This window comes from Patiria miniata, unplaced genomic scaffold, assembly GCF_015706575.1.
Source record: "Patiria miniata isolate m_02_andy unplaced genomic scaffold, ASM1570657v1 HiC_scaffold_4, whole genome shotgun sequence".
NCBI classification, from domain to species: Eukaryota; Metazoa; Echinodermata; class Asteroidea; order Valvatida; family Asterinidae; genus Patiria; species Patiria miniata.
In genome coordinates this window covers 3641211-3772127 of record NW_024037071.1, presented here as the reverse complement: position 1 = coordinate 3772127, position 130917 = coordinate 3641211, and the positions used below count along the sequence as shown (strand labels likewise).

Below are 130917 nucleotides of genomic sequence, written 5' to 3'. Positions count from 1 at the left end.
GTGTGAGTAAAATGAGTTGATTCACAGGTTTTTCTTAACTACACGAAAACAAAGGAATGTGTAACGTAAACATGAGTATAAAGACGTGGGCTTAGAGACCCTCGGTCCCTGATAAGACTAGTGCGTTCGAGGACTGTTCATTTACTATGGAGCCGGCCCTAAAGCGAATTTGGTGGCTGTCGCCACGGCGTTATTCACATCAAGGACAGACACGCTTAATTAAACACAAAGAACAAAAACACAAATGAAACTTACGTCTTGTGTTTCAGTAACATCAACTCAACATAAATTTCCACAATGTCATCAACAGTATTAACGATAATTGTGTAACGATGGCAGTGGTCATAATATTTTTCCAGTGAGCATGAAATTATAATGAAATAACAAATTATGAATAAGAAATGAACAAATTAAAGAAACCTAACAAATGAAGCAGGCCTACCTATCTACATACTTCATCAAAAGAATGTTTTTCTTGTTCATGTTTTAAATTGAAGTCACGTCATTATGTGCGCTAATATAGGTTCACATTAATTACTGTAATAGACCTGAGACGTGATGACGTCACCCTATGTTTACATAAGTGCTTATTTTTATTTTTTAAATTAAAGCTTCTCCTAAGATATCGCTTATGTAAACAGCGGCGTGCTTGGGGGGGGGGGGGGGGCATGGGGCACGCCAAGAAATAAACGAAGCGTGACGTCATTAGGACTTTTAGCAATTGGAATGATGACCTCAATATTACGTCCTATTAGTGAGAAGTTTTTCTGAGAACCATTGACAAATTTCAAATTGGCACTTAAGCCAAAAACATCAGTTTTTGTTGAGAGGATTATAGGTAGCAGACCAGTAAATAAACTTCCATAGACCCCAATGGTAAATGCTCCCACTTCAAAAATTCGGAAAAAATACTCACAACTCTCCAAGGTGTTCGAAACACACATCAAATTAAAGCTTATTTCATCATCTTTCATTTTCTGTTCGATTTACGGGGGTCAACTGATGACTTTTAGGAGAAATTTCAATCTGAAGACGATCACCCCTGAAAATAGTCCTGAAGCCCATCGCCATTTTGAAAAACGATGCCTACACTCCATTGCAAAATAGAGCGCTTTTAGGGTCCAAATTACATCCAATTTACACAGAACTGCAAGCTTCCAGTCCTGTGCACGGCTTCCACCCATATTTTTTACAAACCCTCAAGTTCATGGCCCACAGCATGCTCAAATACCGAAGATTTTGAGGGCATGCAAATCGCGATTTGGCCGGCGCAGGCAATTTCGGACCGATTTACTGGTCTGCACCCTTAAGAAAAGGTCACCATCATACAATGGCTTAGCAATGACAGCATAGGTTTCAATTCCAATTCAAATTCGTCTATAGGAGTATCATTGGAGGTTTGGGAGTTCGTACAACTTTTTTTTTCATTTCGTTAGCATTTTTCTTACCGAACTGAAAATGTTCAGTACGGTAGCAGTTCGAAGACTGAAACACGACGCTCTTTTATAATAATGTGTTAATCATATTTCCATTATGGGAAGAGCGGTTCCGTTTATAATCATTATTACAAACGGCAGTGGTACGGCGTCTGCATGAAGCCGATCCGGCAGCGTCTTTTCCCAGGAGGGTTAGGCTCAATGTCATGAATTATTCAAATTAGAATTATCAGCCATTTTCAACGATGAATTTGGAGAAGAAAAACAGTCGATGAAAATGAGCAGCGACGACATGGATTCGAACCAGAGATGTTTGTATCCATAGCTCATCTCGCTATCCACTTACTACTGTGTCGTGTAGCTCGACGACAACCGTTCTTTAAAATGCTTTAATGTTACTGGATGACTAAATAACAACATGCTGTTGATGTTATTGTTTCTGTTCTCGTGAATAAACATAATGTTCCCATCGAAATGACTGAATTATTCATGAATTGGCCTTAACCATCCTAGGAATACATTAATACGCGATCCGGCAGGTGTGCCACGTACGCGGTGTTCCATTGCCCGGGGTGAGCCCCTCAGTGACTTCATCATCATTACCGGTATTATATATCATTATTAAGCAAAATGGAAAGCGGTCGGTGTCTTTCCACATCGCATATTCCTCTACAGCGTCTCTGTTTGTCAACTACTTAACTGAGCTGCATCACAGAGACAAAAAGCCCTCTCGAAAGGCTTCCGGCTAATGAGAAAGGAAGACGGGTGTATGTAGTCAACAAGGCGATCTAGATGATACACGTTGCTAACGGAGCGTCTCAGTGTATCGGACAGTGTATTCATGGCAACTGGTTCCCCTGGGTGATGACACATCATCACATCTTGATGCGGTTGAGGCAAAATCGGCAGATCATCACAAACTTCATCATGGATGATGAAAAATAGCCTAGGCGCCACAGGTACACAATGGCTGAAAATGATTTTAAAAAAAAATGTACACGGCAACATCATATCAACTAGTGTTTTTTCATCGCAGGTCTCAAGGCGTGTCTTCTAACGAGTGTCTTCGTGAGCATTACAAATCAAGCGCCTCAAGACTCCGGGTGCCGGAGGAATTTTTGTAACCCGCACGTACGAGATCGGGTTGTTTTCGCTCGTGCTACATGGTGCTGCACCTTTTGCGGGACACGATTATTGTGAAACTGTATTATATAATGCGCATCACTACATTAGATTGCTATGGCCGCTGGATGTAGCTACAAAAGTCTGAGTTAAGAGACTATGGACAAATATAAGATCAGGGGAGCTGAGATCAGAACCTTCGTCGTTTGAACAATATTATAACGAATGGAACCAAAGTGATTTCAACATGGATAACGTCAGAGACCGGGACACAAATGCTGCTGATGTGAATTTGACTGCGGATATGGAATATGATGCCGATTCAGAAACGGTATTTTTACTTGTTGTGTATGGCGTCATAGGAACGTTGGGTATCATCGGTAATGGTCTTGTTATACTTGTTTACATGCGTTCACCCTCGTTCCTGCGCAATGTTACCAGTTCCATTGTGTGTAATCAGTCCGCCATAGACCTGGCCATGAGTGTGCTATTCGTCCTCATCAACCTCGGACCCAAAGTGAACCTGCCCTCTGACCCAGCTTTTGCTAATTTTCTATGCAAGGTGTGGCTATCGGAATACGTGATCTGGGCCCTGGGGACGAGCTCAACGTGTAATTTGGTGTACCTAACGATAGAGCGATACGTTGCTGTGTTTCATCCGTTCTACTACCGGTCAAAGTTCACGCTGCGTAAAGCTCGGCTTATCTGCGTCATACCATGGTTTGTTGGTCCCATCCACGAGTTAGGCTGGGGACTGACCAACCACGTGACCAATGGTACATGCACGTCGCAATGGCCGTCGGTGCAAATGGGCCTCGCCATCGGCTTCCTCTCATTGATCGATCATTACGTCATCCCTCTGTGCATCATGGCCTTCGTGTATTCTCGAATAATTTGCAAACTCCGGCATGCCAGGCGTAAAGCTGACGCGGACATGCCTAGCAGTGGGGCCAGGCGACGCCTTGTACGGCAGGCCTCACGCAATGTCATCATCACAACTTTCCTGGTGTCTTTAACGTACCTCGTTTGCTGGGGACCGAATGAGATCATGTACTTTTACGTCAATATGGGCGGGGTCGTGGACAGGAGCGGCGTGTTCTACCGATTCACAGTAGTCATGGCCCTGGTGAACATGTGTGTAAACCCCTTCATTTACGCCATGTGTTACAAAGACTTCAGACGGGGTCTGTGGCTATGCCTGCGCCGGGGCCACGCCCACAATGCCCACTCACCAAGCCACTCCCATGATCATGACGTCATATCTACTACAATCCATGGGTTTCATGAAGGTAGACGCATGATTCGATACAAGCAAACTGCCTGCTGACCAAAACAATGACTGCCATTGTTTCAAGTGAATTTCTGCTATAGGTTTATAGCTTAATGAAATGAAAGACAATGTGGGACAAAATGTCAAAAACAGGCATCCGTAGAAATAAATAAAGCCAATTTGTAACAACTGTTATAGCTGTATAGAAAGTAGATGATGTGTCAGCTGTACATGGAATGATATGACGTATCAGTTGTTACGGGAAATAGGTCATGTGGGAAACATTCCCCTGGACTTGTGCCCAAAATTGTTCCAACTTTAATGTAACCTAACCTCGATTTTACCTTATCCTACCCCCACAAATGTCGGTACATTTATTTTTTGGACCACGAGCAATCGATCTAGCCTATTTGCGACGCTACAAATTGGCCTTTTAATATGACCTGTGACATTATGGAGACGTTCTCAATAATCATGTCCGGTGCCTCCATTTTAGGTATGATTAATGGCGACACCGTGTCTCCCAAAAATACCATTAACGTTATGAACTGCTAGTGGTCCGTAACGCCAATAACTGTAATTCATCTGAACAACTCTCAATGTATTTTTTCCCCTCGCTATTTTTCTCGCATAAAATGTTGCCGGTATTACTGCTCGTATAGATGAAACATCTTACGAAAAAAAATCGCCCACTTTGCTTGTTGAAGCATTACTTTATAAATTTCGAAGCATTTGCGGCCCAACAATAATGCAGGCTTCATGATTATCTTTTGTGAAAATGAAACGTCAAAGCAACCAAAAAACAAAACCTTGTTCCAGAGTGTTGCAAACTCCCAACATAGGAAAAGGTTTTTGTTTTTCGTTTAAATAAATTAACAGAAACATTTATAATTCAAAGGAAAAAGTCGAACCCTTTAGGCACAGGTAATATATCTATAATTAACCAGCGGTTCAAAACTGAACACATACATCCTTGTGGAGCCATCGCTTTTTTTCTCGTGTACAAAATTGTGAGTGGGTCGAAATCTATTTTCAAAATGCAAAACTACTTAACCAGAATTACTTTCCTGGGTTGAAATTCCGACCACATATCCCTTACATGAAATACTTTAATTTGCGAAGGATAAGTATATTTGGAAATCCTTGTTGAGACATATTCACCTTTAGAAATTGCCTTGTGGCGACCTTTACATTATCTTTTTCTGTATATTAGGGCCTATACCCGCGTCTCCACAAGGCATCATCAAACACACCATCCACACACACAGTGTTTATTTGCCTGCAATCGGGGACCCCTACTGTCCCTCTTTTGTTTGTACTAACTTTTTCCATATGTTTTGTACACGATCGCCAAATTGGGGACCTTCGGGAATTGGGGACCCTATTGTCCTCTATTGTTTAACGTCCCCTATTGAATGCAGAAACGAACACACCCACCCATACACACAAAAACCTTAATTTTAATCGTCTCTGTTTAACGTTTTGGAAAAATTGTAAGTCTTACATCAGTTTTTCCCCTCAAAATTAAAATATTGTAATTAACTGTTTTCCTAGGGAAAATACCTTTGCTATTATGCTCCTGAATTTATACACCCTTCGATTTTCTTTAGTAAACAAAAAGAGAAGTTTTACATAATATATGCAAACATCTGTTTAGTACACACGGTTTGTAGTGAAATATTATCCCCAAGCACTTCAAGGTGTGAATTTTGAAGTAGGGTAGAAATTCGTGCAAGCGTGGTTACGAATGACCGACAAGAACGTACGTGACTGTACTTCAGGCATACAAGGTAATTTATATTTTACAATCATGAGGAAAATAATGATCATCGAATTTATTTTCAAAAAGAGTCGCATTGTACACTTAAATCGTAATTTCAGTTACCATTTTGCCATTTTCAAAACTTGCTTGCAACTTTGTTGTCTTTGGCTGTTTCAAGTGTAATGTTTTGTGTGAACCAGAAATTGTGAACGTCTTGGGGAAAAACATTGTTTATTCGTATATATCTATTAAAATTCAATCGAATCAAGTGGTAATTGCTTTTCGATATTAAAGAGGGCGTGCGTGACATGGATTTTAACATGTAACACATTCATGATATGGAATTTGAATATTGAATATGGAACATATTTGTGAAATTATCCAGTCCTCTGAAATGTATAAACTGCGAGACAACCATTAATGGTAAAGCTGTTGCCGTGATGTGATTTAATGCGTCCACTCCTTAGTTTACTTTTTTTCAAATGAATGTGTGAACCCTAAAATTTGCTCACTGAAAAAAACATTAATGACTTAGGCCTACTACGGTACTGAAACAACAATGGGCCACCCAAACCGGAACATTTTATCACGGCCAAAAAAAACCCCAACGAAAATAGTGCTGAACAGCTTCAACGAAACGGCTTAAGCCTTGAATTACGCAATTTTGAAATCCGCATTATCAAAACACCAAACGATAACAAAACATCCTTGAAAACGACAACGTGAAAATTGAAAATGTGGATAGATTGGTTACAAAGGTGCATTTTTACGGAGGCTGCACTTAAAAAATATATATTGCATCCCCTTTAATTCACATGCATCGACGCAGCTCTGCTCTTATAAGCAGTATCCGGAGAGTTTTTAGGAGGGGGAAATGAGGAGTTATGGGCCATTTACATCCAAAGCACTCAACGTGTGTTCGCATTATGATTCGATGTGATATAATAACCGTCAAGAACATTTTCCTCAGACATACACTACACGCTCTCTGCTCTCACAAGGCGTTATAATAGTACTTGAACGCGCTGTATGTAAGGGCACCACCACTAATTGAAAAGCAGCTTTACTCAGCGAGCTAGTTGGCAATATCAAGTAACGCCGTGATGGTCCTTTGTGACGGTTCGTGACCGTGTTGAGTAGAGTTCTTGAAAACCACTGGCTAGACAGATCTTCAGCCTCGGGACCACGGTAATATGATGCCTGTCATCAGTCAGACGTTCACTAACGGCATAGAATTATCTAACCCTTGATTTAATTTGGAATCTAATCCATTCTGGTCGCCAAAGGATAAAAATGTCCGAAATTAACAATGTCCAAAACAAAACCGGGAAATTATTTGAAAATATTGTTTCATAAATTTCGGAACTACTCCGAGACAGATTTTGGTCTTTGAACTCAAATCATTCATCATTTGATATTCCGAGACTGAAGAATAGTAAAAACATCTTGTTGAATAACAGCAAAAAATATATATCCTTTAAATTTTCAGAGATGCTTTCAAACGTCATCAAAGGTGCATTAGTGCAGTAACGTCATTTGAATAAAGTGAAACTAGCTTAATGCTGAGACAGATTCTACACTGATGAAAACAATGATTTTGTAATTTTTTCAATCTTATACTGCAAAAGCCCATGCCATCCCTCAATCTGTCTGCATGCGTAATTATCCGGAAAGGTTGTCCTCATTGAAACTGTCAGCGCAAGCTTATTGGGCTTATGATCGAAAAGGGTCTTGAAGACATGGATGTTTTGAATGGATTAATTGTAGATGTCCATTAATCATAGTACAACGGCAGAGACTCGAAGCTGTCGCGTCAGCTAGTCTTTTGTGCGCAACACGGTGCACAATCGACTCTTAAATGAAAAGGCTCATTTTGTTGCTGTGCATCTGTTTTCGTTTGAAACAATATACTTGCTTGCTCAAAATTTAAGTGGGGTTACGCTCACAACAGACCTAAATCGCAATGACATCACATTTTTACACGTGCGCTTTTCTATGGCAGTCAGTTGGGACGAGAGCCACGAGTTCCCATGAAAGTGCAAATGTAAACGAAGCGCGCATGACGTATTTGGATTAAGGTTTATTATAGGAAAGGTAACACAACAACTTCTCTTTTATTTCAAACCCATGCACTTCGTTCCCCAAACTACCCTTGCAGATTAGACACGAGTTACCCAATTCGTGTTCGGATGAAGAATAAATGCCACAATTTTAATAATATACCTTGGCCGCTGTAGGGTAATGGATGGGGGAGAGTGCTGACCATTCGATACCACGATTAACATAGCAACGTAGTTAGCGTGATGGTTCAAGTACGTTTCAAGCATCGTGACATCGCCCGGTTTCTGTGTTCTATAGTCGAGATGGGGAAAAGCCGAGATGTATTTGTTTCGGCTAGGAATAGAGTTATGTTGACAAATTCGAATAACTGACTTACAAGGGTGTAGCATTGCCTTGGTTACCTAGACTTGGAAGTACGTACTCAATAGAGTAACCATAGATTTGGGGTACAAAGGGAAATGCATTAGAGGTTTCGAATTTGCCAATCAATCCCGTACTGGCACCAGCCGAGGTGTGGTGGAGCTCGTGTGAGTGCAGGACATCTTGAATTGCAATGATTGATACGTGACTTCATTTTAATGCAATAGTTTAATGAACCTGGATTTGAGAGGAGGCAGGTCATGCACAGATATTGTTCATCCGCGGATTAGCAGGAGGGAGGCTACTCAAGGCGATATCACGCGCGATCGCCTGAAGCAAGATATATTATATTCCGCTTGTATAGGAGGGCAGCGGCAGTGGTGGTAAACACTCGCCCGCAAATCATCGAAATTTAATGCTTTCGAGCGTTTACTTACCACGTTTCAAATGTGTGGATCACAAGAAATCCACACAATACCCTACACCTTTACAGAGAAAATGCTGTAAAACCATGTTTGTTCTTTGTCTGACACAGCAGCTTTTTACATTTGACACACATCTTACTTTATCTTTACGCATTGCTCTTGGGAGCAACGTTTGATATTGTCTCTGTTCACATCACTGCATGGCCTAAGTGTTAGATTAACACTGTATAAGGTGTCTGAATGGCATTAACCGTTGGTGATTTGCCCAGTGTGTGTACATGTACATGCATATAACACCTCAAAACATTGTAGCTCACTCTGGAGTTGTTAGGTTGATAAGCGCTTTATCCTTTCCGTTTGGCTGGTTTTTCCTATGCGGCTTGCTTTAACAACAAGTACCATTTTTAAATGGTTGGTATTATAGTATAAGGTATGAGTTTGCGAGAAGGATTCCAGATAGTCTTAAACAGTGGCAATCATTTTCTTTTCAACATTGTTGGGGGTGGGGTTGGGCTGAGCTGGGGGGGGGGGAGAACCATGACTAGTTGTGACGATTCAAAAACTGGGGGAGGGGGCGTTGGACGCACCCTCTTCGGAATCCATGTGATATTTAATAATTTTATACGCAAAATTGTGTTGGAATATCAATCCCTGAGCGATATCACGTGACGGGAATGTTTTTTTAAAATAGGATTTAGGTAACTAAAAAACAATTCTATATTATGTATTGGGATAAATTCCTGAATGGAAACATCGTCATTTAGCGCCCCCCCCCAAAAAAAGAAACCAATGATTACTTGTATTTTCATGATTAAATATTACAAAAGTACAAGTCGGACACAAGAGAAAGAAGAAACACAAAATGTTATGGATTCGAATGGTGTTCACCACGTCGACAGCATTATCAGTACTACAGACAGACCACAAACTATGGGGAAAGCCCGCTTGGGAATAAAAACCAAATTGTTTTGCGTCGGACGTGGAAGATTTGTGTGCACAGCGGAGCTTGTTGCTGCAGTTTTGCATGCTGAGTTGAGTGGGTTGTTTAAATTTCCCGTGGGGTATCTTGAAGACGTATACTCTTTATACACTTGAAAGTGGGATGTCACTTCGTGCATGATTATTCATGCATGGGAGAGAGCATACCCTGCAAGTGACACGTATCGTAGTCCGAGGATCAGAAATGTACGTGTGCAGAGCCACTTTCACGACCATCTGAGCATGCAAATGTTATGCGACCCCGTGCGCCCGCTAATCGGAGTCGACTGTAGAATCTGCGACGACATTTCGATCAGAAATGTGAACTAAGCTGTTGATTGATCAAACTGGCTGTCATGTTTGTGTAATGAATCGGGTTACGGAAGACCGGATAGAAGACGCCCCTGAATGGTCAGAACATCTCGAGACCAAGACGCAGTTGTGTTTTGCATAAATAATCGCCGAATCTGCGCGAATATCACAGACGCCAAGCCTCGTCAGCAAGCGGCTACAAGTAGACTACCGTCGCGTATCTTTTATGCTGTGTTTGTGTGCCCCACAATATCACAGCGCATGTACTAGTTTGAAACAATCAATGATATAACAGCAGCTGGCTATCGTTTCGGTTTTGCGGTAACACCATGTGGTAATAACTACTGCTTAGAAGATATTAGTTCTGAGAAGAACTTGTCCTGCTTATTATCAACTTGCTAAGTAGTTTTTGTTCTGTTTAGAACAGTCCTGCTGTAAGTTCTAAAAGAACTTGTCTTTGGTCTCAACGTTTCGACTAGCCTGCTCTGTTCTAAACAGAGCAAAAACTACTTAGCAAGTTGATAATAAGCAGGACAAGTTCTTCTCAGAACTAATATCTTCTAAGCAGTAGTTATTACCACATGGTGTTACCGCAAAACCGAAACGATACCGATACCCCACCATGCAAAGCCTCAAATCTTATAGCAGCTGGCTAGTTGTAAGGCAGGTGGGGTTAAGATCGCACCATTTCAGTCGTAAGGTGAGTAAGTAGGCCTCCGTCGGGAGTACAAAACAAACTTCGTCAAGATCACTTAAATTGATTCAAGTGCCGGAGGACTTTGAGGGCAGAAATATGTATAGGCACGGCTGTGGTCTCTGGCATTGTGTTCACAGCTTCCTCGGAGAGCATGTTGAGCTCCTTCAGGGAAAAATAACACAATTTATCGAGACAACTGTAAAAAGTGCCTATAACCCTTGCCTTCTGTTGGTGGACCCGGACAAAATTATCATTTAATTTGTCGGCAAAAGAAACCTCCCTGAACAGCGCCACCCAGTGTCTGAGCGTGTCCAGCTGCCTTCAATAGCACACCACTCATAATTATTCACGTCTGTAAAACTCCTTGACGGTTCCAATTGGTCATTAGTTTGAAATATAGTAAATGCCATCAAATACCGTTATAAATACCGGCATCTAACGTTGATAGACCCTTCCAAATAAAACAATTATGACACTTCTATGGTATTCTATACAAACTCAATGTGAGTGACGAGTTACAACCGACCAAGGATACGACCATAGTCCTATGTTAATTTAATATAGCTCTTATGGTTGCGACACAATATTCTGCTGACGGAATAATGTTGACGGATGTCAACCGCTTGGTGGCAGCAGACACATTATGCAGCTGATTCTATTGGTTAACTCGTCTCAAACTATCTTCGCCGCTCACAAATATTAAGCAAAAATCTGCCTAATAGCATGTCAGGGAAATCAGATCACCAATACCATTGGTGCGCACACGGCGGCTGGACGCGAACGTTGCACCTGCGCACTGTGCACCTATCACAATCTCATCCGCTTCTTTCGAAAAAAAATGCAATCAAAAATAAAAAGAACAAAAAAGGTAAAATCATGCATAAAATGTTATACGTTGTGAAACCATGTTGGGTTATTGAAGGTGTGCGATCTTACAGACTTCGTTTATAGGTTTATAAATTTCTTGTCCACCTGATTTACAAGTCTGCTCCAAAGTCAAGTTTGATATTAAAACTTTGATATAGACGACTTCATAAACGACAAAATCACTTCAGTTGTGTTAGGTATTGAAAGTAGGGCGACAACGCCTTCTCCAGAACTCGTTCAAACTACCAACAAAACAAAAAGCTCTCATTAAAATCAATGGTCTGTCAATAAACTGTTTATACTCTCATAAAATCACGAGTGTGCCAACAACAAATATTATGTTGACATTTCCTGTACTAAATCATGTCGAAGAGTGGGTTTATCAGCTTGTCTGCATTAAAGTAGTGCCATATAATGTCTCGTGATGATCTGCTGATAATGATTTTGTACATTGCGTCATTTGGTTTCTATCCAGCGTCACTTTGTCTTGAGAATTTAACCAGAACGGACGTTTTGAATGCCGTCATTGGTAAGTCATTGAAATTCAATTCGAATTACAGCCTCAGGAGTAAAGGCTTTCAATCCATCTTTAGTTTAAAGTCATATTGTAATTAATTCTAGTATTATTCCCTGATATTAAAACAAAATACTACAGGTGCTACACTGCATGATATAGCAACAAGTAACAGTATTTTGTAGCTTTATAGTGATGCTATAGTTTTGCTGTTTGCTTGTTTGTTGCATCTCAGTATTGATAAAAGCGTAAAGTACCGTCACCGCATTTCCCTGTAGTTTTTAATAAATTAGTTGTAATATACAGGGATTTTTTTTACAACCGAAGTTAGCAGAAGAAAACTGCGCTGCGATTTAGAATTCTATGCCGTACAAGAAACTGATTTGTCTGTGACTTGATGCTTGATTTAGTTTTTACATTTTATGTTGTGCCTTCAGCTTCAAATACGTCCATAGCCATCGACAGTTTGGACAATCTTCAGCAAAACTACTTTGGGCTCCTGGCCTCATGGCGCAGTACCTGCTTACGTCATAAAGTCCCTCATAATTATAGCAGCAGAACATCAAGAAATGACATAGACATATTTCGAAGCCAACTTTTCAGGTACATGGGTTTTTGTCATTCTATAAGCGTTTACACAAAGCAAACACAGCCATACTGAAATTTGTCATCCTTGTGGATACATTTCTTTGTTCTCGTGTAGTAAAGTTTTCGAGTTTGAAAGTGTGGTTTCAAAATGCTCTTATTTAACCAGAATTAATTTCCTTGGCTGCAATTCGGACTTGATAACCCATTTCTTGATAACATCTTTAGTGTCTGTTTCTATCCACAAAGGATTGCTCTCCTTTGTGCATTTCAATTTGATCCAATTTACAAAATGTAGCTTTGTTGGGACTGTGATGGGAAACTATTTAGTGCCACTTCTAACTGAAATCCATGGTTACGCTACTTTTTTTGCAAATTTATTGAATAAATAAACACGAAATATCTTTCAACTGGACAATTTTTAAAATAGACTTCAAATCCATGTACATTTACTCATAACAAAAATGATTCCCGTATTAACAACTGTTCATTTTTCTTCTTGTAGGGTTTAAACGACCATGGGAAGTTGGCGGCGAAAAGGCCCTGGAGCAATAGAGGTTCGTAACACTATCACTCCATGTAAATCCAATTACTCAATAGAAATGCTTTCAATCTTAGAACACAAGGTGTTCCCGGTTAAACAATTACATGTATATCATTCATATTCATTTAATTTCGTTCATGGGTTGACGTCGTTGGGCTCCATTGTTCACTTCATTGTCAATTGTGCACCATATAAGACCTACATTTAGTTTTTGGAGAAATGTTATTCGTCTTAAATATAAAGGCAATAATTTAAAACGCCCCAGCCCATAATTGCGGTTAGTTCATTGTGACATTGTCCCCGATTATTACTTCACTGATGAAGTAATATTGATGACGCTCGAAAACGGCGACTGTTTTATGTTTTATGAATGGAAACCTTTCATTTGTGACTATAATTAATGTTTCGTTTCACTTTCAGAGCAATCGGCAAAGACCAAGCCACAATGGGACAAGTGCATGGAAGAGGTAAATATACATGCTTCAACGTTATTTTGCGTGTCAACGTTAAGTAAAATATTCAAATAAAGTAATACTTTTGCCTTTATGGATATCTTGCTTTGGAATGATGATCTTTTTTTTGTGTGAACTGAATGCATTACATGTACAATTATGTTAGAAAAAAAGCATACTGTATGTATACAGTTTGAACAGCTCCCCTAAGCCTAAAATTTTACGTACACCCGCACCCCTCCGTCTTTTCGATTTTTTTTTCATGGACGGCGAAACAGGGGATCAATCAATGTGGAGTGAGTGAGGAAAATATCAGAATGATGTGATTTCCTGGAAGGAATTGTGCTGAAATGTTTAAACTTGATTTTCAAAAAAGGGATTTATCATCCTTTTCCGGTTTAGACCTCAGATATTGCCAACGGCAGCTTAATCAGCACTACAAGGCTACAACAAGCACCATCCCTGCACACCCCTTGGATCCTTCCAGGACTGTGGATATCAACGAGTTCTTTTTTCAGTTACAACTCGCTAAACGAGAGAAACAAACAACCCAAGAACACGTGTCCTTAGCCTGGGAGGAACGGATATTAGATAGACCTGAAAACATTTCATTAAGTTCATGGGAAGATTTCTTCAGAATCAAAAAAGTGGGGAGTATTAATCTCATTCTGTCAGGTGGGGCAGGATTTGGCAAGTCGACTCTTTTGTTGAGAGTTGCAAACGCCAGCACCGTTCCTTCTCCAAATCCACCCCTTAAAAAGTTCAAGCTTGTGTTTTTGGTGAAACTGAAGCAAATGCGGAACTCAAGTTGTGTCATAGATGCAATATTTGATCAAATTTTCCAACTAAACACCCGACTGACTAAGTCCAAGCTGAAAGAGCTCATTGCAGATAACGAAGCAAACACATTGTTCTTATTGGACGGATTAGATGAGATTCCACTTGATGTTCTCAATTCCCAAGAAGGTTTGTACAGAGTCCAGGATATCTTGCATGGCAGGGTATTGGCAGAAAGTTTTGTCTTAGTCACAACACGGCCACACATGGTCGATTATGTGCTCAAGGGACGCCTACACTACGCACACGTTCAAACATCGGGGTTCACAACCGAAACCACAAACAAATACATCACAACGTATTTTGCTAAAAACATCAACTCGTCAAACAAACTGATATCAAACTTGAAATCCAACACATCTCTACAGACATTGGCACAGGTTCCAATCATTACTCTCTTGCTGTGCATAGTTTGGGAAAATCTATCGAAATTGCCAGAGAGATTAACGGCTCTTTACACAGAGTTTTCTGAGGTTCTAGTCAGTCGCCGGTGCAATGAAGGCGAGGACAGGGTGAGGCTGACGGTTTCAGTCCTACGAGGACTGGGGCGAGTCGCTCTAGAAGGGTTACTGGACCCTAAGGGGGAAAGGCTGGTGTTTTCCTCGGACGAATTTGATAAGAAAGACTTGGAGGACGGATGTCGATTGGGTTTCCTCCAAAATGAGGGTTTCACGAGTGGTCCGCGGTTGATGCAAATTGTTACCTTCATACATAAGTCCATCCAAGAATACTGTGCAGCATACTACTTTGCCAATTTGCATCACGCAGACGAAGAGATGTTTCATGAGAAGTTGCAGCAGATTCATCCAGGTAATGTCCATGCAATGGAATATCTGCTTCGGTTCACGTGCGGTATATCGTCGAGGTCTCCGGCTACTGGGCTCATCCTGGAACACGTGCAAAAGCAACGTGTTCAGGACAGACCCGATGAGGAGGAAGTCCTCAGTTTGCAAAGTTTGACGCGTTTGCTGGTTTTTGAGTCCAATTCTCACGAATCGGCTAGGCTAGACCGACCAACCCATGTGAAGTGCGAGAGTCGGGAGGATCTGATAGCATTGCGATACTTCTTACAGAATGTCCCATTGCCACTAGACGACACGGAGTTTGAATTCGTCTGTCGATCATATGAAGCAATGACGTCGTTGAGGGATATTCTGCTGGATGGCAACATAAAGCCAGCCACCAATCAGGATTCAACTGGATTCATAAAGGTCAAGTACAACATGTATGAAGGAGGGAATGAGGAGCTGCTTCAGTTGGAGGAAACACTTGAGAGGATGAAAGAGGCACTCCGTGATCGACTCAGGCTATCACTGCGCATTGGTTCGGATTCGAGGCTTGATGATAGATGTGGGCGCCTGCCTTGCATATCGAATCAGGTTGAGCGTGTCATCAGTGACGGGTCAAATGGCATCGTAACACTAACGAATGCACTTGAGGGGTGTAATAGATTGCGGACGATCGTCTTAGTTGGTGTCAACCTGAGAGGTCGAATGCGCAGGCTTGCTCCTCTTGTTCCTCCATCCCTTCAGCATTTGATGATCTTGATGGATGATCTAAATGATGATGATGTGAAAGACCTGATCAGCATCCTCCCTGCCGGGCATGGTTTGATAACGCTTCGTGTTGATTTGCCATCTTGCACATTGAATGGAGTGCGGAATCTCACTGCTCATCTCCGGGGTCTTCCTAACCTTCATTTCTTGGATATTGTTACTGGCTCTCGGCTCGATAGGCATCTTGTCACGCAGGTGGTTCAGCAAGACCTCCCAGATGTCCTTTTCTTTTAATATAACAGAAGGACGAGACGTGCGCTAATAAAGTGAAAAGAAACAGCAGTATCAGATGATTTCACACATACAATGATGCACAGTATTGAATGCAACAATGTATCTTCCTTTACAATCGAGGGAACGGAATCCGCCACTATATCAGACCCAGGACAGATTTTGTTGAAATACGTTATGAATATCAAATCATTCATACTCTGCACTATAAAGTTTTAGTCCAATCAAGTCGGGTATTTTCTTTAATCGGTTTTATGAGTAAGCACTTTTCTCATGTGCATGCTCAATCCTTCATGCGCCGAACTTGTACAAGATATCGCGAGAACAGTACTTGTCTGAAATATATATCATCCAAAAGACAAGCGCCGAAAAACCCCGTGTATTGCTCGGCTGAATAATGAAAGAAAACAAAAAAAAGTTGGCGGTGGATTTACAATTAGACGTATAGGGCTTGCGTATGTTTCAGCCCCAGCCGGTTTAGCCACATTGTTAAAGTTAAAGAACAGCTGAAACACATCCACGCGCATACAGCCTATACATTGTAGAGTTCATAGTCTCCAGTTAGTTTGCCCCATAATCTTCACAGATCTGGAGATTGACATGGAAGCAATAGTAATGTTCAAAAATACTCGAAACACATCCTATGAAATTCTTTGTTCTCAAAATACAACAGGTCTTTATAACTGAACACATTTCCTTGTAATTTCTTACACACGTTGAGTACATTTGCTATATCTGCCATGTGTGGTTCGTATAGACGCCAAGTGAGAAAGGTGTCGAAAGCCGTCCGTTGAATAGATATCCTTGACTCTATGATGGTGAAACAGACAGTCAAGTTTGGATTTGGTCATGTATATTAGAAATTGAGTTCACTTTGCCAATTCCTGAGAAGAACAGTGAGTGACATGCGCGTTTACGTCTGACTCACGTCATTTCGGTGAACAATGTACAGTTAACATTAGCAGTGTGTCAGAATTAGACCAGTTTATTACTGGTAAGTTGAGGTTTTAATTGTAATGGTTATTTTGTATATTCGAGCCAGCCTGGTAAAGATACTTTTCTAAATGATGTCAGTTTTATACACTTTTGTTTTCTCAATCAAGAGGAAATATTTCATTAGGTAATGTTCCAGCGTAACCTGAAATTCTATCAAACCAGGCAGATATTCCGGTGTCATATGAAATTGGGACTCTTATGAAATCTGATCTCTTTTACCTTATATGGATTGTAACCCCACACGTGACCTGTCACTGTCCTAATAATGTTCACCGAGGCATGCGCAGTACAACCAAAGAGTCTTATTTCATGAGAGTCCAAATTTCACAGAACCACTCAGCTATTCCCTTAAGTCCATTATGCACCGCAGAAAGGGAATTTTTTTCCGGGTGGTGTGGAATCTTTGAGCTCACAATCGTTCAGTCTTTGTACTTCAAATGAATGAATATGTTGTTAGAGTTGAAAACCAAAGAGTTTTTGGTTTTCAATTGGTGTTCAATTTTTTTTCATGATTATTTTTTGAAGTGTATGTTATAATCGTAAATTCTATGAGAAATTGGCTAAAGAGTGTTAAAGCTCCTCTTGTCCTCTTTTATGAAGCTGCATTAATTGTTATCAAGTATGCACTCTCTTGTTGTAATGTTTAAGATCATGTTGTAATCTGACAAACTCTCTCTACTTAAAGGGAATATTTCAACTAACTTTTTGGCATTTTTTATGAAAGATTTGTGAAGAACTGTTTTTCAGCACTGTCCCGAATCAGTTGTTAACGATTATGTGAAATCCTGCAAATTGCAAATCAATACACTCTAAAAAAGCACTTCTCAGATTTGACTAGAAACCAGTTAAATTTGACTAGCCATTCATGGTCAGCTGGGTGCAACTGAAAATCAGTCAATCTGACTAGGTTTTTCCAGTCATATTATCGACTTCGGAAAAATAGTTGTGCAAATAACTGAAATTGGAGTCGAACCCAATTACTTTTTCTAGTCATAGTATGAAACTTTGCATGTTTAACTAAATTCCTAGTCAATTTTCAATAACTAGGGAAACCAGTCAGTATTTTGAGTCAGTAAGTTGTTTTTAGAGTGTAGTTAATGCAAAGAGAACATATATCTTTAGGTACACTTGACTCAGATGCCCAAGTAAGATATAAAGATTTGAATGATCGTTGAAATGTAAGTTTGTGAATTGGTTTTCTTCAAAAAGGTGTTTCGATGCATGGACTGCGAACATTTAAGACAATATGTAAACAAAGGAGAGCAGATTATTTCATCCTGAAAATAACAATCGATGAAGAACAGGAGTTTGCAATTTTTTGTTTGCTTTAAAATCGTGGATACTTTTTTCTTCATAATTCAAATCGATTACGAGGTTTGTGTTGTTTTAGTTAACCTCATATCATGTCTTTGCTTTACCCAGATTCTGTTTTTCGTCTGTTTTTTTTGGTACATTTTTCCATGGATCATCTGTGCCGGCGATTTGATGTTTATGTATGGGTACAGACGCTTTGTTATAAGTTTTCATAATTTCATTTCATCAATAGTATTGTAACATTTGTGTCAACATGTATTTTATGCAAATTCCAACCTGTCTGACACGAGACAAAATGGTGAGGGGGAGGTGGGACATTTTACCTGAACATGTAGCGATGGGGATTTAGTTATTTAACATTGATATGTTTGTATTGAATTGATGTGTACTGCTCTTTGATGTGTCTTTGGCCCTTTTATCTGCCATTGTGGATTACAATGGGATTTTATTTGATTTTACAGAGGCGTTATTTAAAATTGATTTTGCTTAAAGTTGTTATGGCTTGTTCACATCAATTCAAATTCAGAAAAACCGAATGAATCCTAGTAAGGCGATATTTTGATAAATTTCAGAGATATGACAGCTTCATACAAATTGAGTCTGGAAGAAACAACGATTGCAGTTGACAATCATTCGGTGGAAACTGAATAAGGAAATAGAATGAAAGGCTTTAAGAAACTTCCATTACGACCGTATTCCAACCTGTAACCTGTCATTCAAAACACTGATTTGTTTCAACACAATTGCCAGAACTGACTCACATTTGCTTCATTTTAAAATTCAATGTCAGTACTCCGATAAATGTGTATTGTTTTTGCAATATGATCAGAAACAGCTTCAGTGAATATGTTCCAAAAATATTGTTTAGAAGTATCACATTTTTTAATGCATTTTGGAACCTCAAAGGTTATTGCATTTGAAACATTGTTTTTGTAGTTTAAAAGCCTACGAAAACAATGTAAGAAATCGAAGGATTGTTAATTATGAACAATATTTAGTGATTAAGAAAGCATAGAAATGTACGATATTGCTTTCATGGTTTAAATTTTTCCAAAGAATGTTGCTTTCTACTTTAGTTTTTCATTTACTATGTAAACGATAAAATATCCTTTAAATACTCTTTCTCGTGTCAGGATAAAATTGACACCTTGTACATCATTCTAATATGACCACCTTTATCCTGTCGTACTAAGTAACAACAATTACGTGGACTTTAGACTTGAATAAAATAAAAATCCAATCGAAGAAAAATTTGAGAATCTGCTGTCTTAATTTTATATTTTTAACTTTTATAATTTCCCTTCAACTAGAGAATCCGACCCCAGCCCGCTTTGGAATCTAGGAGTCGATCCCTTGCACCCTTAACCTTTGTATACTTAAAGTAAATACTTAATAAATAATCAGTGTCATCCAACTTTGAAATCCAACAAGTTCATGACTTCGTCCAGATTATGTGTGGCACCGGAAACGAAATCCGTAGTCAAAGCTGTAAAATGATTTATGTAGACTGGGAGGGATGGGATAATCGTACGAGTGTCAGGGAAGAGATGTTTCAGCTCAGTGCCCGAGTGAGGGCGCTTTGACACACAGCATAGAGTATAAATAACTCCACGAGAAAAGTTCACTGTCAAGTACCTGTCGCTTCGTTAATTCAGCCAGAAAAATAAACCCTGGGATTTTAGTGCGCTGCATGTGACCTTCATTCATTCGGCTGAATGGAAATTGTGGTTGAGAGTATTGTTCAGCAAGCCGCCACCGGCCTCGTGAACGTGTACCTCTTGCTTGGTACCCGGTAAGCAGTGACCAGTAATTGAGAACCATAGGGCACAAACAGTTTTTACAAAGGAGATAAATAAGCATAACAATGGGCATACTTAATCTAGAAATTTCCCGTTCTGTCCCGTGATTGAGCAATTTTTACTGAACAGGAACGGCACAGTTTGACTAGAGGGTTTCATGCAGGAAGAGGGATATGCATGATAAATTGGTCTAAACTTCAGTCCGATTTACATGGGGCTAAAGAAACTAACAGGGACGATGCAACAGTTTTTAGGTTTCGTTCAAGTTCTGCAGGAGGGAAGGACATAAGTACAAGAAGTGTTCCAAGAAGTACTCTGTCTTCCACCATGCTGGACCGTACGGAGAGTGAAACAGTTTGACTCTACCAAGTATGAAAATTACCGAACCAACCTTTAAACTGGACAGTAATGACCAGAGGCTAGTTGCTCTCGTTGACCAGCTGTGAGTTTGTGCCCAGCACAGGCCAACTACAAGAAAACCACACCCAGAGCTTCATGACTGCTCACAGATAACTGGACAACTTGGTTTGCTACGCGGTGCATGTTGCCTTTGAGACAGGCGTGGTTGGATTGTGTTTGATGATTCCATAATTGGTCTGGTGTGGAGAGACGGAAGAAGTCGGGCATAGCCAGGTAGGTAGGATTATTTTTTCACAGTGATTAGACACAGGCAAATTCAGTATACGGTGAGAAATGGAACAAAGTATAAACTAAAGGGGTATTTAAAACTGTTAATTCACGCTACGTAAAGGAGAAAACGTTCTCAGCAATTAACCGAGTTTCCAGGGGTGATAGAAAAACATACGAGTTGGAAAATGGATATCTTTGTCTCACAGTCCATTTGAATATAAAATGTCAAACAATATTGTTAAAGATGAACTAAAGGAAAGGGAACAGCTTAGTATGAGGTCATAAAATTAAGATGAAATCTCATTTTGTTGTCGTTTTCTCCAACAAGTTTGTAGAAAAAGCCGTTATCTACCTGACACTTTCGAATGGAAATCCAATACTTGGACAGCATTAGTCAGGCCAGTGGAAGGACTTTCCAATGAATTGGTTCATGTGGGTTTTTTTCTTGTTGGGCTGTTTACGACGCGTATTGCAATTATGAATATCAATGTTCACACTCCAAATACGGTTTTAAATCCGTCAGTTTCAATTTGAATATGAATGCAGTGGGCGGGGCTTAACTGGGTAGGGCTATGGATATGCGATGACGTACGACAAAACAGGCTAGACACCAATAGGTGAATTCACGGTGCTTTATTCTCGTTGCGATAAATGACGTATTGCGAAAGTCGGCTGCGTTTGGAAATATGGGGGATTTTTCTGTGATCATGATGGGGTATTAAAAAATCAGTGTTCTGCCCCATTACAAAAAATAAACCTCCTTATTTCCGATGCTGTATCACATTCGTTGAATACTGAATAAAAACAACATGACGCTGCAATGTTTTTTCCTTCGTTTCAAAATAAAATTAACTCAGAAAAGGCATTTTATATCCGACAACATTGACTTTCTCAGTAGGCCATATTTGTAGCACAATGTGTTAAAAAAGACTGGTCCCTTACCATTTGCTATCCGGCTCAGCTAGGCTGCCAATAACACTTCTCCTGAGAAGGAAAAAAATGAAGTAATTATTTCAAAACGCCGTTTCAAAAAAAATCAATTGAAAAGGAACAAATTCTTCGATTTAGCTCCTCGCTTTAATAACACAAAGATCGGATATTAGCACAATAAAAAAAAAATTGTACGCGTTTTATCCCAATAAATTAATTTTTCTTTCTTTTAGAGAATCTTGATTTTTTTAGGCGTTTTCAACCCTACAAAAAGGGATCTTAATCTTTGGTCGGCTTTTGCGCCTCTGTGGTTGAACATATAAACCGCTGGAGTTGATGTCGGGCAAAAAAAAAATTTAAAAATATGCATAATAACCTTATTGGTAATTAGTTCCGTCAAAAATAACGCGATGATCGGCTGACAAATTGTCACTTGATCATTCCAAAGTCTGACGTCACTCTATCAAGACCCTAAAGATTAATTTTTATCAGAAAAGTTGCATTTCCATTTGATCTGATTTCATGTACTTACAAGACAAATTATGAGCGAGTATGGAGACAATTAAAAGGTTTGTTTGAAGTATGACGGAACCCATTAAGGGCCTGTTCAAAAATGAGCTTCATCGTGTGCGCCACTGACAAAACCATCTATTTTTATGGAAGACATTGTGATTGTCATTCCATTCCCGCGTGGCCTTGTCCGAGTGAAATGTATTATTTTCTGAACAGGTTCGCTGCTAAAAGAGAAAGTTTGTTTTAGATTTTCCCTCCACTTCACTATCATTGATGCATGTTGACAAGTCCGCGGTGCACCAAATACATGTAGCCACAAAAAGCATCGCCTTGAATATGACAGAGTGCTGTAGAAACTCCGCGGCTGTATAGTTCCACAATGACCTTGGTAACCTTTCATATCAACGTCATAACATGTCTTAAATCAATCCCCTGTCAATTTCTGAATCGAAGCATCAAATTTCAAATTCATTTTTTAAATAATTCCCCTGCCAATTTCTGAATCGAACCATCAACTTTCATATGTTTTGGTGCAATTTTTATTTCAAATGCTTAGGTGAACAATAGCGCAAGGAGTATGACCATGGTCTTGTGCAGACAGATATAGGCAGCATGCAAAACACTATAAACGAAGTGTCCGTGGGCCAATCAGTGGTTCACAACAGCTTAATGACGTTTATTAGATGTGTTATTTCTGATTTTAGTCATCTTTTTCAAATCTATTGAAAACAATTGAATGCGAAATATCTTTCAAATAAGCTTAAGTGCAAGGTTTATAATAGACTTCAAACTAATTTACATGTGTCAATTTACTCACGAGTAAAATGATTCCAGAATAACTGCTTTGTTCTTGCAGGGCTAAAACGACCATGGGAAGTTGGCGGCAAAAAGGCTCTAGACCGATAGAGGTTCGTAACACTAATCACTCCATGGGAATCCAATTACTCGGTCGTTCTCGGTTAATCAATTATATCACTTAAATTCTTTGAAAGGAATACTTTAATTAAGTTACAGAATTTACGTTGTTGGACTCCATTGTTAACGTCGGTGTCAAATTTGCGGAATAATAGATTTTTTTGGGGGTGCAGTGTATTCGTCTGAACCAATAAACGCCCTTGTTTCGTCACTTTGCGTGATGATACTCCCATACGGCGACTGTGTTTATGAAACCAAAAAACCCCCTATATTTATGTATGACTATAATTACGTGTTTCTTTTCACTTTCAGAACAATCGGCAAAGACCAAGCTAGAATGGGACAAGTGCTTGGAAGTGGTAAATATACAATGCTCCAAGACATTATTTTGCGTGTTAACATTTGAGTAAAATGTTAAAAAAAGGCATTCCTTTTCAAACTCTAGATTGTGGATCTTTCTTTGGAATGATGATCGTTTTGAACTGAACGTATTACAATGTATATGGGGAAATACAGAAGCATATACATACAGTTTTGTACAGGGTGGCCCCAGAGCCAAGTCTTCGCCCAAATCAAAGATGTTTTCACCACACCCCCACTTTTTTTCCTGAGTATCAACACATCTAGAGTTGCACAAAAGTAATCAGCACATCAAACTGGCGTGATTTTCTCAAGAGATTCGTGTGTGAAAATGTTTACAATGATGTTAAAAAGGCATGGGCCTATAATATACGAGTACTTAATTTCCTCCTTTACCGGTTTAGATCTCAGATATTGCCAGCAGCAGCTTAATCAGCACTACAAGGCTACAACAAGCACCATCCCTGCACACCCCTTGGATCCTTCCAGAAGAGTCGATATCAACGAGTTCTTTTTTGAGTTACAACTCGCTCAACGAGGGAAACAAACTACCCAAGAACACGTGTCCTTACCCAGGGAGGAACGGATAGTAGATAAACCTGAAAACATTTCCTTAAGTTCATGGGAAGATTTCTTCAGAATCCGAAAAGTGGGTGGCATTAAAGCTATTCTTTCAGGCGGGGCAGGATTTGGCAAGTCGACTCTTTTGTTGAGAGTTGCAAATGCTAGCACTAAATTTTCTCTAACTTCATGCCTTAGAAAGTTCAAGCTAGTGTTTTTGGTGAAGCTGAAGCAAATGCGGAACTCAAGTTGTGTCATAGATGCCATATTTGAACAAATCTTCCCAATAAACATCCGACTAACTAAGCCCCAGCTGAAAGAGCTCATTGCAGATAACGAAGCAAACACATTGTTCTTATTGGACGGTTTAGATGAGATTCCACTTGATGTTCTCAATTCCCAAGAAGGTGTGTACAGAGTCCAGGATATCTTGCATGGCAGGGTATTGCCAAAAAGTTTTGTCTTAGTCACAACACGGCCACATATGGTGGAGTATATCACCAAGGGCTACCCACACTACGCCCACGTTCAAACATTGGGGTTCACAACCGAAACCACAAACAAATACATCCTGACGCATTTTGCTGAAAACATCAACTCGGCAGAAAAACTGATATCAAACCTGAAATCCAACACATCTCTACAGACAATGGCACAGGTTCCAATCATTACTCTCTTGCTGTGCATAGTTTGGGAAAATCTATCGAAATTGCCAGAGAGATTAACAGCGCTTTATACAGAGTTTGCTGAGGTTCTTGTCGGTCGTCGGTGTAATGAAGGCGAGGACAAGGTGAGGCTGATGAATTCAGTCCTACGTGGACTGGGGCGAGTCGCTCTGGACGGGTTACTAGACCCCAAGGGGGAAAGGCTGGTGTTCTCCTCTGACGAATTTGACAAGAAGGACTTGGAGGACGGGTGTCGGTTAGGTTTCCTGCAACAAGAAAGTTGCACCAGTGGTCTGGCGTTGATGCAAATTGTTACCTTCATACACAAGTCCGTCCAAGAATACTGTGCAGCATACTTCTTTGCCAATTTGCATCACGCAGACGAAGAGATGTTTCATGAGAAGTTGCAGCAGATTCATCCAGGTAATGTCCATGCAATGGAATATCTGCTTCGGTTCACGTGCGGTATATCGTCGAGGTCTCCAGCAACCGGACTCATCCTGGAACACGTGCAAAAGCAACATCCTGTCCTCTATTTGAAGCGTTTTGTCCGTTTGTTGTTTTTTGAGTCAAATTCTCATGAAATAGCTGCTAGGATAGACAGGTCAACCCATGTGAAATGCGACAGTCAGGAGGATCTGATAGCACTGCGATATTTCTTACATAATGTCCCACTTCCACTAGACGACACGGAGTTTGAATTCGGCTGTCGATCATATGAAGTGTTGACGTTGTTGAGGGATGTTCTGCTGGATGGCAACATAAAGCCAGCCACCAATCAGGATTCAGCTGGGTTCATAAAGGTCAGGTACAACATGTCTGCACGAGGGAATGAGGAGCTGCTTGAGTTGGAGGAAACACTTGAGAGGATGGATGAGGCACTCCGTGATCGACTCAGGCTATCACTGCACATTGGTCCGAATTCGAGGCTTGATGATCGATGTGGGCGCCTGCCTTGTATATCCAATCAGGTTGAGTACGTCCATCTGATTGGCTGGCCACATGGCATCGTAACACTAACGAATGCACTTGAGGGGTGCAATATATTGCAGACGGTCATCTTACTTGGTGTCAACCTGAGAGGTCGAGTGTGCAGGATTGCTCCTCTTGTTCCTCCATCCCTTCAAGATTTGATGATCCTGTGCTGTTATATGAATGATGATGACGTCAAAGTTCTGATCAGCATCCTTCCCGCTGGGCATGGTTTGATAAAGCTTTGTGTTTCTTTGTCATCGTGCACTCTGAAAGGAGTGCGGAATCTCACTGCTCATCTCCGGGGTCTTCCTAACCTTCAGGTCTTGGATATTGATACTTGCTCTCAGATCGATAGACATCTTGTCAAGGAGGTGGTTAAGCAAGACCTCCCCAACGTCATTTTCGTGTAATATACATGTAACAGAAGGACGAAGACGTGTGCTGATAAAGTTAAAAGAAACAGCACGCATCAGATGATTTCGCACATATTCAATACTGTTCATCATTAACTTCCTACAGTCGAGGGGACGGATTTTGCCACTATATCAGATCTCAGAAACAGATTTTGTTCATTTTGTCATGCATACCAAACCATCCATACTCTGCATAAAGTTTTAGTCCAATCAAGTTGAGCATTTTCTTTCATCGGTGTCACGCGTGAGCACTTTTCTCATGTGCACGCTCAATCCACCCTGCGGGCGACTTGTACAAGATATCGCGAGAACGTCCGAAAGACATTCTCCGAAAAAAATGTATTCATAAATAATGAAAAAGAGAGAAAAATTCGTGGCTGTGATATCGATCGGGGGAGGGGAGTTACGTATGTTTGAGCTCCAGTCCGTTTAGCCATATTGTTAAGATAAAGAGAAGCTAAATCACATATCCACGCGCATTATACATTGTTGTGTTCATAGTCTCCGGTCAGTTTGCCTTCCAGTCTTCACAGATCTTGAGATTGAGATTGTTCGCTTCGCATTTGCATTCGCAGGAAGTTTGAACCGGGCTTTATTAGTCGTAACACATCCTATCATGAATGGGTTCTCAAAACTACAACATGTCTATTTGATAGATACACATAATTTCTTACACATATTTTGAGTAGGCTATATCTGCCATACGGTGTGGTTCGTATCCATCAAATGATTCGAGGGGTATAGCCGGCCTTGAATAGATGTCCTTGACTCTCATGTTAGTCATGTTTGGTTTTGGTTATGGCCATTTCAACTTGAGTTCACTTTGCCGCAATTCCTGAGAAGAACAGCACATTCCGTTTACTGTGACGACACACGTACAACAGTGCACAGACAATAGCAGTATGTACAACATGTAGTAGAAATTTGACTATGTATATATGTATATATAAGACCGATTTATTACTTTGAGGTTATACATGTAAAATCATTGTCAGAAATGTTAGTCATGCCAGCCTGGTGAAGATCCTTTTCAAAACGCTGTCAACTTTTAGGCAACTTTTTTAAATTGCATCATGGAGAAATATTTTGTTTGGTAATGCTCCATTGTAACCTGAAATTCTATCAAATAAGGCAAATATTTCGGTGTCTTATACTTTGGACTCTTATGAAATCCGGTTTCTTTTAACCTTATGGATTCTATAGCCCCCACACGTGACCTGTCACTGTTCTAATTATGTCCACTGAGGCATGCGCAATACAACCAAAGAATCCGTATTTCATAGAGTCAAAGTTTCACAGACTCGGCCAGCTTTTTCCTTAAATCCATTACGAACCACAAAAAGGGATTTTCCTCTTTTTTCGGCGGGGAGGTGTTGGATTACTTGTCCTCACAATCGGTCAGAGTTTATACATCTAAGAATTAGTGTTTTTTTCACCAAAATGGCGTTTAAGAGGCAACTACGAACACTTAAGACTTTATGTAAACATAAGAGAACAATTTATTTCACCCTGAAAATGACAGTCGATGAACATCAGGATTTTTTTTGTAATTGTGGATCCTTTTTTCTTCATAATTTCAGCCTATTTACGGGATTGCGTTGTTTTAGAAAAATCATATCATGCCTGTGTTACTTTACCCAGAGTCTGTTTTTGTGTGTTGTTTTTGTATATTTTTCTATAGAACATTAATGTGCTGATGGTTTGATTGTTCGTCCATGTGTGGATGTAGAGGTCTTGTATTAAGTATTCAATGCATCAATATAATTGTTAATTTTGTGTTGACATGTATTTTATGCAAATTCAAAGCTTTCCGACACGAGACAAAACTGGAGAGGGGAGGTCGAATACAGCATAACAAACTGGAAAAAAATGTTGCAACCTGACGCCACTTGTTTCTTTATATAAATCTCAATGAAGGTCATTCATTGCAAAAATGATGACATAAATCTGGGGAAGAGAAACATTTCCAATTTTGTTAGGAAATACTTTCCACGTTAGGAAATACTTTCAAATATCTCCATAGACTCTGTACACAATCGCGGAAGTGGCGTCAGGTTGCAACGGTTTTTTTCCCGACTGAATATTATTGTTAAACGAGTTGATCGCAAGAAACTTACCGATCAATACTTCTCAGATGATATTCCGATGTTATGTATTTTCCAAACGAAGCAATTCCCTGCGAATAGGTGAGAGATTTCGATGTGTACTCCAAAACACAAGGTCATCAGCTTCAATTAATGGTCTTCTTTTGAGTGGGCGATTGCAATGAGGTTCCACAAAATGAGCTGCTCGCCAAACTTCCTTGTGGTCGGTGTTTAACAATCCTCAATCCCGTCCGATCACATCAATGGCATTGTTTTTAATCCAGCATATTCCTTAGCTGTAACACTAAAATACATGTTTGTATATTTACTCCATTTTGATTTGAGCGGTACATGTATTAAGAAGAGAGTCTGTATGCACTGCAACCCACCTATGTGATTGTGGGTGTGGGCCTCTCCACGTATTTCTAGTAGTGATGAGTGGAATTAAAGTTGTGCAGCCATGCGAAGGGTTAAAAAATAAGATCCGGTAACGGTACAGTTATGCGCACAATTAATAAGGGCCAGGAGTAATGCCTTTAGCCATTACTGAACAATGGATCGAATTCACATCATTCCTCGAAGCATTAATAAGAATCAACACTTTTTGTTCCTTGTACATATGCACACTGAAGTCGGAGAAACGACTCAAAAGGTGGAGATTCTCTGAGTCAATTCCAATCAAAGAATCTCCACGTTTTGGGCGTTTCTCCGACTTATTGCAAAAAGACATGCGTAGTTGGAAAAAGGGGGCGGGGCTAGTTGCTAGGCTCCATTGTCTTTATTGTTTCAATTAATTAACCTTCAGAAAATTATTATTAGGTCAATCATGGGCACAGCTTATCCTCTGTGATGTGTTTTTCATGAAACAAATTTGTGATACTGATGGAGGTACATTAATATTCTGTACACGTCTGAAATATGAGGGAATATCGTTTAAAACAAACAATACACTGTGATTAATCCACATGTTCAGCATTAATATCATGTTCAAATTTCAAACCTACTAGCCTCTCTCCATAACTAACACAGGATTAGAAAAAACAGTCACAGAAAACAGTTGTTACATTCAATATATATCTTTATTTTATAATGAAATACTGGGGCCAAAAAAACCCCCAAAAACAACACGACTACACCCTGGCCTTTGCCTACCTTTACAATAAACTGTTTTATACGATAAACTAAACGAAAACCTAAATGAAAAAGGAACAAAACACTTGCGACGTTTAGTAAAATGGTAGGCATCACTGATTGTTGTTATATTTTTACTAAGTTTATCGCTAGGTTCTTGATACAGCATAATTTGAAGCCTCATTTTGATACAAAAAAAGTCTTCAACAATTGTCGAGGCCTTTTTTTTTCTTGGGATTCAGTTTACTTTCTCTATGTTTCTGTCAGTTTGAAAACTGCAATCCATAAAAACTCAAGATTTGCTACATTCTGTGTGATACTGTTTCACTTTTAACCACAAGAAAAAGATGTTTAACTTAAAAACCAAAAAAGTCAAAAAAATGTTTAAACCTGATTGGAGATATTGATACTATGCTAAACACTCACCACACACAGACAATTGTCACGTCATAATTTTCAAAATAAGTAATACAAATTGTGTTAAATTTAACTTCTGTTTTTCGCAGAGTAAATTTGACGTCTTTCTCTTTAATGCACACTAATTTCAGTTTTATAGCCAGCACTGAAAGGGAACATTTTCCCCAGAGTGAAAAGCTTATCCATTAATAAAAGTTCAAATGTAGTACTTGTTGCAACATAATATATTTTTTTTGTAAGTTTTGTTCCATTTCGTCAACTGTACAGTTATAAATATATTGTAGTATTATTGATATTGCATTATATGTAATCGTCTTTTCATGGGATTAAAATCTGGCTTGATGAGATAAAGGGTTTCTACATTTCATTATATTCCCCAAAATTTTGCATTTGTCTGCGCGTAAAATAAGTTATGATTTCAAGACAAAGGATGCATCCAAAAAGTTAATTAGTCGATGCCATGTTCAGTAGATTTTTTTAAAAACTTATCTTTAAAAGGACCCTTCCCCTAAAAAAAAAGAACCTTTCTGGTGTGATATTGACAAGAATTTGAAAAAGAGACAATAATTTAAGATACACAAGATTCATGTCTCGGAGGCTCCCTACAATGGCGAATGCATTGTGCTAGCTATTGTTCAGATAATCCATCATGGGGCAGTTGCTTTCTACAATAGAGTACACAATGGTTACTCCATTGAAGGGGGGCATCTTGAGTAGACTGTGATCAGGTGCCCAGATTCAGCCACATAGACAATAGACATTTATCATGCTGCCACCATTTCAGGCATGTTCCCTGTGTCCAATAACAGTACTGAATGATATTTTTTGTGCAAAAAGGAACCAGACTACTTTTCCTTCCGGCCTCCCTTTGGTTACGTTGATTTGAATGGAAAAAATCAAGATGGCTGCAACATGATAATGGTCTATTGTAAAAAAATGGGTTGCAACACTCAAACCAATACATCAGTTAATGTTGCCAGCGGGTGTCCTTTTGTAGGCAACACATTGCGTCCCGGTATGCAAATAGATACAACGTCCCCTCTGAGTTCGTCCCTGCATTTTGAGTATTAACATTTGATTTTTTTTTTTACAATTTGACTCCGTTGCATTCTTCAGTTTTACAGCAAAGGTTCATCAGCTGACGGAGGCTTTACGGTGACCCAGCCGACTGCGCTCCCCGGCCCAGGACTTGGACTTGGCCTTGAAGTGCAGGCATTCCTTCCTGTAGCCCTCGTGGTCCATGGGCGTGTAGGACTCAGGCTCACACAGTGTCTGAGAAAGAAAGAAAGAAAGAAAGAAAAATATTGATGGGAGTACAATTCTGATATTAAGCGACAGGTAGACAGAATGACCAAGCATGGACTGTGTATTGTGACGGTATCTTAGTCAAAAACAAAATAATTCAAATTTAGATGATGCCTTCACTTCGTACATCGGAGAATTTTTCCTTCAACATAAACGATGAGGAAAGACATGTACAATATATACTTCAATATAAGTCCAAACAAAAAAAATAAGTCGGTCTCTGGTCAGCGTGTGCGTTGATTTTAATCATGCGCGTCAATCTTTTTTTCCCCCAAAATGTCCCGCGGTAGCTCCAACAGTGCCCTCTATTCCCGCACCTCCGAAATTTTTTTTACCAAAGAGCACCAAGGAATGGGAAATTGCACCAAGGCAAATGATCGAGAGCACCAAGGCAAATTATGGAGGACACCAATGCACATGAGAACACCAAAAAAGCAAAATAGTACCCCACCTTGTCTGTACAATCCAAGCTTGAAGAAAAAAAAAAAAAAACACAACCAAAGCCGCGTCCCCGCGTCAATTCCGGAACTTTGGTCTGACCAGAGACCGAATTTTTTTTTGGGGGGGGGGGGGGGAATAATTGCTGCAATCGATGGATCAACACACAAAAAGCTGTTTAAATGGATAGACACCCACACCCACCAATCTGTGTAAACACCGGCCATCCTGGACCCCCTATTGTCCCTAATCCTCATTCCTTTGTACTCTAACTTTTTAACATCAGCTCTCATTGGTATAGTACACGAATTTCAATCATGGACTATCAGTCAATCGTGGACCCTTTGTGCCCAAACCCTTTTGTCCCTAGTCCAAGATTGCCGGTGTTTACATGCTCACCCATACTTTTTACGTAATTCTGGAGATCACACACACCTGGAAGAGTGATCAGGCCTCAGAACTCGGGCCTCAGAACCCAGGCCTCAGAACTCAATAAATATAAGAAACAAGAAGAATTTGAACAGCGCTCAAATATCAAAGGATTATTTTTGTTACAGACCTTGTCGTTTTCATAAAACGCTTTGTACCCTCCAAGCAGGATATACAGCTCCGGGTAGTAGAGGTCAGGGTACCGGTCACAGTTGGCTTCCCGATCCTTGTTACGTAGGAAGCGCAGCAGGTCCGGCCCCCGCTTGGAGGAGAACTCGCAGTGGAAGATGATAACCCGACCGTCCCGCGGTTCCATGGGATTCTCCAGGAAAAACTGACTCACGAGCTCTTTGGTATACAGGTTTTGGGCACCCTAAAATAGAAATACATTAAAACTGTTAAAAAAAATATGAAATTCTCAGTTTAACATGAAGAGGAAATCAAAAGGGTATATATCATTTGTCATTCGAGCATTTGTTTCGTTTGAAGCAACACAAGTGCTCAAATTCTATTGACGGGTGCTTCACAACTAACATGATGAAGTTTTAGCTCTGTGAATGCACAACTAACCTGATGGAGTTTTAGCTGTGTGAATGCTGTATGTTTCGAGAAACCAATATTCTAGGATGTTGTTTTCGATTCAAAATTTATCAGTGTCTGGGACAGGTTCTCATTCAGCCGATTGCAGCTACGCAATGTCATGTGCTGAGCTGATGAATAATAGCAACCGCACGCATCGTTGGAAATGGCCTTCTTTCATTGTTTACTTTTAAATGACAGCATGCCAGAAAGAACAATTCCACAAGGGAGTTTAGTGCCATTACTATCTTTAAACCAAGTAAGCCTTTCAACAATAATTTTGTCAGTTACTTTTTGGATGGCCGAAAATGATCTACTCTACCTTTAAATTCAGATTTCAAATTTCAAATATAAATCAGATTGTTTTTATTAAAACAGTTTTGTTTTAATATTTATAATTTTTATCATTATAGGATACAAAATCTTTTGTCCATCAAATTCAACACATACTAAATTATTTAACACACATGGGTATTACTCAGTATGTTGTGCATTGCATTTGACCTTTTAAAACTCCCAAAGAAATTTCTTTTCAATTTTTCTAAATACAAATTATGGAAACTCACCCTAATGTGACCGCCATTGTATTCATAAGGGTAGCGGCAATCCAAGATGTAGTGCTCCTTGACCTCGCTGACCTCTGACCTCAAGATTTGGCACAGCGTCTCTGGCGTGATGCTCTGCAAATCCTGGTGTTTGCCTTTGCACAGAGGCAGGGTGTACGGCTAACAAGAGAAAAATACAGGGCGATTAAAAAAAACCCCGAAACCCAAATGTCGGGATCATTTAGTGAACCTTTAAAGTAGCTTAGACTTTTGCCTCCGTGCACAAATTCTCCTTCAACAGCCAGAAACTGAGAGTTGGGGGAGGCCCGATCCATCCACTGTGTATTTCGAATAATCCAAAGTTATTGGGGGCGGGGATTAGTCTGGGAGACCATCGCAAATTAAGTTTGAACGTTTACACGAGCCGACAACGCCTGATGCTCACGCAAAGACGCTGTTGCTAATAGCTTTGGCGCATTCAGAAAGTCGTGCGTACTTAGTGCGCAAACCAGTACAGTACAGCATGCACACGCTGTGTGTGCCGTCCACGGAGCTCTCAAAAGTGGTAAGAATGCGCCCTCTTTTGTTGGCGCACGGAGCCCATTAACCCTGAAAATCCTGGCCACACGCCAGCCCTCTGACAAGAACCAGATGTTTTAGCAAAGCCATTGGAATAACACCAACCTTTTTGAGATCGCCGGTAAGCTTTGTGTAGTCCACATTGGGCATCAGCGCCATGGCGATTCTTGCATGGTACTCTGTACTGTCATCCATGGAGTGGGACCGGCTAAGCGGCCGCGCCCTTGGAGACTGATGGGTGAGAATGGAGACAAGGAGAAAGGAAATAGGAAAGGATTTGTGACAAATTAAAAGGATCAAATATATTCGCATGCAATTTTGAAGGATAATACCATGATTAAACAAATTTTTAAATACCTGCAACCAATATTTATGAAATATTCCAAAAATTTGAAAAAAAAAACCCACAGAAATTGCAATCAATGAAAACAGACAAGGGGTAACACAAAAATATTGGACCAGTCACTGACATTATCTGGAGAAAGGAACCTCATTAAAGGGAAAATACAACATTTGCAAACATCAAAAAATAAAACTACCAAATCATTTTGAAATACCTTGCTGGACTGTTAGTGAATGACAGTGTAAAGCATCCTGTAAAATCATGGCACCTGGTATACTGTCATTTTCAAGAAAAGTGGTATTTTTGTATCAATTTCCAACGCTGGTCGGCCGACCAGTGTTGGAAAAAACTGACTTTTTTTTCAAATACTGGCCCCAATTGACCATCGCACTTGTTTGCAATCGATTACACACCTATGAACGGGTACAAGCCAGCTAGACTGGTTCCCTGACCTTATAATTCCCCAATGTATGTAAACTGCTCTGTTTCTTCTTATATGGAGTCAGGGAACCAGACTACAGGAAAAATGATGGTTTTTCTTGGTTTTTATAGCATTTTCGAACCCAAAACCTCAAAAAAGTCAGTGTAACTATATTTGCTATATACTTCCAACCCCCCAATTCCATCCATTTCTGAAAATTACAGCAAAAGCAACTGATGTATATTCCCTTTAAGGAAATGCCAGGATATAGCATGTTGTGTCCAAACAGGAAAAGAATTTGAAGAGAAAACCTTAAAGTAGGCAGTAAGATATCTGGAGCTCAAGATTTTTAATCGATCTACACCTGAAGAGCACTTGAGCTTGACAAATGGACTAACTTTATTTGTCTGCATGTGCATCGTTTCCTTGTCGACATCCGAGGTGTTGGCAATGGAGCAGCTTCGGTATCGCTTGCTCTGCACGGGGCTGGGCGTGTCCCGCGGTCTGTCGGGTCTCTTCAGGAAAGCCCCACGCCGCAGCACCGGCTGGCTGGGAACCTTGAAGATACCCCGGCGACACTTGGGGCCCGGGGTGTCCGCCAGGGTGTTGCAGTCTAGGTCCCGGAGGGCGCTGGGTGGCTCTGAGCAGGTAGTCGTGGTGGTTGGGGTCGGGGGCGAGGTGACAAGGAGGGGGGCGTTCATCAGGGAGCACAGACCGTCCGAAATACCAGATTCGGTGGGCTGTGGGGAATCAATTTAAAACTTAAATTGAGAGAATGAATTTGGGGAATCAACATTCTTGAACAAAAATATTTACTGTTTAGGAATCGGTCAAAATTTAATTGGAACTGATATTGTGAAAATGACCTCATAACACACATGTACCTGAGGACAGGCAACAGCCTTGCATTTCTATTATCTTATTGGTTGCTATGTATGTGCCTTGGCTGTGGCGCCTCCCCCATGGTTTGATTGCCTTAGACTCAAGCGTCACGCTTAAAGCTATAGTCCATCATTTGCAGCCATCCGAAAAGTAACTGGCGTAATTACAGTTGAAAAACAAACTTGGTTGAAAGATAGTAAGAGAACTAAACTCCCTGTGAAATTATTCTTTCTGGGAAGCTGTCATTTTGAAGTAATCAACAAAAGAAGGCATTTCCAACGGTGATTCTTAAGAAGCACCGTAGGAAAATTTAAATTAGTAGTTCATTTTGTTATTCAGCGCAGCGCGCACAAGTATTGGAACGACGCACACGCGCGCACGGTTGTTATAATTCGTCGGATCAGTGCGCGACGCCGCGCATAGCTGCAATTCAAAACAATTCAAAACATGATTCAGTAACTTTTGATTTGAAATTGAGATCTTAGAATGCTGTTTTTCTCGGAATGTACAGCTGAAGCTTAGCTGAAACTTCATCAGGTTAGTTGCTCAGTATCCTTCATTAGATTTTGAACTCTTTTGTTGCTTCAAACGAACAAAATGCACAAATTACAAACGATGGACTGTAGCTTTAACGCAGCACCCTATTGGTACGCGCCTAGATATTTAAATCAGGTCAACCTGACAATCAATGAACTAGCCGGTATCAGACCTTAAATTATCATTATCAACGATCTGTCGTTATGAGTCTGTGCTCGGACTAATCTCCCTCCCCCCACTGCTTTGGAAGAGGAACCTTCAATTACTACAAGCAACATCAATATTTTGAGAGGCTAACTTGATTGGAGTCGCCACTGAAGATGTCTGTGAAGCCATCTTCTCCGTCTTCATCGTTGCTGCTGGTCAGACGGCTGTGCTGGAGCTTGACGGGAGAATTCACCACAATGGTCTGTGGTCTCGAGGACTGGTCAAGCTACGAAAGAGAAAACGAGCAATGGTTTTTAAGAGACGATAAGACGATTCGAGGCATTCTTGCAAAATGAGATGCAACTGGGCACAGAGTGTAGTGGAGCAAAATGCAAAAAAATGTGATGTTTTTGATTTTCAGTTTTATTGATATTTGTAATCTTAGATATGTCTACTAATACACATATCTAGAAAAAAATATAGTATAAAAATCATTGACCAAAGTGTTTTTATTAGAAAGAAAAATCATCTTTCAATTCGAAATTTTAAAGCTCCTTTTCTCAGTATTTAATTGTTTTGACAAGTTGATGAATGCGAACTTAAAACAGCAAAGTTGTCAACGGAAGGTCCATTTGAAAAGCAACAAACAGAATTATATTCTATTTTTTTTCTATTTCCAAATTCTAGCAAACCATCCGCCCAGTTCTGTCTCATTTTACCAGAAAGTTTCAAAAATAAGAGTAATTCACAATACACTACCAAGTATCTGTCACAGTGTGCCCACTTTTCAGGTCACCAGTGGATAAACAATGAGTAATTTCCATGAAGGATAATTTGTCAAAACAGCCTTACCAGGGTTGCAGGGGCAGATATTGGTCTCGCTTTCCCTGCCTTGTCTGTCGTGCCTGACTCGATGAAGGAAATCTGACGTGGCCTGCCAGCTTGAAAGGTAGAGATTTTATTCTGTTTCATAAAAAGAAATGGAACATGAAAACTCTTTACAAAAGATAACCACTACCCTAAAAAGGTAGTCTAATACATTTTTGTTATTATAAGATGGAATTTTGCGTCAGGGTGATATAAATCAAATTAGGTTTTGCCCCTCTACCGACGTATCACCCCGACGCAAAAATTCCATCTTATAATAGTTTATGCGGTACCCGCTGCTATGTACATCAGATTCGAACCGGCCAACCGATCCCGTTAGCTCGGTGGTCGAGTGGTAAGACATCTGCACTAGAAAGCAGGAGGTCGTGGGTTCGAGTCCCACCCGAGTGATTTTTTCCAACTTTCACTCGGGAGGTAACACACTGAGTATACAGTGTTTAAAAAACATCGGTGAAGGGCAAAACCTAATTTGATTTACATTTTTGTTACACTGAGAATAGAAGTATTTGTGACTGATGTTATACTGCAAAAATCCTTTAAACAGGAAGTACTTTTTCACATTTAAAAATGATTTCTTTTTGACTGTGTAGTTCATGTAAGTGAGATTCAACCATGCCAAACAGAAGCCACAAATAGACACGGATGAGAAAGTACGATCGAAGACTTGTGGTTAATTAATTGATATTTAAAATACACATGTACCTTGAACATGTGTCCTAGTACAAAAGTATGCTTGTCCCCTGAATATTGATTTCCCCTAACGTGGCACGGCCCCTAACGTGGCGCACTTTGATTTTTTGCCTTGCTGGAGCAGACATTTACCTGAAATTTCACAGGCTCCATACATTCCCGTTCATAAATCTTGAGTCTACCTACCCATTACAAAGATAGCAGAGAAATTTATTTTTGGCGTAATTTTCCAATTTTAATTCGAAGTTCACTGTGAACCCTCTAAAAATGCACCTAAAATTACGAAATAATTTTCTGACAAACATCTAGTTGGGTATGTGAGTAGAGATAATAATGGTTTTTCAGAATTTATCAACTTTAAAGAAATTCTTAAATATTAACTTGGGACTTTCGGAGCGAGATTTGTTCAACTGCACCACGTTAAAGAATGCTCGGCCAATTTTGTGCCTAATTTCTGGACACTCCGTTTTTGAATTTCGGACTAAATTTCACGACACTGAAATCGCTCACAAAGGTTCAAACGCAAGTATTATTAACGTAAAAGTACCAGTATTTAACTGGACGATTTTGAAGTTTGTTAACAAAGTTTGGCAACACTGCATGAGGAAAGTCAGGGAAAACGTCAAAGTGGGCCACATTAGGGAACCACTATACATGCACAGCTATTGATAACCAGTGACATGGCATACTTCACCTGGCTGGTGCAAAAGGTCAACTAGATTAGCCATCTTTCGTCGACTGGCGTGTATTCAAGGAGGGTTTATAGCCAAACCATGGGTAACAAGAGTTCTTGATCAAAGTTGCTCTTAATGGATCAGAATATATCAGAACTCGATGAGATTTCGACCGAGTGCTCATTCACCTGGATGTCCACATTTTCCTTGTCATTGCACGCCTCCCACATTATCGTCTCCGATCGGTTCCGCCGCGAATCGGCACCCTCTGGCTCAGTTGTCTGGCAACAAGGTCCTCCCTGGTCATCTTTGAGCTCTTTGGATAACGAGAATACCGGTGGTTTCGTGGTGACCCGAGGACTGGGTTGGGAGTTGACACGCCGGAATGCGCTGGGGCCTCTGTAAAGTAGAAGGGAAAAAAGGATTTCGCAAAAAAGAAATTTACAAGGGCTGTAAGTGACGTCCTCATTCATTAGCTACATGTATCAAGTTTTTATTCAATTGACAAGCCATTGAAATGAACCATGAATTTTTTATTGCTATTTTCTAAGGCAATTAATAGAATCAGACAAGAAAAAATCCACCTACATTATTGAATACTTTTGTGTAATTACTTTTTCAAATTACGAATTATGTGAAGTTAAACAATTCAGTCAGATTTTTGTTGTGCATCTGAGGCAAAAGAGCAACCCCAAAATTATATTTCCAATTGAATTTCCATATTTTATCAGAAGCCATGAATACAGAATATGAAGAGCTTTTAGTTAAAACAAAACATACCAATTGAAAAAAAAAGCCATATGAAGAAATTGACTTTGTTGTACAGAGCAACTCTAAACGAGCGAACACATAATAAGATACCCAACTACTCCATGATTCTCCCTTTCTTTGTTTCCTTAGTTTGGAGCAATTTTCTTTGTCTACTGTAGGTCTGAATTCCTTCGTCCTTTTCAGTTCAGGAGTCATTTCATCAAATATCCTGGACTAAGCTAGGGACAACTTTACCCAAATTGGCCCATTGTATTGGGTAGTAGGTGCAGGATTATTAGCTTCTTAACCCAGGAATCTTAGTTATCAGTTTGTATACAATTCTGATTACTCATATCAGGAAGATTCCAGGAATTTGTTCAGAATCTGGAAACTACCCAAGACAAAGAACATGTTACGGATCCATTTTGTTTCCCCCCCCGCAACTTATCCTGGTGAAACTTGAAAATAGCAGGGGCACCCATCTTTAAATTGTTAGGGCAGTATGCAAATGAGGTGGTTTTTCTGAACAGCTGGTCAACTTGCTACTACAAAAGGCCAGCTGCTGCTGGCACAACAAAAGGCTGATCAGATAAAGATTTTAAATGACAGGCGCTGTGTGGGAGTGGCTTGTGTTTCCAGGCGAATGGAGTCAGTTGGCTAAGCCTCAGACTTTGTTATGTGTTTCGACAACAAAGATGTCATCATTGGGACAATGTCACTTACTGATCAAGGAATGGGGAATCCTCTTCATCAGCAGGCGAGTCCAAATAGAATACTGGAAACAAAGAACAATATTCTCATTAAAGAAAACACTTCTCACGGAGCTTGTGCTAAATTTTGTGACATCTTTCCCAGATTTAATAGATAATTATTTTTGCATGATGAAAAGATTCATGCGTACCTATGGCCGCTTACATGTTATGTTCTAAAGACAAAATCAGGAACATTTCTTAAACGTACAGTAATTACACCACCAGTGAGGGGGGGGGGGGGGCCTTAGGGTTCATAATATGGATGTTTAGCTGCACATTCTACGCGAATGTCATCGCGAATGCGAAGGCCATTTATGCGGTGACGTGTACACAGACTTTTCAAGTTCACGCTCATGTTTTTCTTGCGCAACATGGTGCTAAACCTCTCTACTTCAAAAATGAAAAAAAAAAAAAATACATATTTGGAAACAGAAAATTCTGGATTGTGGGAATTTCAGTTCCAGTAAAATCAATACGCATTTTTTTCCATACTAACCGACAGCATCAGAGCTCTGTGAGGAGGCCCGTGAACTGACCGGTGTATCTCCTGTGCTGGACAAAGACAGTCGCCTTTTGGGAGTGTTACCCACACTGTGAAAAGAAGATTAAAATCAATAATTTTCTTCATGATTTTAAGATTTGATTTTAGATTCATCCCCATTCAAAAATTTAAAAGAGACCTATTCAAAAATTATCTTTACAACAGACCTTCATTGGATGTACAAATACTAAAATAAAAAATGGAAATAATTAAATTTTGTATTGAAAAGGCAACCTGTCAGTCACCTGGGAAAGAATATACCCCGACACCACTTCTTTGGTTGTGTACAAAGTCTATGAAGAGTTGAGTGCATTTTCAAAGTATCTTCCACCAAAATTGGAAATGTTTCTCTGTCCCAGATTTCTTGACTAGTTTATGCATGTCTTTTCAACATTTTTGCAATGACTGACATTCATTGAGACAATATATGATGGAAAAAAGTGGGGTCAGGATGCAACATTCTTTTTGTCACTTGAAAAAAAAGTAATATATTCCACATGAGTCAATGGATACAATTTGATTGGTTAAAAATATTGACAGCGACTTTTCAAAGTATTACATATATCTCACTGGCAATGTTTTAACAAGAGTAACGAGGCAACACGGCTATATCTTACCAGGTTAATTCACCCATGTTCATTGCTAACGATGTCATGGGCGAAGCTCCACCCATCTTGGCGAAAATCGGCGAGAAAGGCATTTCGTCCTTCTGTGTCAACAGCAGGGAGAGACTCCTCCGCTTTCGGTTGAGCACTTCTTTGGTTTTGTCAGCTGCCATTGTCGGGCTGATAATTTTTTTGGGAAGATTCTATGCAAATTTTTTGATTGTAACGATCTGCTGTTGTTAACGATTTCTCTGTTGCTTTGCAAGACTTGATACATGTATAATGTAACTGCCACTTCAGTGCCGCTGACGTTTTGACCGGTTTGATTACTTTTCCATTACAAGCTGCATGTGATCGATAAGCTCGACGCACTCTCTCTGTCACATTGCTGTAAAAAAAGAAACAAATTAAAAAGTTGACAACATGTGATGTTGGGTAAAATTTGTATTTTGAAACCCAAAATAAATTGCATTCAAGAAGAACGAGAGTTCACATATAATATTCTGAACTAAAATTACAGATTTTGCCTGATCTGGAATTTAAGTCAAATCGTGGTGGCTATTATTACGCCATTCATAATAAACGCGTGGCTTTATACATAGCCAAGCTCCAGAATTGCGTAGAAACACTCCACGGACAAGATTGCACAGGTACCCGGACCATTCCTGCCGTGTCGCGCATGCTTGACTCGGAGTACCAGCGTACCGTGTGTGACCTCAGAAAATCAAAAGTTTTGCTCATATGTTTATTGTTTCGAGGTCGTTTTTTCCTCTTAAATTTCTTGGCAATGCCAGATCCTATAAAAGATGCTCGCTCGAATTTACAGACAGCTTTGTATGTAGTACATGTACTATAATTAATACTGGCGAAAGGACGTGCTGCGTGACAATTTTGAGTGTTTTTACACGAAGCTGGAGCGCGGCGTTGTTATTGACGCCACGCTTACGGGTCTAGTGCCTGTCTTGGTCATGCCTGTGGAGGAACAAGAAAATTAGGAAAGATTTCCATATACGAAGTTCACTAATTTTCTTCTGTATTGACTAACAAGCCCCTAGACCCGTGAACGTGGCGTTGTATACAACGCCACGTTCTTGTTTCATTTCGAACCTGGCGAAATTGATCCGACATACATAATTCCGTATGGGTGTTGAGTACTCACCTAGAAATCTAAATTTGCCCGTCCGATTGTTTCGGCTGTGTAATTTCGACGAAATTTGCCCATCAGTAAAGACCCATACGAACGTGTAGAAATTAGATTTTAACCTGACCAGCCTGACAAATACCCTCGGACGCGTCTGAGTCGCTTGGACAGATTGACGGCTGTTTCATGTCGCAACCCCGAAAAAAAAACCCGCAGACGATTGGCTGCTCAGCTCATTTCGTGTACAGTACGCGTGTGCACACACACGCGGGCGCACGTGCGATCCGACCGCGTGCGGTGCGGTGAGAGAGGAAAGGACTTGAAACTTGTCTAAAACGATGTCTGTTTTAGCTGTGACAGTAAACAGCCATCGAATCATACGAAAATAAAACGCAATGCGCATGCGTCAGTTGGGAGAAAATGGCAGCTAGCACTAGCAGGCTAGTAGTAGCAGACGGACTTCATGAACCGGGGCCAGAATTTTCCTCAATTTTCGTCAAATGCAAGTTTTTACGTACAAATAGAATTCAAGACAGCTTCATATGTGAGTACTTATTACATGGGCAAAATAACGTCCAGTGTGTGTAACGGAGGGAGTCAGAGGGACACGTTCGCCAGGTTCGAAATGACATAAGAACGTGGCGTAGTTTACAAGCCACGTTCACGGGTCTAACAAGCCCCCAGATAGCAATTTCATGTCATCAAAGTCAATTTGAGCAGTGAGAAAATATAAGCATTTTCTTAGAAAACACTTAGAATTTTTCAGTCCAATCTCAAAGGGTTTGTACACAGGGAGTTGAGTGAACTTCGTATATGAAAATTATTACAAAATAAAATTAAACTAAGTCTATAAGACCTTATTCCTTGACAAGAAAATTATTACAAAATAAAAGTAAAACTAAAAGACCTTTGTTATACCAGTTGAACAAATGTGTAGCACAGTACTGCATTATTTATCATGTTTATTAATATATTAGGCCTAGTTTTTTATCTGCATATTGCAAGAACGACCCATCACTCAGGCATCACAAAGCATTTCCATAGTTCTGCAATGTGCACTGGAAGTGTGGGTGCAAATTGAAAGAGAAACGAATGGCGTTTGACTTGTCACTGTCAGTCGTGATCATCAATGATCAAACTTTTTTTCCAACCATGCCATTTCATGATCATGTTAACCACGGTTAACCTATAAAAATTCACAGAAAATTTTAAAATTACAAACAATTTTTTTAGATGAAACAACCACTTACATAATAAACTCAATATCTGAGCTCCAAAAACAACCAGATGAAACCTGGAGGAACACTCAATCGTCGAACATAATTCAGGGGAATCCGCAGCAGGAAATTTGGAATTGCCGCTTTGGCCTCTTGCATTAAGTTTGAACCAAAACAAAATGTATTGTGTCCGCACTATCGAATTAAGGGGATAACATTTTGAATGGTTCGAAATTGTCAAGAATTTTTCGAGAATTTTGCTTCTAAACTTCCATTTATTTTAATAATAAATCATACGAAAATGCTCAAAAATATTACGTAGGTAAATTAAAGGGAAAAAGTTGATCGTACTTTGAAACAATTATGAGTATTTAAAACTGTTTTACCCATTAGCTAAGTGGTATAAACCAACTCCAGCTGATTAGTAGTATGGCACCATGAGTGGTGCTTGTGAGTTGTTAATATTTACCACTTGTGGATAGCAGGTACCAGACAAAATTCTTTTATTTATTCTTTCGATTTGTATGCATCTTTCATGATTATATATGATGAATTTGTGCAAAACCTTTAACTATTCGATCACAGAATAGAGTTTTGAGTCCACCAACTTCACTTTTACCCAGGAGGAATGGTAAAAAATCAGGTACAAGGGAAAGAGAAGGCATTTTCAAACCAACCTTTGTTCAACAAAATTGAATATTCATTAATCACCGCCGAAGCGACTGTAAAGTGCTCATGCGCAGAGCTCGGTGTGCGGCTTCGTAAAATTTCGCGCGAAATCTGAAACAACATTCGCCCAATTTTTTTGTAGTCCGCGTCGGAAGAAGTGACCACTTCGCTTCCAAATATTCCCCCCTTTGGTCAACACTTTGTTCTCATTCATCTAAGTTTCATCCCGTAAACGTAGTATAACATGGCGTCCGTGAAAAGTAGGAATCAGACGGGAAGAAAAGACGAAGATCATGATTTTCGGAATTGGCGATCGCCTCATCAAAAGTCGAGCGCTGCCATGGCTGCTGACCATTTCCGCCATGGCGCCGGTAGCAGAAGAGACCACTCCACGCGGGAGAACGACAGAACTGGCAGTCACAGAACAAGATATCGACATGACAGAGAAAGGTAAGAAATACTAGACAGTAGAACTACTAGAAATTAACTTTAAAAAAGGGAGTCAATAATAAGGATCTGTGGGAAAAGTCTTTAGTCGTGTTTATGATCAGGTGATACAAACGGAAAATTTGTGAGTCCCGCTCTTCTCAAATGACAATCAAACAGACTTTTGAAAGACACATGAAAGAGCATGTTGCTCTTTAAACTTGGTAAAGTGTTCTTAAACTACAAAAGCGACTAAGTAGTATTCTCTAGTCTTACTCTTCAAGTTAAACTTCATATTTCAGCAAACCTCATCGTTGGTCAAGCGACAGAAGAGCCGAACCTAGAAGCAGAAAGCCGGATGTTTACAGCAGCACAGAGTTTCCACCTTTGGGATCCAAGGAGGTGAACACCAGGTAAAAATTTGTCATGATATACTTGGACTCCTCTGACATGTCTGACCTCATTCTTTTGAAAAGAACTTCATCATGATCCAGAGACATTGGCCCTAGTTGCTCTTTATTTTTAGGAATGAAAGAAATGAAAAAAAAACCAATCTGCAAACCAAGCATGCCAAGTGCAAGTCACTGCTGGTTGCATTGACAGAAATACAGCAAGCCATGAAATACCTAGAATAATTATATTTCAATTATTTCTTTCTCCAAATCCAATGACTTCTTTAGATGATCACTTCAAATCAACTCTTGAAGTTGTCTCTCTTTTTGAAGCCAAAGAAAAAATGGAAAGTTTGATTTTCTCGTTGCCATGTTTGCTTACCGTCTTTTTTCTCTGTCTTACTCTTATGAAAATGCAAATCATAAATGTTTAAAATGTTAAATTTAAACATCTTGTTCAAAATTCTTGTTTAAAAATGTTTTACCTCAGGAATCAAAACAATCATGACAATGATTACATTTATGAATATTCCAAAGGAATTGAAACCTGTTCACAATCTCTTGCCTGTCACTAGTGTCAGTGTTACATTGATATTTTAAATTCTTGTCATAGCCATGTCATAATTTTGGACCACTTTCTAAACCCTTTCAATTTCTTGCCAAATTCCTTCTCTTCCCAATAGTTATACACCAGATCCTGTCAGAGGCAGCAGCCAGCTGTACAGCAGCAGCACGTCCTCAAGCCGGGACTGGGCCAGCCAGATTGATCAGTTTGAGAAGGACAAAGAGCGCGCCATGAGAGACATGATGCGCTACAAGCGTCGACTGCTCATGTCTGAGTCCAGCGACGGCAGCAACGAGGATCAGGAGAATGTGTAAGTGCAAAGGTCAAATAAGAGAGTCCGGAAAGAATGTTGCTTCCCGACGCCACTTTTTTTCATCTTAAATTATCTCATTGAAGGTCAGTCATTGCAAAAATGTTAAAAAGACATGAATCCTGGACTGAGAAATATTTCCAATTTTATTAGAAAATACTTTGAATATGCACTCAACTCTCCATAGACTTTGTACACAGCTAAAGAAGTGGCGTCTGGATACAACATTCTCTCTGAGAGTTCTTCTTTCTTGGTCCACATCCAAAAGTAAAAAAATTGCAATCTTTTTGGAATTAGAACAAAAAAATATTTGACCTACAAAATTAAGGATAAAAGTAATGGCTATTTTAATGGCTAAAGTATTAAGTTGAACACTTATACTGGTTTGGCTTGCAAAAGTTAAAAGTAAAAAAAAAACTTCTTAGTTGTAAATAATTACAAGGTTTCATAAATATCTATTAAAGATGTTTTGTCTTGACTTTCTCCCGATCAGAAAGGTCAATATGAATGCCCAACCCAAGAAGGAGTACGAAACAGATGAGACTGTCATCGTACGTCGCCAGAAACAGATAGAACTGGGCAAGAACACCCTGGGATACGACCACTACCTACGACAAATCCCAAAGTGAGTTAGTTTTTAAATTAATTTTAATTTATTCAATTTATTCAAATATTGGAGCAGGTCGAACAAGCACAGCCCTAGTAACAACAGCTACATGGACACTACATTTGAAACATTTCTGACTTGTGTTCAAGAAAATATGGCCACTAATCCCATCTGCTAATTCTATTAAAAAAAGTTCTTAATCTGTATAGACACACAAACTGTTTTATTACAGTATAATTGTGTATTTGTTACTCTTTTTGCATCCCTGCCACTGTACACCCAAGGTACAAGAGGGTGAAGAACGAGCACATTGTGACCCCCAACAAGTTCCTGAAGTGTAGCCGGCGCGCCTGGGACGGCCTGATCCGCCAGTGGCGTGTGAAACTCCACGAGTACGACCCCGAGGGAACCTACAAACCGGCGAGAGTAGCAAGGTGGGCACCGGAGTGATTGTTGTATTCTTAATTTGACACTGAAATTTGATACGTATTTATGATGGCACACTGTTACAGCAATACTGTTATAGATGTGACAGAATTCCCTGCAATCAACATGTTTGGTTAACATGTAAACGTTTCATGGGTCATTTATACAGGAAAGAACTGCATTTCTCCGACACCACCTCAGAAGCAACCTCAGAGGGTTCTTCAGAGCAAGACGCCAGGATGGACCTTGAGCTTAACAGCTCCATGTCGTCTGCCGTCAGCGACTACCTTGCCAGCAACGAGGGCAGCCGGCCCCAAACCCCCGACAACAGCGTCCGGCCGGAAACGCCCACAACAGAGCTGAAAGATTTGACCGTAAGCGACGACATGAACGGCAACTACCAAACGGGAGACTCCGACTTAGTAACTGAAGACATCTCACAGGGAAAGGCTGTGGGGAGCACCCCAGATGCCACACTGACCCCTAGCGTGACCCCGGCTGACTACGAGGTCGAAGGTCCCAGGCCGCAGGTCAACCCGAGTGACCTCATCGCTGCCCTGCGTCACGCGGCCCAGGTTGTGCAACCTCCAAACCAGGTGACCTTTCACCCCGGCATGTATTACGTCCCACCTCAGCTGACCTCTAACCTCGACCCACGCTATGCCGCAGACGTGTCCGTCCACTCTTTCCACCGTTCCTGTGACGACAACGTGAACCCAAAGGTGACGAAAGACACCAAGATGGGAGGAGATATATTCGATAATTTCAATCTGGATGATTGCTTTTTGAATGAGGACGAGGTTATTGGGTAAAAAAAGTGGTAAATTGAAGAAAGTAAAAGCTGATGAAAAAATAATATTGTGACGAGAGATCAGCGCAGTGAATATGTGGCCTAAAAACATGCATGGTTCTGAAGACAAGGCAGAGAACTGAATATTCAACAGGCTGCGTATTATATTGTGCAAGTTCCACGGTATTAATAGAACGGCACTGTAGATGATTAATATTGTGCCATGATGCGCAACATAAGAGCCTTTCAAAAAAATTTGGAATTAAAAAAAAGAGAGTTCAAGCTATCAATGAATATAAGCATTGTGTAAAGAACTGTTACAGTGCACAAGGTGTGTTCCCTTTGTTTTTACATCAAAATGTATATTTAAAAAGTAATAAGTAAACACAGAGTACATGTATTTCAGATTTATCTCATAATTTGTTTTAAAACTCCAAACGAATAATTTTGATGAAAAGAAATTATGTTGAATGAAAACAAGGCTTACAAAGTAACTTAAATTGGTTCAAGTTTGCAGAAAAATTATTTTATGAAGTCAGTGCAGCTGTTTTTCTACTCCAGCACTAACTCTTCGTTTTTGTTTTTTATTTGGAAATAGTGTACAGTTTGTAAAACTTCTCTGTCTACCGATTTTTTAGCGTTTTGATGTTAAGTGTTCTTTATAATTCGTATTAGTACAGAGACTGTAATTTTTGTAATTGTAGCTGACTCAACACCAGGTCTACCTTTTAAATAAAAATAATTTTAGCCCGACAAGTGAAAAAGAGACAAATAGTCTATTTTGTTTTGATGCTGTGAAAAGTTGCATCGTATTGTTTTTTTTTTTAAAATTTTCCCATAAGTGACCGATTTTATTGAGGTGTTTATACAATGTAGAACCAGTATGCATGTACTGTACAAGCATACAATTGCACACATCCATACAAGACTTCCTGGGTCACGTTTCTGCCTGCAAATGAGGCTTTTTGAAACATCCTGAGTTCTGTGGATAGCGAGATATGAAGTCCAATTGTTATCTAGTGTTACTGAATACTATGAAAAAAACTTAGCATAGGGCCACAACTACAAAAATCAGACATTTTGGCCTGAAAGGCAGGTGTATTTTTAACCAAAAAAGTGTAAATAAAACAAAACCTGCAAAAAACGTTGATAAAGTGATTATAAACAAATTGTTATTTGCATACAAGTAAAAATATTTATCTTCTGTGTACAAAGCTAAAAGTTTTCTTAACCCCTTAATTTGTTCCTGTTTTGAAGATGTAGTCTTCAATTTTTAAACCTGTTTAATCATTTTTTATTAGACATTTATGTTACTTGATTTTAAAACGTCACAAATTTGACGGTATTTAAAGATACATTAGACATTTTGGGCTAATAAGTCCTAATATTGATTTACATCACCCGACGCAAATTCCATCTTATGAAGGCCAAATTTCAAATTACTTCTGTATCAAATACAAAAAACTTTGTCCTCAGGTAGCTGATATAAAATCTGATATTGTGTCTTTAGGAACATCAGTATGTTGCATGTCAAAACAAAGATAGATTTTTAGAAATGGGTAAATAAAACTGCAATTGAAAGATGATCAAACTGTATAATATTCACTGTTAGTGTTTGTAAAAAAAATAAGTTTCAAATGAGTCAATAAACAAAACACATAGTTTACATTGAAACCCATCACATTTCAGCTTGTCGTTTGTCGCTGCTTGTTATTAGCAGCCATAAATTAAGTAGAGTATGTGATTGTACGTGCAGAGTCTTTCCGTTTTGTATTCTCTTCCACTTTTGTTTCTCTGATTGATGGTTTCTCTGTCGTGAAGCGAAGATGAGAATTGAAGACCCCCCCCCAAAAAAAAATATTTAAGCCCAACATCCCCTAACCTGATATTATTAATACAACAATAATTACAACAATGATTTTTCTCTTGACATTAAAAAAAAAAACCCAATTCTATCTGAAATAACAGGTGCCTTTTTTCCCTTCTAAAGAGTAGATAAAAAGATGGCTTCAGTCCTAATGAAAGATCTTGCGTTTACCAAAAGAACTGTCGATTTCAAAATACACATATACAACTAAGCTTTTAGAACTGTCTTCGATACTGTAATTTCATTGGTCTGGAAATACCACATGTCCGATCTGTAAAAAAAAGTTTCATATACACTGCGTTGCACATACATCTTGTAACATTACCTATCTATGATGTATACGCTGTTGCATACAAAACAAATCTGCACTGCGTGCGTGTTTAGGGCACAAAGTCAGTTATAAATTGGGGGGGGGGGGGGGTTCGGTTCGGGAACCGCCCTGTTCAGCCGCTGATATGTTACGACAATAGTAAAATGGGGTCAAAAATAAACAGAATGCTATCAAGGTCCTCAATTTATTCTCAAATTACCTTAAAATGCAGGAGAAAGCATCACAGATTTCTAAAAATTGTAAGGGGGCATACCCATAGACCCCTCAATAAGTCTGTACCAAAGGCACGCCTTTACTCAACCCCACCCACATTTCCTGACGCTAGATCCGCCCCTAAAAGTGCATTTGGTGCAACTTCAGCATATTCAAGGTATAAATAAAACTAGCATGGTTGATGTCAAGATTTCATGTACATGCATACTTCATAATATAGTACTGTTTTAGGAATGAGAAATAACTAAGCACCACACGTCTGTCTTCAGACATTTGTATGGATCTTACACATGACAGCCATCTTGGAAGCTTTTTGTATTGTTCCATAATTCAATAAAAAAACCCAACCAATTTCCTACTAAAAAATACTGCGTACAAACGTCATTTTCAATGTCAAAAATATGATACCTTTCCTTTGTAATTCGTTTTCATGATTTCAGCATGACCACTTTTATCCCCAATAATGAAAAATGTTTCGTATCCCTAATAAAAAAAATTGTTTTGGTTGATTTTAGCTTGTCAATTGCAAAAACAATTTAATTTAACGTGGCACTATTATTTTGGACACCTATTTACATGATTTGAAAACAAGATGTACATTTTTCATATTGTGGTTCCAGTTCTTAACCTGAAGGGAAAAAGGCTCAGATACTTAAAACTTTTACGTCTATTCTGGAAGATTGAAAACAGACCCATATGGAGAAAACTCATGGTGATGACGAGAAAAAAAGAATCTCTCACAGCATACTTGTGAAAATCAACTATGTTAAAAAATTTGAGTTTAAAAAATAAACCCGCAGTACGACGATGGCCTGTTGCAAATATCGTAAAACTACTAATAAAAACATTAACTATCACAATAGTTTACTATCAATACGCATAGAAGTGTGACGTCACGCGGGGTCACCCCAATACTGATATATCCAAACATAGTCTCCTCCACCATTTTTACCATATGATTTCCATAGCCGATTTAGATAAACAGTTTCTAGTTAAAATTTCTCAGACATTAGGAATAAATAACACTGGAAAATAGGACAGTGCTTCGTAGCTGACTGTAGTCATCACTCAGAACGTGACAAATTCCGTTATTTTTCTTTTCCAATGGATGACAAATTGATGAAAAAGAGGCACCATGTGTGTCGCTACGTGAGGCCAGCATTGTACAATACTATGTGGTACATGTATTTGAAAAGGCTTCATATAAAAGCATTGAAAAACAAGCTTCAGTGCAGCATTAGTGAGAGATAATGTAAATTTCTCATACAAAATAATGTTGTACTTCAAGAAAGACTACAAAATATACATGGTGTATGCATATCAAGTACAGTTGTCATGGTAATGCTGCAGATACGTAACCAGGCGTTACAAGTGATTCCCAGCGTGTCCCATCATGCTCCGGGGGATGAGAGGAAGGCAGAAGGACGTGTAGCCAAAATGTTCTGTTGAGAAATCAAAATAAAAAATCTAGATTTAAATATTTCATATTGTTCATAGAATTCTGCTCGGAAAATCTAATTTCAATCACCGGAAAAGTAGGAAAGAATGTTAACTTCGGACACCACTTTTTTATATCATATGAAGGTTAGTCATTGCAAAACTGTTGAAAAGCCATGAATCAAGGACAAAAAAAACATTTCCAATTTTGTTAGGAAACACTTTGAAAATGCACTCAACTCTTCATAGACTTTGAAGACAAAGTGGCGTCTGAATACTACATTCTTTCCGAAAAACATTTGTTTGATATCAATGCACTTACATGCACCAATCTGTAATTTAGTGGTCACTTGTGCTACTTATCACTCATTAAATTCGTTTTTTTCTGAATTTATAAAAATGCTTGATACTGTTGCTATTAAAGATCATAAGATCAAGATATTGAGTCTCACCTGCCACCATAAAGTCCAAGCAGCATTCTCCAGTTCTCTTTTACACCAAAATTGTAGGGATTCTTGTAGACCTTCGAAAAGGGGAGCGAAAGAAAAGTTCCCTTCGATCAACATGTTTGTAACCATGGTAAGAAAGGGAGAGTGGGGGGGGGGGGGGGGGGGACTACCTTAACATGCAGAGAATAAGTTTCCTCCACTTCTCAACGAAACAAAAATTGTAATAAAACAAAATAAAAAGGTCATTGGGACTCACCACGTTGACCTTTTTCAATCTGGCTCTCTCCGAGTCGTTGATGTGTTTCTCTATGCTGGTTTCCCCACGGCTGATCAGACGGATGTGCCAAGCCGTCAGGACGCCCAGTGCGATCAGCACGCTGAAACAGATGATGAACTGAAAGACCACGGCCTTGTGGTAGGCAGACTCCGAGTCGGTGAGGGCCGAGATTCGCTCCATCAACGGATCCGTCTTGTTTTGCTGCTACAGAAACACAATTTTTCCCCCAAATGATACAATGGTTTTCCAAGGATACAAAGGGAAATCCCCCCCCCCCAAAAAAAATCTGTGTGCCAAATGCCATGCTTGTATCATCAACGTACAATTCTCCCAAATATTTCCCCTATCCGCCCCACTATAACAGCCAACAGACAGTTAAGACACTGAGAATCGATCAACAGCCAGAGAGAAATCTATGTGTGGTACTTACAGCAACTTTATATGAGTGCAGCATTGTGAAGAGCACAGACCCTGCTAGAAGACTGTCAAATGTTTTCTGTAACAAAACAGTAGATTTGTAAAAATAACCTATACAAATGAGGTGACAATGGTCAGACCACATTGACTGGAACAACAGATGAACGAACAGTTGTGGTCCTTCCCTGAACCACTACTCTTCTATGTAATCACAACAAACTATCAGTGCCAAAATGTCGTAACTCAGTTTTTAGTCAGTTCAAGAAAAACGCATCAATAGGTTTGCGGTGGCTCGCTAAATTTTTGCATTTCATTAAATTTAAAGATATAAATTAACCTCAGGAAGATAATTTATTCAGAAACAATGCTCAATATGTTGAACTCTTTGCTATCCCGCGTGATTTTAGATAACATAACTTTTAAATAAATGAGATCAACATACCTTGAGACAACGGGCTATGTATAAATATGTCAAAACATCGTAACTCGTCGAGATATGACGTTTTTGCATGAACACACAATAATGCCCCCATTACTTTAGCACATAAGGCTTAAATCTGGTGAAGTTGCAAAATATTGTATTCGTATAGAACAACTTATCATGACTATAGGTCAAAGGGTTTTGGAATTATGGCTAATTAATTATTCATATGCATGAATGGTAATTCTGCTCTGTGTACACTACGTATATGGGGAAATTTCTTTTTTTTTCAGCGCGTAAAGCCGGATAATTGTTCGCTGAGCGGCAACCAGTTGTCCGATTTTTATGTTTTTGGTATCAAAAGATGCGCAAGGCTCGAGGCTAAAAAGTTAGAACAGCTCGGTTCACGAAAATATATATTTTTTTAAAGCTATTGCGGAAAAAGTTGGGGGGGGGGGGCAGATTCCGTCCCCCCCCCCCCTCCTGGCCCCTTTAGGGTGAAGTCCCCTTGTCTGAGAACTGGCAAAAGCTGATGACTCATTTCGACAAGGTTGCAAAGATTTGTACACCTTACGAACTGTGTTGTAATTAACAGGGATAGGGTTAATACGAAAAAAAAGGTTTAGTACCCGAGCGTCAAAGAATTCTTCACTGAAGAGCGGCCACGCTGAGATGCAAACATACAGAGTACCCGTCCACATGTAGATACAGAATAATATAAAATAGCGGTAGTTGTAATGTCCGACGCAGTTATTAATCCAAGCTGTGTCGGCCGTCTGTTAAGGAGGAGTTATACAAAGCTTCATCTTCAAAAACAATTTACCAGGGTTGTGCCTATTATGCTGAATATTCGATCATCAACTGAAATCCAAATAGTATTCTTTTTCCATTAAAGTAAGCAACTTGGTGAATTTGAAGCTCATCAATGCTGAGGTTTGGCAAGACTACTTTAGGGTATAATAGTAGCCATTTTGGATTGTTACTATTTCCTCATTTTAGAAAACATTAATGAAGTAAGGATGTGTAAGTAGAATCCCCAAAATAAACTTTTCCAAAAAAAATTAAAAATAACTAAAAATATACCCAAATATGGGAACAAATATATAACAAGACAGGTATTTACAATTGATGGAAATAAGGCGTATTTCCACCACTGGGATTTTGACTTTTAGTATGTCATTCTAGAAAACAATTTTGTTGCAATTTGTGTCAGATCAAACCTTATTTTGCCTAGACAGCCCCACCCCCCTTTCCTAATGGTAAGCTGTGGTAAATTGGAAATGACTATCAACACATATAACACTGTTGCCAAGGATACGACAGTGATGGTCCATTCTTAAGATGCACTTGTTGCATATACTGCAGTGGTGTGTTCTAGGAGGCTTTGGGGCGATACACTTCTTGCAAATCGTCGCCACCCCTGTATCTGGCACGATCTTAAAAAAAAAAAAGGGACAACACAGGGTCAAAGAAAATCAGAAACACAATTTTGAGGAATTTGTTATTTTGTTATTCATCTGAATGCGCAGTTTTTTTTCAAGTACATGTGAGAAAATAAACACGTTTACTTGGGCTGAATTCAAACCTGGAACCTAATCTAAAAAGGATAAACGTTGGCAAAAAGAAAATCAGAAACACAGTTATTCAAGGAGCTTGTTCTCTCCTGTATTACCTGTGGGCTAGTTACTGTCCGAGTGCATTTAAGAAATTATATACACAAATTTACTCGGACAGGATTCAAACCTGGAACCTCCTGTTTTTTTCCCCCCAATTTTAATCATTCAAACATTATGTCCCTGGATTCAACAAATCGGAATCCAGTATCCAAAGAGAAAAATCAATTAAATGCCAAGAAATATTTGAGAAGGGGGTGGGCGGGGCCTGCACACCGACGGAGACTTCGGGAGGGGGAGGGGATGTTGTTGAATGCAGACACATATGGACGTACATGTACTAATACACTATTGGTAGCATCTTCTGTTTCAAACACTGCGCTACTAATAGCAGCCTAAAACTTGGGAGTGGGGGAAAACGTATTACTCGATGATGACATTTCTTTATCTCCTACTCAAAATATCCACTTGAATAAAACAAAGCTAGCTTGACAGAAATTGCTGCATTCTTTGTGATCTAGTAGAAGTGTACAAGCAATGCTCCTTCAAAGACCTGACAAAAAAAAAATGCCCAAGTTTTGTATCCACTGGTTTGACTTTGTTACCTGCGGCGGGTAGCCAGGGGGCGTCCTAACCCCCTTGTAGTAGTGGAAGGCGATGTTCACTAGCAGCCAATGGCCAAAGATCAGATGGAAGGTGAACTGGACGTAGGCTTCTGTCTCCAGGCAGCGAGGCAAGATGCAGATGTAGACGACGCTGACTACAGTGGAGGAAAGTATAGTGACCAGCACGACCATCAGCTGCCAAAGGAAAAGAGTAAAGTTGCTTTAATCCTAACTCTATGGTCAAAGCTTTCCATTTTTGTGCAAATTTTGTGCACTGTGGCAGTGACCTTGTTGTTAGGGGGTAGGGACTCATGATTAGAGGGTCAAGGGTTCGAATGCTGCTGCTGCCAATATGCTGTGTCCTTGGGCAAGACATTTTACACACACATTTGCCGCTTTCCACCCAGGAGTAGACGTGGGAACCGGCATTAGCTGGGAAGCAACCTGCCTTGGCCTGGTATCTCATCCAGGAAGGAATAGAAATATTCTCAGTCGTTTCATACCACGGAAACCTACTTGATAAACACCAAAGATTTGACCATACTACATGCATTTTTTCAACCTTCGCTTTAGTTGCATTAGAGCAATGCTACCATAATTTTAAAAATGGGCCAAAACTTCATATACATTTACAACATTATCTGAAGTCTACGAAGTAGAATGTCATGATACTCACTGGTCCCATGTATCTTGTGATGTGGTTGACAAGCCAAAACAGAGGTTCCATGCATGTATCGAGTACCATATTACGGTTAGTGAAGAAGTTGTACGTCAGACTGCGAAGACAGAACTTGATGTATCGGTAGCGATCACACACACGGGAGCACACGTTGCGCCGCCTCCTGCTCTTATCAGTGTCGTAATCCATGATGTAGTTGGTGCTTCCAGTTGAAGATGCTGGTATGGTGAGTGAGATGTCTGATTGACCTTTCATTAGTAGCTCATCATCTACACTGCAGAAGACAAAAATTTACTGAGAACGGTCATGAAAGTACTGATACTTGTACCTGTGAATTCCAGAATAACTATTTTGAAATACACCTCACTTTTCTCATAAAGTAATTTAGAAACTACTTTGCAAAAAAACAAGAGCTCTTGATGGGCAGTATAGCCTACGAGACATGATATAGATTTGCAATGGTATTTTTGCAATGTTGTAATGATAGCAAATCAGTTGAAAATTGCGTTACACTTGCTGTAACCATAGCAACAAAGTACAATTACATGTATGCCAACAATAAATAATCTTTATTGATTGATAGCCTGGGCATGGCAAAATATAGCGAAGTGGCTATTGTTACGGCAGCCGTTGTTTAACCCTCCTAGGATACTTTTTTGATACGCACGCAGGTATATAATTATTTGTTTCCCGCGTTTTAGCGAGGAATGCGACAGCTCAGTCGATAGAGGGTGGGATTTTGCACTGCGAAGTTGCGGGTTCGCATGTCAGTTTTGCACTCGAATTTTTTTCCTTTTCTAACCTGAGGCTTTGCAGGATTTTTTTTTTAAGGGAAATAAATTCCGAATTTCATAACGTTCAAATTCACTTTTTTCCTTCTAATTTCATATTTTCTTCTCATGTTTTTATAAAAGTTGCAGTACTACCGTAACGATAGAAAATGGGAAATGCGTTACGGCTGCCGTAACGATAGCCACTGCGAAAATATAGACCTGTTATTGTTAAGTGAGCTGGACAAATGCTGGAACAATTGTGGCCAACGTCTATGGAGAGTCAAGAACATTTTCGAAGTATTTCCTAACAAAATTGAAAATGTTTCTCAGTCCCAGATTCATGTCTTAAAATCATCATTTTTGCAATGAACATGATGAATGACATTCATTGAGATGCGAGGATAAATATGAAAAAAAAAGTGGCGTCAGGTTGCAACATTTGTTCCGGTCATTCCTCCCTGGTTGGTCCACAGCATGCTCCAGGCAAGATGAAAAGAAAAGAATGTTGCAACCTGACGCCACTGTTTTTCACACATCATCTCAATAAAGGTCGGCCATTGCAAAAACTTGTTGGAATGGAAAGGGGGACCAAGTTTCTGAGAAACATTTTCAATTTTCTTTCGAAATACTGAGACTCTCTATACTGTGTACACAACCGCTGAGGTGGCGTCTGGATACTACATTATTTCCAGACAACGCTATACATGAATATTTGTAAAAATTAGAATGATTTTTTACAAAAGACAAGGACATGGATATTCACCATGTAGCGCATGCGGCGGATCCCGGGAGTACCAAATTTAAGAAACAGTGCTGTTGAAGTCTAGCGCCCCCAAGCGGTTTATGAAGTCCAATCCTCGGTCAATTTTTTTTTGCAGCCGACACACACAGCTAGCAGCCGCAGGATTTTACTAACTAGCAGCTCGAAAATTGCATTCAAAATGTTCCAAAAATCGAAGCCCATTCACATGAAAGGCACAGCTTCACTGCTGTACAACAATCTGACGGTCCTGAACAGCCCAGAAAAGAACATGACCACGTATGCTGTGGTGCACAAGTCCGTGGTTTGTATGGCGAGCTGCGCGAGCGACACGTCAAACGTCAGCCACAAGCAAGTCGCCTGCAAAGACCCGTCGCCTACTCCGCAGAGCACCATGATTCTACAGGTTAAAATTATTATTCACTAAAATCCTGTGTTTTGGTTTGATGATGATTAATATGCCTTAAAAAGGTTTATTTTGGGGTAATCATTGTGAGCATTTGAGTTAAAAAAAATAAGAGTTAAAAAAAATAAGAGAAACCTTCATTTCCTTTGTCAGTCTGTGTCAGCCATGATGGATGATGGTTACTATGGCAACAGGATTTTACTATAGGTCCAAGCCTTTGTTTGTGCTATCTGTCTTTGGTCAGGTTCTGTTTCATTTTATTTTAGAAAACGTATCAATGTATGACCTTTTTAAGTTTTAATACATCCCCAATTTGAATAGTACATAAAATATTTTAGTGATGGGAAAGTGACTTAATTTAGACAACAGGATTTTTGGTCATGCCAAAAACTAAACCAGTTTCTCGTTCCATTTTCCCACCCGCCTCCTTTTTAAAGATTGTACATTTGCCATTTATTTTGCAAATATTGTCAATATGTTATGCTTTTATTTGTTTCCACTTGAACAAAATTGTAGCTATGTAGAAAAAAGGTGTCCAAATGGTGACAGCTCTTTTGGACACAATTTTGTATCAGCGAAAGAGTAAAGACAATGGAAGAATCTATCTGCCATCTTGGAAACAAAAACGCCATGGGGGGGGGGGGGAGGGATACGATGTATTTTTGTAAACTATGTATTTTTTTAGTTACAAAAAATACAAATAATAATGCTTTGTGTTCAGATTCGCAAATAAAAGTACTTTTTCCCACAAGTTCATCTAATTTATATCATTTCTTTCCTGGATCCAGGCTAAGTTTTGTCAGTTACCGTCTCGGACGTTGCTCGTTCTCTGCTACCAAAGAGGAATTCAGGTACAGGAAATATTAAGACCTTTGTTTCATTTCAGCAATATTCCAGTGTCCCATCCCTTCCCCATGTACCCCTAGTCCCTCCCCCTCCCCATTTCTCCCTGGAAAAATATCTAAACCATTTCGTTCTAATAAAAAAGGCAAAAAATTTTTTTATCAAAATTCAAGGAGCTTTTTAAACAAATGTGAGCAACTGAGAGAAATCTGAGAAATCTGAGAAACATTTTTTATTTTGTCTTTTTGCGATAGGTATATGAGCCCGACGGTTCAGCTTTAGTTTTCTGGCACGCGCTTGTCCACATCGATCCAAGCGTTGGTAAGTTAAGACAAATGACATTTTTTTTCTTTCAAGAAAATAATTTTGCCTTGAGTGTGTATTTCTGTACTACATTTGCCAGCAGAATTGAATACTGATTCATGCAAATTTGGATTTTTGTCTTTAGGAATGTCATTTGCAAGAGGAATAGCTGCGGTTCATGACAGCTACATAGCAATAGGTGAGCGCTGGCAACACAAGTTTAATTTTGGTTGTGCAGAGTTGGGTACTGGGGGATAAAGACGGAGAAGATGATTGTTTGAAGGTGTGGATAGATAAGACATTGTTAAGAAACTAACATAGAACATGGTTTCTTGGCCAGAGCAAGATCTCACAGAAAACGAACAGCCATTTGGTAAAATGCATAATGACCAGTATCTGTTTTGAGTTAAGCTATCTCATTTGCATCCACTAGAGTTCCTAGATGCATTTTTAAAATAGGGTTTGCTGTATTTGTCCTTTGTACTTTTAAGATGTTATTAGGAGAAGAAACTTAAAGACAGAAGAAACGTTCAGTTGGAGGAAACCCGAGAATGATTTTCCAATAAAAACTCTCAGGCAGGGATTGCAAACCCAATCTACGGCCTAGGTCGGACTCGAACCTGGGTCAATTAAGTGGGAGGCAAGGCTATTCCCACTGTGCCAACCCGACTCCTCTGTTATTATCTGTCATTGTTGGTAGGCACCTCCACAGCTCAAGTTCTCATCTTCAACGTCCCGGCCCGAGGGACCAACGTGACTCTCTCGGAGTCCCTGACCGGCCACTCCTATCCCATCAGTGCTCTGGCTGGCGACGGTGCCATCATGGCCTCGGCCGACGACTCTGGGTGCATCATGGTATGGCAGGCCAGGCAGAACTTCACAAGGGTCTGCCGGATTAACGGTGGCGGGTAAGTCCAACCAGGCTTGGTTTTCTATTACAAAATATTTGCACATTTTCCCCCTTTTATAGACTTGATGCTGGAAATATTTTTTGACTCGTTGCTGTTCTGAATTTGTCTTATATTCCCAGAGTGACTTGTTCCTCGGTGTGTTTCTTTGACGGCTTGGTGATCGGCGGGTTTGGGTCAGGTCACATCAGGGTATTCGATGCCATGAGAGGGACACTGGTCTCAGAAATCTGCGCCCACGCCAAGTGGATCCATGCCATTGATATAGCGCCGACCGCTGGCTTGGTAAGACACCACAGTTGATTTATAATAGGTTGAAGTTTCACTGAATATAAAAATAAATCCGAGTGCAAGATGCTGATTTGTGTTGAAGCCTTGCGTACGCCCTTTGTACTTGAAATTAGAAGGGTTATCAAGTATATAATGTAATGATAGCTGACAACTCCACTTAAACCTCTGGGTGGGCTTTAACTCTTGAAGTTTTTTGTTTTTTTGTTTGTCTCCCCAGCTCTTGTCAACCTCTGAAGACACCTTTGTCAGGGTGTGGTCAGTTTCCAAAGACGGGGATGTAACTCAGGTAAGAGAAAACTATTCTTGTATACTGATGACTTGGCAGACGTATTCTTTGGTCCAGTAACTAGACAGTGCCACTTATCAATGGACTTCTTGCACAGCCTTGTAGAGGGTTGTGGGGAAACACCTTAAGATGAGACCTTTTAGGACAGAACTGTTAGCTGTCAATTTTGCTGAAGAATTTTGCTGAAAGTACATGAGCAATTTCTATCAACAGCCATTATCACTTTATTTTAGAGTTCTCATCAAGTCAGTCAGAAGAACGAGGGATAAACAACGACAAAGGACTTCCCTTGTGACACTTCATTTGAATAGCTTTCGATGACTGGATGACTTTTAATGACTTGACAGCAACTTGACTTCATTCCAAATTCCTGAGCAATTTATTTTGGTTCACTACTAATTAGGTCAGAATTCTGAACATAAACCTTCACTGATTTTTTTTGTGTGATTTGATTTTTAGATTCAGTTGATGTTCAGCGAGAGCGTATCGGACACCCAGCTGAGCGGGGCCCAGTTTACGAACAAGAGTGGTCGAAGCTTTGCCCTGTCGGGCTACGACCTGAATGAAGTCGTCTGCTACAACCAGAAGGTGTAACGGGGACCAGTTTAAAAATCTGTGGTCTGCAATTGGCCGAGTCTGACAGGGGACCAGGCAAGGATGAACCAATAGAATCGGTTCTTTTAGATGTTGGTTGTGATGTAACTTCTTGTGCCTTATGTGTCTTGTCAAACGGCTTCGTAGTGGACCAGGGACATGCAATAGTGAAGTTGGTACTAGTTGGCCGTCTTAAACCCTAACCCAGACGAGTACAGATATCCCAAACAAGCACACCCTCGGATGCTGTTCATATCGGCAGCAGCAAAGACGACCTTTTGTTCTACCGTTTGGACTGAACAGGCTTCACATTCCTTGTTGTGTTGGTTACGATAGATTCGGCAGGGTTTAAGATGTGGTCAATATTCACATATTTCAATTTTAATGCACATTAGATAACCAAACAAGGTAGTGAATTACACCCGTTTCAACACGGAATTTCCTTAAATTACAGTTGTGCGCAAACCTCTTGTCATGGTGTTTCACAGTACATTGATTTCAAAAGTGATGTGGGAAAAAAATTGCTAGATGTATACGGTAGTTGTATTCTTTGAGCATACTTTACAGCACACTATAAAGCATGTATTAGGTAGTGAAATTTCCATCACACATTCTCAAACACAGTCACATGTCAAAAGTATAGCTTGTCGTATTGTTGAAAAGAGTATTCTTATATGTATTCTAGTTTTGAACAAAAAATATTTATATTGTATATTTTGAGCTTGTAAAAGTATTGTTGTATTATTATTATTATTATTAATCATTTCTGGTAATGAAACCAAGGATTCCTCAAAAGCGCCCTAGGCACTGTAGCTCGCAAGCCTGAAGAAACCTGTGGAGAGAAGACAGTGAGAAGAAGTTACAGTTTTAGAGGTGGGAGGAAAAGCCCAGAAGAATATTCTGGGGGAAACCCACGGAATCAGGTAGGGACTGAAAACCCAATCCACATATTGGCCCAGGTGGGATTCGAACCCGGGTCACAGCGGTGGAAGGCGAGGAAAGTACCACTACGCCAACCTGACTCCCCTATATTTCTCCGTTTTAACTGTCAAAAAGGACAAAAAACCCTGTAATTTCACCATCTGAAAGCATATGCAGGGCAAGCAACACTTGTTTTCAAATCAGATCAAACTACAACACACCACACACTGATAAATTTCATATCGCTTATCACTGTTTTATTAAATTGGTTTAAAACTTAAATATTTCAAAAGGAACACTCAACGTTTATGTACAGGATCAAATGAATGCATTCTTTATTGGACTAGCAAGAAAATTGGTGTCGAGCATCGAGGCAAAAAAATTTCATGTAGTTAATATTGTTCCTAACTTGGTGTTAAGATGCCCCATGCCTTGAGGTCAAGTAAAACCGTTCCTGAACTTGATTATATTGGGCATTTGCTGACACTGATGTTGAAAAAGTGACCAAAGAAAAAAACAACCCTTGATTCATACTATTATTTTATTTCCTAAAATTCTTCTTTGCTTCAGTTAGAGAAATGTCAAGAGAAATAAAAGAACAAATTAATGAAATATTCTTTTCTGTGGTTTTACTTGGACCCTTTTTGCTACATGTATTAAATTTAGCAAACTTGTCTTTTTGTCCACACCAACCTGTACAAAAACCAAACAACATGCTTAAAAAAAATGTGAATTCAGGCAGTACCTTAAAAAATCTTTCATACAAATGCATACTTAAGCCTCGGGCTTATGTTTCAAAAAACATAATTTTTTTTTATTGGAGGAATGTTGCTTAAAAAAAAAAGTGGAAAAATTCTGAGCACATAAGTAGACAACATTCACCAAAACCTTTTTTACAAAACTGGGCACCGCCCATTTAAAACTATCTTCTCTTATCCATTGTTTCTTCTCAATTTTAATATGTACAGTCAAACGCCTATATAACAAGGTCCTTGGGACTCTACGAATTACCTTGTCAGAACAGGTGCCTTGTATTAACAGTAATGGAAAACAAAGAACAAGAACAAAAGAGATACATATTATTATTAACCCTATCAAGCTGTGGTGCTTTATCAAGCATTTTTACAAGTCTCCCCTCAAATACTTTGCAATGTTCCCAAGAACTGGTCCATTTGCCACCTTCTATCTTCCACGATTACAACAAAGTGCAAAAAGACTTTAAAAACAGTGAAACAAAACATACAAACTGAATTACCTTGAAAATATCAGAAAAAGTAACGATCATTTTCAAGTCTGATTCATCAATATGAAGACAAACTGACAATTTCATATTGTGGCAACCACACAAAGACAGTCCGTCAAAATTCTTGGCCCCGTACATCTGGATATTGACCTCATTTACATTTGTACAATTGCAAAAACCCTAAACAGCGCCCCCTCAAGATGAAGGCACAAATTCAGAAACCACCAACGACTCGGAGCTATTCCCATCAACGTACACTTTGCTGGTATCCTTGGCATTGTTGAACAGCGCCCTCTATCGACAACGCAAATGTTAGCCAAACTTCTGTTAAAAGCTAACTTTTTTTTGTCACTAGCTTTGCAAGCTGGTGCGCTGGCGTCTTTAAACAGCGCCCGCTTCGACTCCGCGCATTGCGCACACCCATCCTACTCGTCGTCGGAGCTCTCCTCGTCGCTGTCCTCGCTGCTGGTGTCCCGCGCCTCGCGGATCTCGATGCTGAACTTGTACTCCTGGTCACAGCCCATGTAGGAGTCGCTCATGTAGTAGATGGTGTAGTTGTGGGTGCCCGGGGACGGGGCCACGAAATCCAGCTTGACCTTGGCCTTGTGCTGCAGGGTCAGCCGCTTGATGGAGATCAGGCTGTTGGTCTTGGTGTCGCCGATCACCACCCACCAGCCCTCCTCGCGTTTCTGTGCAAAAAACAAAAGGGACCAAAGTATGAAATGAGGGGCGATGTTACCTGGAAGTGAGGCGTTTGAAAAGCAGGGCCAATTTCGTGGCGGTAATAAGTATTTTTTTTTTAACTGTTCTTATGCCGGGGAAAATGAAATAAAAGAAAAGAACCACAAACCTGTGGGAAAAATGGAGCTACGACTGGTCCGGTGACTTCATCCTCCCTCTCCAGAATCACGTTGACGACCACAGGGGAACCACTGAAAGGAACCAGCCGAAAGTCATGCGGAATCAATAACACTTGTCAATTCATTAAATTTCAGCAACAACAAGTTCTGGCACAAAACATGTACCTTGAGTAAGTCAAATGGACCAGGCACATAATGACGTCGTGCTTTCAGGCCCATGGAATGAGTGTTGGGACCATTTTGGCCTACCTTTCCAGACTGTCCTTCTCTTGCACCTCGTAGGTGAGCTCGATGTTGGGGTAGCGATTGCAGAATCTGGCCACGTCGGCCATCTGAGCGTCGGCCAGCTGCAGAAGCTCATTACGATCGTCGTCATCCATCTCCATGATGTCAAAGATGCTCTCAACACCCTGCAGCAAAACATTCCATACAGGATCATTTGCAAACACTCAAAAACGAAACTGCCGAAATGTTATGAAATGTTATGAAATTAGAAATCAAGTGAGGAGAAAAATCTCAAATCTTATGGCCAGTTGACACTAGGCCTACAAGCAAATGCAAATTTGTGATGTTTTTTTAACGTTTTTTAAGCTGCAAATTCTCAAGCGTACAGGCAAAATTTGCCGAAACTTTTCACATCAATTTCACAATCCCTGGCCTTGCATTCACATTATCACTGTTCCATGGATCTGAAGAAAAAGACAAGGAGAGAGATCAAGACCAGAACTGGTTACCTTCTCTGTGCACTTCTTGATGAGGTCGGAGGAGAAGTGCGGCAGCTGCTTGAGGTAGGAGTCCTTGTTCCACATGGACTGGGTGACCATCTGGGCCAGCTCCATAGCGGCTAGGGCCGGGGAGAGCCAGCCGTTACTGGATAGGACGTCCACGCAGGCTTGGATCAGCCGCAAGGCCTGAAAGACGGGCAAAATTATAGAGGGTTAGAGATGTCATATCTTGACAGTGATTTACACTACGGATGCCAAACACAAACATTAGTTGGTATTCACAGAGTCTGAGGCAGAGGCAGAGTCCTTGAGGCAGTTTGGCCTTGAGACTGTTGACCTGATGAATCTTACTACACTGGGCTGGCTTGTCATTTGGACTAGTGTTGCATGTTGCTGCGTTCAGAAGGTTTCTAGTCAAAATATGCGAGGGGTTAGCGTTTAAAAGCTAAGCCTTTAGAACATCAGATTAAATAATGAATTGTAAAAGCAAAAAACACAAAGTAAGCAAGTAGTGCATAAATACAAAGTTTGGGGAAACTTTTGCAAGACTTACTTTGCCAAGGATGTCCTCGGTATCCGACTGTAACTCTGCAGACAGCTGCATCCTACCAAGATGAGCCTGGATCAGGAGATTGGTCTTGACGTGAGGGTCGTTGTAACGAGCATTAGCCAACTTGTTGGGCACACGACTTGATAACTGCAACAGAGAGAAACAAGCACGGAATATAACTTCATTTTTATCCTTTGGATGGCTGTGCTGGCATTGCAAAGATGCTTACAGCTTCAAATCACACAATTTATGGTATTTTCGAGCAAACTTGAATTTTCGTTCCTGATTGGTCGATTCTGAAACTTGGCCTAAATACATTATTCTGTGTTCTACTCATGCTCATAGAATATCTCATAACGGATGATTTGCACAACATTTGTAATGTAACAGGAATTTTGTAATGCTGCTAGAGGATGGCAGTGGGGTACTGTCAAACCCCGGCACCGAAGGCTGGTCAGCATCAATTTGATTTCCCTTCATTCATACACCCAATGCGTACAGAGTCAACACAGGGATGCCAAGATAGAAGGGGTGATACACACTGTGAGACACAGTGAGACAGATAGGGTGGGGACTTTGCACTGATACACCAGTGGTGGTTATTGACAGGTAAGAGTTTGGCACACTGGTGGTCTCCAAAATGAACATTTTTGTCTTTGTCTATGTATTGTGACTGTAACATGCAAATGCTGTGAAGTCACAGCTGAAGCTGCTACAAAAGCTTCAGCCACAACAGCAGCTGATTTCACGAAACAGTGTGTAACTTTAGCCATGCATAGGACTTACGCAGCTATTTTATTGCGCAGCTGCACAACGAATTGCATGAAACTGGGCGAGGATAATAACAGCATTTGCGACAGCTGTTTGTGTATGAGTTTTGTCGTTCATGAAATGGTTGTTGAAACAGCTCCGCCCGCCATTTTGAAAATATTTAGTCTTGGTGGTGCCAAATGGGCATCTGCTTGTACTAGGCAGCCGAGGAGATGATCTCAATCTGCCACTTGATCTTATTTCCCATTCTAATCCTTTGATCCCTTAATCTCTCCTGCTAATCCTCTTCCTAATCCCCACCCGCTTTATGACTGAGTCCTTGTGGTGTACGATTGGAACTACTCGTACGCGGTGGCCGAGGAGATAATCTCAATCAGTCACTTGATCTTATTACCCATCCTAATCCTTCGACCCCTTAATCCCTCCTAGCTAATCCCATCAAAGCTAATCCCCACCCACTCACCTGCTTCATGACCGAGTCCTCGTGGTGCCGGATGGGGATCTGCTCGTACTCGGCGGCCGAGGAGATGATCTCGATCAGCCCCTTGATCTTGGTCTTGTTGTTGAGGGACATGCTGAAGAGCTCGATGGTGGTGTAGTTGATGTAGTAGTAGGCGGCGATCATGCCCAGGTTGAGCGGGGAGATGTCCATCTCATCCTCGATGCTGATGCACTTGGATTGCTGCAGGTCCTGCAAGGTGTTCTCTACCAGCTCTGACAGGTGGTCCGACAGGTGTCGATGGGTCACTCCTGGATATAGCATACAATACAATGGTTGAAACATACACAAGGCTTATTGGTAATTATACGTAAGGGACCATTCAAAATTATCAATATTTTTTTTAATTTGTTTTTTTTTAAAATCACCCTCCCCAATTTTCCATCATAAAAGATTGACTAGCTATTCAATACATTCCAAATATAATTGGCAGCGGGACAAACTGTAAAAAGACTCATCGTAGGGCCTATGTGTACAGGCGAACGACAGAATATAGTCATCCAGAGTTTTTTTTAAAATTAATAAGTGAATTTTGATTTTTAAGCACCTTGCAAGTTGTAGTAGTTAGGGTTCTGCGTCATGCGTCGGTATAGAAACGTCCACGTCAGGTAGTCCACTGCGTCTTGTTTGTTCTCAATCGTCTTGGTAACCACCTCCGCGTTGAAGTGGTCATGGAGGCAGTGATCAAGATGAGACTGGTAAAAACAAAATGTAAAAAAAAACAAGAAAATTAAGTAATATGCCAGGAGATCATTCAATCCTAATCAATCAAACAGAAAGTACTAATTTTGTTTTTGGTGATTTGTGTGACTTTTTTTTCAGCAGATAAATTTTAAAATACAGCTGATAAACTCTAAAATTCAGTTCTGTTTGCACTGACTGCAGGATGTTACAATTTGAAAAATTAACTGCTGAATATACAACATTTGCTTTTGCTGCAATTTTCAGAAGGATGGGTGGATTTGGGGTTTACTATTTTATAGCAAATATTGTTACACTGACCTGCTCAAAGTTTTGTGTTCATAGATGCTGCAAAACCCCCCCCCCCCCCAAAAAAAAATGCTGTTCTTGTAGTCTGGTTCCCTGACCTATTTTCCAATGTGCCACACCCAAAAAGCATGTATACACCAACTTTAAAATGATTAAAGTGAATGCATAAAATGTGATGGCAGTCTCAGAAATGAATGTCCAATGACTTTGTCCCCGTGCGCTAGTCAGAAGCCACAAACCGAAATATATGGCATGTAGCAAGGGATCATGCCGAAAGTCATATTTTGGCTTGGAAAAAAAAAGATGGAAAAAAAGACTTAAGTCCCACAGGCAGCCTGACAGCTGACTAACAGACAGCCAGACAGAAAGACGGAGTGACAGAGCATCAGAGGTTCCTCTCATCAGAGTTCAGGATTACATCCCTGAGAAACGTTCACTCATCACGTGCAAAGTCTGAAATCCAAGTACCATACTTTCATGCATCCATTTTTCGGACCAAAACTCGGCAAATAATAAGGATGCCTGAAAACATACCAAACTTTGTCATCAAAGTCATGATGCTAACAACACTAACAATGCTGCAAACCGAAGCAATGATGATTCAAGATCAGTTCGTAATAATGTCGCTTTTTTTTGGTTTTTTTTTTTTTTCAGTTCACTCCAAACTTGCATATTGAACTAATTAGTGAAATTAACGAAAGGAACATTGGAAAAAAAGCTCACCTCCACCGGCAGTGGCTCGTACAAGAACTTCTTGTAGAAATCCTTCTTGGAACCTTGGCAGAGAATCACACACTTGCCAACTACAAAGGAAAACATCAAGGTTAATGTTGGAAATCAGCACAAAAAAACACACAAAAATCAATCAAGAAAACAGGGAGAATATTAACATTTCAAATTAGAAAAGAGAGTCGTCAGACTTAAAGGTTTGTTCATGCTTTACACAATTGCCACAGTGAAGAGATTGTATGTCGACATTCATAGGCTATCCTGCTTGTAAATTTGTGTGAATTATTCATGAGTCGGCCATATTGGATTGACAGTGAGGAAAAATCTTCATTTTTGGAATTTTTGAGTCCCACCCAAGTGATTTTTTCCAACTTCCACTCGGGAGGTAACACACTGAATATACAGTGTTTATACGTCGGTGAAGGGCAAGACCTAATTTGATTTACATCACCCCGACCCAAAAAATCCATCTTATTAAATGAAAGCAATGACGTTACAAATTAATACCAGTCTGCTCTGATGACTAATTAAAAATGTGTGATTAAACATACTCTAATGTTTTAAGCCCCATTTGAAAAAGAAAGAAAGTGATGCTATAGTGAACAAATAGTCTGGCATCATCCCATTCAACAGTTCACAATCTATGAAATACTTTCTGGGAACACGACAAAAATTGCCAACTCGTGCATAAGGCCCACAGGTTTTGAAATCTAGATGACAAAAAATGACAGACAACAGACGTTCATTCGAGCGGCAGAAAAACAGCTGACACAGACAGAAAGACAGACCAACAGACAGACAGTCCAACAGAGGAACAAACAAACAGACAGACAAGAGTGACAGAGCATCAGAGGTATCTCTCATCAGAGTTCAGGATTACATCCCTGAGAAAATTTCACTCATCACATGCAACGTCTGAAAACAAATTCCAAGTGCCAGACTTTCATGCATCTCTTTTGGAACAAAGTCCGCAAATAATCAGGACCTCTTCTTTTTAGGACAAACGGTGGCAGGTGTCACGCAGATAGATGTGAGATATTTTACCTTCGTGTTCGATCTCTGGTCTGTTGGCTCTTCCTACCATTTGCAAGACATCAGTCACTGGATAGTCAACATAGCTGGGCAAAAAAAAAAAAAAAAAAAAAAAAAAAAAGCTCATTTTAAAATGTTTTTCTTAGGCACACTAGCCCATGAAAATGACACTTTTAGCATAGAATCTTGAAGTAGTCTCGTCAAAACAAATTATGTATATTAATCTTGATGTGTTTTTGAGAGTAACAAGAAGTCAAAACTCCATTCCAGTACAACCAGATAATTTGTGTCATTGCATAATGTCCAAGCACTTATAATTTCTCCTTCTCAACTTGTATACGTCACAACTTTGAAACGTCAACGAAAAACCTTAACTCACGCATGGATCTTTCCATTGTAATACTGCGTATCCATGACAACCACCAGATGGGCGGGGAAGGTCATGCCCCAGCACATGTTGCGAGCAGCGACGACGATTTGGATGGCTCCGGAGGTGTAGAGTTGCTCCACGACCTTCTTCTCTAGTTCCGACAAGCCCTCGTGGAGGTAGGCTATGCCGTTCTCTAACATCTCACACAGGGTCTGCAGACGAAATGGTGAGCAAGGGGGTTAACAATTACAATTAAAACTCCATCTACACCTTCAAGTTTACGTTCCTAGGGACTCGGGACACCCTTCAAAAATTGGGTCATTTCATCAATTAATCAAGCTATCAATTAACAATGTAAGGCCCTGTACTTTTTGCATTTTGTCAAATGTTTGGTTACATTTTCGGTTCAATTGATCAAAAACCATTTTGTGGAGAAAAAGTTTCATTTCAGCAACACATAATTTTTAAAATAGAGGTGGGCCAAACACAAAAAATGGACATATCCTTATTTCAAGATAAATTTTCTAAAATGTTCATTGAATATTAAACTGGCATTGAAATTTCTGTTGTCATGATCATTCAGAGCTACCATTTCATGCCGAACAGTTCAACCCTTCAATTTAATTTTAAAAAAACCCAACCAAACGAAGAAAATTAAAAATAATCGTAAAACTTGTTGGACCAGGACTTGTCAAGCATTAAATATGCATTCGTTGCAAATCCAACTTCAGGAATGAGGGCTTGATGAAACTTTTTAAGTTTTCATACAGCATCAGAGGTTTCTCTCATCAGATATCAGGATTACATCCCTGAGAAAAATTCACTCATCACATGCCGGAAATCTAATGCTGGTTACGTTCTCTACCCTTCCTCACACTATCCTGGGAACAAACATTTGTTGAAGCTGGTAAGTATGAACAGTTTTATTTCTTCATCAACTGCTGTTTACAAACTCAAACATAACTGCATGGCTGAATTTTGCTTTGCAAGCAGAAACTGCAAAAAGTAATGTCCAAGGTAAGGGCCAATTGACCTATCGAGGTAGAATCGTGTTAGAATCAAGTCAACGCAGCTTGTGAAATATTGTCCAATTACATGATATACAAATGGACACAGAACGCACAAAATCTGAGACAAACAAAACTTAGTGTACAATACTCCATAGGGTTGTCTAAGGGGCGTGGCTAACTCGCAATGTGCTTACTGCTTATGTTTTGCATAAAATGGCTGGACTGCAAGCAGAAAATGTTGAGCTTAGCCTGACAGTACTGGGCCCTACGAATTGCACCCCCAATAGCAACAGCCGATTCCATAGGCGTAATCCCAACGTGGCCTATCATTGACATTTTGGTTGGTGCCTCGTAGGCACTAAGCAAAAATTTCTTAGGCTAAAAAAAGTTTTGAGTTAATAGTTTTATGACGGTGGCCCATTTTTCCCTTCTTACACTCTCCTCAAGGAGTACCTACCTCATCGTTGACTTTGCTGATGTGGCCGGCCAGGTCCTCCTTGGGCACGTGAAGGAAGCGGCTCTCCTCCGTGTCCTCGGCCGAGGCGTAGGTCAAGAGGTCAATGGCCGTCAGCTTGGTCTGCTTGCGCGACGGCACGAAGACGATGACGGGCTTGTTGGGCGAGTATTTCAAGATGGCGTTGTAGGTGGGCTTGACCATGGCGATCAGGCGGGAGGCGGTGTGGGTGATGTTGAACCCCTGAGATGTTGAAAAATACAATGGTGAGGGAAAAAATGATGGCTAGAGAGCAGTGTTTCCCCTGGCTAATGAACTGAGCGAGGTGGTAACAATTCAAGTTGATGATTGAAACGAAATTTACGCAGTCTGCAAACTGAAAAGAATGCAGCGCTCACAAAAATGCGCGATGATTCCAAAAACACATCGAAATTGTGAGTTCTTGATACATGGAGGTAAAGGAAAATGCTCATATACTACACAAAATGAAAATTTTTCAATTGATATTTCCTTTTTTGCCAATCTTCACAGCGAGGTGGTGATATTGGCAAAAATTGAGCGAGGTGGTCACTGAAAGTAGCGAGGTTGGCCACCTCACGTTTGAATGGGCAGGGGAAACACTGCTAGAGAGAACGTATCTAATGATCACAATGATATAGGGATTGACAATGCTTTTACAAGGATCACAGTATCCCTACGGACAGCCATATAAAACAAGCACTGTTGTTCACAAACACTATTGCCAAACTGAACTTAAATTCACTGTAATGTTCACTAACTTTTTGACTCTTTAAGTTTTCAATTTTAAGTGTAGTATTTAGGTTTAATAATCAGGACAGTAAAGTTATGTCATCGCTGGAAAAGAAAGATAGATAAAAAGAGCTAAGCCCCACAGGCAGCCTGACAGCTGACTAACAGACAGCCAGACAGAAAGACGGAGTGACAGAGCATCAGAGGTTTCTATCATCAGAGTTCAGGATTACATCCCTGAGAAACGTTCACTCATCATACGCAATGTCTGAAATCCAAGTACCATACTTTCATGCATCCACTCTTCAAAATGAATAAGATTGGGTTTGGTGTGACTTTGGAACTTCCCTATGGAATGGGCATACGGGCCTCTACTTCAGTCTTTACCTGTATGTGCAACTCCAACGGTACCGGTCTGACGTTTGGATGGAAGTTGAAGGTGTTGGTGGTGCTGGCCCCCAGCCACTGAGCGATGTCTTTAGCGTTGGCTAGGGAGGAGCTGAGAGCCAAGATGCGGATGTTGCGCTCAATCTGAGACGAGATGTATCGCATCCGGGAGCAGATGACTTCCAGAACGGGCTGCAACCAAGCAAAAAAACTGACATTTTGATTGAAGTTTCGGGGAGGGATAAAGATGGTACAGCTTTGCCTTTTGCAAAAGGGGGCCAGGTCCTGGCCCTTAGCACGAAATTTCACTACTGTTTGCTTTGAGCTAGCTTTAAAATACAGCTGCAAAAGCGCATTTACAATGTGGCTTTCTTAGAGGGGCAGAGCTTTTTGTTCCATAAGATTAGAGGACCTTTGTGCATTTGTTTTTACTTTATTACGTTGAATTTAAAACAACACTTCAACGACTGATCTCATGAACTGCCTTTGCAAGTGCGTCAGGCGTCGCAAGCAACATGTTTGAATATCCTTCCCAGTGGTCTAACCCAACTATTACTTTGTACCCTTAGAAGTGGCGCTTATGAACCTTGAGTCAATAAATTGGGAATTTGAGTCCATACATTAAATGACTAATACCACATGACAGGAACACGAGACTCACCCCGTTGTCCCCGCCAATCAGCTGCAACTCATCCACAACAAACAGGTTGACGTTCTGGACGTTCTTGCGCTGCTTCCACCGGCGCGACAGCACGTCCCACTTCTCCGGGGTGCTGATGACGATGTTCCCCTTGGCCAGCAGCTTCAGGTCCGTGCTGGTCTCCCCGGTCAGCAGGACCACCTTCTTGCCCAGCTGCATCTGGAACTTGGCGTACCACTCCGTGTAGACCTGGGAGATACAAGTTGGATGCAATATTTACAAGGTATTGATTCTTTGTTTAACAGGCTAGGCTTTAGAAGTTGTGAATTGTTCACTAGGATTTAAACCGATTTAAACACCAAATGGAAGGTACAATATGAATCTGCAATAGGCATGAGCTTGCAAGTCTTGGACAGTGGTGTAAAAATGTCGGCCAACAGAGTTCATGAAGTTTATTGTTCCAAACTCCATGCTCTTTGATTGGCCTGATTATGTACCTCCTGCTAATGAACAGTCTGGAAACGGACTCACCACACTGCTGGTAAGTGAAGGAGGATGTCAGTATACTACTACCACATGCCACGGATTATTACTTTAAACAAGTGATACTTGGCTATTTCAAACTGTAGAACAAATCACACAAAAACTACGGTGACTTTTTTATTGGTAGGTTCATCACGAGAACAATATTTCCCAATATTATATTAGAGTCTTCAACTTGAAGATTTGTTTGAAAATTGTGTTGAATCAGCCGGATAACAATACTTTTTTTGGACAATGAAGTGAGAAGGACTTGTTCTATCCTTAATATTCATGGAAATCTCAAAATAACCAGCTCACTTCGCGTCAGGATTTATTTTTGCTGAAAATTTCTATTTTCGCGAAAGGCCAAATTTTGCAGCCAACTTACAGCCAAACGCCACAACTACTGATTCGCAAGAGTCATTTCAACAGTATTTGTTTCAATACTCTGAGGTGTGCACTGGAGCGTAAATTGTCAAACAATAGGCTGTGCACAAAGGCCAATTCAAGATCAACATACGGTCCACCTCCATAGACTTCACAGACTTTGTGTGTGTGTACAAAAGGCACGAGGGATCAGCGTGTTTAGACATCACCCGGAGGCAAGTCGAGGCAATCTTCACGTTTTAAACAGTCAGCCGAGCCCGAGTATAAAAACAGCCAGTGCGTGTTATCATGTCCTCCAACGGGAACCGGTTAAATAAATTTCATGCTTAAATCAAATGCCTTCACAGATACAATTATTTAATTTATGGAACAGACCTGAAACATGCTGATGTGATGTCATGTTTACATGCATGCCATATAATGGGAGATGGTGGCTTTGGTTCTCACCTGGCTTCCAAAAGAAAAGCACACATGTAATTAATGCGCAACTTAAATTACGGCTGAGTTTGGAGGAATTACCTGTTCGGCCAACGCTTCCAGCGGAGTGACAAAGACGCACCTCCCCTCCGGTGCTTGGGTCAGCATTCTCAGGATGCCAAACTCCGCAATGATGGTCTTACCACTGCCTGTGGGCGCTCCTACAAACACATTCTCATCCATGTTGTACACGGCATTGAAAACTGGAAGGGAAACATTCAACTTTGAAGTGAGGGCTTTACGTCACAAACTCACAAAACTGTGCACAACCGTAAGTTTAGGCCAAAAAAAATTCTGCTTCCGATTACATGGCATTTGAAAATAGGGTAGGTAGGACGGCAATGTTTTTTTTGGGGGGGGGGGGGGAAGGGGAATTTTTTTATCAAATGGAGGCGTCTGCATGTAGTCAAGGGTTAAAGGTAAGAATTGATGGTTTTGGGTGTTTTTCCCCCCTCATTTTTCCCATAAAAAAAATAGGGTAGGGGCTGTCAGAATAGGGTAGGTAGGGAAACCGAAAGCAGAACTATTTTTTTTGGCCTTACCATGGAGGGCCAGGTTTTTTTGCAGCACATCACAGGGACAAGTCAACATTTATTTTTAGAAATTTTCCAATGTGTTAATTTTTTTTTTTTAGCACAAGGAAAACTTTGCTATTTTTGGTTTTCATATTAAAATTTTCACACGGCTTTTGATTTGTCTCGGTATTCTCACAAAGAAACAGCTACAAAATAATCTCTTCAGGAAGTGCACTACATGTATGATGTTGGAAAATGGCTTTTTTGAGGCAACACTTAGGTTTTGTGAATTACTCCCCATATATGATTACTGCTTTCTTTCTGTTATTATGCGCTCTTTCAGATTGATGTATTACAATTCTCATCGTTAATATTACTGTTGATGGATTCAACTGACCTCTATTGTCACAAAAACAATTTTAATACTCTCAACATGTAAACAACTGTTTTGAGAAACTTCTCCATAACAAATTTTTCAAGAGACAAACTTAACATTTTTTGTGACTACCAAATTAAATGTTAAAATCTTGAATCTTTGAATATCTGTACCTTGGGTCTGTATGGGGTTGAAGACAGAGAACTTGCTGCTGTACAGAGTCTCAAAGGTAGGGTTTCTCAAGGCAGAGACGGGCAAAGCCTGGAGATCTAGGAGTTCTGTGGGAGGAAGGTTCTTCTCTGGTAGGATGAGGTGACGGAAGGACACTGGCAGCTGCGTCTCAGAGGCTAGGGGAGGGGCAAAGAATATATGGAAAGCCATTCATCTTCCATTGGAAACCAATTGTCCATTTAATTCTTTCCATTCAACTTTTTGAAACTATGGAACTAATTTACTTAATTAGACTGAATAAACCAATGGGAAACTAGATTTGTGTTTGTCAAAACAATAACAATGTACATTTAGGCTAATATTACAAACATATAGTCACCTCATTATGACATCATCGTAAGGGACAAATTTTTATCTGAAGATCTATGTATGTGTTAAGTTTCAAGTCATGCGATTCACATCAATGTTGAATAGATCCTTTCTACACTTTTTTGATGAAGTTTTTGCAAGATGTCCGCCAACAGAGTTCATGGGGATTATTGGCCCAATCCGCATGCTCTTTGATTGGCTGGTTTGTTTTCCCTCCAAAATACAGAGCAGGCTGGTCATGAAGAAACCAGTCAACAAGTAATTTAAAGGAGGTATGACTACAATATTGATACATATATCAAGCTAGAAGACATGACAGTTTTGAGCACAGACATGCAGTCAAGACAAAGTCGTAACAGTTATGGAAAGAATGCTGCATCCTGACGCCACTACAGCAGTTGTGTACAAAAGTCTATAGAGAGTTGAGTGCATTTTCTAACAAAGTGTTTCCAACAAAATTGGAAATGTCTCCAGTCCCAGATTCATGTCTTTTTCAACATTTTTTCAATGACCGACCTTCATTAAGATGATACAGGTTGCAACATTCTTTCCCAAGTTATAAAACATAAACAGTCACAACCAGTCAATTATGCTTTATGAAATCAGGGAGCGCTTTGTTGTTAAAAACAGTCACTTGATTGATTTTGCCTGCTGGGATGGCTCTGTGTAATACAAAACACACCAAAAAACTATCACTCAGAAACACACACATGAATGGTGACAGAGACAAACAAACAGACTTACCGATCCATCTATCTGAGACAACACGGATGAAATACTGAGGAGGTAGCGGCTCGAAGACGGGAACAAAGAACTTGACGATGTGCTCATCCTGGGCAAATTTACTGTCGAGTAACAAATCTTAATGTCAATACACACGCCAGATTTGAAATCATGCAGAATATTTTGCTTTAGTCTTTACCAAAAAAAAAAAACAAAACCGGAAATAGAAAAGAAACAAAATTTAAAAAGCTTTTAAAGCTGCAGGTTGCTGTCACAAATTTACAAGATTTCACAGCACTTTGAAGGCATAAACTACTTTTAAAAAAAATGTGGATGAAGTAACGACAATGACTGTAGGTCCTTCCTGATTTTATTTGTCGGAAAATACTGGGCAGCATCATGCTCACAATGGTCTACACTTCGAATGTCATCACAGCAAGAATTTTCTCTGAACCAAAGCGGTACTAATAAATTCAAGAAGGGAAAAGGATAGCATATACAGACATTGTTCCCAAAGCAAATTCTTGGAAGTATTCATTCGGGTTCTTCCCACGCACTGCTTCACTATGGAACTCCTTACCGGTATCTTCTTGTTGATGATAATCTGTTCCGGTTCAAACGTAACTTTCTGCTTGAAGTATTTTTTTCTTTTCGGAGATTTCTTTTTCTGTCCCTTCTTTGTGTAGCCCTCACTTTGAGTGGCCCTTAAATAGACCTTGTGATGAGCGACTCTCATTACCAAAAAATTTAATAAATAAGTACCTCTTGAGCAAGAAGTATTCATGATGGAGGATGATTTCACTGTCGACGTCTTCAACAAGGATCCAGAATGCCTGAGAACAAACACACCCAAAAAACGTTAATTGAGCAACTATTTCAACTAAATTTTCAACTTACTTAAAGACTATCATGAAGCTCAGAATACACATATCAGTCAACTGAGTACACATACACCACGGAGAGATGCAGGTGGTCTTTTTGCCGATTATTTTGCTGTTCCTCCAACTATTGTACAGACTGGGCACCGATCTGGCCCAGCTGTGGTAAGCATATGGAGGGTAGGTCTACAAAAATTATCGCATACCCTTGAACGCAGGCACACGCCGCTTGCGTGTATATTACCAGTACAATGGGCGTGTCATAACATCACATCAGCGATGTTATCCTGAATGATCTCCGGTCTTTAAAATACCAAACTGGCAGTACTTTGTTACCTCTGAGTTGCCGTGGATCTTCTCGTCCCACTGGAAGTCCGGCGTGACGGTCAGCTCCACACGCAACGTGCTGCGGGTGATGGGCTGGATGTGGGTGGCCAGCTCCAGCTTAGGGAACTGGTGCACGTACTTGTGTAAGGTCTTGCCCATCTTGGGCATGCGGATCAGCTCCCCGATCTCGTTGGGGCCCAGGTCGTAGAAGCGCTCCCAGGGGAAGCTCTTCTTCTCGATCTTGCGCACCACCTCCTCGGGGATCTTGCGGAATTGCCGCAAGGGGTTCATGGACTGCCACCTAGGGGAAAGAAGAAAAAGGGCAAGGGGTCACCTTTGGGAGTGGGATCATGATTGCTTGTGGGGTGGAGCTTTGATAGTATCCCCAACTCGGCAGTTGGAGTCAACTCCCCAAGCACCTTTGCCAGGAACTTTCCTTAATCCTAAATAAATTCTGGAAAGGGCTTACTCTTTGTACTTTAACCAGGCATGCAACATGGAATTTTGAAAAACACGAGGAAAGTCCAAACCACACAAGACTTTGTACAGTATTTTTCAACTTCTAACAGCATTCACGAGAAGAAAAAAAACCGAGGATATCAGCGGATCCGAGGAAAAGTTGCATTGCCTGTTTAACCCTAACCTTTCCAACTCCATCAAAATCCATCCTTCCATTTTGGTTGATTATTGGGGAAATGGTACTGCTGGCCTGGTTTGACTTAATTTTGATAGGAGTATGATGGACTTGGGCCTGGAGGCCTGAAGCAGTGCTAGGGGAATCCAGTTGATTCTGCCTGGCATCCAGTACTGCTTTTGTTATAAAGCCATGTGTACTAAGCCCATCCAAATCCACCAGCACTTCATTGTCGGGCTTCATGATGTCATATAGGTGAAGCTGAGTGAGTGATGGATTTTGGCCGACGAGGTCTTCTACTTAGTGAAAGTAAGTAGGGAGTTAGGGTAAAATTACAAGGGCATGCAGTCCTACGCAAGGTGTTTAGAAGCAAACAATGATGAGTACAGTGTAGAGTTTCACTTACATTCGCTTGTCGATCATCTTGGCTAAGGATAGGGTCTTGTCAGTGAGTTGAGCCCATCCTCTGTGAAGCACAATCTCAAAGATGGCACGAATCAATCGCCCAGCAGACTGAAAGCAAATCAGGAAAAAATAAACATGATTTCAAAAATAGAAACTCTCCCATCTTAACACAGAAGACAGACTCTATAAGGGGCAGGATTTGAAGTAAATCTTACTGTTATTGCATGATTTTATCTCGAGAACAGACAGATAGAAAAGGGGTTTAACCAACAGACAAGACTAAACAGCATCAGAGGTATCTCTCATCAGAATTCAGGATTACATCCCATGAGAAACTCACTCATCATTAGCTGAATTCTGAAACTATTTGTAGAACAACCTCAAATCTCCATTAAGAAATAAGCAAAAGGACTGACTTTCCAAATTCCAAAGTTTTTGTTCACTAACAAAATGAAGTTAATATTGAATAAATTATGATTTTGAACTGGAAATCAACGCTCTCAACCTCCTACTTGTGAATGCTCATTATCTTTAAACATACAATTTCTTCTCATTTTGACGACATATTTCAGTGTGGTTTACGACTCCTGGTTATCTTTACCTGTGTGATGTAGACCATGTCAGAGACCAGAGCAAACCCGTCCAACTTCAGCTGTGAGATGAAGGCCTGCAACAGCACATTGACCTGGAACAGGGAAGCATATAAGTGGATTATTACAGGCACTGTAGGGGGATTGGGGGACTCTGTCCACAAGTTTTGGCAAGTCTACAAAAAAAAAAAAAAAAAAAAACACCCAAAGGGGGGGGGGGGGGGGGGGACCCTTAACCAAATTCACTAATGTACTGATATGGGTGTTTTACCAAAACACGATCGGTAATAAAATTAAAAGCTGGTTTATACTCGACTTGAAAGTAAATGCAAACACGAATTTGTGACGTCACGGCTAGTATTCCCGCTGTGAATTCATGTTTGTTGATCACATTTTAACTCTGGCGAATTCTGTAGGGATCGTTTACCGACGTCGTATTTGTTTCGCATTTGCATGAACTATGAACCGACCATAAATCTAAAAGAGATTTAAATTCATGACACAACGTTCCAACAGATACAATATCAAGATCCGAATGGGGCACCTTGAATCTGATAGTTACCTTAGCACTGGGTTCTTCAATGCTCTCCTTGATGGGGATAGGCACTCGCTCCAGCAGCTTGGTCAATTCTAGCTTCTCCTCCTGCACGCAAAGTGACGACGGAAAAAAAAACAGTTATGACTTTAAAATACACATCTTAAGCCAATTCCAAAATTAAACATTTAAAAATTGAATCAAATATGTGAAAATATTAACCACATTTGACAGAGGGGGCAAGTGTGTGTCCGTTCTTACCTCCCTCACGACCATGTTCCTGAATTCACTGGACAGGGAGAAAACCCTGAAGAGATCTATCTCGCTGAGCGTCGGTTTGAGAAGACTGTTGTACGTGGCGATGGATTCGTTGGTACAGTAGTAGTGGCTGGCGATACGACCCAGTTCCGTGACCTGGGTGGACGAAAATGGCAACACCTTAATAAGAATACAGGGCTCTCGTGACATTCTGGTACCAGAAAGTGAGCATCACCATTGTAGGTAGCAGGGCATCACCACTGTAGGTGAACAATAGGAAACAATAGGGTCCCTAATTCCCGACTGTCCACAATTGACGATCGCGTACAAAACACATGGGAGGTCTTCCTAAAAAGTTCAAACAAAAGACGGACTATAGGGGGTTCACGATTGAAGGTGTTTACACCCTTCAGGCATGCAACTGGGAAATCACAAAAAAAGAGGAAATTCAAATTTTCCCAAGACTTTGTACAGTGTTTTTCTATTTTCAATGGCACACATGGGAAGTAAAAAAAGAGGAAATCAGCTGATCCGAGGAAAAGTTGCATGCCTGACACTTGTGTGTGTCTTGGTCCTGTCAGTCAACTGAGTACACATACACCACAGAGAGATGCATGTGGTCTTTTTGTTGATTATTTTGCTGTTCCTCCAACTATTGTACAGACAGGGCACCGATCAGGCCGAGCTGTGGTAAGCATATGGAGGCTGGGCCCACAAAACTTGTATTCATTCTGTTTCTGATCTCCCAGATGGCAATTAAATGGAATTAAAACTGAGATAGTTCAAATTCAGTGAATAAAGATAAAAACAAACCAAAAAAAAAGTGTGATTTGTTTTCCTATTCCTCCAAATATTTTTTTTAAAGTTGGGCTACCAATCAAGCCCTAAACCACTAAGCAACCCACTCACTTTTGCTGTTAAACATAAAAAAATCAAAAAAAAAATAAAAAAAAAAAAAATCAATTTTTCATGGACAGCTTCATGAGTGAATGAACATAAACGGTAAAACAACATAAATGGTAACTTCATTCCGACGTAATTCTGGGTGTCTTCATTTTACAAGTTTGTTTTTGGAGAATTTCACCACTTATTGTTAACTACCTTCAATTTTATTCTCTGTCATAAAAAATCCAACATACACTGAGGAGTATAATCTATAAACTGAATAAAAACTGAACAGAAATGGTAAATACTAGTGATGACTACTGACCTGGAAGTGGCCAGACTTCCTGTCGTACTTGGCCAGGTTGTTCTTGTCCAGCATACACCCCGCGGTGTGGATCAGATTGATGCGATGAGTCTCCAGGTAGGCGTCGGTATCCTTGGCGTCCACCGGTATCCCGTAGAGCGTCGGGTTACGCATCATGCGGATGTACAGGTAGGTGTAGCCCAGCCAGGTCACTGCGTCCTTCATGGTCTGGATGTTGCCCAGGACCACCTCCGCGTTCAGGTTGTCCGAGAGCTTGTTCACGAACTGGCTCTCGACGGGCAGCTGATTTCAAACAGGGGGAACAATTTTTCCTATTAGTTACTTGCTTTAAAACGACATAATTATAATTTTCAAACGTTTCTGGTAACAAAACTCAAATTCTTAATTCAGATTTGCAGCGTTAACCTAGGGCTTTTTTGATTGGATGCATCCTCAATCCTACAAAATAATCAACTGCCTCTGTTTAAAAATTGCATTCAGCCCCGATCCTCTAAAATCATCCGTTACTTCTTGATTGTTGTCCTTGGAGGGGTGACCACTAACTGAATCCTGCAAAATTCTCCAACAATCATTGTTAATACGTTGGGGCATTGCCAATGATATCCAGAAGCAGTGCAGATGATTTCAAGTATAATCTAGGCCTAAATGTATGCATGGCCAAGCTTAAAACAACGCAAGGTACAGCCTAAAAACCTTGACACAATGCATCTCTCAAAATCAACTACACATTTTTGCCATACGGCCTTAATCCTTTGAAATCCCCCACTTACGCAAAGATGATTTTGGAGGATTTTGGAAGGTTAGGGTTAATAGCAAAATATTCAGCTTATGGTTAATTACTATTTTCTCTAATGAGAAGTTTGTAATAAGGGCATACAATTACATGGATGACCATTGACCTACAATGACCCATGACCAACAATGACCCATGACCTACAATGACCCCTGACCCATGAGTTCTTTCAACCCACCTGTTGGTTCTGCAGTGACAGGTAGTATTGCAGCTCGTTGTGGCCGGTTATGAGAATCCCCTCTCCCTTGGTGTCGTACTGAGGGCGCCCTGCACGCCCCAGCATCTGAAGGACGTCCAGGGGGCCAAGCTCCACCCAGCGACCTTTCTCTGGATTATAAATCTGGAGAAAACAAATTAAAAAAAATTTACTTGTGGTGCATTTTGTTGGTATCCAATAACACCACCACTCAAAATCCAAGGAAGACTGCTGAAAACCTAACCTGTTGAAATTTCAGCTTCAACATTTGTTGAGAAAATAATGAAAATCCATGGAGAACCTTTTGATTACGAAACAAGATTCGGCAATAGAACTCTTTATTAAAAAAATCAGTCAATTGACTGATCGTTGGAAATCCCCTACATTTCTTGATTTCTTCTAAATACTAGCAAGCTGGACAGAATAATTCCACTGAGTGTTTAGTACCAGTAGTATCTTTAATCCAAGTAAGCTTTTTCATAATACATTTAATGATTTGGTAGGTTCCTTGAAAGGCTATTTCTTTCTTACCTGTGTGCCTTTGATGATGACAGTGTGAGCAGGGAGGTTCACTCCCCAGGCCAGGGTGGCTGTGGAGCACAGCACCTGAATGTGACGATCGGCAAAGAGATCTTCCACGAGAGCGCGGTCCACGCGGTTCATGCCGGCGTGGTGGATAGCGAAGCCATAGGGCAGCAGATCCTTCAGCTCTAGGTTCTGAGGGCAGAGTCGAAGTTGAGTTAGTCACAAGTCAATCACATCATCAGAAGTCAATCACAAGACAATCATAAGTCAATCACAAGCAGGGGTGTGAGTGACCACTGATAAAAATAGCTGAAAACAGCTGGAAAAGGTGTTTAAAAAAAAATGAATTTTGGAGATCTCCTATACTTTTGTACACAGCAAGTGGGGGAAAAAGCTGAAAAAAAGCTGAAGATCCAAAACCAAAAAAGCTGAAATCAGCTTTTAAGCTGAGATTTCACACCCCTGCACAAGACAATCATAAGACAATCACAAGTCACCACAAGTCTCAAGTCAAGTCGCAAGCAATTTAAATGAACTGTGGCGTGGGAAATCAATTGTTGATCATCTGTTACTTGTGATGCGATTTGTAATTTTACTTGTGATTTTCTTGCAATCGACTTACTACTGTACTAAATTGGTGTATTCCCCGCACATTTGAAATTGGTAATATTTAGAATTTTAATTAATTGACCACTACCAAAGAGTGTCCTTTTGTTAAAAAGATAAGGACAGAAATATAAACTAGTCAGTTTCCATTTGAGGGTTATATGATGACATTACATAAGGCCAAAAAAAAAAAGCCCACGGTTTCTGGTATGCGCGCGCGTCGCCGTAGCCATGCGCGTCGGCAAAATGAAAAAGTTTTTTTTTCAATGAAAGATGATGCCTCAAAACCGCCAAACCCATATATTTGCACTAAGTTTAGTCGGGCACCATTTGCAGTCACCAGCCGACATTTGAAGCAAAAAAGTCAGGTAAAAAAAAAAAAAGTCAGGTAAAATAAAAAAAAAACCCGCGTCGCCGCACCACTTTTTGGACAAGCTCCATACCAGAAACCGGAGACTTTTTTTTTTGGCCTAAAGAATGTCTTTCTTAGAATAAAAGGTAGGCACCAGGGTTTTCTCCATGGAAATTAGGATGTGTTGACAAATTGCTCTGCCCTTTCAACCGACGACACAAATTTGTTCAAATGACGCATGCATGTAAAATAATATTTCACTCATGATGTGCCAGGATCGACTGGCAGATTTGACGATTAAGTATGCAAAACACTGTGTCTTGACCTGCGGGTTCTGACCTATCAGCGGGTACCTTCTATTAAAACCAGTTGTATTACAAAAACAAGGAAGCCAGTTGACCAATCAACAGCTTAGGCCAATTTCTGCTCGAAACGATGTCACAATTTCTAAATCGACTTCGATTGGCTGGCGCACATACAAATAAATGCATGTACACAAATATATCGGACGTATTAAGGCTCCATTGAAGAAAGGATGAGACTGAGAGTAGTGCCAGGAATCGTTCTTACCTCTGCCTGGTCTGCTTCCGTCCGCAAGACTTCAGTGGATGCCGACCCCTCGCGGAGGAACTGGCCCAGGGTGTCGTGTTCCAGACACATGTCTCGGATGGCCCTGGCAGTCTTACCGGTCTCCTTGCGAGAATGGACAAACACCAACACCTAAACGACCGGGAGGAAACGCAGGTTACCACAAAATCCAATGCTTTTACCTCTGGCAACAACGGAATTTAAGCAAAACATCTCTATGCTAATAGGATTGCAAAACTTTGCATAAAATAGCAAAATTTTGAGAAATGTGTACCAGCGGCCTCAGATTTCAAATACAGTGTAACAATCAACTAGACGACAGGGGTAATACTTCAAAAGTTTTCTGAGACATGAAGGTTTTCGATAGACTAGTGTCAAAATAAAACAATGCTAAAAGTTGAGTTGAAATTGCCCAAGTTACTGTAACTGCCTCGTTTGTTGTAACAACTGGTCAATGGACAAACACCACCAGACAGAAATGAGGAGAGCAGGTTACGATACAAGCCACTGCTGTCATCTTTTTCAACAGTCAACAAGGAAAAGTTTCAACTGGTCGAAGGGTTGATCTCAATAATGATGGCTTAAAAGTTCTACATTAAAAAAATTGTACAGTGAGTTGTCAAATCAGGAGTATACATCTACCAGACAGGAAGCATTTCTAGTCTCAAGAGTTCAAGAACACATCCAAAACCACATATGCTTTGTCACAGCTAATTGGTTTGAACAGGTGGATTCTCTGGCGTTTAAATATGTAGGCATGGGCATGTTAATCGTTTAACAGTAACTTCACTGATTTTGACTGCTGATATTATCATCCTAAAATCAAATTGTCACAAAAGAAAAAGTACATCATTTTAAAAGCATCAACTTTAAAGTTTATTTAAGCAAAGCCAAACTTAACCATCCAAATCATAGTGTTTTTCTTTCAAATTTAAATCAAAATGATTTCAAATGCGCCATCGATCCCACTGACCTGATTCTTGCCGGCATGCTCCATGACCTTCTCGTAGACGATCTCGTTCATCAACTGGAAACGTTTGATGGCCTTCTTCTCCGTGATGCCGATGTACTGCTGCTCCAGGGGCACAGGCCGGAAGCTGTTGTCGAAGAAGAACAGGCCCTTCTCTGGATTGACTCGCAAGAAGGTGGCCACGTCTTGGTAGTTGGGGAGAGTCGCCGACAGCCCGACCAGCCGCACATCCTCTTGGGAGGTCTCAATGTTGCGGATCGTCCTGGAAAATTATCATTGCAACAATGAGTCTCAAGATTTTTCAGTTGGTTCATTGGAAATTTAGCTTGAATTTGGAATAGGGCATTATGCAACTTCGGTCTTATTTTTGGGGGTGCAACTTCAACAGATTGTAAAATACAAAGTTCATCCTCGACTCTTAGTCCATTGGCAGTTTTACAAGTAAACATTCCAGAATCCTCTTTAATCCTCCGTGGTGTTGGAAATCAAAAGCAAAATCTTTGTAATTAACTTCAAATTTAGATTTTAATATTCACCTAGCAATGACAGCTTCTAGGACAGGTCCACGGTCATCATGAAGTAAGTGGATCTCATCCTGTACGCAAGAGAACAATAACAACTGTTCACATCACAAAGCTATTGCAATATAAACAACAGAGCCAATACATTTTTCCATGTTCAGTTTACTCCTTATTTAATTTGATAATTTAGAACTTTATCGATTTCATCGGCATAAATTGGGAGGATTCCACAATTATGTGCAGGAACCCAGTAAACCATTTTTGGTACTGAAAACTTTTGAGGGGCATCAAAAGTAGCCAGGCTGTAACCTTCTCGATTCTGTCAAGTTTTCCAAACCTCTTGACTGATTTCCAACTTTTGCATTTGAACAATTTCTTTCTCCCAACATTCAAACCAACTTGATTCATGATTGAATTTGTTTGTAATGCTGTTAGAGGATGGCAATGGGGTACTGTCCAACCCCGGCACCGAAGGCTGGTCAGCATCAATTTGATTTCCCTTCATTAATACACCCAATGCGTACAGAGTCAACACAGGGATGCCAAGATAGAAGGGGTGATACACACTGTGAGACACAGTGAGATAGATAGGGTGGGGACTACTCATACATTAATTGTGTGCCAGAAAGTTTGACGCACACAGTAATACACAGGTAAATTGCAACTATAACCACTGTTTTACAGAGACAGCACAGTTGTAAGATAGAATGGGTGATAAACACAGTGAGAAACAGGGAGACGGATGGTGTGGGGATTACTTAAATATCCCCTGGGTAGAAGGTGTACAGATACAACATACCTAGTGTCAAATTAAACGGGGAGTTACACATACTGAGATACGCATAGACAAGTGGAGTGGGGATTACTAATCATATGAGCGATGCAAGTAAGGGCTCTAGACAGAGTGACACATAGGTAGACAGACATGGTGGGGGACTGGAGATTCACTCCTGCTTCCACTTACAATGATAATCAGTCTGACCAGCTGTGTGTATGTCTTCTCTCCACCTTTGCGCGTGATAATGTCCCACTTTTCGGGTGTGCATACGATGATCTGGGTGGCGTGGATCTGATCCTTGGAGAGCTGGTGGTCGCCGGTTAACTCAGAGACCGTGATGCCGTAGGAATCCAGACGCTGAGAAAACAAAGATAAGGTTTCAGTTTTATCGCCGTCTTTTGTATGTGACCTGCTCTTGAAAAAGGCGATCAAAGTCACAATAATTCATAAAAAAAACATATAAATTCACATTGTTGGATATCCTATTATAATGCTTTTTTTATGGTGTGTACTGTATGTGAGATATGGACCACTTTGCATATTTTCATATTTTCATATTTGAAGAGAAACCTGAAAATAATGGCCTCCAAAGACACAGACTGTAGTGAGAAACTGTAGTGATTTCCGACCAAAAATGTTCAAAATGATATAACTGCATATTAACACTAAAAATATATATGTCAGAAATGCAAAAACATGAAAAATTATTTTTTTCCCTCATGTTTTTTGGGTTTTTTAAGAAAACAAAAATTCTTTTCCAACATCCAAACCGACTTGATTGATGGTTAGATGTTTATGTAATGCTGTTAGAGGATGGCAGTGGGGTACTGTCAAACCCCGGCACCGAAGGCTGGTCAGCATCAATTTGATTTCCCTTCATTCATACATCCAATGCGTACAGAGTCAACACAGGAATGCCAAGATAGAAGGGGTGATACACACGGTGAGACACAGTGAGACAGATAGGGTGGGGACTTCTCATACAGAAAGTGTGACGCACAAAGTAATACACAGTAAATTGCAACTATAACTGCTGTTTACAGAGACGTGAGAATAACAGTCTCCAAAGACATTGACAAGAGTTTGACAAGATGAACCACATATAACGGTGAAATATGTAGCAACTGCAAAGCCTCACTCCGTGGTGGGATTTCCAATGACTGACCTTTTTGAAATTGCCGACCATTTCTTGTACCAGCGAGCGCATGGGAGCGATGTAGATGATCTTGAAGGCGTCCGTGTTGATGGTTCCATCCAGATTGATGTTCTTACCGATCTCCCTCAGGATGGTGAGGAGTGCAACGTTGGTTTTACCGGCACCCTGTGGATTAAATAACCAACAATTAAGGAATTCAGGCTCCACTCATGAATATGAGTATGAATATGTCCTATTTGTGATCTTAAAAAAAATTGGTGGCACAAACTTTGGTGTCGTTTGGTGAAAGCCTCAAGTATAAATTGTGACATGCTTTTCATGAAGGTAAGCATTTACACATTCCTCTCGTACATGGCTGCTAATACTTAATGCATGGCTTGAGATATCAAGTACCAAATATTCCACAATTAAAAATAAGAAAATGTTGATTGAAAGTCTTTTCTCGTTTTTCTACTTACAGTCGGGGCACACAGTAACAGATTCTCGTCACTCTCCAGGGCTGATTTGTAGAGTCTACTCTGAATGCGATTCAAGCTCTTGAACCCTTCAAAGGCAGGCTGGGCGTATTTTGGGAGTCTGTCGATTGCAACCAGGGCCTGTGAAGAAGAAGAAGAAGCAAAAAAGCCATTTAAGTACGAAGATGTTTTGTCGACTAGAGTAAAAAACTATGGTCCTTGATTGATTTCTGTTTTTAATCTGTGTTCTGGGTCCTACAAAATAAGCCTTTGACAATTAGTTTGTTATACATTCATCAGAACATACTCAGCCGTGTTGTTTTCACAGGTGATGTTTGGTGGAAAAATGAAAACTCCACGACAGAATCCGTAGAAGGTTTTGGGGGCCGAAGAGGGCGCCAGAGTAACAAAGGGTCAATGGTAAATGTTTGTAATTTGCTTAAAAAGGCACCTCTTAAAATAACCATTTCTTTTGTCCTATAGATTTATGGATAAAGACACCTTTGTGGTAAAACCTCAGGATTTTAAGAGGGATTTTTTTACAAATCTTGAAATCCAGAAAATCTCGACAAATCTCACTCCTGCAGTTATAAACTTTGTTTGGTTTTACAATTTGATGAATATGGACTATATGTGGCTCATAAAAAAATTGACATTCCTAATGATTTCATTTACGCAAAATTTTCTTTTAATAAAGGTATGTGACTCGGACAGTAGTCCGTGACTTCAGAATTATTCAGTTGAGTTTGGTTCAAGTTTTGTCACGAAAGTTTGCCAACTCAGACATCCAAGGAAGGTTGAAACCCTCATGGACACCCGTCGGGTATCTAGGGTGGAAACTGCAGATACATGGGATGGGTATCATCATCGTTGACAGCTTTCACGACATACTGAACCAACTATTTGGAATCTTGTCTTTCAAGAGAGATTCATGACTACGTGAGCCTGATGTATACGGAGGGTTACCAAGGGTCAGTTTGCATGAAATAAAGGGTATCGCTTTTTATTTTCACTCTTCATCTATATGCGAGATTGAAGTGAAATCAGAAGCGGAACAGTAATTTCAATTTTACATTGACGGCCAATTTTTGCAACTTGAAAGAGGTCTGTAAATTGTTAGGGTAACTTTACACATGAGCTTTTAAGTTTTATCAGAATCCTATCGTACAGTCTCAATGGAACTCTGGCCATATGTGTTCAGACAAACTCATTTTCCAAACATCAATACAAGCGATTAATTGATTAACAGTTAAAATATGAAACTTTTATAAAAAATATTGCGCCTACCTCTGTGTCGTCAAACGGTTTTGGTTTGAGTGCTGGGACGTGAACCTCTTCATACCCTTTGCGCTGTTTCCTGAAGGACCCGTCGGGCAGCTGACATCTCTTGTTGGCCATCAGGTGGCCTCCTTGAGCAAAGATGAGGTCCTCAATCTCCAACATCTCTGTCGGCTGCATCACCTGCAAGAAAAAACGAAAATCAAAGTCAGAGATGTACTGTCTGTGCTATTTTCAGATTTCACCCCAAAACAGATTTATTTGTTAAATTGTTATTTTTCTACCAATACAAAAGTTGTTCACTTGAGAATGAGACACTGAACAACAACAAATTGGCCCACGTTAGTTTTGGTATAATTTCTGTACAAATTAATAATTTTTTGCAGTCCGACAGTAACTCAGGTTTCGCAGGGTGGACTGCTTCTAAACCCCTGATCACTAATGTAGGGACCAGGAACCAGTCTACTAGCAGGATCTGTTTGCGCTCAAAAGAAACTCAAAAAGAAAATCTTTCTTTCAGGGGTTGGTAAGGCCACACCAAAAAAACAAGTAGAAGTTTTTGGAAAAATGAGACAAAGTGGCACATTTTTGGCAACGTTCTGGTGTCATATTTGACGTACATTCTCTGGTTCGTCCGTTTCCATGGCGTCCAGGTCCGCATCCACCTTGGACTGCCGGGCCGCGGCCCGCCGGGCTCGTTCCTCCTTGATGATGTCCTCTTTGTCCGTCTCCGTCAGGGCGTGGAGGATGGGGGCAAGGGTGGGGTCGAAGCGCATCTTGTCCTCGATGCGTTGACGCTCCGTGGAGTCTTGGGCACGATTCAGCAACGTGCAATAAAGGACTGAGGGGAAACAAATTTACACCAGTCTAAACTCAATCAACAGTCAAAATAAATTAGGAGGGTCTCTTATGGTAAGCATTACAACAAATGAACAAATACATAAATATCTTTTAAAATACTTTTTGTGTGCGTGTCGGGCATCATCAGCAATGCATTCAAATGTCTATAAAATGGAGTCTATAGGCAGATGTATTAGTTCCACTTGAAAGATTGTATTTTCTGTGAGGGTTGCTAAAGTGACTGACATGGACTGAAACATACAATTAAATGATAAGACGGAAACAGATAAGACACTACACTAAGGCTTACTCATTTTACGATGCTGTCTCAGGATCTTGATGAAGTCGAATTGGTTGGTACCCAGCAGCATGACCAGCTGGTTCTCCACCTGACCATCATCGGCGGCCGTCTGCCAAAAAAAAATTAAAGAAGTTGAAAAACATGAAAAGCTGAAGGTTTTTAAAATTATGTTTAGGCAATGTGTTTGCAAAAATAGATACAGTTAACTCTCTTTAATTCAAATCTGAAGGGAATGGATACAAATTTTGACGTATGCGGGGTTTGAGTTAAGCAAGGTTCTCTAATTTTCTACAGACATGTATGTACAGGAATAGCTTCCACCGTTACATTTGTATCTTTTTTTTACGAGTGTTTTCTATGGACTGGCCGAAAAAAACTTTAAGATAAACAGACGTACCTGTGTGGACATGTTAAGTTACAAAGGAATTCATGTACTATGCGCTATTAGAGTTTCTATTTATCTGAGTATGATTACCGAGGGAGTTTACTGTACCACTTGTGTGTTGTTTTGCATAACATTTTCACTATTAAAAAAAGGGAACAGCAAAATAATGTTTCTGACATCTCCATGAAAATGACACTAAATGACATCAGCTGTAGAAGCCTCACAACTTTTTGTTGCATAAATAAGAGTCAGGTTGTGAAGTAAATATATCAAATATACACAAATTTCTTTTGTAATGCTGTTAGAGGATGGCAATGGGGTACTGTCAAACCCCGGCACCGAAGGCTGGTCAGCATCAATTTGATTTCCCTTCATTCATACACCCAATGCGTACAGAGTCAACACAGGGATGCCAAGATAGAAGGGGTGATACACACGGCGAGACACAGTGAGACAGATAGGGTGGGGACTACTCATAGACACAGGTGGGCAGATAAGGTGATATGGGGTGGTAGCTGCATGTACCTAATTTTCATGTTGGAAAAAAAAAAACTGCATTAACCTGGGCCTAAATTCGTGGTTCTACCGTGGAAGCGGCCACAGCCAAATATTGTATGGGTTATGCAAGATTCCAACTTTTCCATGACATTCCATGATACATTTAAATTCCAGAATTTTCCAGGATTTTTCCGTGACTGTAGGAACCCAGAGTCTAATTATAGCAGAAAATTCTGCACTAACAGTGAACATATTTCACTGATTAGCAAGGAATGAATGCATATAAGGCACGAGCGAGGATTCAAGCTTACTTTTGGGTTGAATTACCGTTAGTCCACTATTAGTACAAAATGGTGATTTTATGCACATAATTCTGTGGTTAGCAGTGCCACGATACTGGGTCCTGTGCATTTTGACTTCTTACCTTCAGTATGTCAAGCACTTCTGAGGAGCGTGCCTGGGACACGTTGGGGTCGTCGTAAAACTTGCTGAGTTGTCTCTGGAGCCAGAAGGCGTCGATGTCGCGCGGATGCAAGTCCTTCTTAGCCATGCCCATGGCCGCCTCACTACCACCAAGCTGGCAAACAGAAGACGAGAACAAAATAAGAAGACGTCAGACGAAAAAATTTACATATCCGGTCCTTAATGATTGTGTTATAGAGTTACCAACTTAACAGTTTTCTTCCCATCACTAAAGCTGTCATTTCCTTCCACAACTTCTACCGAAAGGACCCCTTTGGAAATTAGATGAAAGAGTTTCGTGGGTTATCCTGGCCAATTGCCGAATAATCATAATAAATAAATAAAATTCCAAATTCCACCACTCTGCAGGAACCTGATAGAAACTTCTTACAAGGGACATCGAGCCTCATGCAAAGTAATTAGTGGCTGGGCTTTACCTTCCTAAATCCTACAAGATCCTCCAAACTGGTTTAAATTTAAAAATTGAAATTTAAATTTCCAGGATCACATTCGGACCCTGCGTACTTACGCTGGTAGTCAGTGTAGCGTCGTAGCCGGTGTCCATACCACCTTCATCATCGTCATCCTCCGACTCTTCACCTTTGACCTCGCCACAGTCATCCGGGTCATCCTAAAAACAAAGGTCACACTGTAACTGTAGAAGCCACACAACTTTTTGTCACTCAAATAATTAGAGTGGGGTTGTATTAAGAAAACATATTAATTCACAACTTTCTTTTGTAATGCTGCTAGAGGATGGCAGTGGAGTAGTGTCAAACCCCGGCACCGAAGGCTGGTCAGCATCAATTTGATTTCCCTTCATTCATACACCCAATGCGTACAGAGTCAACACAGGGATGCCAAGATAGAAGGGGTGATACACACGGTGAGACACAGTGAGACAGATAGGGTGGGGACTACTCATATAGCCACTGTGTACCAAGACAACACAGTGGATAGGTATACATAACAGGTGATACTAACAGCAAGACACAGATGGGCAGATAAGGTGATATGGGGAGGTAGTTACCCGATTTTCATTTTAAAAAACTGCATAAACCAGAGCCTAACATCATGGATCTCCTACATGCTATGTATGGGTTGTGCAGGCATCTTAATTTTCCATGAGTTTCCATGATAGATTTAAATCCAGGAATTTTCTGGGATTTTTCCATGACTATGAGAACAAAGAGTCTAATTAGCAGCAAATTATGCACTAATGGTAAACAAAATTCACTAATTAGTAAGGAATCACTGCATATGTATACAACGCATGAGAAAGGGTTTCAGCTTACATTAGAATGGAATTACCGTGAGGCCACTATTAGCACAGAATGGTGATTTTATGCACAGAATTAAAGTTGGAAAAATATACATGAAAACTTACATCATCGTCAGACGCTTCAAACTGGACATTGACTCCGAAAGTTTCGTCAATCTCCTCCTCTGGACAATTAAATAAATACAGACCAATATATTGAAAGGTTTTCAGGCATCCTTGATTCTTTGTAAAATAAAACACATTCTGGGAATACAAGGTAATTGTTATGATTTTTTAAATTAAATATTTAAACCTCACATCCTTAGTTATAGCTCGTGTGGTTATACAAAGGAAACAACATGATTTGATGTATTCAAGTAGTGACTAAAAAAACTTTTAAACCCTGGGAAAAACACTGGCAATGTGACGGGCTCCCATACACCATTATCATGTTGCAGCCATTTGATTTTTTTCCCCATTCAAATCAATGTAACCAAAGCGAGGCTGGAAGGAAAAAAATAGTCTGGTTCCTTCTTGCACAAAAACCATTATCATTCAGTATTGCTATTGAATACAGGGAACATGACTGAAATGGTGGAAGCATGATGAAGGTCTATTGTCATGTTTTATGTCGCATCTAGAAGCTTCTGGGGGTTTACATACCGATAGCTTTCTTTTCTTTTTCCGAGCCGTAGTCGGTGATCTTTTTGCCCAGGTTGACCAGCAGGGCGAAGCGTTCCTCGGCCAACGGGCCCAGCAGGAGTTCCAGCTCCTTCTTCTTGTCTTTGGTTTTGCTGTGCTCGTTCTTCAGGGTCGCCAGGACCTCGTCGGCGGCACCACACAGGATATCGCGAGGCTAAGAATGATGAACATAAAGTGAAACATTCACGCACCGTTAAAAAAACATTTAAATGTTCGGCCAACACCTTACAGAGGCTGCGACATGACCCCATTTGTGAGTGTGTCATGGCAAACTGTCTGGTGGCATGATAAACACATTAAACACAACAAATTGTATAAAATGTATCTGGTTGACGCAATAGATAGTTGCTGATAATCCTTCATCCTTTGGACAAAAATAACAACGGAAGGAAGATGGCGTAAACACAAGGTCTAATTTTCAAAATTTGGATTTTGTTTTAGGACTGAGGATGGCATCTTGAATGAGCTTGACTGTCCTAAAATTACTTATAGTAAACACTTCTTGTTGTTACTTGCAGTTAAATGATTGTTTTCTTGCATAGAGAGGGTCAGTCAAAAAAATTTTAAAATCCATTTGGAACAGCGATTTTTTCTTATTTATTCTTGTTTACATGTAATGATAATTGAGGGAGATTCAAAATACCTATTCAATACTATATAAATTTACCGATTATTTGAATATTTGTATCTCAACCGAATATTGGAATAGCATTTATTCAGTTTAAATATTCATAATTATGAGGGGTTTCAAGACAATAAAGTCTTCCTGTAATTGAACACCTTACCTGGTCACCGATGGCAGCCTGTATGAAGCTGAGCAAAGCCTCGTAGGTGTTTCTGGTTTCCTGGGTCTTGGGTCGGTAGTAGATGCCCACCATGTCCTCAATGCCTTGAGACAGCAGAGTCTGACCTTTGAACTTATTCATGTCGTAGCGAGCGTCGTCTCTCTTCTGGCGCCTGAAACAAACACAGCAATTTTTTTTAAAAATGTGCGTTCAAAAAAGGAATATGAGTAAGACTGAAGTTGCGTCTTGCAACAAAAATGTCTTTTGTGAATTTGTATGGCTTTGCGACAGGACGGTAAAAACTCAACGTTGGAGAGAATGTTGCATCCTGACGCCACTTTTTTTCATCATATATTATCTCAATGAAGGTCAGTCATTGCAAAAATGTTGAAAAGACATGAATTTGGGACTGAGAAACATTTCCAATTTGGTTAGAAAAAAAATTTGAAAATGCACTCAACTCTCCATAGACTTTGTACACAACCACGAAAATGGTGTCAGGATACTACATTCTTTCCTTCACATTTCAGAGAGTATGCTCTGCCAATCTCTCTGTCGTCACGAGACTGAATTTGTCACTGTTTCAATAAACACTCCATTTAAAGTCCCCCTTTATTAAATACTGTGCATAAGTTAACCCTAAACCCCTAGGCCCTCTGGCTAGGTTGCAACCTCAATCCTGCAAAATCCTCCACTTGCCACCGAGAAAAAATTGGATTCACCCTCAATCCTCCAAAATCATCCGTTATTTTCTTGAATTTAGTGTGTGGAGGGTAACCACTGCCTCAATCCTCCAAAATCCTCTGCCAATTACTCCTATGGTTTGAGGCTGTTTGAATGGCGTTTAGAATCAGTGCGGATGAAATACGAGAAAAACACAGGGCTGATTTATGCATGGCTGAACATAACCAATGCAGGATACGGCCTACTGGCTTGACATAATGCATCCTCCACAAAAAAAAGTGATACATCTTTGCCATTCATCCTCAATCCTCTAAAATCATCCAAAACCGGCAGGAGGATTTTGGAGGAGTGAGGAAGGTTAGGGTTAATAGATTTTTTTAAGGAACTTGAAAGTACTGTGCATAATTTAATAGATTTTTTTAGTAACTTGACAAAACTTACTTGATTTTTCTTTCTTCTTGCATCGGTGGTTTGTTTCGCTGTGCTCTGTCTCCCATCTTTGAGCTCTCCATCTTTCCCACCAGGGACATAACCTCACCTGTGGCTTCATCGCGACCTCGACGTTCGATCAGCGATCGATCAGCTTGAAGCACAAGATTGGAGTTCTGTGAAATCAGGTAATAGTTTTTTTATATGGGGAAGAGTTTCGTATCCGTGCCATCAATTATTCACCACCAAACACAACAATTTTTTGGCAGAAAACATCTCAGGATAAATGTGTGAAAAGAATGTTGCAACCTGACGCTGCTTTTTTTCCTCATATATCATCTCAATGAAGGTCATTCATTACAAAAATGATAAGACATGAATCTGGGACTGAGAAACATTTCCAATTTTGTTAGGAAATAGGCCTACTTAGAAAATTTTCTTGACTCTCCATAGACTCTGTAGTACATAACTTAACCGCTGAAGTAGCGCCAGGGAATTGCAACTTTCTGTCTGGAAAGAATGTTGCAACCTGACACTGCTTTTTTCTTCATATCTTGATGAAGGTCAGTCAATGCAAAATGATGATACAGGCATGCAACTGGAAATTCCAAACCACACAAGACTTTGTCAGCGTTTTTCAATTTGTAATGGCATTCATGAGAAGTAAAAACGAGGAAATCAGCAGATCCGAGGAAAAGTTGCATGCCTGATTATAAGCCGTGAATCTGGAACTGAGAAACATTTCCAATTTTGTTAGGAATTGCGGAAAGATTCCCATATCTGGCCGTCAGTAATTTTTCCCTTAAATGACCTATCTGCCATCAGAAAGTGATAATATGTCCTAAAAAGTCAAGATTAGCAAGGACAAAGTTTGAATTTTTACTGAGAAAAAATTTCGAAATTTTCAGACCAGTCCCATACTATTAGGGTTTGTGCACAGGGTGACAAGTGATGGCCAGATATGGGAATCTTTCCAGAAATACTTAGAAAATTTTCTTGACTCTCCATAGACTTTGTACATTATTTCCTTCTTTTTTTTTTTTTTTAAGCAGTGGCCGAATACCAAACTTAATCATTCACAAAATTTATTTTGAAGTTAGCTGTGACAATAAACTTTCACACTGTGCAACACTTGGCAAATCAATGACACATTATTTAGGACTGGGAATTACTGAAAAGTTTCCCCAAAAGCCATGAATGACGATGGCATGTGGAAAAATAGCGCCCTCACATAAAACATACGAGCTAGAGACCATGCCGACCTACTTTGCAAGCTCTCACAACGAAATTCAACTTTAAATTTCTCGGCGTTCCCCCTACTTCCACACTAACAAAATGCATGCATAGTTGCTGGATATCTCATATTTGTCGATTTCAATCTCTATTTTGGAAACTATACAAATGAAGACGAGAAATACTTACCGCTTTGTACTCGTACTGCAGCGAACGTGCAGTGGCGTCGGCCATCTTGATCGCTGATGTACGGGTTCGTACGGGCACGATAGTACATGTACACTAGTACAGTACGAGCGCACGCGGGCCGGGGCCGGATTGGATCGACCGCGTACAGGACGACGTATTAAGTACGTTACGTGTTCGCGGTCGAGTCTGATCTTCGTACCTTTACAAAACGCATGGGTTACGTTTTCCGGGCATCTGCTGTTGAAATTCCAGAGGGGTGTTTCATACTCTCGGCAAAAAAAAAGAACAAATATATTTCATTCCCAATATAAACCCTTCATTACATTAGCCGTTTTTTGTCGGTGAACGGCTGCAATTTTTGGAAACGCAAAAATAATCCCGCATGCAATGCTTTCTCAAGCTCCTATTTTTTGTCAATTGGGTTATTTTTTGTGGGGGGTCTTTAGCCCCGCCCAGATTTCCACTGGGTCAGAGGTTGAGATTGGCAAAATAGGCTGGTTCCCTGGCGAACCGATACGTTCGTGGTGGCATTCGCTAATGAAGCCTGGGTAAAACACGACACGTGGACGGACCACTGCATATGCATGATACTGATGATAGCGCCGCTGACCAAAACAAAATTTATTGCAGCTTATGCATGCAAAAACTGCGATCAAATTTTGCATCAATTCATAATGCATGCGCTATAAATCACAGCTTCGTTCAGTTCTCATAATTTACGATCACGAATTAGTCTTGTCTCTCGCACTGCTGAGACTCTGCAGTCTGACTCTGAGTAAGTATTTTATCGATGTTGTGCCCATTCTTGAAAATCACGCATTCTCGAAAATGGGCATGCACATTCTCGAGAATGGGCGCGCATTCTAAGAATGAGCGCCCATTCTTAAGAACGAGCACGCGTTCTTAAGAATGAGCGCTCATTCTTAAGATTGGTTGGGAATATCACGTGCACAATTTATTAATTTTGCCCAATCTTAACAAACATTGCACGACATAATTATGTTAAATGAATTGTATAGCGGTTAAAAGGGAAACAATTCATATATTGAGGAAAGAAAATGTGCTATGCTTCTGTACTCGTATAATTACGATAATTTGAATCAAATTAAACCTGTTATTATTGCTTTTTTCTGCCCACTATGGGAAGTTTTGTAATAACGGAGGACTGGGAACTAGTCTGGGAAGTGCTTTGTTTAGGCTAGACAAGTTACAAGTCCCTGCATGTATCATATGCGTGCCACAAAAAAAACCGATGTCCAGAAGCTGCCAAAATTGCTCTTTTGACTAGATAGAATCCAGCTCTGCGACGTTATGGTGGGATGTAAACAATAAATTGGTGGCAATTTAAATGGGAAATAGCATTAGCACTATGGGATGTCGCAGTATTCATTCTCATTCTTCACATTCTTCATTCTTACGTCCCCCCCCCCCCCCCCCCCCCCCCCCCCCCGCTTTTATTATCCCAAAAATCAGAATTCTTTGCACTAGTATTATTATGTCTCTTATATTTTCCCGGTCCCCCCCCCATATTAATACGCCTTTACTTATCATATCCACTCTACTTTTCAGCGCCTTGCGTTGCAACAGTATAATTATTGAGAATCAGTGAACGAGGATTCAGCTAGACTTGCCAAGCGCAGCCGGTGCTCGGCATCGACAAGACCGTTATCTTGTCGCGCATTCTCGAGAATGTGCGCTCAATCTGGAAGAGTTATTTTTTGCCAAGATTGAGCAAGGATCCAGTTGCACATTCTCAAGAATGTGCATGCCCATTCTCGAGAATGCGTGATTTTCAAGAATGGGCACAACATCCATATCAACATCATCATGTGTTGCTGCACTGCACTAGCCTGCCTGCATTGCTATTTACGGCCACAGTGCTCAACATGATCAAGAATTAATAAAACTAGGACCATAAATTCATAATTAAAAGTTGGGAAGATATTCTTTTTTTTTCAACAACTGCTCTATGATAAGTCAGAAATTACTCATGTGATAATCATATTCTTAATTTGATTTTAATTATTCCTTTCATGGATGTGCTACAGATCATGCAGCCTAATTTTCTTTTAAATAATAAAATTTATATTTGCATTTTGTGGACTAGCAAGTATCATAACTTTCTTTTTGTCTTTATTTCAGGTTATTGCTTGTCATCATTAATTATCTGGCCAGATTTCATCATGTCATCTCCTTCAGTATTTGGGGTTGCAAGTTTCTGCATTATCACCGGAGCAAGCAGGGGGCTGGGCCGAGAGTTGGCACTAAGCCTGGGTAGTCACCTCGGAGACAAGTCCCTGATGGTCTTAACGGCCCGGTCATCAGCTGATCTGGAAGACACGAGCAAACAAGTCTCTGCCTGCTCTCCTGGGGTGACGGTGAAGACGGTTACGGGAGACCTCGGCGACGAATCCAAAGCTGAAGACGCCATTACTCGCATGTTCGAGGGGGTGGAGTGCTCGCAGTACCAGCACGCAATGCTCATCCACAACGCCGGCTCACTTGGCGAGATGTCCTACATTTGCGACCTCAGCCCTGGCCTGCAGACTCTGAGGCAGTGCTTCACGTTGAATGTGACATCCTGCATGGCCTTGAGCACCAAATTCCTGAGGGTATTCCCCAAGCGCGACGGCCAGCGCCGCACCATGGTTCACATCTCATCGCTCTGTGCCATCCAGCCGATGAAGAGCTTGAGTCTGTATTGCTCCACCAAGGCTGCGCGAGACATGTTTATGAAGACCATGGCCATTGAGGATTCAGAACTCAGGGTTCTTAATTATTCTCCAGGGGCCCTCGACACTGCCATGAACGATGCGATTGTGACACAAGCAGGAGATTCGGAATTGCGGGAAAAGATGGCTGAAAATAAATCTACACCGTATTTTCTGACCACGGCTGCAACCTGCAAAGTTCTCCTGAAGTTGTTGACGGAGGACACTTTTGAGTCCGGGAAGCACATTGACTACTGGGATGTGGAAGTGCCACCGAAAAATTGAATCTCAAGTGCGGCTTGGAAACGCAAGAAAACACAGGTCATAGACTGTTTCAGATCATCTTTGTGTTCACGTGGTAATCTCCGGGAATATTTCATTCAAAATATTTCCCATCATGCTCAGGATACAATTGCATGATGGGACACATTTACAATGAAATGCCACCAGCGATCATACCATGTGACCCCAAAGAGGGCAGTATGCATAAAATGGTCCATGGCCAATGTTAAAAACAAAAGGTGGACTTTTGAACAAATTCCTCAGTCTATTATCAATCATTCTCCTCATTCTTAGTATGATAATCAAAGACAAAATAGCAGCATTTGTTTATTTTTTTCAGATTCTATTTACAAAATGTATTTAGATTGTAGGAAGGATTGATTTGAAATCTTTTTGGTGTTAAAAAGTTGATTTGTGTATACCATTTTCAAGATTTACTCGTGAGACATTAAACACAAATTTCCACCAAAGTTTAAAGGGAATATACAACATTTGCTTTTGCTGTAATTTTTAGAAATGGATGGATTTGAGGAGTTGGTATTTTATAGCAAAAACCAAGAAAACCAATCATACTCTATAAAGTTTGTTCCCTGACCCCACGTAAGATGCAACAGCAACTTATAGGCGGGGAATTGTAAGTTTAGGGAACCAGTCTAGCTGGCTTGTACCCGTTCATAGGTTTGTAAGCGATTGCAAAAAGAAAATGCGGACTAACTAAATATTGTAAATTGCGAGCAGTATTTGAAAAAAGCCAGTTTTTTTCTAACGCTGGTCGTCCAACCAGCGTTGGAAATTGATACAAAATACCACTTTTCTTGAAAATGATAGCACAACAGGTGCCATGCTTTTACCGAATACTTTAGACCGTCATTCACTAACATTCCAGTGAGGTTTTTATAATATTTTGGTAGTTTTGTTTTTTGTTTACAAACGTTGTATACTCCCTTTAATTCTGGAATAATTCCTCTATGTATTTTTCAATTATAAATCGGCTGGATCTTTTGTGCTGTAGAATAAAAACCCTTCCTTCCAGATGTTGGTGCTGAAAATAGAACATACAAATTTAGCATTCTGTCTTTAACCAGTTGAAGAGCACCGGGGAGAGGACCTATATGTATAATTCGTGGCTGTAGTAATATTATATTGGATACATGTATATTTGTTTGCTTGCCTCAATTTTTTTTTTAGTTTTACGTTAGGTAACTGTACTTGACATCAAATATGTATAAAATATATTTTTTTCTCATGGGAGGCACTGAAAATATCTGGATAAAATTAATCCAGCTTTTAGCCATTTTGACAACAATTTTTGTAAATGAAGTACCTGTTTGCAGAAATTAGCGACTAGAAACTGGCATTTAAGTGAGTGGCATAGCTTTGCATGAAAAATACCCCTAAATGAAAAATATTCAAAAGGACCATGCAAATGTGTCATCAACGCCCAGGCACAGAGTAAAGAAAATGGGAGAAAAAAAATCCACTTTCAGCTTCATATCGGAAAAACTTCTCCAATATGGCCTAGACTTGAGTCAAGTTTATAAGATGAATGTTAAGGAAAGGAATTTCCATTTTTATTTATTGCATTTAGAGCTTATCGCTATTATAATTATGGCATGTACATGTATGGGTTTTGAAAATGCATTCACCTTTTTATTATGTCAATTATGGTGTTACCTGGGGAAATCTAAAGTGTATTATCGGAGGATGGGGTCAGATTGTAATATATAATCTATATGCTGCTCCACTTAATTGGAACTACACAATGCATGCTCTAATTGCTTATAATCATACACGGGATTTAAAGGTCAAACATGTATCCAGGTGGCCTATAAATGCCATATGGCTTCACAATTATAAAAATGCACGAAGTGTGTTTGGATATTACATGAAGTGGCATGATTTAATTGGAATATTGAAATTTTGGGTATAGATAATTGAAGTGATATTTTCACTTCATCTCAAATATTTGTACAGGTGTAAGGGATGTTAAAATAGTTCCTTGAAATTTGAAATAGCTTGGAGACATGCATGAACTGTTAAAGGACAAACATTTGGATTTTAATTTTCATAGTGATTGACATTATACAAGCAATAGTACTTTTGTGATTTTCTCTTCTCATACATGATTGATAGAAATAAACTTTTTTTTTCAGCTCTGAAAGCATAAGATAATCATTTTGTCAAATTCTTTTTTTCCTCCCAATAGATTTCCTTCTGTTTATAAGAAAAAAAAATACAACAAAAACAGACTATAGACATTTATCATACTGACACCATTTCAGTCGTGTTCCCTGTATCCTATAACAGTACTGAATGATAACAGCACTGAATGATAAGGAAGCAGACTACATTGTATTTTTTCCTTCCAACCTTTGCTTTGGTTACACTGATATGAATGGGAAAAAAAAAATCAGATGGCTGCAACATGATAATGGTCTATTGAAAGAGTGGCAAATGTCCCACTTTCTTGCTATATCCTCTTATTACCAATGAATTTATTACAAAAACCCCTGGAGTGTGGCCTAGTGGTTAGGGTTTGTGACTCGTGATCAGAGGGTTAAGGTTTCGAATCCAGCTGCTGGTCATGTGTTGTGTCCTTGGGCAAGCCACTTCATCCCCACTTGCCTCTCTCCACCCAGGAGTATAAATGGGTACCGGCATTAGCATCCCAGACTAGCATCCCATCCAGGGGGGAACAGAAATATTCTCAGTCGTTTCATGCTACTGAAACCGGAGATAAACGCCGGCCTGATGGGCCACATTGGCTCGTGACAGACTTTGCTTACTTACTACCCCAGTAGAAGTATTTCTGCAACATGTCACTCAGATCAGAGATTAAAGTGTAAGTGACAGCAAAAAAAAAGGCAAGACGGGCAATATTCAGTGAGCAAAATAGGCAGAATTAGATTTCTTAAAGTGCAGTTTATAGTTGATCAGAGATTGATAATGTGACGCAGTATTCACACAAACAGGCAAATAGGCCAGTCAAAAAGCAGACGGGTTACCAGGGTATTTCCTGATGCTTCTAATACACTGCTCCCTTCCAAATTCAGTGGGAAAATGGGAGTGTATTTAGCTTGTCAATGAATCCTAAACAACCTGGAAAATATCAGCCTAGTTACGGGTTCCCTAGGTCTTTCCAAATGTCACTTCCTAAGGTTAGATTTTGCGAGAAGTTGATGGAACGAGCCTCGGGTTTGGCTACTGGTCCAGGTACAGATTTGCAAGGTTTTCTGGAATAAACTTTCCAAGGTTGGCTACTGCAAGTCAATGAAATATGGGCATGCGAGTGGGTCACAGTGTTGTTGGAAGGTGTCAGTCTGTAGGTCAAGGGCACAGCTTCGGGGTTTTTTTTCTGGAAGGTTTCTTTTGTGTGAAGTTGATGGAAGTTGTTAGTCTCCTTGTCCGGTACAGATTTCTTAAGTTTTACATATTACTACATTCCAAAATTCAACTCTGAACGTCAATAGAAGTTGGGCATGTGGCACAAACCTGGTGCAGCTGGAAGGCGTCAGTCTACTAATCTAGGCACAGTGTCGTAGAATTTTTCTGAATGTTGAATTTTTCTGAATTTCTGAATTTTTCCCATTGTTTCCGCCTGAATATTGCGCTGGAAGTTGAACCTTTTGGCACGTTTCCTACATTTTTACTAGCATTACTTCCCGTTGTTCCCTCCCGGATTCTGGTTGAAGTTGACGGAATAGGAGCCTGTGGCTGGGTCCTGGTTGAACTGGAAGTTGTTCGTCGACAGACCGAACGGACGCAGGCAAAGGTTTCCCAGGTCCTTCAGCTTGGACATCATTTCTTCTTTGAGTTTTTCATTTCGCTCCTTGATCTGATCAGGAAGTCGCTGTAAGAAAAGAATAGAGAGGATATAATTCGGAATTAAGGGAGTCCATTGGACGAATTGAAAAATATTCAATAATTTGCTGGTAACCAATCTACATTTCGGGTAAATTCTTGGTGAAATTGCCTTCACAGTTTCCTAACTCTAATGGTGAAAAAAGACAACTTTGGCACTCTACAGACTGTCCACTGGGCTGATTCAATTGGTCCTGGAGACTGACTAAATTGCCTCACTTAGTAGGAATTAAAACAAAGCACTAAAATCTTTTGAGCCGAAATATCTGCTGGTCGTCTCTCTTGGTCACCATTTTTTAACCAATATATCAGCTAAAGAATATATATTGCTAAAGATAAAGCCACAGGGAAACTGATTGTTACTGTGGAACAGTCTACTAATGATGATGATATCGGCCCAATGTACGCGAAGAGTTAAAACTGTCTTCCATTTCAGCAGGTGTAAGGTTAGGGAAGACAGTGAATTAAACTGGTAATAACTTTAATTTATTTTTATATTTTATTTCTTTCTGGTATTGAAACCAAGGATTCCTCTAAAGTACCATAAGCACTGTAGTTCGAAAGCCTGAAGAAACCTGTAGAGAGAAGGCAATGAGAAGAAATTACAGTTTTAGAGGTGGGAGGAAAAGCCCAGAGGAATATTCTGGGGAAAAGCCACGGAATCAGGTAGGGACTGAAAACCCAATCCACATATTGGCCCGGGCGGGATTCGAATCCGGGTCACAGTGGTGGAAGGCGAGGAAAGTACCGCTACGCCAACCTGACTCCCCCTGATTTGAGGTTCACCAGGTTTTTACAAGATTTTACGGGGTTTCATCCGGTACCTCAAGTTTACCGCGTAATTTTTATGTTTATTGCGTAAGGTTGCATTCTTCCCTAACTCACCATGCAGGCGGCTCTAGCTTCGTAGCAGCCAGGGTCTAGCTCCAGCGCTCTCTGATAGTCCTTCAGCGAGTCCTCCAGTTTGTCGGTCAGCTCGTAGGCCTGGGCCCGACGCAGTACAACCTTCAGATACAGTGGGTTCAACTCCAACGCTGGAAAGGGAAGGGCAAAAATAGGAGAAGCCCACACTGATTTTACAAATACTTAACCCTTACCCAACTGGACCCTCCAACGCATGCCATTATGTGCCTTAAGACAATGGCATATGTTTTTTGCACGGCCCTCCAATATCTGCCATGTCATTTCAAGGGTAACTGGACAGGCACTCCAATACATGCCACAGAGAACAATGAGAGTCCTCTGATAACAAAGTGAGTGCCCCCAGCTGATCAGTATCAGGCACCCTCCAGGGCCTCCAACTCCTGCCAATTGGAGCCTTCACTGTTAAGACAAACTATCTGCCAATAAACTGCAGCTGGAGGGCATTGGCATAACCAACTGACATGCAGTAAACTACCCTCAGAGAGTAAGGGTTAATCTTCACTTAGCCAAATCAGCTTACCGACCACGTTGTTGGAAAAAGGGTTTTTCTTGGTATTTGGTTAGTTAGCAGAATTATCAAGCTGCCCTCAGGTCGATCTGCGATTTGCTCAGCATTGTCGGCATCAAGCAGATAAATAATGCTCAGGTCACAAAACTGAGAAATTGTGTGTTTATCATTGAGTAAGTGGCATCGCTACACAAAATAATCGCAACCATGTTCACATCACCAACGACACCACGACGTTTCACAATAAAATACGATGATCTGGATGGGCGTGCGACGTCGTAACTTCACACAGGTCGAGTGTGAATACGTTCCGTCGCAGCGCAGGTCTCCAAAAACCTATAAAAAAAATTAAAATTTGGAAAATTACCTTTTGTGCAGTCCGTGATGGCACCTTCCAGATCTTCCTAGTATTAAAAACAAGACAATCCAAAAAGACAACTTCAAAAAGTTGCTTACTTGTCCGGAAGTGAAAGATTCAAACATGAACAAACATGAACAAACATTCTTACTGGACATTTCTTTTGTTAGGGGACTATAAATTTGCAAAACACTTGGTTTTTAGGAGGGGGGAAACGCAATAACTTTTAAAATCTGTTCATAAAATTCAGGTACATACAGAGCTTGCAAAAAAAGATATGCGTGTTGTTTTGTACGAAGTTCATTTTAAAAAGTTAAAATATTTACCACTTTCATGAAGTGCTCTAGGCATGGACAAATAAACCCTCCTATGGAAACATGCATTGTCATCCGGGTTATTACTTGGGTCAATATTGGTCAAGACCCCCATTGGTTTGTACACAGTGTGCCAGGAGGTGAGATACAAACATTTTGACCATTGGTGACCTCTTAAATAGTAGGAGGGTTAGCTGAAGGGTGAAAGACGACCAATATTTAATGACGACTAACCTGTCTGACTTTGCAAGCTGCTCTGTTGGCTAACATGATGGACCTGTCTTTCTTATAGCAGAGCGGGCAATGCTGAAGCGCCTGGCTGTATGCATGCACTGCATCTGCAAACTCTACACAGATACAAGCAGTACATGTCAAATCAGTCAGTAACAAGCCAGTATGGCTTAAACTAAAGCCAGAGTCCATCATTTGCAGCTATCCAAAAAGTAACTGGCGTAATTATTGTTGAACATTATACTTGGTTGAAAGATAGTAAGGAAACTAAACTCCCTGTGAACTTATTCTTTCTGGCAAGCTGTCATTTTGAAGAAATCAACAAAAGAAGGCCTTTCCAACGGTGCTTCTTAAGAAGCACCATGGGAAATTCAAATTAGTAGTTCGTTTTGTTATTCGGCGAAGCCCGCGCAAGCATTAGCACAACGCATACGTGGTTGTTATAATTCATCGGATCAGTGCGCGACATCGCGTAGCTGCAATCGGCTCAGTGAGAACGTGTCTCGGACACTGAATTCAGGCCAAATTCAAAACATGATTCAGCAACGTTTGATTTGAAATCGAGATCCTAGAATGTTGTTTGTCTTGAAATATACAGCTAAAACTGAGCTAAAACTTCATCAGGTTAGTTGTTCAGCACCCTTCTTTAGATCTTGAGCACTTTTGTTGCTTCAAACGAACAAAATGCACAAATTACAAATGATGGACTGTACCTTTAACAGACCGGCGTTTATCGCTGGTTTCCGTGGCATAAAAAACTGAGAACCGTTCTGTTTCTCCTGATGGGATAATGGTCCAGCATTTCCCAGTTATTTACCACAACTCGTACAAACAAATGCAGATGTGATCAGTTCAATGTTCAGTCTTTTTGTTGCTTTTAACACTTAGACAAAATCAATTACATGTCAATACCTAAACATACCTCCAGATTTGAATAATTCATTGCCTCTTGTCTTGTGAGTCTGTGCTTCTTCTCTTTTTGCCTGTGTGGGGAAAAAAAAAACAAGATTTCAAACAAGAGTTTAGGGTTCATAATGGACACAGATTGAGACGTTACTCATAATGTTAACTCTTTGACTAGAGAAGTAATAACACAGAATAAAATACGCACAATTTACATGAAGGGAATAAAAGTATTATGTATATGTACTTGGTTAGGTCATCTAATCAGAGTGTTTATGGTTGAAAATCAGCTGCTTTTATGGCTATAATGAGCCCTACAGCCAACGGTGGGTTGTTATTTTGTCCCCTTCAACTCTAGAAGTTCTGTCCCCTTTAACTCTAGAAATTAAGTAAACAGCCCCATGAGCGAGCAGTTTACAGAGCCCAATTTCTTGTTTCTGCACTAAGCGATGTTTCTATTTCCATATCAAGAACCCTTAGTTTCTGGTGTAAGCACAATGCATCACCTGTGAAATATGCTAGCTGCTAAGCATATAATCTGTACAGTTACAGCAGGGACTCTTTGTGGTAAGCAGAGAGCCACGAAGTTTCATCCTGTATTATTTCCACTAAGCGATGTTTCAAATTCCATATCAAGAACCCTTAGTTCCTGGTGTAAGCACAATGCATCACCTGTGAAATATGCTAGCTGCTAAGCGTATAATCTGTACAGTTAAAGCAGGGACTCTTTGTGGTAAGCTGAGAGCCACGAAGTTCCACTCTGTACATTTTACCTGTTTCTCCTCGTCTGTCATCTGCTCTTCCAATTCTCGAACGGCTTCCTCATCGCCAGTCGCCCCTCCATCGAGCTGATCTTGCCCCGCCCCCGTTTCTTCCCCTTCCTCTTGCTCTGCTCTCAGCCCTTCGTGATTTGCGGCATCACCGTACGGCCCAGTGTTCTCCATTATCCTGTTTCTATGTACATGTAATTTGTCATGTTCTACCGGTCTGAAAAACTGCTCATCTTCCGAATCGCTCTCTTGAGAGCTGCCATCGCTTGAGTTTTCACTATTTCTTTTGGCATCCTCTTCAGCGTCATCTGCTGTTCTGTCTTCTGTAGACCCTAACAATTTAGACTGGATCAAGTCATCAACATCTCTTGACACACTTTCCTCGCTACGTTGGTGCTGTCTTGTCTTTGCCTTGTCCTCTGTTTCTTCACTAGTGGCAGTGTTGTCATCGTCATCTTCATCATCATCGGCAACAACTACAGCATCGAAGAATTCCTCATCTGAGTCACTTTCCTCAAGTGACGGAGTCCTCTTTGCATCGGGATTCTGTGGTGGCTCACTAGGCAGACTGCTTGTGGAATCCATAGTGGTTTAAGAAGCAACACAACTCTCAGGATTTTTTTCGTGAAAATTTTATCGACGTAGAGGGTTGCCGACTTAATACCCAGAAAACTCTTCTGGAAAGAAAAATATTTTCAAAAAGTCATAAACATGTAATATATTATTAGTCGTACCACAACTTGCACAAGAACGATGTATCACAATTTACTGATGGTTTTGGGAAAGTTGAGTTAAGCTACACTGGCTCATTTTTCACACTGGATCCCGGTTCTTCACCGATCAAAAGCAATTTAGGGAAAAGTTCCGTACTCGGACATCAATTTATCTGCTGCCAAACATATTAATTGTCACCTCACCTTGTCATTTGAACCAAGAGAAATCCAGGAAGCTGTGTTAAGGTGAAAAAAATTTACTCAAAATGTGTTTTTAGAGCACATTTTGGATGCATACGTCGTGCAGAACTAACTTGAAGCAGCCGGTCAAAACTGATTGTAGTGGCTGAAAAGACAGCGGTACGTTATACACGTGACATCAACAACCATGACGTCGCATGAGCCTGCCAATGATAGTGCAATACGTCATTATGAATATTTATTTTCTCATGAATATTTAGTTTATTTCAATGGATACTTCAAATACGTCCAAAGATTGATTATTGCAACAGCGATCGTGCGCGGCCTAGCGGTTAAGAGTCTCGTGTATCAAGTAAGCGTCAGAGGTTCGAATCCAGATGAAGTAACTGACTGATTAATAAATAGAAATTAAGGAAAGGAGAGGGTGAGAGTAGAGGAGGGAAAGTGGAGGAATAACCATAAAAGATGTAACTTTTGGCGCTAGAAAATTAATTGAAAAAAGTGACGTCCGAGTACGGAATTTTTTCTGCAATTTAGGCCTATATTACATGTGTGGTTTTATGGACCATGTACCATGTCCATGGTTTACTTTACTAGGCATGCTAGGTTAGGTAGCTCATTTTGTAGTCCCTTTGCAACAAAATGGCCCACTGGCATTCCCGTACGTAGCCTATATATATAGCCTAGGGAATCCACCTGGAAACTAGGCCTAGTCAATCGAATCATTGAGGAATAAAAACACTTGTTGGAGTGGACATGTTGGAAGTGTGATAATGATAAAACAGGTAGGCCTAAAACTAAAAGAACAAATGCAAAACACGGGTTACACGGACCATGGAGGAAGGAATCTTGCACGGACTGACTTATTAATTATGGTATAACTATAATGTACTCTTGCTTTAATATATTAAACTTACTTTGAATAATACTTTTCAAATAGCAAAGTTCACACAGAAATTACTGCGATCTTCATTCAATGATGTTGCACATTGACAAAATTCTTTTTGTTTTAAGGCTGTTGAGGGCGCCCTAACGGGGGTTACTTTATTTGTGCTTGGTCTTGAGGGCGCCCTAACATCAACGCGGTTACATTTTTTGAAGTCTTGAGGGCGCCCTTGCCTTTACATGGTCTCATTATTTTGTCACTGACATTATGGAGGATTTGTTGAAATTGTCTACGCATGGAGGAATAAGTTTCCTCCATGGTTTACGTCAAACGCGGAAGGCAGTTTTTGCCTTGCATATAAACGAAATTCCAGTAGTAAATATTTAATGATCTTATTTCCAACTATCACCGTTCCATATTATGCGTTTAGACTAAAACGGGCGCGCTATTTTGAAGTGCTCCTTCAGTTGCGAATTACTTGAAATTTCTAAAAGTTAGATGAAACTTATGATGAAAGTTAGACGAAACTTATGATGAAAGTAAGATGAAACTTGCATCTGATAAAGTAGCTGCAGCTACGAAAGCTTAATTATGCCATAATTTTAATTTTAGTTACTGTCTTTAAACTACTGCCTTCTAATTCTCTATTTAAATGAAAGTTATGGCAATTTTAGAATTTTGAAATCATTTCTCTTATTAGATTGACCATGAGATTGGGATCTGAATGAACAGAAAGTTAACGAACGAAAACAATTCATTTGTTCACAATTTGTTTTTCTTCAGTTTTGACTGTTGAAGTCCCGCTAACCTGGCTGCACCGGCAGGGGCGGATCTAGCTTTCAGGAATCGGGGGGGGGGTGATAATGAAAGGAGGGGGATTGAGAGAAGGCGTGCTGAAAGCTCGTCCGACTATGGGGGGGGGGGGGGGGGGGGGTTGGGGGCACGGCCCCTGAAAATTTTGAAATCTACGGTGGACACCACATGACACAAGTGGGCGCTGTTCATGCATACCAAATTCAAATTGCGCATGTACGTCCCTTAACCTTACATCAAAACGGTGCATTTAAAAAATAAAGCTTTAGTATGCCTAGTGTTTGTTCTCCATTTTTAAGAACTGTTTAATACGTTTGGTCTGTAGGAAAGTTTATTTGGTTCTCACCAAACAATTCTGGGGCGGTGATGCAATGACCCCCCCCCCCCCCCCCTCGGTCATGAAGGGAGGGGGATATCTTCCCCACCCACCCCCCCCCCACCCCCACCACCCCCGATTTACGCCCGTGTATTCTAAGCATTTTAACAGCAAACTGGCGACGACCTGGCAGGTGTTATTACGATAATATTTCCGCAAGGGCGCACGGGTCCAACATGCTTGGCCCGTGAGTTGAACTTTGCACAAAACGCAGTCCCACAGAAACCTTTTTGAGAAGATGATTGGCCCAGTGATTATTAGTTTGTCGAAGGTCAATGATGTTGACGGTTGATAATTGTATTTGTTCATGTACATACAGTGGGCCGAGATAAGCCAACTTTGTACATGTAGGCCTACTCTGTTGAAGTGAAAAACATACGTGCCTCAAATTCGGGAGCAGCAGGTACAATAATTTCAGTACCCGCCAAACACTGATACCTTAAATGTATACGCAGTGAGCCGTCTATGGTCACTAAATCATGGAACTTACAACCGAAATGAGGAGAAAAACGTCCCACGGCAGTGACATCAGTCTGTCGTCGTCGCTAGTCCACCTGAGACGCAACATCAGCCTCTTCAGTGGCATCTGCATCAACATCGGTATCATTATCGGCTCGGGTATCTTCGTCTCCCCCAAAGGTGTCTTACAGGGAGCCGGGTCTCTGGGACTCACCCTTGTCATCTGGAGCCTGTGCGGGGTCTTCTCCCTCCTGGGGGCCCTGTGCTTCGCCGAGTTGGGCACCACCTACCCATCCTCGGGGGCGGTCTACGCCTACCTGAAGGCCATCTACGGTGACCTGGTAGCCTTCCTGTACATCTGGATCAGCGTCTTGATGGCCATCCCCGCGTTTTTTGCCATCGTGGCCCTGACGTTCGGTGACTACTGCCTGCAGCCGCTCTACCCAGACCCGGAATGCCCGCCACCGCGTTTGGTCGTTCAGCTGTTCGGCACAGCTGCCATGCGTGAGTTTTTCAATGATACCTTATCCTCGTTGTAATTAATTCTGCAGGAATAAATTTCACAATTGGCCTCAAAGGAGCTCCCTCTAGAAGTATAGCCCTTCTCACCAGATACAAGCATTCCTTATAGCACATTTCAGATCCTATACGGGAGCGGGACATGTACCACTTCATGGTGTTGGAACGCAACACCCATCCAAGCCAATGAGTAAATTAGTGACACTTTTATCCATTGTTATTGCTGCCAGCGTGGCCTGGCCAAGCTAAAAATTAATGGCCGTATGAACTTATGACCTGATTTTGTGATAAACTTAACGATTAAACAATGCTTGTTTTTCTCCTGGGCCTTGATTTAATGCCATAATGAGACCGGCATTAATGTTATTTCCTGCACAACGATGAGAAATTTTGCGAAGATTTTGTGCGTGTGTGTGAAAATTGTGCATGACGTGTTCTTTTTAATCCAGTGCTACTGGCGATTGTCAACATCGTGAGCACTCGCCTATCTACCCTGGTACAGAACCTGTTCACTATCTGCAAAGTGTTTGCACTGGCTATCATCATTATCACCGGTGTTGTTCAACTGATCAAAGGTAGCCACTCAGAATGTTGCGGGGGGGGGGGGGGGGGGGGTGGTCAAAACCCTTCTTGTTCTCTGGCCTCAGAATCATTTGAAATCTTGAATGTCCAAGCCAAAACACTCTTAAGAATTAATCCCGGGTCACGTTCGACTCAAATTTTACCGGACACTTTTCCGAGACAAAATGTCACCTCTCCAGGGGTAACTTTTCCGGGTGAGTTGACCCAGAAAAGTGTCATTAGACGCAAAAAAAGGTCATTTGGACCGCAAGAAATGGCATTCTTACACGAAAAATTGTCATTTTGTCCCATGCAGGGATTTTAGGTCGAATGTGAATCGGATTCAGAGTTGAATGTGCCCCGAGACTTTTCAGAGCAAAAAACCTACATTTTAGCCTCGTATTAAGACCTAATGAATCCGGAGTATAAAATCGTTGAGAAAAAAATCAGTCGGTCTTTTACACGGGTCCGGGCCGGGTATTCGTGTTGCGGTTAAGCGATCCCTGGTAGAATTTAACCTTTGAAAAGCCTCTCTTTTTTTTAAGCCATATTATCACCCGGGCGATCTCGGGAATGCGAATTTTTGCTTTTCTTCAAATTTGAAAAGCAAGTGAGGAAATTAATTTCTGAAAACACGAACAGTTTTAGCTCAAACAAAATAATGAAGAGTTTTTAATCATGGCCAATAATATTTCATGCTTCCACTTGAGTACAAGCGCGTTTTTCTGTACACGTCTTATGAAAACAAGATTTTTTCGGAAATTTGAGCTACATGTACTTGTGTAAAAATAAAAACATGCCCGAAAGATGTGTATCTGTAAACTCATAAAGTTTTAAGCAAAACCCCCAAAATCGCCCAGCGATCTCGTGTAGATAAAAAGGGCGGATTCCGCCCTCGGCGTTTTAAGAAGGATGAAAAAGAACCACTAGACCGCTTTTGGACCTTTTCCCTTTTAATAAAAAAAATATCTGAACACCCTGCTTAGTTTTGAGGTGACTGAATAACGAATACAAGATTTCCAAACTCAGCCCGCCGTGTGAAAATGGTTTCGAATAGAGCCCTTGTCAATAAGGTCACGTACACTCTGTCTGCAAAAGTTGAAATCAGGGGCAAGTAAATATATAAACACATATATTCACGCCTATACAATGCAAAACCGTTCTGAATAGAATTGCATTTTGGAAATTTAGGGCTGGGCAATGCATTGTGATTTGAATGCGTGATTTATCCTTCCAGTTTTTTTTCACATCCAATGCGTGTTAAGTTTGGCCGGCTTTTTTTTTTTTTAGCATTTAGTGCCATGGTGGGTATGCGCAAAGCTTGGGCTTGAGTCTGCTAGGCTTATTTCAAAAAGGAAAATACACTAACGACAATTACGGGTGATAACCAGAAAGGGACTGAGGACGAGGCATTCACACAATTTCACGCCTTTAATATTATTCATGCAGGTCAGACACAAAACTTCGAGAACGCTTTTGAGGGATCGACATTCAGTGGTCTGGGATTCGCTCTGTACGCTGGACTATTCTCCTACACGGGCTGGTAATGCAAATAGCAGAATTCAATGGGACACAATAGTATGGAGGGCAAAGTGGACAGAACAAAGTGCATTTAATTATTTTGATAACAAGAAAGGTCAAGTTAAACAAGAATCAATAGATAGAAGAAAAATAAGAAATTCAATACATGTGTGGTTCAATTAATAAGCAACAGGATGCCCATTAAATTAATGGTTATAATGTAGTAAACCGTTTAACGCCTAATGTAGCTATTTGGTTTTGTTTTTTTTAAAGGGAAAGTTTAAATTATGTGTCCGAAGAAGTGAAGAACCCAAACAAGTAGGTGGACGATTTTGGCATTACTTTTTTAAACATTATTATAGCACCCATTAACGTCTTAACATTTGATGAACCTAAAATATCGAAAATCGAAGAACGTCTTGGACAGAGTTCATAATGCAAAGCAATGCCAATACAGAGTAAATCACATCTGTAAACTTGGAACAAAAACGTCACATTTACAATTCTTGAAATCCCAATTTGGCTAAACAGGGCGAAACGTCAGTTAAATTCACCGATCTTTAAAGAGAGTGTGGGTCGAACACAATTAACTTTGTGGTCCACGTGATTTTTTGTTTTTCAGAAACCTTCCGCGGGCGATCTTCATCAGCGTGACGACCGTCACGATGCTGTATGTGTTCACCAACGTGGCGTACTTCACAGCAATGACGCCGGCGGAGCTTCTGGCCTCGAACACCGTTGCAGTGGTAAGCCGACGGTGAATGGATTCCGCCGACGAGTTAACGGTCAATGATTCATTGTTGGGTCTGTCGGAGAGGTCTTTAACACACCTTGAACGGCCCGGGCGACGGACAACATCCCAGTGCGCTGAATATTAAGTCTTAAAGTTATGATTTTCATTAATCAGAAGATAAACTCCCCCTTCGTTCTTTAACCAATGGGACACTTTCACCACGATATTGTTGTACGGCATGGTGGCCGAGTGTACCAGTTTGTAGAGGTTTCATATAGAAATAACTGCATGATATTACTACATACAGGGTGAGTAAAAAAAAACCACCGAAACCCAAATGTTGAGACCATTGTTTTAGTGAAGTTCTGCATGTAGCACTTTCAAAATATACGATATAAAAACCCAATTCATAAGCTTTCTTTTAGTACAAAAATCATTCGAATCACTTGTGTACTTTTCAAGTTACAGAATTTTAAACACAACCACCGTTTTAAGGTTCTGTCATCCACGGATCACAAAACAGTTCAGGGATGTGTGTGAATTGTTTTCGTTTTGCTGAAAGAACGCACACTTTTTTATGATCCGTGGACAGAACCTTAAAACGGTGGTTGTGTTTAAAATTCCGTAACTTGAAAAGTACATGAGTGATTTGAATGATTCGTGTACTAAAAGAAAGCTTATGAGTTAGGCTTTTATATTCTAGAATTTGAAAGTGCTACATGTAGAACTTCAATAAAACAATAGTCCCGACATTTGGGTTTCGGTTTTTTTACTCACCCTGTACAAAGCCAAGCCCTTTTCTCCCTAGGCTCTCTGTCCCTTCGTGATACTGCTAAAGATGTGATTGTCAGAGATTATTTATTAGTCCGTATTTCTTTTTTACTTCATTTTAGACATTCGGGGATAAGCTGTTGGGCCGATTCGCGTTGGCCATGCCGATTTTTGTGGCACTCTCAACTTTTGGCTCTATCAACGGGAACATTATCGTCTGCTCGAGGTATGTTTTGTCTTTTCAAGTTGCTTCTCACATGGCGTGCTTCATTCTGTAATGCAAGGTTGACATAAAAATCATTGAAAACTGGCAACAATTTCGGAATAGATTTGTTTAAACTAAACAAACAGACAAACAATCCAACAGACCACAAACAGATGTAGAGCTTAATGAATTTTCTGGAAGCTTCGCTGTCGTTCTCCAGCTAAATCATAATCGCAAACACTTGCTGCGTTGCAGATACTACTACAAGCTTATGCTTTATAGACCGTTCTTATCTTCCAGTTTTAAACTTTGAGCGCCATTTTGTATGGCCTGCTACAAGGGCATAAATTTAAGCCTAGTTGGTTAGCAACAAAGTTTGCCCTAAAATGTATAGTAGCACGCTCATTATTAAGAAAAAGGAATTACTTTTTTGTAGAAAGTCTTTGGTAGCGTTTGATGGTTATTATGCTTTTGTTTCTCAACAAGGCAAGGATGATGTTTATAAAATAACAAGTATTCTTCCTTTGCGTCATTTGCCTTCCATAGCCCGTGTTTGGCAAAGAAAGGTTTATAGGCCTGTTTTGCTTTTTGACCCTTACCTCAGGATGCTGTTTGTTGGAGCACGAGAGAGACACTTTCCTTCAATTTTGTCCATGATTCACATCAAGTTTCTCTCGCCACTGCCGTCCATCGTTGTCATTGTGGGTATTATATTTGCCTTTCCTCTTGTTCTAAAACTCAAATACCAAATAAATCAGTCACTCAAAGCACAACGTTACTCTGTCACGACTTTTTTATGACTCGAGAAAAAAATTACGACTGCTTGTATTTCTGTGCCAAACTATCTGCGCAGCAGAGAAAAATAGACCTTGATCATGCTGCCACCTTTTCAGTCATGTTCCCTGTATCCAAATAACAGTACTGAGAGATAATGGTTTTTGTGCAAAAAGGATCCAGACTATTTTTCCTTCCAGCCTCGCTTTGGTTACGTTGATTTGAATGGAAAAAAATCAAGATGGCCGCAACATGATAATGGTCTATATCCTTGCCATTGAAAGGCAACGTCCAGCGATGTATGTGCAGTCCAGAATTGGTTCCTGCCCTCTTTCAGGTTAAGAACAAGAATGGAAAACCGGGACACAATATGCTTGCCCTTGTTGCTTGGGTAGCGTGCCCCCATTCGCACAGGGGTCTTTGCAGCCTCTGTCCCATGGGTACGAGATCTTGCTGCGCCATGTTGTTTCCTATCATGCCTTGCGCGATCTCAACGCGCACGCGGCCATGGAGTCGAGGCTGGGGTCATTGGGATCGTCCGGGAAAAATAATAACTGTGGTGTTGATTTATATTAAATATATCTTAATGAGATGCTATATAGGGACGAATGCAGTCCCATGATGTTAATATTTCGCTTCAGTTTAGGTAACATCTAAGATGACCTTTTGACAGATATACACGTCGCACAAGTCAACATAATGTTCATATAACGATCATTATTTCTTTCTACAGATAGCGCTGTCTGTTTGCTATACGTTTTCCAACGACATCTACACGTTGATCAATTTCTTCAGCTACGTGGCGTGGACATCTATCGGCGCCACCGTGGCCGGCATGGTGTGGAAGCGGTGGCGGGAACCAGACCGACCTCGCCCTTACAAGGTGAAATGGGCATTGAATTAAATAGGCTACCTTTTGTCAAAGTGCACTGACTATTAAAACATTCATTCGGCATGTCTGTAAGCTAATATAGTGTTGCAATGTTTGTGGGTATGTAATTTGAGTGTGTGGTCGAAAAAAACAAACATCAGTTTTAGAGCATGCTTAGAGTTACGCTTGAAAAAGGAAACTGAATTGTAACGAATAGATTAAACAACTTTCTTTGACGACAATTATTCTTGCTCTCATTTTACTCCTGAAGGTTAACATTGTCATTCCAATTCTCTTCGTGCTTGCCGCCATCTTCCTGGTCGTCATGGGAACCATTGACTCTCCCATAGACACGGCAATTGGCGTTGGTATCACCCTAACAGGGATTCCCGCCTATTTCCTGTTTATCTATCCGAAACGTCTGCCCAAGTGGTTGACCAGATTTGAAGGTAAGCAATGCTTTCTTTGCCTTGTTAACTACGGCATCAATGATTAAAATTAATATCCAAGGATAAATTGTTCTCCATATCAGCAGACTACGATCGCAAGTTGTTTTAGTTGTCGCATTTATAGGTAGTTTGAAAACAGCCTCAATATCTCAAGGCGGATTAGTATCGTAGTACCAGCCAGCCTTTGATCGATTCACGGTGACCTGTGACTTAGAGGTCAGATATATTTAAATATTCATGCTGGTGGAGCAGGCCAATAACACAATGTGTAAGGCAGCATTGTAAAGACACAGAACAATGTAAACGGCTGTTCTCCTTTTTAAATATATGGGTTATTTGCAAGCAAATATGGAAATCTCAATACTTTTCTCTGATTTTTTTTCGTTGGAACTAGGGAGAGTCACGCATATTTTACAGATGTTGCTACTGGTGGTGAAGGAGGAGACTATACAATGACCAAGGTGACGTCAACTCGAATTATATCATGTGTGCACAGCTGAGCCTGCGACATTCAAAAGAGAGGCCGCCATGTTTGTCAAGATCTCCTAGGGCGCCCTCTGCCAGGACCTTTGAAACATTTTGTTAATGAAAAAAACCGCGCAATTCACGCCACTCTAACGAATTGTAATTACACCAAATTTGTAATGGATGAGATCATATTTATTCTTTCAAAGCAAATATTTGTGTACACTTCTCAGCCTTATTGTTTGTAACAAATACAACTGTTTTGCCTTTCCCTTATTTCTTGTTTTAAACGGAATGCTGATGCTGATGCCTCAAGAGCTGTATGACTACGGGACATTAAGTGTGACTGAATTTAACTAAAAATATTCTTTTCTTAAAAATACTGATGATTTACAAGACCGAATAAAAAAATGTAGAGTGTCTTCAACTCTCAACTGTTACAATCCCTCTTAGTTTATACTCCACATTTTTAAAGGTAGAATATATCATTTGCAGCTATCCAAAGGGTAACTGACAAATTTTTTTTTGAAAAGCTCTACTTGGTTTAAAGCTATACAGTCCATAATTTCCAACTATCCAAACAGTAACTGACGAACTTATTGTCGAAGAGCACACTTTGTTTGAAGATAGTAGACCCAATTGGGCCTAGTTCTGGCGTGCTGTCATGTTGAAGAAAACAATGAAGGAAAGAAATTTTCAACAGTGCGTCTAAAACGCATTTTTTGAAATGTCCATTAGTAGTTAACTGCCATGGGAGACAAAGGAATTCAAGATATCGAATCGCATCTTTAATTACGGTAATTTTACTGCTAATTTAATATTTAAATCTTTGGTTTCAAGTATTAATGTCATTAATTTTTTTGTTTTAAATCTCCGGAACCATTTGGACTTCCGCACGCTCTCGGGATACCGATGCCAAGTCACTGGCAATGACATAAGTTCCTCGTTTACTGTGAATATAAGACGTCCATTAAAATTCTTGTATGGGATAAGGTATAAAATGCTCTTGAGGACGCCCTTTTACAGGGGAATCACAGACATAATGTCTGTGGGGGGAATCGGGGAAGAGGCAACCTCGTTCCCATGATGTTGAGCCGCACGATCCCAGCACTGCCTGCTCTCTCACCCTAGTATATTGGATCACCACTTGCACATTGACAAATCTTGCACACGTGCACTTATGTGCAAGAATAGCAGGATAGTCTGGTGCATGGCTTGCTTTAAAACTGCGTGTCTGTGGTAAAAACACAGTCAATTCGTCGCGCGCGGCGCGCGTGAGATATCCCAAACCACGATTTTCTCAGCCAACTTAAAAGTTATAATATTCATTCAGCCAATATACAGTATCACATTATATATTAAAGGGTGTTTTTAAGGCTCTGTGGACGTAATAATTCACACTGAACGTTAAAATACGTAATGCACGTTGGAAATGCAAATACCAAGTGTAGGATACAAATCCATTAATATTGCTGTATCGAATCAGGAGACCGGAAGCAAGATTCCCACCCAGGGGTTACTACTGGAAACGAGGTTATAAATATAATAACCCCTGGGGACGAAAGTCAAATTGCTGTCAACTCGTTTTAGACGCTTACACGCGTGAATAAAAATAATGAAGATCTATTTTACGAGTGAAGAAAACTGTTTGATCAACATTTTCCTGCTAATGCGACTTGAAAGACTTAACTGCATTACTGTTATACTGCCCTTCCCTATTGCACATTTTAAGACTGTGTTTGGACTAGAAAGCAAGGATATAACGACCCAATCTTATTGCACGGGGAATAAAGTTCACGAGGGTCACCATACACATTTTCCGGAAGACCACCGCGTGCCGGAAGTTTAGTTGGACAGGACTTTTCCTCAGGTCACCCGGCCACCGCTGAATTAATTTGGGAGCAGGAAGGAATTAATGGACAACCAACTAACATTATGGGGACGCTATTCGAAGCGGACGATCTTGTACACTATCAGACAATAGGTGGCGCTATTTGTTGCGGCATTTTACCGACAGATACAAATTAATTGCTCATTGACAGAAAGGGCCATGTTCGGGCAAGGACCATTAGTCGACTAGTGGTTGATTTGTGACGTACCTTACGCCTGCGCACTGATAGCAACGTGCGAACGTCTCTAGTCAAACGCTGGTCAAAATGTCATCGCAAAACTTCTGGATCCTGGCTCTCTGCTAGCGTTATGAATGCGCGCGGCTATTGGTTACCAGCGACCCAACCAACCCCAGTAGGCTGGTTCCAAATAGTCGACTAGCGTAGTCAACCACCGTCGACTAGACAGAGTTTGGTACGTCACAAATCAACCACTAGTCGACTAATGGTCCTTGCCCGAACTTGGCCATATATGACAAGTGGGCCTAAATCAAACAGCGCCCTCATATTGTGTCTGCCATTATCTCAATAGGCAAATGGTCACCTTGAACTTTACTTCTATAACATGAGCTGGTGTACCAAAGCTATATACAGCACGTGATCGTTATGACGTCACTAAAACTTTCCAGATGACTATGCAAGACATCCAAGACCATTCACCACCAACCTTCGCAACTATACTTCCGCATGTCTCACATACCACTGCAAGAAGTTAGCCAACTGTACCGATTGTCTGCGACTGACTACCGACATGTCACTTCCGTTGTCTGTGATTATTTACGATCCATCGTACCCAATGCACCAATCAGATGCCGGCAATCGGCGGCAGTGGGTGCGGCAGAGCCTTCGCTTCATTTCCACCGACGAAGCAAGAGGAGACGGGTGGTGCCTTAGACTTATCAACATCAAAAGGTAGGCAATAGGCTTTTTTTATCCGAAAAACAAAAGAACAATTTCAATGCTGACCAGATGTAATACAATGGTGTCTAAAATGACAGGGATTTTACTTATCATCCTGATTTTAAAGTTTTCTCTTGTCACTGACGAATTTTATTGTCTTGACGGGTTATTTCTTGCCATTTTAGACACCCTGAAACTTGTGTTGCTATGAAATGTTCTCGTTTTGTAAGAAGCTAGATGTTGGTTGTCAAGTTAGATTAGGAAGTCAAGTAATCGAACGGGACAAATTTGAAATAATGTCCCACAGCAAACATTAATTGAAACTCATCACCAGACAAGTGCTTGTATTTCTCCCAATTTCTTCCCTATATATACAACCTAATTGGGCACAAGCTTCGCACCGCACGCTCACTGCCAGGCTCTGCCCCGGGTCCGCTAGCTCTCGATAGTGATGTAAATGTACATGTGAAGGAATATCTTTCAAGTCATCATATTCTCAAAACGGGACACCGCGGCAGCGCTAGTGGGGACTGAATGTATCAGTTTACTTTCGGAAAAAAGTCCCTAAATAGAATCTTTAAAAATGACTTCTTCCTGATCAGTCTCAAAAATTCTCATCGCCTCAATTTAACTTCTTCCACCTAGTGTAGTGGGCCCTTCATAAGGTCGCTTGTCTTTCAAATGTTATTGTGGCAGATATTAACAGAAGTCATCCGTGCCCTACAACAAATACGATTTTTTTTTCCTCCTGAAAAGAAAATGGCCTTTGAGTGTTTTATTTCAACGAAAACAATCCTTAACCGTTTTGATCGTCTGAAAACCTCGGAAAAATCCCCACTTTTTTGGAGGGTTGCTTTTGCGCAAAAAAAGAGATCCACTAAGAGAGTGGATTACATTGTAATCGATTGTGAAAGAGTGGCGTGAGCCACTTTGCTCCGCGAGAACTGATGTGAGAATCGTTGGGCAGCAAACCATTTGAAATGTGTCCAATATTTTGTCCATAACTAGACGTGGGCCGACTTTTTGTTAGAAAAATAGCAATACAAGTTTCTTTTTTGGTTGAAGCTCAAAATAAGCATGGACAGTAATTTTGAAAGCAATATCACGACAAGAGCTTCAAGTTTCTGATTTCGTTTAGCCTTTACACCTTTTTAAAGTCATGCTGAAAAAAAAACATGGTTTGAGACAAGTTTTTTTAAAAATTAATTTGGTTACCTGCACTGTATACAAGGCAATGGAGTAACTGTGATTTCTAATCCCCGATCCTTTCCGCGTGACATTTAGCACATTCGCGAGAAATCTGAAACCTCACATGTGTTTCGTATTAGAAAAGGGCCGTTGTTGTGCAGCAGATCAGTCGCGGTTTTCAGCCTCAGAAAGTGTGCCAAAAAAAAGTGACGATAATGATTGCAATATGAGTTGCTTTTGGTTCTATGTGATGTGGTGATTTTCCACGACCCGCCACGTCACTCACAGATGCCGCGCGATTGGTCAACAATTTTGCTTTCCGCTATTTCGCAAGAGGCGCGTACAAAACACTTTAAAGGGCCCATGTAGGCCTGATAGAATGCAGCCTTGTGTGTTTCATTTTACACAGTTCAATTTTCATCTTGTCATTCAAGGCAGATGCTTTATTCTTAACAACTATTTCAGCATTTAAAAGTTGCCGGCATTTGGGTTTTTTTTGCCGCGGTCAACTTTCTGTTTGTGGTGTGTCAATGTTGTTTCGGTAAAGGATAGACTTTAAATTGTTAAGCAAACATTGAAAACTAAATGTTTTTTATAAGTTCATCAATGTTACCACATTCCAACAGCTTATCAGCAGTTGCCAGCATTTGGGCTTTCGCCACGGTCAGCCTTTGTGGTGTTTTACCGTTGATTCAGTAGATGATGATTTGTTTAGCAAACTTTCAATAGAAAATGTTTTAATAAGCTACATTTTGGGTGCATTTGTATACTAAAAGAGTGCGTGCCTAAATTGACATCACAGCAACAGCTCCCTCATTTGTCAGGAAGAAGTAAACTTTAAAACAAATTAAACCGAAGTTCTTTTTTTATTTTCATACATTTCCAGACCAAAGAATGGATATTCGCACCAAATACATGTCAGTGTAAAATTTATGTCATGACCTTTAATATTAGTGCCGTCCTCTCTCAAGGAATACTGCAAGGAAGAAGCACACGACGAACCAGGGGTTGTGCGATCAAGGTTAATGACCAAAAAAAAAATTGAAGGCAGGAAATGTGTTACCCCATGGTGCCTTCATTTTTCTTTTTACCTAACTCGTGATAGCTTTCGGGTCCGGGTCAAAGTAAGACTGCTTTAAAAACTGTAAGTAAATGCGCATATGTCTCTACCAGCTGTGGTCCCCAAGGCCAAAAGTAAAGGCTACTGTATGTGCTTCCTGAAACCACTGTCGCGTTTCCTAACGTTCCACCAAGAAGGAAGTAGATGCAAGAGGTCCGGTTCGGGCAGACCAAGGAAGCTCAAATAACCCAGCAGGATTCTTTTTCATGGTCAACTTTTTTTTTAGTTCCTGCTTTTTTTTTCTTCTTTTTTTTTAATTTCAAAGAGGTTACACCATTTTTGGTCTAGGCAGCCAAATTGAAAGGGCAATGCAATACTTTTTACCCCCACGGCAATGTGAACAGTGTTCGTCACAACATTAGCATCCTCAATTGTCCGGAAAAGTTCAGATTTTTATTTTTTTTAAAGACAAGTGCACTTTTCAATAAAATTAACCAAAAAGGAATGTCAAATAGTTTTCATTCATTTAAGAGGAGTAAAGACTTACACGAAATGTGTTCCTAAGAAAAAAAAGGTCATCTTATGAACCCTTAAAAGGGTCCACGTAATGTAATGCTTTTAATGCAGTTCTTGCGAATGCACCTTTGTGTCCCATTTTACTTTCCTTTCCATTTCTTTTTGCCATTTTTAAGAGCATTTTGGTGCATTTTTTGGTGGTTTTTTTTTGCTCATGCGAATTTGCCTTTGAGCAAAAGTGTGATGACATTTCGGGCAGAAAACACAATGTTTACAGCTATTTCAGCGCAACAATTTGCCAAAATTTTGGACTTATTGCTTTCGTTAATTTTCTTTTCTGTGGTGATTCGTTGTTGTTTCAGTGAATGACAGTAGGCCAATAAGCAAAGTACTCTCACAAAATGTTTTTAAGGAGCACATTATGGGTTCACCAATTGACAGTGTCTTCCTGAAATGACGTCACAGCAACAGCGCCCTGATTTGTCCGGAAAAGCATGGACATTAATTCAAATGTTTAAAGAAGTGCACTTTTCAATAAGATTGACAAAAAAAGATGTCGCGTTGATTTCATACATTTAAGAAGAGTAAAAAGTTGCACAAAATATGTTCCCAAGTAAAATTCATATTATGGGGGCATTGACGTTCCAGTGTGCTAAGAGTATATATGGTAATCACCAGAGTTTTACATCATTAACAAAATGGCTCTGACTATACGGCTCTACCATATTCATGCTCGTTGGTACCATGCAGGTTTACTGCTGTGTCTAGCCGTGTGCAAGTCTACCTGTGATCCACCATGAAGCTTCTCACAGCCGCCATCTTTCTGACCTCCATCGGTAAATGTCTTATTCATTTCAATTTGTACATTCTTAAAGCTCAAGAACATGCATGGGTGACACTGATTTCAGTTAGTTGAACAAGTAAACTGACCATTTCGCTGGTATCCATCTCCTAGTATCCATCTTTGTTTTGGGACGGATGCAGTTGACCCACAGAGGCACAGACTCTGGGTGAACACTTCCGCTGCGCGCTTACACGTGCGCATATAATGAGCATTGATCATGGGAGATGCACTTTTAGAATATTGTTTCACTCAGAAGGGTTTGAGAAATTGATTAGTGATCAGAGGCGCCCTTGGATAGGGCAGTTGGTATACGAGCGAACATGACAACTCTTTTATACAGTAAACCTAAACAAACGACCTCCCCCCCCAAAAAAAAAAACCACCCTCAATGGAAAATCTAACTCAAAGTTTTGACCCTGAACTGATGCCAGCCTAAGAATGAACGCAAGAAGATGGTTACAAAAAGTACTCAAATGGTTTTAAAAAATACACTCAGATTTCTGAAAAGTGCAGATTTTCAGTGGGTCCGAAAAATTGACATGGTATTATTTAGGGGTTATCTGAGTGCAACTTCTAATAAATCCAAACAATAAAACCAGACAAAGTAAATGTAATGGAAAGCTTAAACAATCAACGTGTGTTTCCTCGAACGACTGCAATATTCCCACTGTGTCCTATGAACCAGAAAGAAAAAAAACAATCAGTGTTTTGACTATCTTTGTTGACATTTTAAATGTTACACTGGTCGATAACATAGTACGTGTACGCCCTTGGGAGGTTTTCGAAGTCGGCCTCATTTCTATTTAACTTCATGTCTTCTCAACTAAATCCCCCATTTACATGACTCCGCACATTTTCAACCCCAACACAAATACGCCCTATGCCTTACCCGATCTATATGATCGGATAAATCAGCTTGTAATGAATAAAGCCATTTCGTTTTGAAAATGTAATGGGAGTTCTTCGTATTTGTCTTCTCATTATGGACCACAGCTGGTATCCTGGGTCTCCAGTGTTACACCTGTACGTCAGGGAGTGGTGCTCCTACTGACACCAATGCCTGCGGTGATCCGTTCAACGCGGCCACCACCGATACTAACGTCTTGAAAACTACCTGCCCGACTGGCCTAGACGTGTGCGCTGTGAGTGTATAGCTCTTAAAGTTGGGAGTAACTCAAACAAATCAATATTTTAAGACAGGTTCATGTGTCCATGGTTTACTTTGAAGACGCAGAAAGACGAGAGTATCTAGTTAAAATCCCTCCTATCATAATTAAATTGGTTTCAGTTTTGCCCTTCATCGGCGACGTAAGTTGGATAAGCATCGCATATTTCTCATACTAGTGCAGACGTCTCACCACCGACCGCCGAACTTGCAGGGGTCGGTTGCAGTAACGTATACGTATACTCGCTCACTGCACGTTGATTTCATCTGCGTTTAAGTACGTGTATTGTGGTAGTGTTTATACTGGGAAATATTGGCTGAACAAAACTTATTGTTTTATTTCACACAGAAAACCACTGCATCCAGTGGTGATCTGAATCTGGTGGCAAGGGCTTGTTACGCGAGTGCTGGCTGTCCCGAGCAAGGTGCTTGTTCCTCCGGCAGTTTTGGCGGCTCGTCTGCTACAATCTGCTGCTGCAGTGGGGAGCTGTGCAACGCAGCTGGATCGGTGACCGTCAACATCATCACTACCGTTGCCGTTATCTTCATGGCAATGCTGTTTACACTATAAACTCTTTAAACTAGTATTATCCCCGCATGATAGTGTGTCGGCTACTGACCTCTATACTGACCGGTCTGGTTGACAATGCGCCTGTACCGTGAAGCAACTGTCCGCCATCTTTGTTCCCCCATGACGTATAGGTTTTCTTTCCAAGCCTGCTGCGGCTTTGGAGCACGTGTTTGGAAGTTGGTGGGGGGGGGGGGGGGGTGGAAATAGGCCAATCAGCGTATAGATTTCAGTCCAGTTACTAGTTAGTATAGTGGTCAGTGGGGGCAGGCATGTACATGTAGACGCTGAGATGATTATTTAGGTCTTGAGGTGATTGCGAGATTACAGAGGGCGCCCTTATAGCGGCTCAATCAACTCATCCAAGGGAACTAACTTGGATCAGAGCCGCCTATTTGTCTCGTTCCATCATACGTTTGATAGCCTTAATAAAGGGTCAGACCCGCTATTCGTAGTTTGGTATTCCAAATGTTAAAGTACACATAAGGATTTAGCCTAATAATAAGTTAACTCAAATTAGCATTTGACCTAATTTGACCTATCATAAAGATCTGACCTGAAAACGTGATTCTGGGATAAGCAAAGTAATTATGCACACAAGTCTAAACATGCTGTTTCTGCAATCCGCAACGCTCACACGCAAACAAGAAGATTGAAAAGTTGTTCGTACGTGGATGGATCATTAAATAAACCAGTAAAACATTGCACACCGTCCACAATAGTTTTCAAAATTACTGTACACTTGATTCAGAACCAGAACTTTTTTCATTTCCGTATTTCCAAGACGATCATGCACGCTTGTGGCGATCTATTTTCATCAGGACTGCCAGATTGTGATGTACGAACGCGCAGTTGGAATACCAAAATGGCGTTCATTCAGTTTCTTAGTAGAGCACGTAGTTTTGATATAAGACAAACAGATCATATACTTAGAAATTGCGGGGTTTTTGTGTGAATTGTTTTTGGTTACATGACGTTTTTAGTCAAGACTGAGGTATATACTATGAAGTCTTGACTGCTTGTAAATAGCATATAAAAATGATCTGATATTCATAATGTATATTTACTGCAATGCTACAGCATCCGAGAGCTTTCATAAGTTCTTTGAAAACTTTGGATTAAATTAGAAAGCAAACCTGATGATAACCTTCAATAATTTGATAACACAATAATTTGGGATCCAGAGATGAAGCTGAGCTGGAGACACACCCGGGGTTTCAGAAACACCCTTCCGTGTTCCCCACGGTGCTGCGCAGGCGCACGACGGATACGAGTGTCATGTGAATACTTTTGCAAGGATCTTCCGGTGTGGTGTATCGTAATGGTTTCCGCATTGCAGGCTTGAAGATTGGAGACTAAAGCTTTTGTTTGTGGGGTCAACATAAATCAGAACTTCGGCGATATCCATATTACATTCCAAAAATAAACACCAACCTCATCTTTTGAGAGGAAATTTCACATAGAGAATATCGTCTTCCGGGCAAACAAATCCCAGTTTCTTTGCCTGGCTGTGTCGGTAGAAAGTTCGAATGAGTAAATGCTCTCTCAAGCTAGGGCAGATTTGTATGCATGTGTGAATAAAATGATGATCTACTGAATGAATAAAGTTTACTTTGTGCTACTTATTTTGTGTGTGCCGATTTGCACTGTTGATAGACGAAATATATTGAAAAGAAAATGAAAGATGACATGTTGAGCATTATTTTTTTCTGTGCAGCCTGAACACCTGTGAGAGTTCTGAGTATTTTTAGAAGAATTTTGAAGTATGGGCATTTATCACTGGTGGAACTTAGGGAACTTTTTTTTTTAGTGGGGTGCACCCCCAAGTTCCCGAGACTGGATTCGATTCTTCTTGTTGATAGCGCCCTCTATCTTGCCCATGCACGCAATGGACGGGCTGTTTTAAGGGATTCAAAAACCCAAGGCACTCTTGGAACTTGACTAACCCCGTAGTGGCGGAAGCATAGTGCCAGCTACTACGCTGCCGTTGGACGATCGTTTGTGAAATGGCAGACAAAATGCTTCCGCCTTATATTGGGGAACCACAGTCAGCGCACACAGTCGTGTTTTACTATACTCTCGAGGACAATGCTTTGTCTTTTCCTTTGTCCCTGTAATATAACACTCTCCCATAGACTAAGCACACAAACGCACGACCGAGGACCGATTTCAACAAAAGATGAACTCTCGAGGACAACAAAGAATCTGTTGTTCTCCCTTTGTCTGTCTGTCTGTCCTCGGGGTGTATATAGTTCACGTACACATATACGTTCCCACATGGGACCTTTGCTGCCGTGCACTGACGAAGCGCCCTCTTTCGACTACCACATAGGTTATGTCCTAGCCACTTCCGAATTATTTGGCTACCTACCGCCGGCAAGACACACATGTATGTGGGGAAGTGGCTCTGTGTCTGTTGGTACGTGTGTATAGTAGCAAGCCATAACCTGCAGCTTAATATTCTGACGCAACCACGCATAATTGCGATATATATTTTATATGGCCACAATGGTCCGCTTGCGATAGCGCCCCCACCCTGCAATTGTGTGTTAAATCATATGACTCTATGGGTGAAATATACCGAAAAAAACCGCCAAAAACAAAACAGAAATAAATTCTAACAATTGAGAGGAATTTGGAGATGAATGGTGCCTGTGTTGTTCGTCCCAATAACTTCAGTGTGCACTGAACGGGTGTGAATATTGTGAATTTTTGACACTTCGATCCTTTCGTCACAAGATTAACCACATAACTACATTTCAACAAAAGGTGTTCCACATTTTATGCGTGCCTCCCATTATTTGTCGCGTAAGCTGCCACCCCCCCCCCTAGAACGCCCCTCCTTTTTACTTCACAATACATTTGAAACCTCAGTATGCAATTCCAAATGATTCAGGCCATGGTGAGAAGAAAATAACTTTTCCAAACAAAGATATATTTATTCATACCGAAAGTATTGGCCACATTATTTCAGGTTTCCGGTCGCTGCCGAAATAGACGGTTGGGTCAAAAGAGCTGCTGCCGATCAAGGTCACGATCATGATTTTAAAACAAATTTGCAATCATGTAGCTATCCAGACTCACGCCAAGCCAACAAATATCAGAAGTGAATCAAAACGATCGTAAAAGACCTCAGATTCAGACAGGGCAAATTCAAGCATTTAATTTTCTGCTGACTAGAGCCACATCGAAAATCACGACCATTCGGTAACTCTTTTGGTTTCAACATCTTGCGCGTGTTCGTCACTCCTGTTTCAAACGTCAACTATGTCAGCGCGACTGTGGAATGTACGAAATTTCCTCTCAATTCTCATAGCCCGTACCAGCACGTATAGCTTTTAACCCGAACACAAACCTTATAACCCTAACCCTAATGGGCAAGCGTTTAACACCCGGTGCAATAATAGCTTAAGTCCGAAATAGTTCAGGTGACGCGAATTTCGTGAGCAGTACCGCTCCCTTATCAAATCTGAATAATATTCTAATAAGGGTATTAATACTTATTCTCGATTAACCCTGCGAGCAACTTAGCAAAAAAAAATCACACGGAGTGGCCACGTGGAGAATTTTATCGCCACATGTGTTTCTAGGTCAATAACCCCCGCATGCCTGTACATGCACAAGATATAGGTCATTCACATCGTCAGGGATTGTTTACAACCTCTCTGAGCTATGGGCGGCACGAGGGGTTGACACAAAGAGATCGGCGGTTTGGCCACCATTTTCTCAAATTACTGCACAAAGGCATGAGCCGCCATCTTGGCTTCTGTCTTTCAACACTCCTTACTCCGGAGTGGCTAGGGTCTGGCCAGTGGGAGTCTACAGGCTTGTGGTGTATAGTAGGGGTGAGGATTAGATGGAAGCTTGGCCTAATTGGCCCATTGAAAAAAGGATTATGCCCATATTTAGAAAATGTGGAGAATTTTATAACCGCTTCGCTGCTCGGAGGGTTAATAGAACTATAACTTGAAGGGAGACGATGTCATGGAACAGTTCTGATTCAGCCTCCAAATGTGATTTGTTTTTGTGGGGGGGGGGGGGAACTAACGTCCCTGATTACCAAGCTCAACATTTTGCCGACTAGGGGACAGATCACAAAAGAGTGTTTACTAAAGCTGTCGATATCGGTACTTTTTGTCCAGCATTTCAAGCTGACTTGTCATCCAGCATCAAGTTTCGGTTCCCCTTTTGTATCCTTTGTGCAGTTGTTTTGAATTCCTCAAAATTTAAAAAAAAATGCTTTCAAAATGTGCATATTCCATGACATCGTCTCCCTTCAAGTTGTAAAGTAAATACAAAGAACGTTCAGGCTTACTTGACATGTGAAATTGACGCAAACGGAAAGTTTCGAAATTTTTGAACGGAACTTTCGAAAATCACGAACCTGCGCACGAACGCTGTTTGCGAACAAGATTTTTAAAACATGTTTTTCTTGACGGGGGGGGGGGGGATGTTGGTGTTGTTGAGACCCTTTTCCACA

General features: G+C 40.4%; 11 protein-coding genes and 5 non-coding genes across 23 annotated transcripts; 7 read left to right on the top strand and 9 right to left on the bottom strand.

The window, feature by feature from the left end:
• The first annotated feature begins 2114 nt into the window (after positions 1-2114).
• LOC119739677 (beta-2 adrenergic receptor-like) lies at positions 2115-5126 on the top strand. Its single transcript, XM_038214690.1, has one exon. The coding sequence runs from the start codon at positions 2806-2808 to the stop codon at positions 3883-3885; it is 1080 nt and encodes a 359-aa protein (XP_038070618.1). The 5' UTR covers positions 2115-2805; the 3' UTR covers positions 3886-5126.
• A 15022-nt stretch (positions 5127-20148) lies between these two features.
• Positions 20149-30163, top strand: LOC119739748 (NACHT, LRR and PYD domains-containing protein 3-like). 2 transcript variants are annotated; one of them, XM_038214791.1, is made up of 4 exons: positions 20149-20751; positions 23048-23099; positions 23419-23465; positions 23871-30163. In XM_038214791.1, the coding sequence occupies exons 3-4, from the start codon at positions 23444-23446 to the stop codon at positions 26075-26077; spliced, it is 2229 nt and encodes a 742-aa protein (XP_038070719.1). In that variant the 5' UTR covers positions 20149-20751; positions 23048-23099; positions 23419-23443; the 3' UTR covers positions 26078-30163. The 2 variants fall into 2 exon arrangements, with proteins under 2 accessions (XP_038070719.1, XP_038070720.1); XM_038214792.1 differs by lacking the exon at positions 20149-20751 and having other exon boundaries at positions 22918-23099.
• LOC119739749 (M-phase inducer phosphatase-like) lies at positions 29225-43364 on the bottom strand. 2 transcript variants are annotated; one of them, XM_038214795.1, is made up of 13 exons: positions 43209-43357; positions 41764-41789; positions 40830-41205; positions 40168-40262; positions 39643-39694; positions 38358-38568; positions 36770-36880; positions 36069-36203; positions 34750-35091; positions 33693-33818; positions 33030-33188; positions 32015-32257; positions 29225-30984 (listed from the first exon to the last, which is right to left on the bottom strand). In XM_038214795.1, the coding sequence occupies exons 3-13, from the start codon at positions 40988-40990 to the stop codon at positions 30847-30849; spliced, it is 1773 nt and encodes a 590-aa protein (XP_038070723.1). In that variant the 5' UTR covers positions 40991-41205; positions 41764-41789; positions 43209-43357; the 3' UTR covers positions 29225-30846. The 2 variants fall into 2 exon arrangements, with proteins under 2 accessions (XP_038070723.1, XP_038070722.1); XM_038214794.1 differs by lacking the exon at positions 41764-41789 and having other exon boundaries at positions 43209-43364.
• Positions 43365-43933: 569 nt separating this feature from the next.
• LOC119739750 lies at positions 43934-49039 on the top strand. The gene is made up of 6 exons (XM_038214796.1): positions 43934-44294; positions 44573-44683; positions 45346-45537; positions 46031-46162; positions 46429-46578; positions 46740-49039. The coding sequence occupies exons 1-6, from the start codon at positions 44089-44091 to the stop codon at positions 47380-47382; spliced, it is 1434 nt and encodes a 477-aa protein (XP_038070724.1). The 5' UTR covers positions 43934-44088; the 3' UTR covers positions 47383-49039.
• A 2050-nt stretch (positions 49040-51089) lies between these two features.
• LOC119739751 (palmitoyltransferase ZDHHC16-like) lies at positions 51090-57320 on the bottom strand. 5 transcript variants are annotated; one of them, XM_038214797.1, is made up of 9 exons: positions 57206-57320; positions 55667-55943; positions 54991-55185; positions 54091-54208; positions 53402-53535; positions 52365-52430; positions 51914-52138; positions 51661-51731; positions 51090-51213 (listed from the first exon to the last, which is right to left on the bottom strand). In XM_038214797.1, the coding sequence occupies exons 2-9, from the start codon at positions 55922-55924 to the stop codon at positions 51105-51107; spliced, it is 1176 nt and encodes a 391-aa protein (XP_038070725.1). In that variant the 5' UTR covers positions 55925-55943; positions 57206-57320; the 3' UTR covers positions 51090-51104. The 5 variants fall into 5 exon arrangements, with proteins under 5 accessions (XP_038070725.1, XP_038070729.1, XP_038070727.1 ...); XM_038214801.1 differs by having other exon boundaries at positions 51914-52135; XM_038214799.1 differs by having other exon boundaries at positions 55667-55938; positions 57206-57275.
• Positions 57316-61563, top strand: LOC119739753 (WD repeat-containing protein 54-like). The gene is made up of 8 exons (XM_038214804.1): positions 57316-57608; positions 58397-58459; positions 58706-58772; positions 58900-58953; positions 59455-59662; positions 59785-59947; positions 60171-60239; positions 60699-61563. The coding sequence occupies exons 1-8, from the start codon at positions 57384-57386 to the stop codon at positions 60831-60833; spliced, it is 984 nt and encodes a 327-aa protein (XP_038070732.1). The 5' UTR covers positions 57316-57383; the 3' UTR covers positions 60834-61563.
• A 1773-nt stretch (positions 61564-63336) lies between these two features.
• LOC119739747 (U5 small nuclear ribonucleoprotein 200 kDa helicase-like) lies at positions 63337-97311 on the bottom strand. Its single transcript, XM_038214790.1, has 41 exons — positions 97129-97311; positions 95719-95882; positions 94594-94765; positions 93770-93962; positions 93233-93291; positions 92375-92476; positions 91808-91960; positions 90510-90609; positions 89980-90200; positions 89369-89542; positions 88085-88222; positions 87636-87791; positions 86657-86827; positions 85708-85766; positions 85175-85433; positions 84184-84333; positions 82662-82847; positions 82113-82274; positions 81142-81423; positions 79935-80087; positions 79701-79781; positions 79150-79233; positions 78550-78656; positions 77519-77810; positions 77067-77137; positions 76326-76426; positions 75215-75388; positions 74193-74353; positions 72786-73013; positions 72125-72316; positions 70991-71230; positions 69533-69735; positions 69166-69239; positions 68116-68195; positions 66950-67097; positions 66367-66653; positions 65136-65279; positions 64592-64768; positions 64107-64267; positions 63848-63929; positions 63337-63686 (listed from the first exon to the last, which is right to left on the bottom strand). The coding sequence occupies exons 1-41, from the start codon at positions 97171-97173 to the stop codon at positions 63423-63425; spliced, it is 6450 nt and encodes a 2149-aa protein (XP_038070718.1). The 5' UTR covers positions 97174-97311; the 3' UTR covers positions 63337-63422.
• LOC119740194 lies at positions 65526-65662 on the bottom strand. The gene has a single exon (XR_005272654.1). It is a non-coding gene; the product is annotated as a small nucleolar RNA SNORA57 (small nucleolar RNA).
• Positions 86111-86247, bottom strand: LOC119740197. Its single transcript, XR_005272657.1, has one exon. It is a non-coding gene; the product is annotated as a small nucleolar RNA SNORA57 (small nucleolar RNA).
• On the bottom strand, positions 87264-87400 carry LOC119740195. The gene has a single exon (XR_005272655.1). It is a non-coding gene; the product is annotated as a small nucleolar RNA SNORA57 (small nucleolar RNA).
• On the bottom strand, positions 91174-91310 carry LOC119740193. The gene has a single exon (XR_005272653.1). It is a non-coding gene; the product is annotated as a small nucleolar RNA SNORA57 (small nucleolar RNA).
• LOC119740196 lies at positions 92582-92718 on the bottom strand. The gene has a single exon (XR_005272656.1). It is a non-coding gene; the product is annotated as a small nucleolar RNA SNORA57 (small nucleolar RNA).
• Positions 97312-97434: 123 nt separating the features above from the next.
• LOC119739754 (sepiapterin reductase-like) lies at positions 97435-100826 on the top strand. 2 transcript variants are annotated; one of them, XM_038214806.1, is made up of 2 exons: positions 97435-97897; positions 99271-100826. In XM_038214806.1, exons 1-2 carry the CDS (start codon positions 97807-97809, stop codon positions 100122-100124), a joined length of 945 nt encoding a protein of 314 aa, XP_038070734.1. In that variant the 5' UTR covers positions 97435-97806; the 3' UTR covers positions 100125-100826. The 2 variants fall into 2 exon arrangements, with proteins under 2 accessions (XP_038070734.1, XP_038070733.1); XM_038214805.1 differs by having other exon boundaries at positions 97437-97903.
• A 2493-nt stretch (positions 100827-103319) lies between these two features.
• Positions 103320-109929, bottom strand: LOC119739752 (tetratricopeptide repeat protein 1-like). The gene is made up of 7 exons (XM_038214803.1): positions 109822-109929; positions 107994-108667; positions 107240-107300; positions 106321-106433; positions 105782-105818; positions 104868-105016; positions 103320-103971 (listed from the first exon to the last, which is right to left on the bottom strand). Exons 2-7 carry the CDS (start codon positions 108573-108575, stop codon positions 103777-103779), a joined length of 1137 nt encoding a protein of 378 aa, XP_038070731.1. The 5' UTR covers positions 108576-108667; positions 109822-109929; the 3' UTR covers positions 103320-103776.
• Positions 109930-111062: 1133 nt separating this feature from the next.
• On the top strand, positions 111063-118752 carry LOC119740146 (cystine/glutamate transporter-like). The gene is made up of 10 exons (XM_038215355.1): positions 111063-111942; positions 112407-112532; positions 113968-114061; positions 114313-114357; positions 114662-114785; positions 115666-115769; positions 116353-116449; positions 117256-117405; positions 117665-117842; positions 118237-118752. Exons 1-10 carry the CDS (start codon positions 111459-111461, stop codon positions 118296-118298), a joined length of 1464 nt encoding a protein of 487 aa, XP_038071283.1. The 5' UTR covers positions 111063-111458; the 3' UTR covers positions 118299-118752.
• A 2251-nt stretch (positions 118753-121003) lies between these two features.
• On the top strand, positions 121004-128035 carry LOC119739972. Its single transcript, XM_038215138.1, has 4 exons — positions 121004-121108; positions 124611-124696; positions 125698-125846; positions 126219-128035. The coding sequence occupies exons 2-4, from the start codon at positions 124657-124659 to the stop codon at positions 126438-126440; spliced, it is 411 nt and encodes a 136-aa protein (XP_038071066.1). The 5' UTR covers positions 121004-121108; positions 124611-124656; the 3' UTR covers positions 126441-128035.
• The last annotated feature ends 2882 nt before the right edge of the window (positions 128036-130917 follow it).

Excerpts from the sequence above, each read along its gene's own strand:
- LOC119739677 (XM_038214690.1), top strand. The coding sequence starts at position 2,806 with ATGGATAACGTCAGAGACCGGGACACAAATGCTGCTGATGTGAATTTG.
- LOC119739748 (XM_038214791.1), top strand. The coding sequence starts at position 23,444 with ATGGGACAAGTGCTTGGAAGTG. Across the intron at positions 23,466-23,870 it reads GGGACAAGTGCTTGGAAGTG|ATCTCAGATATTGCCAGCAG; the intron begins GTAAATATACAA and ends TTACCGGTTTAG.
- LOC119739749 (XM_038214794.1), bottom strand. The coding sequence starts at position 40,990 with ATGGCAGCTGACAAAACCAAAGAAGTGCTCAACCGAAAGCGGAGGAGT. Across the intron at positions 33,189-33,692 it reads TTACCGGCGATCTCAAAAAG|CCGTACACCCTGCCTCTGTG; the intron begins GTTGGTGTTATT and ends TTCTCTTGTTAG. Across the intron at positions 32,258-33,029 it reads ACAATGGCGGTCACATTAGG|GGTGCCCAAAACCTGTATAC; the intron begins GTGAGTTTCCAT and ends TTTCTATTTTAG.
- LOC119739750 (XM_038214796.1), top strand. The coding sequence starts at position 44,089 with ATGGCGTCCGTGAAAAGTAGGAATCAGACGGGAAGAAAAGACGAAGAT. Across the intron at positions 45,538-46,030 it reads AACGAGGATCAGGAGAATGT|AAAGGTCAATATGAATGCCC; the intron begins GTAAGTGCAAAG and ends TCTCCCGATCAG. Across the intron at positions 46,163-46,428 it reads TACCTACGACAAATCCCAAA|GTACAAGAGGGTGAAGAACG; the intron begins GTGAGTTAGTTT and ends TGTACACCCAAG.
- LOC119739751 (XM_038214797.1), bottom strand. The coding sequence starts at position 55,924 with ATGAAAGGTCAATCAGACATCTCACTCACCATACCAGCATCTTCAACT. Across the intron at positions 53,536-54,090 it reads AAGAATGGACCATCACTGTC|CTTGGATTAATAACTGCGTC; the intron begins GTATCCTTGGCA and ends CGGCCGACACAG. Across the intron at positions 51,214-51,660 it reads CTTGGACTTTATGGTGGCAG|AACATTTTGGCTACACGTCC; the intron begins GTGAGACTCAAT and ends ATTTCTCAACAG.
- LOC119739753 (XM_038214804.1), top strand. The coding sequence starts at position 57,384 with ATGTTCCAAAAATCGAAGCCCATTCACATGAAAGGCACAGCTTCACTG. Across the intron at positions 58,773-58,899 it reads CCACATCGATCCAAGCGTTG|GAATGTCATTTGCAAGAGGA; the intron begins GTAAGTTAAGAC and ends TTTTGTCTTTAG. Across the intron at positions 58,954-59,454 it reads TGACAGCTACATAGCAATAG|GCACCTCCACAGCTCAAGTT; the intron begins GTGAGCGCTGGC and ends CATTGTTGGTAG.
- LOC119739747 (XM_038214790.1), bottom strand. The coding sequence starts at position 97,173 with ATGGCCGACGCCACTGCACGTTCGCTGCAGTACGAGTACAAAGCG. Across the intron at positions 90,610-91,807 it reads AAGTGCTTGACATACTGAAG|ACGGCCGCCGATGATGGTCA; the intron begins GTAAGAAGTCAA and ends TTTTTTTGGCAG. Across the intron at positions 82,848-84,183 it reads CGGAAGCAGACCAGGCAGAG|AACCTAGAGCTGAAGGATCT; the intron begins GTAAGAACGATT and ends CTCTGCCCTCAG.
- LOC119739754 (XM_038214805.1), top strand. The coding sequence starts at position 97,807 with ATGCGCTATAAATCACAGCTTCGTTCAGTTCTCATAATTTACGATCAC. Across the intron at positions 97,904-99,270 it reads ACTCTGCAGTCTGACTCTGA|GTTATTGCTTGTCATCATTA; the intron begins GTAAGTATTTTA and ends TCTTTATTTCAG.
- LOC119739752 (XM_038214803.1), bottom strand. The coding sequence starts at position 108,575 with ATGGATTCCACAAGCAGTCTGCCTAGTGAGCCACCACAGAATCCCGAT. Across the intron at positions 105,017-105,781 it reads CATCACGGACTGCACAAAAG|CGTTGGAGTTGAACCCACTG; the intron begins GTAATTTTCCAA and ends TTCCCTTTCCAG. Across the intron at positions 103,972-104,867 it reads AAGCTAGAGCCGCCTGCATG|CGACTTCCTGATCAGATCAA; the intron begins GTGAGTTAGGGA and ends CTTTTCTTACAG.
- LOC119740146 (XM_038215355.1), top strand. The coding sequence starts at position 111,459 with ATGGAACTTACAACCGAAATGAGGAGAAAAACGTCCCACGGCAGTGAC. Across the intron at positions 115,770-116,352 it reads AACATTATCGTCTGCTCGAG|GATGCTGTTTGTTGGAGCAC; the intron begins GTATGTTTTGTC and ends CCCTTACCTCAG. Across the intron at positions 117,406-117,664 it reads ACCGACCTCGCCCTTACAAG|GTTAACATTGTCATTCCAAT; the intron begins GTGAAATGGGCA and ends TTACTCCTGAAG.
- LOC119739972 (XM_038215138.1), top strand. The coding sequence starts at position 124,657 with ATGAAGCTTCTCACAGCCGCCATCTTTCTGACCTCCATCG. Across the intron at positions 124,697-125,697 it reads CATCTTTCTGACCTCCATCG|CTGGTATCCTGGGTCTCCAG; the intron begins GTAAATGTCTTA and ends TATGGACCACAG. Across the intron at positions 125,847-126,218 it reads CTGGCCTAGACGTGTGCGCT|AAAACCACTGCATCCAGTGG; the intron begins GTGAGTGTATAG and ends TATTTCACACAG.